A 122,827-nucleotide genomic window follows, 5' to 3' on the forward strand; every position below is an offset into this window, starting at 1 on the left:
TGCTCTACTTTCTTTGAATCATTATTCAATTTGTGACTGGTCAGTCATGCTTTCCTACTAGTGTGGGTCATGTATTCCTTCCATTTCTGTTGCCTTTCTTCTTGAAGCTTGTTAAGGCTGTCCCTGCCACAATAGTGCCTTCCCAAAAGGGGTCTCTTTGGAACATTTGTTGGTATTTTTTATATTCGGCTGCTAGCACGGGAGTGAAGCCGACTATGTGCTCAGTTCTACATCCTCGAGGTATATACCTCTTGGAGGTGTTGTGCAGTACGATTCACAAATAGATTGTAATTCTCTGAGGCTGGATCAATGCGAGTCATTTTTTGTCAAGGTGTTCAGAGAAGCCGCTCCAATTTGCTTTCTTGAAATTGATGTGTTTATGCATTGATGTCAGATTTGGAGTTATGGCTGCTGTGGCACTGATTGCAATTGGTCTGGGTTGTATTTGCAGGATGGGTTCCAACATCTTTTTTTTCACATAACTTCTATGTTGCTATCAACAAAGGCAAGGTCTGGATTATATCTTCCTTTCCATCGGGAGCTATTAAAGGACCCGGAGAGGTTTGAATCATGGATCCGATTTAGGTGGTATACTTCGGTCCACATCTTGACCAAGTCACGATTCTCATTGTTTTCGCTATAACCCCATGTGACGCTGTGGCTATTGAAGTCACCAGTGATCATGTGTGCTTTGTTGTGACCTAAATTTCCTGGACTCTAAGGCAAATCGCTCCCCTGGGAGCGTATAAATGGATGTTATGTAGATATTGTCCACATTGACGGTCAAGACCGATACTCTTTTGCTCCATCATACATGTTGTGTTGACGATGAGCTCTGGTTTCACAAAGATAGCGCTGCCGTTTTCTCATGCTTCATTTTTATGGAAAATCTCATCCCAGGAATCCATGGCCCATTGTTGGACAAATAACGAAGCAACCTCTACTTTGTGTTAATAACTCTTTCAGTTGCTTCAATAGCTCCAGCCTGATGAATTTCTTAAGATTAGGCTGGTCTGATTTCTCTGAATGCATTAGGCTTATACACCTGTCATTTCAATGCAGACAGTATTTTGTGCCATTGTCTCCCATTTCCTTGTGCTCTTCAAAGCATGCAGTCATAACAGCTTTTTTAAATGGAAAAATATTAGTCAGCTATCCCTTAGATTGTTCTCCAGATAAGTTTTTCATGGCTGAATGGTCTGTGGCATGAAAAGGAACATTTGCTGACACACAAATCTCAGTTGACGTCAGCAGTTCAGTCTCTTCATATTCCTGTTGAACTGAGAACATGTAGTAATGTGTAATCTTACATGGACCACTGATTTTTCTGTTGCCAGCTGCTCATCTTTAAATGTGATGCCATTTGTGTCCAGAGGTATCCAGATGTTTGTCACAGCTTGATTTCCTGGAGCAGTCTACAGGAATGCTGCAATGGAGGGAAAATGTGTCATCCTCAATGACACGACAAATACCTTCAGGATATTATGCTATCACAGAAGCAATGCTTCATTATAAGCTCATCTTTTCAACTTTTTACAAAATGTTACCCTTTGAGTTGAAGTTTCTCATGCAGCCCAAAGACTATATTAATTTTGCATGTTTAAATGACCATTTTTGATTTCTGACCATATAAAAATTATATTAAGGTATTTTTGCATGTACATTTTTATGTGAAGAGCAAAACTTTATTTTTTAAGTTTCTAATGCTTAATTACACACCAGTGAAGTAATGGAAGATTTCCATGAACTTAGGAGAGAACAGAGGTGGGCCCTTAGTCCTTAGTGAGAACAAAGGCCTTATGACTAAAGCTACATTTTAGTCACGGGTATTTTTAAAGTCATGACAGGTCATGGGCCTGTGACCTGTCCATGACTTTTAATAAAAATATCAGTGAATAAAACTTGTTGGGGGGGGGAGGGGAAGGCTGTCCAGGGGCCCCCGTGGGTGCTGGAGGAGGGTGGCTCGGCAGCTGGGGGTGGGGGACACGGGTGGAAGCGCATGGCCTGGGACCCCCGCTGGTGATGGGGTGGGGGGTTGGCGGGGCCAGCAGGCTCCCTCCCTGGCTCTGCACCTTCCCATCCAGCACCGGCAGAGTTTGGGTGTGGGAGGGGGCAGGAGGGTGGGGCATGGGATGGGATGAGATGGGCTTTGGGCAGCACTTACCTGGGGGTCTCCCTGGAAACAGCGATGTCCCCCTCGCTCAGCTGCTAGGCAGAGGCGTGGCCAGGCAGCTTTGCACACTGCCTCCGCCCAGAGCGCTGGCTTCGCAGCTCCCATTGGCCAGGAACCGTGGCCAATGGGAGCTGCAGGGGTGGTGCCTGCAGATGTAGGCAGTGTGCAGAGCTGCTTGGCCACGCCTCCACCTAGCAGCTGAGCGAGGGGGACATTGCCACTTTCAGTGAGCCTCCGAGGTAAGCGCCACCCAGAGCTTGTCTCACCCCATCTCGTGCCCCAACCCCTTGCCCCCTCCCACACCCAAACTTTACTGCTGCTGCGGAATTCGTGACTTCCATGACCACCATGACAAACCTGCAGCCTAAAGAAATTTGGTTTAGAAAGAATGACTTCATAAGTGTTTGAATATTGCATACTGTTCATTCTTGATCCATGAGTTTCCACTTCCTTTTTCAGCATAGGTCACGTTGTGGACCTCTGTTATTTCTACAACAGCAAATGTTGTGCTTCTGTTTCAGCACTGGTGCACCAGCTGTGTTGCTAGAAATGAAGCAGGAAGTCAGGTGCTTTGAGCACCAGGTCCAGAAGACTTTGACAGAGCAGAGCTAAAGGACATATATCTCAACCCTGTACTATTGAAGTCACGGGAAGATTTGCCATTGAGTACAGGGTAAGCAGAATCAGTGTGCTGAAAATGCTTAAGTCCAGTGTACGTGACTATATGTGACAGGTTCTAAATCTGCTAACATAGACAAGCCCATAATGATATACCCTCATGTACATGCATTTATCTGGAGAGCCATATACAGAAATAAATTAAGCTGTTTTTAGTTTACTATGAGATCCCGTGTACTTAAGAATGTATCTTACCTACATGCTTACTGCAGCTTCTTTTTCTCCTTAAAAGCAAACCAAGAAATACCTTAATATTCTTTTTCTTCCCATTGTATCTAAAAGTCAAGAAATTCAAAGGTAAGTGTTCCATAGCAGCCATAACTTGACCACATTGTAAATGCAGTATCTATGCAATTATTCTTATTATTAGCATTAAAGCAATTTATGTTATTGTATGTGTTTTTACAGTTTTATAGTTCATGAATCTAGATTCACTGCAAAAGATACATTGTGAATGTTGAAAATTATTAATTTGGAGACCATATATAACATAAAATAAAACATATCGGAGGTGCAAAAGGTAGCCATTGGTCTAGTAGCTGATCTAACTGAGCATTTATACTGTGTTCTTTATATCTGATCACCCTACAGATTCCAGCCTCCAAAAGGGAACGATAAAACCTCCTGACAGCTAGAGGAGATTCACTTAGAAGTGAACATGTGCATGTAGAAGAATGGACTCACTACTGGCAGCCACCCCATTGCGGTTAGGCATGGTATAGCTCTCTTCATCTAATGCCCCCCACAGATAACTGCTCCAGCCCTTCTCTGGTCATCCTCTTCTCATAACTCCGCCCTCCAGCCAGGTTACTTATAGTTTCCCCCCAATCTCTGGTGCCCCTTCCTGATTTAACAGAAAGTTCCACCAACAATATAATCCAGTGTCCTCACATCAGGTCTTTAGTCCACAACTCAGGGCCCCATGATCCATACACCTTCTTGATTCCGGGCTTTCAAGAGTCCATATCTCCTTATGTCAAGGGACTTTCCACAACCTTCCTCAGTGCATGATAGGGGAACCCAGGCCCTCAGTGTCTTTTGGGTTCCAGCCCAGGGATTCTATAATGAGCAGCCAAGGACTGTCCATTCAGGCCCATCCTCTACTACCTTCTTGGGCTTATCCTGCCTCAGCCTGTCAGCAGGCCTTTCCCACAGCCTTTTCTTGGGAGCATTGTGTATCTGCATTCTTCTCAGGCTCCACAGCCTCTCAAGATTCACCCTTCTTCAGGCCCAAGGCTCACAAGGGTCCTCCAACAATTCCAGTGGCAGATATAAACTTATACCAACTTCTGCCCTCCTCAGGCTTGACCTCTTCCCCTTCTCCATTCCTCAGTTGAACATCTTCCAAGACTCTCTCCCTTTAGGTCCAGATTCTGCCCTTTTATCAGAGCTCCCCACTGGAACTTGCTCCATGTCTCTGCTGACCCTTACCAGAGCATCTTTTTAGGCAAGACTTCCAAGGCCCACATACTTTCTTGTCCCTCCACTCTGAAGCTTTTCCTTTCTAGTAACCACCTAGCTTCTCCCTAGCTGGGACTCATTCTAAACTAGTCCTGGTCCATTCTCCAGGTGGGTACACTAATTGAGTTCCTTAGTTCCCCTTAATCTTTCAGTGCCAATGTGGAGTTTACGTCCTATCACAGTATTATTAAAAAGAGAATGGGCAAGACTAATTTTCTTGGCATCAATGATAGAAGAAATGTGATAATTCTTTAGTATGGAAATATGTCTGAGTCCACACACATTTTTTTCAATTTTAATTTAAAAGAAAAATAACACAAATGATTGAAACAGGATCCTAAGTAGGTCTTTCACTTATTGTAAAAGGAGAAAGGTTATTAATGTTCATTAGGTCCTTGTCTGAGATACAAACAACTTCAAATCAGCTTGAGTAGTAAGTAGACCCCACAAATAAAAAGGTAGGTCATCATCGAATAATATTGATTATGTTCAAATATTACACTTTTAGCATATTTGGCTACTGTTTTGGCAGCAGTTTTCAAACTTTTTGAGCTGAGCCTCCCCTTTGAGTTACAATTTTTGGTTGTAGTCAGGCTGGGTGGTGCACTGAGGTGAGTAAGAGAGTGGAGGTGGCAAGTATCCCTGAGTCCTGCTGTATGTCACCAGTCTGAGCCACCTGGTATTGCTGGCCCAAACGTTCCTCCATGCTCCCCTCCTCCCCCACAAGAGGGCATGCCCCAGTTTGAAAACCTCTGGGCTACTGCCATAAAGTTTTTACCAGCTGCAGACACTAAAAGTAAATATACTCAATGCTGGAAGGAATGAATTGGATAGATGTAACAGGGTGGCATCCAGCTCTAATGAGTGCCCCTTCTGGTCAGGTGTGTCTGCAGTCTTTAAATAGTCTTAGCCCTGGTATCAGGCTTCCTTATGGGAGGCAGTGGTTTCACCCTCTTGGTCTATTCTGGCTTTGTCATGGCCACTAAGTAGTTCAATTCCCCTTCTGGGGTTTATCACTGTCCAATTGTAGGCCAGTTCCCCCAGTGACCTATGGGAGGGATCCACTACTCCAGGTCCCAGTCCAGAGACCCTAAAAATAGCAGCCACATGCCACCATGTCCCTTTAACTACACTGCTTTTAGTTCACAGGGCCACTTCCCCCTGGCCCCATCCTTTGCTAAAGCTTCACCTGTACGTCAGGGCTCCTCTAACTTCAGGCCCAGCAGCCAGCTAGGAAAGACTCCTCATTTTCCCAGTGCATGCCATCACTGAGCTGTCCATGGTGCTGCAGTTCCTACTGGCCAGTCATGAGTATCACCTGCACTCCTCTTACTCCAGCAAGGAACTGACTGTCTCTGGCTCTGCAGCTTCTTTTATATGGCCCTCCTGGGCCCTGATTGGCTGCCTCCCTGCTGCCACTATAGGCTGCTTGGAGAACTCCCTCTGCTGCTCCTTTTCTGGGACAGGTGTGGCAAGAGACTGAGGCCCCCAGCAAGGGGCCTCTGGGCCTAATCACTCCATCACAGATATTCATTCAGTTCTTCTTCAACACAGAGATCATCTTTATTAATCTTTTGAGTAGCTAGAAAAGCATTCCATAACTGAAGTAGTAAAATAAATAGATTTTAAAAAATCTTACCAATATGAGGTTTAACCACAAGTGGTAGAGAATCTTTAACCAAAAGATATAAACTCAGTGAATTAATTAGCCATTTTTTGAAATTTTGGCCCACAGAGAGCAGATATCAAGTGAGAAGGTGCCATTTGTTACTCATTTCTTTTATAACTTGAATATGCATGTAAAGACTGAGTGTAAAATTAACTAAGTTATAGTTAAAGAAAAATTGAGTGTAAGGCCCTCATCTAGAAGGACCATACATCCCGTTTCAGCTGGGACGGTCCCTTTTTTAAGCCCTGTCCCTGCCATCCTGACTTTTTTGGCAAAAGTGGACATTTGTACCATTTGCTCTTGCCAACTGATCAGGGGGGGTGTGCAGGAATGTGCAAGGGGGCGAGCGGCGATGCAGCCCCGCAAAGCAGGGAGACAGGGCTCCGGCAGGGGGCAGGCAGGGCTTGAGTGAGCAGCGATGCCAGCCCCAGCCTCACACTGGGGGAAGACAGGGCTCAATTGAGCAGCGACATCAGCCCCAGCCTTTGGGAAATACGGTCACCCTGTCTAGTATGGGGAGGAAGGCTTGGGCGAACAGCTCGGGCCAGCCCCGCAGGAGCAGAGAGGGCTGGGGCCAGCCCCGCATGATGTCCTGTTTTCCCTTTGGGAAATATGGTCACTGTACCCTCATCCTGCCATTTATTCTTTGTGGGCAAACCTCTGCACATACATGGAACACAACATCATTGGGGTAGCAGTCCATTGAAGCACAAAGAATTGCAGGATCGGGGCTGAACTTGTTAAGAGAGGAATCATGTCTGCTCATACTCATGAAATTGAAGCTAGACAAATACAGCAAGAAATAAGGTGCACATTTTTAACAGTGAGAGTAATTAACCGTTGGAATAATTTACCAAGGTGGATTGCCCATCCCTGGCAATTTTTAAATCAAGATTGGATGTTTTTCTAAAATATGTCCTCTAGTTCAAACAGGAATTAATTCAGGGAAGTTCTATGGCTTGTGTTATGCAGGAGGTCAGACTACATATTCACAATGGTTACTTCTGGCTTCGCAATCTATGAGTGGGCTCATTACAGACATTTTCTTTAAACATTCAATTAAATTCTCCATATATTTTCACATACATATTGTGTATATGAAAACCATGACATATGTGTGCAACTTAGTATCTTTTATTTAGTATCTTAGTATTTTTATCCCTGTATACTTTCTCTTGGGACATTGTGTATATTGCCTATATATCTATCTATGTAGCAATTGTTACGGCTTGTTTTGCCAATTTGTTTTTTCACACATTCAGTTAACCTATGTGTTAAAAATCTTTCTGAGGTGCTCTCAACCAACCCTTAAACTTTTTCACACTGTGTACCACATCCTTGGCTGGTGTAAATTGGCATTGGCTAGAGCTGGCTCCATGCAGGAAATGAGACATCTTCAAGGTGTCTTCAACACTTTCTGCAGGAAGGTTGATTGTGCATTGTACAAGTTTCTGTTCCATTACTCAGTCTGTATGTGTGCCAGTTCAGAGGACATACTGCACTTCCAGAACTAACAGAGTGCTTAGAATTGTCACTTACATTTTGAACTGTTTCATATTATTGGTGATTGAACAGAACCCAAGCACACAATTTGCACATTTTTTTTCTTATTTATTATAATATTTTGAATGTGCTTTAAGATCTTCAGATGAAATTGCACAGTGCCTTAGGCCCTAATTCAGGAAAGCCTCCTCTTCAAGAAAGTACACTTAAGCACATGCTTTAAGTGCTTTCCTGTACATGGATGGACTTAGACACACGTTCATATGCTTTCTCACATTAGGGCCTTAATAGCTTACTTTCATTCCTATAGTAAAACTAATAATTTTTGGTCACCATATTTGACAGTTCCAATTACATGTATAATAGGACAGAAACAAAATGGCTAACGGATCCTGATTGCCAAACAGCATTCTTTTGAAAGGCAAGTGTTGGGAGACAATTCAGTCAACATGATGGAAACGGTAAACACCCTTTCTTCTCTTGCCATGATTCCTCTTCTAGTACTGTCAAGAAGAGTTCATGACACTATGGATTATTCTTACCATAAAATGAAAAAAAAATTCTAAAACAAATACAGAAACTTCAGTTCATTCCTGTACATATGAGAGACCTAGAGAAATTGCACTGTTTTTGTCCAATATCCTTTAAAAAATTTAGTCCCCAAACTACAATCAAATTATTATAAGATTTTTTTTTGTCAGGAAGTTACAAGAATTTTACAGTAGAAGCACCAGTAGAAGACCAACCTACAAAGATTACTTTCACGATAAAATTTGTTTCCTGAAAGATGAAAACACTTTTGACTGTACTCTGAAATGAAAAAAAACTATAAATGTCATCTGCACAACCTTTCATACCTAATGCATCTAGGACCAGTGAAGGCACAATTCAAAATAAAAGATTTCATAGACTAAGCCAAACATTCTCAACTTCAGAATTTTACACTTAAGGTACAAGATTTGTTCACATAATCCTGCAGACATGTCTATGGTAAATGTTCTTGAAAGAAAACACAAACTATCAATTTTTATCTGCCTCTCAATTTAAAATCATATTCTTCCTCGCCTAGAAAGCATTTTCATTCCAGAATGAATATCTTGGGACTGGAAGTGTTATCCTTATTGTCTTGTTTATAAAATTTCAAGCCATCTACTATAACTCCTAAAATAGACTTCAAACTTTGGTTCATATTGTGAGTTGCTGAGGCAGTTGATATAAAATGTTAATGATTAAATTCAGACTTAATGTAGGTGGGTACAATTACAATGACCTCAATGGCGTTTAACCCGTTTACACTAAATCTAAATATGGGCCTATTAAATAGTTTTTCTTTCAGAGAATTATAAAGGAACTCCGGTGTTTGAGACTGGAATCCTTACTATTATCTTCTGTAAAGAGGCCCAGTTTAATTTGTGTTTTAAAATTAGATCTCAGGATTTCTCTATCATTTGCAGTATTAGGGCATCAGAGATATGCACACGAGTCTGCTACTTTGGAGTCAACACTTTTGGCTCTTTGCTGAAATAAGTTACCCAGCAAACATCATAACCACTCTAATTTCTACAACTTTGAGCATTTTTCATCTGAGTTGCTTGTTGATAATCTTTGGTTTTTGTTTTGTTGCAAGAGACAAAATTAGAGAAAATAGCAATTCCTTGATAAGCTGAACAAAATCACATTGCAATAACAAATGGGAAGAAGTAGAAACACATCAATTGTGCATTTTGGTTAATAAGGCTTTAGTAGGAGGAAATAGTTGGTATTTGACTATATTAGAACATAAATTTTATCAGACCTTAGATTATTTTCTTTGTGATAACTGAATGGATTTCACACTTTCAGTGAAAACAGTTTTCAAAGGGAAAAAAATCACATTACTTATGCAAACTCTTGAGCTAAGCTAAGGACTTTTGAAACAGTCTTCACAACCTTTCACTTTAGTAAAGACCTCTACAATTGATTTTATATTGTTATTGAAGAATAAGAAATGTTTCCTTTGAAGTCACTTATCAAACAATAAGCCATTAGCTTGTTTTCTTTGTGGAGGGGAAGAGGCCAAATAAATTATCTTTATTGTAGGTCAAATGTCAGAAGTACTCAGAGGTTTGGATACAATTGTTAAATGGTTCAGTGGATCTATAGTGCTGTACTTTCCATTGCTGATGGTTTTTGAAATCTTGCCTCATCAGAGTGCATTTATACAACTCAATTACTTATGCATTTATACAATTAATCTTTTTTTTTCTACACAGGAAAAGTTCTGCACTATTACATCAGAGGCAGAATCAGACTTTTTTTTTAATGCTCTTTAATGGGATCCCCCACTTCCCAAGAGATACAAAAAGAATATTTCAGTATGAAATCAGACCAGCCACAATATTTTTGGAATATCAGACTACTAAAGTAATATCTGTTGTACCTAATCAAAAAATAACATCACTTGAGGAAACTAGGAGTTCTTCCCCAGCTCTGACCACATTAAGACCAGAAAGATATTAACAAATTGGAGAGAGTTCAGAGAAGATTAACTAGATAGTGAGGAAGATGTACAGATTGACTGATCATGAAATAAAGTATGGTATTGCTAGAAACGTGTTCTCCCTGGGTTTGGTTGTTACATTGTATCCCACTCTTTCAGTCGTGCAAACCTGAGTATCCTCCAACACAGAGTGGCCTGCTTACCAATTCTTTTTTCTCTACTAGGTTAACATTTCAGAAGTGATGGCAAAGTTGCTGCCACTTCATTGTCAAGTGGGCCTTGGTGGTAAGCCAATATAACCAATGGTCCGTGCTATATTTCCATCATAAGAGATCAAAATAGGATGTATTGAACTAAATGCTAACTTTAGTGGAAAGGGGACTTCTACTGAGTACACAAGAAGAGAAGGTTTCTAGTGTTTCATGCCAGTTACATAGAAGGTATGACAGTGACGGGAAATAAATTCTTGATCTTAAAGTGTTTATTGATTAGTTGTTTCCAAGACCACAAGTGGAGTCTATTTCAAGCAGACAGTGAGATCTAGTTCAGATGAGGTTTTTCCTTATTTCTAGCAAAGTGACAGACTGGGGAAGTTTGACACAATAGCGGAAGCCATATTGACTAGCAGCTTAAGGGGTGTTTCAATATGAATTTTAGTGCCATTTGGAAATGTTTCTTGTGCAGTTCTTTGTTGTGCCATAGTCATATTTTCTGATTTGGAAGTACAGAAGTATTTAATTTGATTTTTACAGCAATGATTATACAAACTCATGTCTTGACATAAAAGCTTCTCATTCCATGTAGTTTTGGCCATTGGCAAGGCATATCTTCAGAAGCAGAGGCTTCACCTGAAAGCCTTTAAGGATAGCTATGCTGTGGGGTCTGATTCCCCCTTCCATTTCACCAGTGTAACTCCATGCCAGTAAGGTTACACCTATCGTGGTACTGCAGAACCAGGTTGAAGGGTCTATCATTTATTCATATCTCAGTAATATTCCTGGAAATATTCATGTTAAACAAACTCATCACTGCAGTCTCCAACATAACATTTGCTTCCCCTAGAGTCAGCCCAGTGACTAGCTTTTCCTTAAATCTAGGATTTTTGTGCTATATCAAAACATCTGTAAAATATTTTATAGTTATATGGCTAATATAAGGATAATACTTTTGGTATTTTAGAAAATAATGGGGCAGTTTTTAGAATCAAGAGTAAGAAGAGAAATATGAAGGCAAAGACATGAGCAACCATAAACAACATAGCCTCAATTATACCTTCAAATCATTGTTTGGCATGATTCTAACTAACACATTTTCCTGCACCCATAGTGTTGCATCCATATCAACCATATCTCACAGCCATGCCTATTATAGGCAACCATCGTAGTGACCTAGTAGCTGGTGTCAAGGGAAGGAGGGTATTGTGGAAGATTTGGTCCCATCTTGAAATGTTTCTCCTTACTCATGTTTTCTGATTTGAAAGTACAGAAGTGCATTCAGGGAGATTTTATATACAAACACAGTTTGCAACACAGAGCTCTATCTGTGAAAATGCAAATTACTCTTCATGGACAAGGAAAAATTTGCAAGTTTAGCCTTAACTTGAGAAGACCAACCCATTCTTGTGCTTCAGACCCAAGCTCTAGAGAAGCATTAGAAGTATGGCAAAGTAAATAAATAATTTTTGGCAATGTTTTGCTTGAGCTGGAGTATGGAGTCTGACACAGCACACATTACAGCCAAACTGAAGGAGGAGCATTAATGGGAGGAAGCATCAGTGACTGTCAGACACCTTCCTAGAAAATATTCACTGTAGTGTATGATAGTACATTTGTAGCCAAGGCCTTCTGTTACGAACTCTGCAGCAAACTGGACTGAAATTCTCCTGCAAGTTTCTGAGGCACTGTGGCAAAATCTTTGTGGTTTCTGTGGCATTTTGGTTCAGCAGGCTGAACATTTTGTGCCAAAGTTCCAGATAACTTCAATGATGGCAGTTTTATTAAATTCAATATGAAAATGGGTATTACAGTCAGTAAAGTATTACTTGTGCTATTCATTTTGATATTAAATTCTGTTTATTTACTTTGACCCTACTGTTCAAATGCTTTCTTGAATTAGGGACTTAATATCTTACTTTCATTCCTGTAGTAAAACCAATAATTTCTGGTAACCTCATCATGATATTCATTCAATTCTTCTTCAACACTGAGATCATCTTTATTCATCTTTTGAATGGATAGAAAAGCATTTCTGAAGTAGTAAAATAAGTAGATTTTTAAAAAAATCTTTACTAATGTGAGGTTTAACCAAAAGCCTAGGAGTTGTCAAGGGGGAAATCTGGATGTTTTGGCAACTGGGAAAGAGACGGGTGGTGATTTTTGGCACCCAGAAAAATGTGGATTTGGGAATGTAAAATAAGCACATCAGATGTTTCCGCTAACATATTTAGCAGCAAAATATTTAATAATGCTGACATTTTGTTTAGGATCCTTAGGGTTTGTAGTTAACACCACAGTAAGAAGAATGGGAGCAGCTTACACCTCAGAGCCATTATTTCAGGCTGTCCGCATACTTAGAAAGGCAGCACTGCTGCATTTGTTCATATTTGAAAAGTGTTATTTTTAAAATGGAAGCTTAGATTCTGGATTACAATTCTCTGGCATTATATGGATTGTACTGTGGTGGAACTCTGAAAACCCTGTTTATAGCTAAGCCCAGAGCCACTGTAGTGAGATTGTCCTGGAAGTGTTTAAACTGAGTCTCTCTCCACACTGCCCTGTAACTATGTGAACTGAAACACTGCCACAGGCCTAGAGGGAAGAGATGCCATCCACTTATCTTGGTGCATACATTGGAAGAGTGGATATAAAAAATATTTCTTGTTGTGACCACTCAGGACTGGAGAAAGATCAAACCAAATTCTTCCCTCCATTACATCTCCAAGATGCTCCTATCTGTGAGCAGTAATAGGTTTGGTACGCTGATTTATTATTAAAAGTAGGGCGAGTAGCAACATTGATAGTTAAGTTTCCCTGACACTTTCCATTATAAGACCCTCTTTTCAGCTGTGTACAAATTTTCCAAACTTTAACCATTTGGGTTGAGATTTTTCCATTCCACATGTCTGCCTCAGGCTGAATTATTTTGAAAAATTTCACCTAAAATGAACGGTTCAGCTGTTTTTCTGAATAAGATTAGGGAAAAATTTATTGTTTTGCCCATGTTAAAAACATTCTTACCACCATTTTGTTGAGACACTTCAGTGCCTTTATGCCTTGGAGAAGTGACTTGAAATTGGTGGGGGGTCCCTGTGTCGGGGTGCATCTTTCTGTTCCTGTGAAAATCTGGCCAAATCTGGCTTTATGATAGACAGTATAATTTATCATTTACAATAGGTGGAGGAGCAAGTGCAGTCCCAGCAGGTACTCAGTCTGGCAGCAGCTGCTTTTGTACCCCACATGGGGAGACTCCATAGAAAAGTTAATACAGCCCCACACTGTTACTTTTTCCTGTAATTCTCAGTGAGGTTGGATAGGGACAATCCATATCTCCTTTGAACCTGATCCCAGCCCACCAGCTCCTCTTCCTGGTGCATCTACTCTCTACCCTCACTATTGTGCAAACCATAGATCACATGGAGTGCCCTCCTCAGCACCAGGGGTCAGCAGGACATGGGAATACAGAAGTGGCTGGGCCTCCCTTTCTCAAAGAGGGGGTAAGAGCCAAACAGGGAGGTTCCCAGGGACAGATCTAGTGGGTGATCTGGCCCTTTACTTTTAGCTTGATAATATTTCTTTTAAAAGGGACACCATGCATTTAAAAATCTTGTGAATATCCAAAAAGGAGCTAAGAGTTAAAGCCCATTATGGTACTAAATCTGCCTCTGAATCCCACTGCTAGTCTTTGTGGTTTTATAACCATTTTCCTATTTTCTAAAGTATTTTTCTCTCCTCTGAAATGCCTACACCAACAGCAACTGTCATGAGCACGAAGGAGCAGGGTATTAGTTCAGCCCTGGGTTTCCAGAGGCAGAATTTTGAGGACACATGGTCCAAGCAATAATGCAGCCCCCCAGATCACATCAGGGTTTTTTTTTACAGCCTTAGATGCCCTGCTGCTGAGCTCTGAGCTCTTTGGTGGGTTTGGAGCATGATTTCTGGAAGTGGGGAAAAATGGGGGGAACAGTGTTGCGAGTTAGGTAATAGACAAACCTTCATGGCACTTTCACATTCTCTGACCTCAAAGTGTATGCTTTATAACTCATCAATGGATTTTCTGCCCTTTTGCATCTGATACCTGCAGGGATCAACTCCTGCCTTCCCTGGACATTAGGCAGAGTGATGGAACCCTGGTGGCTTACCCATTTTACAAAGAGGGGATCTTACATGGAGAAAGAGGACTCACTGGCTGATGGAACTATGGGGGTAGTTCATTTTTTATAAAGGAATTAGCAATACTCAGCAGAGGGGTTGTTGGGGGGGAAAATGACTAAAATAGTAGGCATTGAGGCCCAGGGTCAGGTTTTCTAGTTGGGAAAGATGAGCAATGTTTAGGAAGGTAGTGTGTGGGGGCGGGGTGTATAGTGTGAAAGGGAACTTTTAAAGTAATGATTGGAAAAAAGGTTCAATTGAATTGGAACCATCATGTTGTGCAGAAAGTATATCTATGTAACCATCTGACCGTAGCACTCTTACATTCTCCCTCCTATCCCACTTCTTTCCTGACGTTGTTACAATCCATTTCCTGTACCTCATACTAGTTACTAATACCACAACAACTGCAGCTAGAGTACCAGCCTTGTGCACACAGACTGACTTCCTGGTGCCTCCTCCAAGCATCTTCCTCCTGCAACCTATGCTCCTCCCCCCAAGTTCTGTGCAGGTGGCTACATGCTCACTTGCGCCTGGATCCTGTAAACACTAACAGAACATGCTTAATTGTACATACAGGCTGTCCCATTGCATTGCAAAGGTGTGTCTTTGCAGGATCAAGGCCTTGCTTTGTCTTGCCTAATTAGACTGTTAGCTATTTAGAGCAAGAACAATGCTTACCTATACGTTTGTACAGTGCTGACACCCTAATCCGGATTGGGCATGTCAAAGGGCAACAGACCTCTTAAAGCAAATCGGGGCCTCAGTCTGCCTGTGACTGCCTTTTGAAGGCCTATCTGGGGGCAAATGACTGGCCAGGTGGCCAATTAAGGGTTAAGTAGTAAATTAGCACCTGGACCTAATAAAGGTCCCCAAGCTCAGTTAAAGGAGGAAGAGGGCGAGAGAGAGAAAGAGGAAGTTTCTTGGGATGGGAGCTACCTGGGGAAATAAGTAGAAGGTGCCCTACTAAGGCAGGGAGAGTATAGGATGTGTTTCTGGAGCTAGAGAACTTCTAGGGAGTTTACCAGATGGATGTTCCTAGAGATGGGAGAATTCTGGAGAAAGAGTTGCAGTTGGCAGAGATCTAGGAGGACTTAGCTTCAGTAGGGGGAGTCACAAACAGTGGCAGGAAACCTGGCCTGCCAGGAACTGCAAGCTGTCCAGGGGAAGAGCTGCCCTTGACAGATCTGCACAAACCCCTGACTCTTGAGAAGGGCTCTATCCAGGTAGTAGCAGGAGATCTGAACTGAGAGAGCTCCAGCTGAAGAGACTGGATAGAGGCAAGATGTAGACTCACCTGGGGGCAGATGGACTGAGTCTGACTCAATCTCTTAACTAGGAAGCTGGGATGAAGGTTTTGTTTATGCTTTGTGGTAGACTTTCAGTTAAATAAATGACTGACATCCCCCATCCCCCCAAGAGGGCACTCTTTAATATCTGAAGCCTGCTTGGTGGACTTGTTTATATTCTGGGTGAAGGGAAATCAAGTTAGGCCTCACCAGTGGCTCCATGCCTGACTGCAAGGGCCCTTGGGATGTATTGTAATAGAAACAATACAATAATTGCCTATGTGTGGGAAATGTTGAAACTGACTATTCCAAAAGCACTGTCAAATACACAACATAAACTGAGAAAACAGAAAAAAGTTTCCCACTAATCTTTTTACATTGTAGTAGTCTTAGATATTTCTTACAAAAATTATCGGTACAAATTTTCAGTCAGAAGCATCAATTTGTTGATCTCTTTAAAAGCAAATTCTCCTCTTCTTTACTGTGGTGTAATCCTACTGAGCTATGCTGTGCTTTGCCAATGGAAGAAGAGTATTTGGCCCATTGTTGCCTGATTTGATATTAGAAGCAGGTAGAGAAGTCCCCCCCCCCCCGCCCCGTGCTGCTCCAACATCATGTGTGCTGAGCAGTCTTTTACTTAAGAGGCAATCTGGTCTGAGCAATAAAAGACAAAAGACTGCAGTGAGGTATTGATCCTCCCCCTGCTGAGAAGAAATACTTTTATTGCCTTTATACCAATGCTAGCAGCCTGAGTAACAAAGAAGAGGAATTGGAATTGCTCATTTATGAGCATAAACTTAATCTAGTTGGTATTACTGAAACCTGGTGCAATGAATCCAATGATTGGAATGTGAAAATAAATGGGTATAACATATTTAGGAAGTGTTGAGTGGGCAAAAGGGGAGGGGGAGTAGCACTCTGTCAAAAATGGCATTACCTATTTCGGAATCATTGATAATTCAGAAGAAAATGGTCTTGAGTGCTTATAGATCAGTGTCCTAACAGATAAAGAACAAGATGGAGTATTAGTTGGTGTCTGCTACAGAGCACCAAATCACACCTGAGAACAGGATGACTAGCTCCTCACACACCTATAGATAATGTGTAGGGGGAAAAACCTGTGTGATGGGGGGAGGCTTCAATTTTATTGACGTATGCTAGCGGTCTCATGCTACTAGAAATAAAAGATCCTTGGAATTTCTAAATGTTATAGATGACAGTTTCCTAACTCAAAAAGTGTACTCAACATGGAGGAATTCTATATTAGAACTCCAAAATAATGGTAGCTTAGGTAAAGTGGTCATCAGTTGATCATATTTATGATGTGCAAACAGAATAAAGTCTAGACCAGTGGTATTTATGCTTGGTGCTTTAAAAGGGCCATGTTTGAAAAGGTGAAAACAATTATGAGCTAGATCAGCTGGGAGGAAGAATTTAGTCAGAAAAATGTGAATGATAATTGGGAACTGTTTAAGAACACCTTACTAGATGCCCAAAAACCACAATTGAGGAAGAAGGCTGTATTAGTTAAAAAACTGACCTGGCTTACAGAGGAAATGAAGGTAGCTATAAAATATAGATGGATGTAAAGAAATGGAAGAAAGGGGAAGTGTATAAAATTGATAAGGGAAGCAAAGGGACACAAGAGAAATCTATGGCTAGCAGGGAAAAGGAGTTTAAGGATATTAGGAACAAAAAGAATCCTGACAAAGGTATTGATCCGTTACTAGATGGAGATGGTAGAATTAGCAATAATAATTCAGAAAAGGCAGAGGTGTCCCGTAAATATTTCTGATCTGCATTTGCGGGGGCGGGGGAGAGGGGGAACTATGATTATGTCATATTATGTGATACTCTTTTTCCATTCTACTAGTATCTCAGGAGGATGTTAACCAGAAGCTACTAAAGTCAGACATTTTTAAATCAGCAGGTCCAGGTAACTTGCATCCAAGAGGTTTAAAAGAGCTGGCTGAGGAGCTCATTGAACGATTAATGTTTTTTTTTGTTCCTTCAAAAAGTCTTGGAAAATTGGGGAAGTTCTAGAAGACTGGCAGAGAATTAAAGCTGTGCCAATATTTAAAAAGAGTAAATGGGATGACCTGGATAATTATAGGCTTGTCAGTCTGACATTGATTCTGGGCAAGATAATGGAGCAATCTAATATGGGAGCATTAAAGGAGGGCTATATAATTAATAATAAAGCATTAAAAGAGGGCAATATAATTAACACCAATCAGCCTGGGTTTATGGAAAATAGATCCTTTCTAACTAGAAAGCTTTTATTTTGATATTACAAATTTGTTTGACAAAGGTAATAGTGTTGATGTAATAAACTTCAATGAGTTGTTTGACTTGCTAGTATTGGTTAAAAAAACTAGAAAGGTATAAAATTAACATGGGATCCATTAAATGGATTAAACATCAGCTAACTGATAAGTCTCAAAATATAACTGAAAATGGAAATCATCATCGAATGGGTGTGTTACTAGTATGATCCTGCAGGGATCAAATTTCCCTTATGCAAGTCAACATTTTTATAATGACCTGGAAGAAAATATAAAATTATGGCCGGTAAAGTTTGCAGATGACACGCAAACTGGGGGGAGTGATAAATAATGGAGAGTACAGGTAACTGATCCAGAGAAATCTAGATTGTGTGGTAAACTGGGCGCAAGCAGACAGTCTGCATTTTAATCTGGGTAAATGTATACATCTGGAACAAAGAATGTAGGCTGCACTTACATGATGGGGAAATCTCTCTTGTGAAACAGTGACTCTGAAAAAGATTTGGGGGTTGTGGTGGATAATGAGATGAGCATGAGTTCCTAGTGTGATGCTATGCCCAAAAGAAGGTCTAATGTGATCCTGGGTTACTTAAAACAGGAGACTCTTGAGTAGAGAGTAGTGTGGCCATGGCTGGAATACTGTGTCCAGCTGTGGTGTCCAAATTCAAGAAGGATGTTGGTAAATTGGAGAAGGTTAAGAAAGGAGCCAGGAGAATGATTAAAATATGCTTTATAGTGATAGACTAGAGGAGCTCAATCTATTTAGCTTAACAAAGAGAAGGTGAAAGGATGACTTGATGAGTCTATAAGTACCTATATGGGGATCAAATATTTAATAATGGGCTCTTCTAGCAGAGAAAGGTATAACATGAGCCAGTGGCTGGAAGTTGAAGCTAGGCAAATTCAGACTGGAAATAAGGTGAGAGTAATTAACCTACCACTGATTGTGGTTGATTCTCCATCACGGACAATTTTTAAATCAAGATTGGATATTATCCTAAAAGATCTGCTCTAGGAATTATTTTGGGTGTGTTCTATGGCCTGTGTTATGAAGGAGGTCAGACTGAATGATCACAATGATCATGGCTTTGGAATCCTCCAATTTATGACTCCATGACACAAACTTACTCCTTAGATTTAGTAACAATCTAAGCTGCCATTTTCTACTTATACCTGTGGTTGGATGTACAAACTCCACACTGAGGAACAGATTGTAACGGAGCAGCTCTGGGCCCAGGAGGCTCCGCCCAGTCTCATCTGCTGGGAGTGCTCTGCTGGAAGTGGAGCTTAAAAGGGTGCAACATAGCTCAGTCAGTGTGAGGGGGTAGACCAGCATTAGTAGCTCCTGTAGGGATATAGCAGGAGTCCCATGTCCCCCTGAGCTGACTTCCGTAGAGAGCTGCAGGCTGCTGCTGGAGAAATAGCAGAACACTTGCATTGCAAGTCAATCATCAGCCCCCCTTTGGGCCTCTGGAGAGGCAGGGGAGGCAGTAGGAAGAGACTTTGGGAGCAGGCTTGGTGATATCCTTACTCAGGATTCACACCTGAACTGCCAGCCCCAGGGATCTGGGTGGGAATGTGGGGGCCTGGGCTCCCCTACTGCCAGCCTGTGGACTTGACTCAAAATGGGGTATAGTGAGCTAGTGCTCTGACCACTAGGGGATTCCCTCCCTCCTACCCTCAATCACAATGCCCTTCTCTTGGAATCACAAATTCTGAGAAATGTGAGTAAAATTCCATCTATTTCATTGCTTTGTTTAAATAGAAGTGGCTTGGAAATTCCTAAGGAAATGTTGCTATGCATTTTTGTCTATAAAGACACAGCCTTTGAATCAAGTAACTTTTGTTGTTGCAAATTTTAGTTTATGTGCAAGGTAGATATTCTATCCTCACCTCTCCCCATAACTTACACGTACTTGTTTGAGCAAAGCAGATGCAATAGAATGGCTGATATATGTTAACTCCATTGTATCAGAATAAATAGAGTAATTACTGAGGACTGGATTACACCCTCCTGTATCCATAGGTAGCAGAGACTACCACATACAGATAGACCTTCCCCCCTCATCCCCATTGGTCAGCATGGTGAGCAATTTCATTTTCCATTTCATTCTGGTTATCATGGTAGCTGGATAAGCTGGGGGTTTAGCCATTTGCAACAGTTTTCTGCCAAGTTATCCTTTGCTGCCATGTTTTTAATAAGGTTATACTGGCAGTTTTTGGACTGAAAAGCTGAGAACTCCTAGATTGGCATAGATTGTGATGAATAATTAAAGTTTAAAAAATAGAACCGAGGAGCGTGGGGGAATATTTAATATTGGGGAAAATTTAGTTTTTAGTTAACTTTTTAATCATAAGATCCTTTATCTGGGAGATATGTGAGATATTTCTAACATAATTATATTTAACTTTCTTACCAATCTCATTTATTAATCTACAAGTAGCTTTCTAATACTCTCCCAATGATATTAATGAGAATCAAGTCCATTGTTTTTAACACTAAAGCCTCTTCACCTCTCTGGCAGTGTAAAGGGGCCTTAGAGTGTAATGAAACAGTTACATTCATTTCAAGGCTCCCAGAACAATGCCTTAGTGTAAATGAGAATAAGGCCCAATGTTTCTTTTTTAAAGGGGAAGGGAAATATTCTTCATATGAGAGTGTCTTTGTCGTTAAATATAACGCTTACATTTCTCTGTGTTTTATCTGCCGCAAATTAGAAGTGTAAATAGAGCCACCTGTAGACCAGATCATTAGTCTTCTTGGTATCCTGCCACTGGCCAAAACACCTTCAAAGCAATCCTAATATACCCAGGAAAGAAATGGACTAATAGTACTTGTTCTCATTCTAAGAAGTCCCTGCTGGCAACCACATTCTGAAGCATGAGGGCTGTTATCCCTTTAAATATAGCTTAGTTCGGTGTTCATGTTACACTGGTTTATGTATATACCCACCACCGCTTTTATTCCAATCATCTTTTTAGATCAGATTCATTGCTCAATTTACTACTTGTGTTGATTCCATTGAGATCACATGGTATATCAGTCATCTTGAATATGTGCCTTGGTGTCAACAATGAACTCCCTGGAATAAATTCATCCCTGGCAAACATCATCAATTTTAATAGAATTATACAAAGGATGAATTTGAACCTTTGTCTCAATGAGCATCTGTTCATGTCAGATTTTCTTGAAGATGAGACTGGATTTAGCTAGCATCCCTAAATTGGCATGTAATTTGATGCCAAGATAGTAAGTTTCTCTGCATACACCAAGATGGGGGATTTGAGCATCATTGGATTGGCCTGATGTTTTGGAGATATAAACAAGGTTGGATTTAAATCAGTTAATTCAATATCCTGAAATTCTTCCAAAATGATCCAGTATGTTTCAAAGATTAAATAAATTAGTCTTTTATGCCTGTGGGATAAGGTGGGTGAAGTAAGATCTTTTATTGGACCAGCTTCTGTTAGTGAGAGAGAGACATTTTTGAGCTTACACAGAGCTCTTCAGGTTTCATGCCTGGCATATTAGCTGGCTTCCCTTCATCCTGGGCTGCTATATGTACATTAATGAGTAAAACAAATGAGGAGGAGAATTATGAAGAAAACGAATAGTACTTTGAAATATCCAGGTGGGAGCCGTAGGTTACCTACGATCACAATTTGTTGGAAGACCAGCCTGTAGCAGTTTGAATTAACACTATCAACTTGGGGAAAAAAAAGAAATGGGCTGTGGTCACTGGGCATCGTTTACTGGGGCAGTAAACATTTTTGTTACAGAATGTATCACATCAGCTTACGTTATGATGGACAACATGAAGTGCTGCATCATAAGGGGAAGTCACAGCCACAATGTGAAGAGGAATATGCTTTGGTTTGGGTTGGTTGCCAAGTATTAAGCCATTGAGACTATGGCATCTTAAAATAATGGATAGATGTGAAACTCCCAGGGAAATATCTGCAATATCAAAGAGGCAGCAGGATATGTTCCCATCAGCAGCTGAATTTATCTGAGATTATTCAGTACATTGGTGGCTTTAACCATATTCAGTACAGCATGTGATTGTTTTATGTGTTATCTTTAATTAGCAGCTTTTTCACAGTAAATGGGTTTGGTTTAAGAATTCTAAAAGTCCCTCTAAAATTAAAAGAATGAAAAAAATGACATTCTTAATTAGCTAATTTTTAGAATGCAAGTCAGCTATTACATGGAACGGAACAAATGTGTGAAGGAAAATGATTAAATGTACACAATGCTTCACACTGCATCACATACGATACCTTTTTCTATTTTAAATACACACTTGTAGGTTCTTTTGTATGCTTTTCTTTCATTTCTTACGGTCACAGTCATTTGGTATCAATTAAGATAGATTCTGAGTGGCAGCCACCCAGTCAAATAAAGAATATGAGCACAATCACTCAGTTTAGATCATCATTTTCAAAGGCTAGAATGACAAGGAGATTTTGTGCCACTTAATATAGCAATGGATGTAATCTTGCAGAATAACTTCACTCTCCCATAGTCTTGAAGCATCGGTGAAAGGAAATAGGCTTATAGATTGCTGAAATATCTCAAGCAGCATTTGACACTTAAAAGCAGCAATGAACTCAGCATAATATAAAGTAGACACACAGTGGCTAAAACTTCTAGAGCTACTCTATAATGACTGTTACAGTATTGCAGAGGAAAAACACAAATTCCTCCAAAAAAGAAGCTGGGACTGACATAACTGATCTTTCAGACAGTTCTGTTGGATTCTTTGACTGCTCTGGTTCTTAAATCTATTAAGTGGTAATGATAAGAATACATGCAGCTCAAGACAGATATTTTCACCTCTTTCATGATATATTACAAAAATACTGCTGTGAAGCTAAAAGGACTCAGGAATGAAATTCTTTTCACAAAAATAATTTGCTGTGTTCTAAAGAAAGGTTGGCGTGCTTTACTAAACTGTACAAACGTTATTTCTCTTTTATTGACACTCTTTGCAGAGTCAGACCATGAAATGACTTGAGTTTTAATCTACTTTTTATACTGAAGGGAGAGGCCTCTAATTTAATAGCTTCAACACAGGTAAGTAATTCATAAACACATATTTTCCAAATGTTTCTTAAAGTCATAAAGAGGTGGAAGAAAATGGTGGGTTACCATGAGATGGTTACTATTAAGCAAGTGCAATTATATTTACTTGCTTGATATTAGATTTTTATTTCATTTGCAGGTATGGCTCGGGAGTCTGACACAGGTACCTTTCCGGTGTGCTTGGAATGCAAATGGCATAGTGTTTTTCTTACTAATCTGCTTTAACACAGATATTATAGAATCACACGGAAGAAAATTCCAAAGTTATGACTTGATCTCCATGTTAAAATATTTTCAGAATTATACGACTGTCAGGCTCACACAGCAGTCATTTAACAAACAACAAAAAGCAGCAAGTGGCACTTGATGAAGCTCGATAGCGTCTAGCATTGATCAGGACATGAAAGAGAATGAGGACAGACACAGGAATGGATTTTAAATGGCAGATGCCATTTAATTAAAATGTAACATTGGACAGGGGCGCTATTTGCCCTTCTCCCCAGACTGGGCATTTAAGTGGCTGATTGTCCAGCGTGGTGTTTTCAGGCATCTATCATATAGCCAGCAACTCAGGCTGGACACTCCAAATGCCTACCCCAAGGATTCAGCTAGCTCTGCTGAATCCTCTCACCTTCCCCACTGTGAAAGGTATAGAAGGTACCAAAGAGGGACCTTGGTTTGCAAGAACCTCGGGTCTTCTTTTTTCCATAGACATGTGGTCCACCAAGAAAATCTCATGTCTCTTATTTTCTGGTTGCTGATTCTCTGGCCTTTTAGCTGTACTGGATGCTGGCTGTAAGTTGCGATGAACAAACAGTTAATACAATTCCTCACATTAAATTCCTAAATCCTATAACTACTTAACCCATGTCTCCATAAGGAAGGCAAAAAAACCCAAAACAGAAATCCACTAGGTCCCAGCAATTTGTCCCCAGTGGGAAAAATTCCTTCCTGACCCCTTAAAGAGGCAATTGGTCAGACCAAAAGCAACCTAAAACAGAATTCCTATATCATATAACCATAGGGAGAGATAGTGAGCTCAACTAAAAATGAGGCAAGAGACCTAAGAAACCCCAGCCCAGGGTTTAAATAAATGTGGGAAGCAAGAACTAATTAGCTTACATCTCTCTAGCTGGCCAGTGGGAAGCAGAGCTTCCAGAGGAGGAGGGATCTATCCCTGTATACACTCCCCTTTTCATCCTAAAGCTGTCTGGAACCTTGCAGCTCCAATCAAGTTTCTCATCCGATAATTCAGTGTGTGACATTGGTAACGGGCAATGTAATCTTTAATCTGTAGGTCACTTATTCAAATCCAAGCCAAGTTGCTATTATTTAATATTAGGGCTGGTCAAAATATTTCAGATTCTAAGAACAAGAAAAAAATATGCAAAATATTGCAACCAACTCTATTAAACATCGATGTGGGATCATAAAATTAGCATGATACGTAGAAATTAAAAGAAGGATAATCCCTGCATAAAGACTTGATGTAACAAAAATCCTGATTATTATTTTAATTGATATTAAAATATTATTGATTTATGGCAGAAGGGGGGGATTAGAGCTAGCACATGCGTGGATGTCAGCAGTGAGAAAAAAGCCGAAGTGAGATCTGAGAGGAAGTGATACTTTGAAAGGGAAGTTACAGGATGAAAATCGGCATGCACTTTCACATGGAATGATGCAGAGAGTAAGGCCGTGTCTACACTACCACTTATGTTGGCAAAATTTATGACGCTCAGGCGTGAGGAAAACCTGCCCCCTCTCCCCCGAGCAATGTAAGTTTCACTGGCACAAGTGGCCATGTGCACAGCGCTATGTTGATGTGAGAGCTCTCCCCCACTGGCATAGAGCAGCTCTACTAGAGATCTTACAGCAGTGCAGCTGCATAGGGGCAGCTGTGCTGCTGAAGGTGCGGCACTGGTACCAAGAAGTGTTGTCAGAAGATGCGGGCAGGACTGTAAACTGGCTGGAGAATGAGTTCTCTTTATTACTTGTTTGTACCATCCCTAGCAACAATGGGGCCCTACACCTTGATTGGGATTTTTAGGAGCTACCATAACAGAACTAATAATAAATGATCAAGAAAAAGCAGAATGACATGGGAGGGAGGAAACTAAGGTTGAGATGTTGATGGTGCAGAGCTGCAAAATTAAGAAAGAGAAGTTTGATTTATATATACATAGAGAGAGAGAGAGAGAGAGAGAGAGAAAGAAACTGTGAGAGGAGTTAAAAGTAAAAGGGGTGACATAGTTGAAGCAGTGGGAAAGGAACAATATTTTAGCTGGGCGTGTTGGATAGCTTGACTAGAGGAGAGGCAGAACATGCGGCAAGGAAAATTCAAAGAGCCGTCTAAGGATCCCTGCTGTTTAGACTTGATACATCATGTGAGTCTCTACTTTCAGTAGCTGGGAAAGGATGATTTGTTTGCCTCCTAATGTCGGTCTTCAATATATGGGATTGCTCAGTACAAAGTTGTGCATGTTGGAAAAGGCCAGGAACTCCTAAAAGTAATGCAATGAGCAACATAGCAGCTAAATAAAACGAATACTGTGTGCGTAGGTACACACATGCATGCAAGCCTTGTACTCCTCCTGGACCAGTACATTAATTGCCTTACATTAGCATTGTGTCAGGCTTGCCTAGGAAAGAAGAGGGCCTGATGGCTTAGAGCTGTTCCTCCTAACAGAAAAGGCTCCTAGAAAGTCATCTCTGCAAAATACACCTGTTGCAAATTCTGGAGCGTTTCAAAATGCTTAGCTAGAGCAAAAGAAACAGTGGTAAATAAGGTGAGGGATTTGATCCTTTGTTGCTCTGCAGCTTGTGCAGTCATTTACACCAATGCAAAGTGGGTGTTCAGTGTGGTACCATCCAACATCTTCTTTGCATGTGTGTAAAGAACAACACAGGATGCCGGACAATATAGAAAGTGGGCCCAATGACAAGAAAAGTACAGAAGAGTGTAATCAGCAAGATAGGAGGTATAGGAAAAGTGAAAGTCAGAAGAGAAGACTCTGAGAAGTATATGGGATGAGGAAGATAAGAAATGTGGAATGGAGGAAAATGAAAACAATCTATCAAAGAGTTGTCCTGGGTAGAGCCACAGGAAATATGTGCTACGGAAATTCCATGCTATGAGTTTGGTCCTGCCAGGTGCTGAGCCCCTCAACCTGATTCAGCAACCCACTTATGCACTTTCTTAGCTTTAAACAGGAGTAGTCCCCATTGACTTCCATAGAACTACTCACACGCTTAAAGTTAAGCACATGATTATGTGCTTTGTTGGATCATGCCATCAAGTCCACTGCACCTCACAGGACCAAGCTGTATGGGATGGATTAAGGGTCTCTCCCCATTGTTGTCTGCCAAATGTATACTGATTTTTCTTCAGTTAAAAAGCTATCCTTCTGAATGTAAAGCAGGGGTGTGGTATCTTTCTGAGCATTCATGCACAATGAAACAACGGGGAGGTGCGACCTTCCCTGTTTGTCTCAGTGGGATGTTGACATTAAAGCTGAATAATTGCAATTTAAATGTCAATACTAACTATGTCACTGCTGAGATAAGGTGGGTGAGGTGGTATCTTTTATTGGCCCAACTTCTGTTGGTGAGTGAGACAAGCTTTCGAGGTTACACAGAGCTCTTCAGGTATAGGAAACGTACTCAAGAGTGGTCACAGCTAAATACAAGGTGGAACAGATTGTTTAGCATTAGTAGTTAACACACATTTCAAGGGACATTTCAAGGTGAGGTGGCCCATTAACACCCTACACACACATCCACTGGTGGAATAGTCAACACTCCCTACAACACACCTTTCAAGATCCATACACAAGCCTAACACAACATGTGATGTTCCTCATTGGGGCACTAAATGACCCAATAACAGCTATGTGGGTGAATCCAGACAATCGCTAAGCTCTCGAGTGAACTCGCACAGGAAAACGATAAAAGACAAAAACACCCTATCACCTGTGGGTGAACACTTTTCACAAAGCAGTTGCTGTAATTCAGACCTATCAGTTCTCATCCTCAAAGGAAACCTGCACAACTTTTCAAAAGATGAGCCTCGGAACTAAAATCATAACTTTGCTAGACACTAAAAATCATGGACTGAATAGAGACTCTGCATTTATGGCTTACTATAACTATCTATAACCCACTAACAATCACCTACCCCCAGCTGCCTTCTCCCCCATTTCATTCCTCCCTATGACTGGAAGGGTGCTCTGTGCAAAATAGCTGGATTTATTTAAAACTACCTTCTACTGGAATAAGGTGGCAAATTTTAAAGATGCAAATAATGAATTTTTTTTTCTTCAAAGAGAGGATGAGAGAAAATAAGTTTAGCAGGATTGGGAGACCACTGTAGTTCTAGAGATGATTATATTAAAATAAAAAGAAATAGGCTTAGATGAAGTTAATCGATTTTATTTAAAGCTACTCCACAGAGATACAATTATGTTAAACAATTGCTTTCATATGTGCTTTGAGTGATTTTTCTTCTAACAAAAATCTAAGGATTTTCCAAAATTTTCCATAGAATCTGGGGGAGAATTTGCACAAAGCTGGCAGAATTACACCAGATTTCCAGGATCTCTCATTATGGACCAATTTCAATTTAATGGCTTAGAGGCAGCATGACAGAAGCAGCCTGGAGGTGGACCCTAGGGGCAGATGGTCAACTTGTGGAAAGAGAACCAGGATGATTTATGCCAACTGAGGATCTATCAGCCATAGATTTTTCTGGCTGGAGGTAATGTGTTTAGATTCTGTGGACTGTCAATCCTGATTCAGCAAAGCACTTACGCAAGAGCTTAAGTACCATTGTGTTGCTGAATAGAGATGGACTCAAGTACATGCTTAAATACTCTGAACTGGATCCATAAGGCATAAAGCTGGTTGTCTGCATAGCAAAAATAAAATAAAATAAAATAAAATAAAAAATGGAAAAGTCATCATTTTAATTTTAAGAAAGGAAAAATTAATAGAACACAATATTGTAATCAATGATGAGGAAAAACATCAAATAAAAATTCAGACTCCACTACAATGTACATACAGAGAACCAAAGTTATAAAAATGCACTGAGAACTCTTCTCTATAGCAGGCTGTCCAGAGTGACAAAAATAAGTTTTTATTAAAAAAAACACCCAAAACCCAACAACCCCAAAACACCACGACCACAAACTAGATATGATGGTTTATGTCACACTTCTCTTCTGACTTTCACTTTTCCTATACCTCCTATCTTGCTGATAGTTGTCATTGCCACACCAAACATACAACATTGATAAAACATCATGAATTCTTCCCTCTTCTTCAGGTTGGACAATTGGTTAAGTAGTATCCGTGCTGATATCAGTGGTGGCATCTTAACCTTCTGTCTTGAGTAAAGATTGTATCATAGTAGCCCTCTAACAAAGGGTATTATTCTGTAAATGAAATCTGCACGAAAGCACACTAGACTGATGCAACACCATCTTTGAATTATACTCCAGGTTTCCAAACCAATTTTGTTTGTCCTGCAACTTAAAAACACCTGTGCTAGTCAAGCAGTAGTTTTTGTTTTTACTGGCTGTTTAGGTCAGTGCTACTCAAAGTGGTGGTCTGCAGACCGGTGCTGGTCCACGAGCCATCGGCTGCCGGTCTGCGCGTACATTGGGGGGAAAAAATTGCTGGTCCCCCACATCAGATAGCTTGAGAAGCACTGGCTTAGGTGCTCTCTGACTGAATATTGATGTAAAACTGAAGCACCAAAATAGAGTTGCAGAAAAGTAAGGTCCGTCTAGATCAGCATTCAGGTTGGGTTTAGGTACAGCAAAGAGTTCATATCCTCGCACGCATGATTGCTTTAATTGCTTCAGCTCCTATGGAGATACAGCCCAGTCATACCAAAATATACTTTACATCCAGCCAGTCTTTTGCTTTGGGATTCTTCATAAAATAGTCACAGCCTCAGATGATATGACATCAGATGAAGTAACCTATATGTTTCATAATACTATTTATTACCTGGAATTAGCCCAGTCCCAGGCAGAAATCATATTTCCACCCCTTGCAGCAGGCATTTCACCAATTTCTAACAATTTCTCTCTCTTCTCTCACTGGAATGTGTAGCAAAAATATCCCGGGGGAAGTTAAGTCTAGCATAAAGCAATAAATCTGATTTTCATGACAGTGGAGGCTGGGATACAGTGGGGATGGGTGAAGGAAAGGATAAAATGGAAACAATTGTATTCATAAAATGGACTAATATTGAATACCAACTCAAGCCAGTGTGTACTACCCACAAGCGTTTACATTTTGTGCACCCAATATTGCACTCAGATACAAGGGGACACCGTATATCCATCAGCAGACTTGGACGCTATTTACACATAATGTGTTCAAATGAGCATTACATTTAATCTGAGGAAATTGCAATGGTCTGTTTTTCAAATGTCATTTAAAGTAATTTATTTATTGGTCTCTGACTTGTGACTCTTTTAAAAATGCTTAAAGATAAAACTACTAAAACTAAATGCTTCCCTTGTAAATTTTACTGAAACATTCCTCGGATTTGTGGACAATGCTAAAGCTTTCTCAGTCCCACAAAAAGCAAGTTTCTTAAACTTCTTCATAATTTGCAGAATAAATGAAATGTCCCATCTCTAGCCTCTAAAGGAAATTTTAATACTATTTTGTTGTTTTATTTTATTTTTTACTTTTTTTTCAAATGAAAAACAGGCCCATTTATTCACAGCAGGGTCTACATCACTAGCAAAAACCCCAAAACATTTACCTAGCAGAGTTACTGGCTGATTCATTTTTGCATTGCATCTCATCTTGAAATCAATGAGGAGCTGCGATTAAAAATGAATGGTCCTTGTTTTTTCAATGCCTCCCATAGTCCCTGAGGCTCAGATCCCCAAAGGTATCTGGGCTCTTAACTTCCATAAAATCTCTTGAGGATCTGGTCCTATGGGCCATTTTCCTCCCTGATTTAAGTCTCATTCAACCCTAGTGAAAACAATTTGGTTACACAAAGTATATGTCAGGGCAAACAACATTCATAGAATTTTTAAAGGTTGGGTCAAGGTTTTCAAAAGTGACTAGTGGTTGTGGGTGATTCAGTTTTTGGGACACACTAAGAGGGACTTGATTTTCTGTGGGTGGTTGCTCAGCACTTTCTGAAAACCAAGCCCCCCTTCATCTCAAGGGGTAAATCTCAAGTGGGGTATCCAAAGCCTCTTGTCACTTTTGAAAATCTTGGCCCATCTCACTGCAGATTATAAGTAAGTCCTGTAGAAAGCAGCACTCTGGCCCGTATAAAAACAAAAGAATATAGGAGGCAAAGGAAGATTAACTAGTGATTGTTCAAAGAAGTAGATGATTTACCCTCTTGGTGAAATACAATTGAAAAGCACTTTTCTTGAATAATTTCAGCAATCTCCATAGCCTTTCCTACTGGTATTAGTAATGAATACTAAGATAAGATACGTGAGTTGGAAAAGCTTGAGATGGAGAAGGGAAGCTGGAAAAATATTTCTAATTCTGGAGCAAGTGAAATGGTACATTTGTCATTTTGATATATTACCAAATTAACATTACCACATGCCATAAACTCCTTTAAATGTTTTTGGTATGTTATAGAAGAATATGAAATATTTCCATGATTATAGCTCTCAATAAGCCAGAAGACCTAGCCTATGAGGGCTGGAGCTTTCACAAAAGTGAAATTCAACTCAAAAGATATGTGTAGGGGGAGGAAGATAACCCACAATATAATTTTTAAAAAGAGCCATTTCAACTTTGTCAACTAGATATTCCAAAATATTCTTCGTACTGAACTCTGTGACAGGAATTAAAAGAAAGCTGGTGAGCTACTAAAATGGGGTAACATCATCTTCTAAAGTTCAAGCAGCAGTCATAATGAAATAAAATTAATATACTGACATTTTCTTGATGAAAAGGTTTGGGTTTTTTTTAAGAATGTCTAGAACATTTTGCTGTGGCTACATTTTCAACCATTTTATAAATGTAGTAATAAATGTTATTTCTTCTCAGAGGAAAAAAAACACCTGCATGATCTACAGTCTCACTTTCTACTAAGCTTAAAAAAAAATCATCACATTGCACAAGCTGTGCGTGTCACATTAGCCCTATTTTTATAGAAGCTGAACATTTTCCAAAGCCTGTTTTATTAGTCTGTCAGCCCCAAAGACGAAGCAAAGACTCTTATAAGTGGCAAATAAAACAATTTAGGGATTTAATGGGCTGTCACTTTAGAAAAAAAATTATTTAAATTCAGGGAGGTATTAAGTCTCACTGTGACCATTCTGCTTTCAAATATCCTCATTACCATAATGTGCTGCACCTTGGTTAAACTACTTTAACAAGTATGTGAGCATGGCTGAAGTGATAATTTAATGTGGCAAGATTCAGGGTTGTATAAGTAAAATTCATTAAAAAGCCATGTTAAGACGGACAGAAGTAATTTAGTTCCGTCCTTCTCAGTTCTATTTCACTGTTTATCTGAACTGCAGTAGTTCAATTTGCACAGAGAATTTACATTTCTCCCAATAAAGAGAGAAAAATGGCATGAAATTCAGTATGAAATTTGACTTCCTTGCCTGTAAAGGAAATGGGCATTTGCTCCCTACTTAAAATGCATGCTGTCATTGTTAGAAATACTTCTATTTTATTGTTGTGAGTACTCCATGGAAAGTGGTGAGGGAAATTTCAGCGTTTGCTTTTTCTCTTCTGAAATCAAATGAGATGTGTGAAGTTTGGCAAGAGAATGTCAAAGCTTCAAGGAAAATTCAATCTACTTTTAGAAATGTGCTACCTACAGTAAATAGTTTCAAATTCACATCTAACCTAACAAATTCTGCTTGCTGAGATAAATACCTGAATTGGATGGGGAAGATTTTGGCTGGGGTAATTACTATCACTAATATTAAAAATCTTCTATATGTCACTTGCATGGTGCTTTCCAAACACAAGATTAAATGACATTACTGCAGTTTAACATAGACATTACAGACCAGCATAAATATATTCTCGATCTGGCAGGATAGGTGTTTGGCAAAAATAAAATTTGTGGTGGCATCCTAGTCATTATTAAGAGCTACCTTGTACCTTTGAGGCTTTGTCTAGACTGAGGCAAAAGGTTTGTTGATAGCATATATTAGCTAATGTGGTAACTAATACACTTAAAAATATCTAGTGTAAACTAGGCACTCTGCATTTAACATGTGCTAAACTGGTCGAGTAAAACCTAGGCTCCTCTCTAAGCTTTAATTCAACCATTTTAGCTCATGTTAAAGGCAGCATGCCTTTTCTACAATTGACTTTTCAAAGACGCTAATTAAAACATGTTAGCAAATATGCTCCAACACCACAACTTTTATCTTAGTCTAAACAAGCCTACGGCTCACCCAATAGGCACATCAGGCCAAGCCCAAGGAAAGCCTCTCTAAGGCCTTCTAGGATTTCCGGTTGGTTCAAGAGGAAAAATAGGAAGGAGAGTAATTTAAACCTCCAAATGCCAGAAACTAGTACTAGACAAAGATGACAGGGGACGGATCACTTGAAATTGCCCTGTTCTGTTGATTCACTCTGAAGCAGCAGCCAGTGCCAGATGGACAGGCTAGATGGGCCATTGGTCTGCACCAGCATGGCTGGTCTTATGACACTCTTTTGTGCTCCCTGCCATGCATCCAGCCAACTCTGCTACCTGGTACGTAGCAAAGGCAGGTCATGGCTCTGCCTACTCACCATCAGTGATTTGGGGGAGGAAGAAGCAGCTCAGGTATGGCCCTTCAGCTCTCCTAAATATGTAGAGCTGCAGTATGGGATGCCCTAATGCAATCTTACTCCTTCCTACATGTGTGGTAATGCAAAATCTGGCCTTTAGGTAACTTTGAAGAATGTTTCATAATCCTCACTTTCCTCAGTTTTGTTATGAATGGGGTAATAGGGCTCCAGACCAGGAATACATTGGAATACTTACAACATCCAATACTCTGAAACTGCCTTTTGAGTAGCTCTTTTGTTTCTTCCTGAGAGATCCCGCAGGATTAAGAATTTAAGAACATAAGAATAGCCATCCTGGGTCAGACTAATGGTACATCTAGCTCAGTGCCCTGTCTTCTGACAGAGGCCAATGCCAGATACTTCAGATGGAATTAGCAGAACAGGGAAATTATTGAGTGATCCATCCCCTGTCATCCAGGCCCAGCTTCTGGCAGTCAAAGGTTCAGGGACACCCAGATCATGGGGTTGTGTCCCTGACCATCTCAGCCAATAGCCATTGAGGGATATACCTTCCATGAACTTCTCTCACTCTTTTTTGAACCCAGTTATAGTTTTGGTCTTCACAGCTTTCCCTGCAACAAGTTCCGCAGGTTGACTGCACTGTGTGAAGAAGTACTTCCTTTTTGTCTGTTTTAAATGTGCTGCCTATTAATTTCATTGGGTGACCCTGGTTCTTGTGTTATGTGAAGGGATAAATAATATTTCCTTATTCACTTTCTCCACACCTTTCATGATTGATAGACTTCTATCTTATGCCCTCTTAGTCATCACTTTTGTAAGACTTTAACCCTCTGCCCAAGTCTCTCTATTGCAAGGTTCCAACTCATCAACACTCTTGTCCAACATGTAGTTGGAGTTAGGTCCAAGCTTTGTGTCTCCATCTCATCTGTCTCAGATGATGTGGTCAAGCCAGTGAACTCACTCCAAATATACATTGGTGTAACAAAGATCAGAATTTGTCCCAAAGGGTCAGCCGTTTCCTCAGTGAGCTGATATTTATTCCACCTTGACGTTTTCAAAGCGATTTCTTCACAAAACGAAGGTGGACACATAGGGCTGATAAAATACACTTAAGAAATATACTAATTAAAAAAGACAACAAACTTCTCAGAACTCTATAAAAGTACAATGCAATAGAAAATTGACCAAATAAAGAGAATATAGAATAGTCTGTTGGAATTTCTTGTAAAACTAAGTGACTATACGTCTATGTTTTAATGATTATGTTCTCGATAGCAAATTTCAAAGTCAAGCTTTGGTCAAGTTAACATTGCTTATTCAACTGTGGAAACTATTCTGTCTGGGTCTCATAATATGCAGAGTCAAGTTAAGGCTTATTTAGAAAGGGGTACTTAAAAGAGGCAGGTCATCACCTCAAGCAAATCCAGCTTTATGCATGAGTTGCCAGTTTACTTCAGTAAGACTGGGATGGGCCATAATTTTTCTTTATAGTTAAAAAAAAAAACCTGCTGAAAATGAAGAGCTCTCAATAGGATATAGTTTAATTAGACAGAAAATTGCTATTTAGAATGAGATGGGTGGTTACAATGATGTTACTGTATCAATCTGTAAAAATGCTTTCTTAGGTTGCCAGATTTTAATTAGGTAAAGCTAGAAGTTGTATCTTGGAAGAAAACCAAAGGTTTACATTGTGGCATTTTCCTCTAGGCACCTTTTTTTTAAATATGAGTTTTAAAGACATGTACTGTTAAAGCCATATGGAGAATAACACCTCTCTTTCTTTACTTTCTGAAAGAGCTAGGTTAGTAGTGGGTGCGAACAAACCATCAGAAAATGTGACTCTGGCACAGTTCATCCAGCTGGTTAGTATTGACTAAGGGCCAGATTTACAAAGTTATTTAGGCAGCTAAAGAAAATCTGGTCCTAAGAAATTCAGTATCAGGGCCTTGGCAACTACAGTTCCTCTCACTGGGCATTTGAATTGCCAAGGAATTTTGGATCAGGCCTCAAAGTTTATTCTGGGCTTTAAAATTTGGTTTGCAAACCATATGCAATAAAAGGGAAGAAGTTATAATTGTAAGTGATTCAGTGAAATGTCTCGAAGGTGTAAATTAAAAGGTTAGAACACATCTCACTTGTAAAAATTATTCACATTCAATAGAAAAAACCAGCCTGTTGATGTTGTACTGACTTTCCAATTTCTAGCTCAGTAATTGAAAGAAGTTATTTTTAAAACTGATGTTTGTTAAACCCAGCATTTCAATCCAGGCTGAACTCTTGTAGGTTTGCTCAGAAAAAACCCAAAGAAAGCTGCAATTTTAGACAGAAAATCTTGTGACTATTTATCTAATAAATTTCAGCTGTAATGAACTTAAGAAGCTTGGAAAAATGCCTCTGAAAGTCCACCTAGTTTCTAGCAGTGCAACTAACGTGATACGAAAAAAGGAAATGAATTTATTTAGGAAGGAAGGGCTTATGGTTGAGATTATGCATGCTCTTACAGATGTCCCAGAATGAGAGAGAACCCAGACACTTAAGAGAAACTTAAAAGAGAGAGAGAGAGAGAAAAGGAGGCAGGTGGGGGATTCTATTCATCATAATATTAGGCCTCAATCCTAATTGGAGCCCTCCAGGTATGTCTATGGGACTCTGCTCTGCATTGGCCAGAGCAGAAGAGCTTAGAGGATTTGGGGGCCTTACATTGTTATATTTACCAGTGCAAGACCCAATCTTGTACTCCTTGCACACACAAATCTTGGATTCAGTGTGAGACCTGAGTGCACAAGGAATGCAGGGTTGGCCCTAGTGACATTATTCTGCATGGTGATGTTTGCCTGCATTAAATATTAAATTAGAGGGTGGTATCATCGCCATGTTGAAGTCAGTGGGGGCAGGATTTCATCCAGATTAATTAAGCATATTTTCAGTGTCTCCATTTCCTTGATTTCTGCCATATTTTTTCAAGATGAAATATACTGAAGAATTTTTGAAAAATTTGTTAGATATTTTTACCACTAAGAATGAGAAAAGTGTCATCTTGAAAGTGTTAGCCAACACCTTCTGCTTAGGCATCAAATACAGTCATGTTAACTGTGATTTATTTTAAATGTATTTAGTAAAGAATAAAATGACAGCTGTTTTGTAATATCGCATCTTCCTACACTTTGACAGCCTGCTGTATTTTCACTGCACTGTAACATTTGCTTGCAAAATCTGAGCTAATTAGAGGTGGCTCTCCAGAGTGCAGTCAATAAATAGCTTGACTTCCCAGCTTGTGATAATGCAATGCGAGATCAATAAGAACTATGAAGATTATTTCTTCATTTCCTTCTGCTGCAAGTAAGTTACCCATGAAGGGCAGACTGTCTGATTCCTTTCAAAACAAAAGCGTGTGTAACTCCATTGTACTGCACCTGTGTAACTAAAGGAAAAATGTAAAATATTCAGAGTTTGATATTGATGCATGTTGACTTTTATTTTTAAAAGCAATCCATTCTTAAATTTTATGCAAATATTGTAAATATGTATTTTTGCAGTCAAATGAAAGCATTTTAGGGAAAAGACATAGGACTTCATGTTGTAACATCAGTTCTTAGTATATATTCAGTGGATCTTCCTTTCTTTAGTGTTCTTGTGGGATAGATTTAGATAGTCTTAAGTATTCTTAACACCTGGTCTCATTTAAATCAATGGCAAAACTCTCATTCGCTACACTGTGACCAGGATTTGGTTCCTATGCATAAATATAGTATGACACAGAAGTACTATAAAACAGTTAATTCACATTCCTTAACCAGAGAGTTCTACATCTATTTTGCTTTACATTCTATCAAATCTTCTGCTGTTGTGTTTGAATTACATATAAGAAGGGGGTAAAATCCAAGTGTAGACTGATCAGGCTGCTAATCCCTGGAAGCTCCACAGTCACAGAGACCAGTTGCAATTCTCCAGTCATAGAAGCCAATTGTGATTCTTCACAAGAGCAGAATCCAGGACTCTACCCATCTCATTCATCCAATATGATATAAAAATCAATCTTTTGAGAGGAACCCCACTGAACATACTCAGGGAGCCCCACAGATTTTCTGTGCCAATTCCTGTCATCAGAGGAAGAACTTCACAGGGACCACTGTGTTTTTCTTCCCATTAACCCAAAGAAAATGTGTTAACCAAATGCATTATTTATCCTTACATCTACCTCAGACCCCACAACTAACCTTCTCCTAGCTGCAGCAGGCAGCTCTCTGTTCTGAGCAGCATTTGTCAAGCCATTCACTGCAATGTGAAGTGTGACCATTTGAATTTTCCAACCAAACCCTTACATAACACTAGGATCAGCCAAAAGCTCCCATTGACTGACAGGTCAATTCCTGATGTCAGTCAGAGAAAGTCGTTCATGCCAGCCATTTACCTCTTTGTCAGATTTTTAGGGGTGCTCAAAAATTATCAGAATATTTCAGATAATAAAAGCCTGACTGGGATGCAATTAACTTGAAAGTTTTGATTCTTTCCATTCTTCTTAATTTCTGCATAAAAAGATGGAGAAATTATGCCTACTCACCACAGTAGGTGCATGAGCTATAATTTTCAAAGGCATATCATGAACTGTGTCATACTACAGAAGCATTTAGAGTAATGAACACATTGTAACTTACCCATGATTTTGCATTCAGTAAATTTCAAACAGCTGAGCTCTGGAAAAAAAAATGCAGTTCTTTGCTTGTCACTAAATATCAATGGGGTTCTGCAGCTGTGGAATCTCTCTTAGCTCTGGCTTGCACAACAGCCAAGTAATTCTCTGGGAACTTAGGAGAACCATAGAAATAATATCAGTGAGTGGAGATAATTTCAGCTAAAAAAATGGATCAACTGTTGGGCCTTCTGGTTAAGTCATGAGTGTCTGAACCTTTTTAAACTTAAAAGCAGCGACAAGCCCTGAAGATTTGACCCACCCCTTTGCTGCTATCCTACCAGCTGAGAACATCTTCACGTGATGAAGTGTCCATCCTCAGTACCACTCATTAGGCAGCCAAAGGAGAGAAGTGCATTGCTTAAGAATATGCTATCACCTGAACAATCAGAAAGGTAAAATAGAGAGAAAATGGAACAGATATTGCTAACTGGAAGAGAGAAATAGGCAGGTAGTTGCAAACTGGCTGCTTTTTGCTGCTAAATGTGGAGAGTTAGCTCCAGAAAGATGTGCTGGGGACAGGGGTTCCCAAAACTTGAGTGTAGGGAGAGAGAGTAGGGACCAGAAAGTCAACAAGGGAGGTGCTTCTGGAGAAAGGGACTGCTTTAGTGTTCTGTCTCTCATCACTGTGATATTTCACAGACTCTTGACACTTCTGGAAGCAAGATAATACTATATTAAAGCTTGGTTCTCCACTGCCTTGTACTTTGCTTAGTTGCGTAAATCAATGCTACCAAGGATAAAGGCGGTTGAGGTGCAAGTGGTGTTCTCATCCATCCTCCCTGTGAAAGGAAAAAGCCCAGGTAGAGACCGTCGAATTGTGGAAGTCAACGTATGGCTATACAGGTGGTGTCGGAGAGAAGGCTTTGGATTCTTTGACCATGGGATGGTGTTCCAAGAAGGAGGAGTGCTAGGCAGAGATGGGCTCCACCTAATGAAGAGAGAGAAGAGCATCTTCGCAAACAGGCTGGCTAACCTAATGAGGAGGGCTTTAAACTAGGTTCACCGGGGGAAGGAGACCAAATCCCTGAGGTAAGTGGGGAAGTGGGATACCAGGAGGAAGCACAAGCAGGAGAGCTCAAGAGGGGAGGGCTCCTGCCTCATACAGAGAAAGCGGGATGATCAGCGAGTTATCTTAAGTGCCTGTACACAAATGCAAGAAGCCTGGGAAACAAGCAGGGAGAACTGGAAGTCCTGGCACAGTCAAGGAATTATGATGTGATTGGAATAACGGAGACTTGGTGGGATAACTCACATGACTGGAGTACTGTCATGGATGGATATAAACTGTTCAGGCAGGGCAGAAAAGGTGGGAGAGTTGCATTGTATGTAAGAGAGCAGTATGACTGCTCAGAGCTCCAGTATGAAACTGCAGAAAACCTGAGAGTCTCTGGATTAAGTTTAGAAGTGTGAGCAACAAGGGCGGTGTCGTGGTGGGGATCTGCTATAGACCACCAGACCAGGAGGATGAGGTGGACGAGGCTTTCTTCCGGCAACTAACGGAAGTTACTAGATCGCAGGCCCTGGTTCTCGTTGGAGACTTCAATCACCCTGATATCTGATGGGAGAGCAATACAGTGGTGCACAGACAATCCAGGAAGTTTTTGGAAAGTGTAGGGGATAATTTCCTGGTGCAAGTGCTGGAGGAACCAACTAGGGGCCGAGCTCTTCTTGATATGCGGCTCACAAACTGGGAAGAATTAGTAGGGGAAGCAAAAGTGGATGGGAACCTGGGAGGCAGTGACCATGAGATGGTCAAGTTCAGGATCCTGACACAAGGAAGAAAGGAGAGTAGCAGAATATGGACTCTGGACTTCAGAAAAGCAGACTTTGACTCCCTTAGGGAACTGATGGGCAGGATTCCCTGGGAGAATAACATGAGGGGGAAAGGAGTCCAGGAGAGCTGGCTGTATTTTAAAGAATCCTTATTGAGGTTACAGGGACAAACCATCCCGATGTGTAGAAAGAATAGTAAATATGGCAGGCGACCAGCTTGGCTTAACAGTGAAATCCTTGCTGATCTTAAACACAAAAAAGAAGCTTACAAGAAGTGCAAGATTGGACAATTGACCAGGGAGGAGTATAAAAATATTGCTCAGGCATTTAGGAGTGAAATGAGGAAGGCCAAATCACACCTGGAGTTGCAGCTAGCAAGAGATGTCAAGAGTAACAAGAGGGGTTTCTTCAGGTATGTTAGCAACAAGAAGAAAGGCAAGGAAAGTGTGGGCCCCCTATTGAATGGGGGAGGCAACCTAGTGACAGAGGATGTGGAAAAAGCTAATGTACTCAATGCTTTTTTTGCCTCTGTCTTCACGAACAAGGTCAGTTCCCAGACTACTGCACTGGGCAGCACAGCATGGGGAGGAGGTGACCAGCCCTCTGTGGAGAAAGAAGTGGTTCGGGACTATTTAGAAAAGCTGGATGAGCACAAGTCCATGGGGCCAGATGCGCTGCATCCGAGAGTGCTAAAGGAGTTGGCGGATGTGATTGCAGAGCCATTGGCCATTATCTTTGAAAACTCATGGCAATTGGGGGAGGTCCCAGGTGACTGGAAAAATGCTAATGTAGTGCCCATCTTTAAAAAAGGGAAGAAGGAGGATCCGGGAAACTACAGGCCAGTCAGCCTCACCTCAGTCCCCGGAAAAATCATGGAGCAGGTCGTCAAGGAATCAATTCTGAAGCACTTAGAGGAGAAGAAAGTGATCAGGAACAGTCAGCATGGATTCACCCAGGGCAAGTCTTGCCTGACTAACCTAATTGCCTTCTACGATGAGATAACTGGCTCGGTGGATGAGGGGAAAGCAGTGGATGTGTTATTCCTTGACTTTAGCAAAGCTTTTGATACGGTCTCCCACAGTATTCTTGCCAGCAAGTTAAAGAAGTATGGGCTGGATGAATGGACTATAAGGTGGATAGAAAGCTGGCTAGATCATTGGGCTCATCAACGGGTAGTGATCAATGGCTCCATGTCTAGTTGGCAGCCTGTATCAAGTGGAGTGCCCCAGGGGTCAGTCCTGGGGCCAGTTTTGTTCAATATCTTCATTAATGATCTGGAGGATGGAGTGGACTGCATCCTCAGCAAGTTTGCAGGTGACACTAAACTGGGAAGAGTGGGAGATACGTTGGAGGGTAGGGGTAGGATACAGAGGGACCTAGACAAATTGGAGGATTGGGCCAAAAGAAATCTGATGACGTTCAACAAGGACAAGTGCAGAGTCCTGCACTTAAGAGGGAAGAATCCCATGCACCGCTACAGACTAGGGACCGAATGGCTAGGCAGCAGTTCTGCAGAAAAGGACCTAGGGGTTACAGTGGATGAGAAGGTGGATATGAATCAACAGTGTGCCCTTGTTGCCAAGAAGGCCAATGGCATTTTGGGAAGTATATTTAGGGGCATTGCCAGCAGATCGAGGGACATGATCGTTCCCCTCTATTCGACATTGGTGAGGCCTCATCTGGAGTACTGTGTCCAGTTTTGGGCTTCACACTACAGGAAGGATGTGGAAAAATTGGAAAGCGTCCAGCGGAGGGCAACAAAAATGATTAGTTTCAGAGTAACAGCCGTGTTAGTCTGTATTCGTAAAAAGAAAAAAGAAAAGGAGTACTTGTGGCACCTTAGAGACTAACCAGTTTATTTGAGCATGAGCTTTCGTGAGCTACAGCTCACTTCATCGGATGCATAGCCTAGACGTTCTGGTTAAACTTGGATTATTGCTGTGCACATTGTAAGATGAGCTATTGCCAGCAGGAGAGTGAGTTTGTGTGTGTGGTTTTTGGAGGGGAGTGTATGTGTGTGTGTGGGGGGGGTGGTGAGAAAACCTGGATTAGTGCTGGAAATGACCCACCTTGATTATCATGCGCATTATAAAGAGAGGTTTCAAAGAGGGATGGGCTATTACCAGCAGGAGAGTGAGTTTGTATGTGTGTCTGTGGGGGGGGGAGGGGAAGGGTGAGAAAACCTGGATTTGTGCTGGAAATAGCCCTCTTTGATGATCACTTTAGATAAGCTGTTAGCAGCAGGACAGTGGGGTGGGAGGAAGTTTTGTTTCATGGTCTCTGTGTGTATATAATGTCTTCTGCAGTTTCCACGATATGCTATGCATCCGATGAAGTGAGCTGTAGCTCACGAAAGCTCATGCTCAAATAAACTGGTTAGTCTCTAAGGTGCCACAAGTACTCCTTTTTTTTAAAAAATGATTAGGGGACTGGAACACATGACTTATGAGGAGAGGCTGAGGGAACTGGGATTGTTTAATCTGCAGAAGAGAAGAATGGGGCAGGATTTGATAGCTGCTTTCAACTACCTGAAAAGGGGTTCCAAAGAGGATGGATCTAGACTGTTCTCAGTGGTAGCAGATGACAGAACAAGGAGTAATGGTCTCAAGTTGCAGAGGGGGAGTTTTAGGTTGGATGTTAAGAAAAACTTTTTCACTAGGAGGGTGGTGAAACACTGGAATGCGTTACCTAGGGAGGTGGTGGAATCTCCTTCCTTAGATATTTTTAAGGTCAGGCTTGACAAAGCTCTGGCTGGGATGTTTTAGTTGGGGATTGGTCCTGCTTTGAGCAGGGGGTTGGACTAGATGACCTCCTGAGGTCCCTTCAACCCTGATATTCTATGATTTTACCCAGTGCTTCATTTGTGCCAGGCCTTGTCAGGACTGAGCCCCAGCACCTCTCGGCTTGGCAGTTCATAGCCCCACACCTCTGGACTTGGCACGTCAGCTATGAAAGTAAAAATATTGCTTGAGCCCCGGCCCCTCTTTCATTACAAATTAAGCACTGATGCTACCACTGGTGTGTGATTATTGTTTTGATAGCATGTGACACCTACTTTGCAGCGATGCTAATGACTACACAACAGGCAAGGCAGTAGAAGATTTGGCTCTTAGAATTACTTGTGCATTTTTGCATAGAAGTGCCCATCCTATTACTAAATTAGTTACTTTGGGTGGTACATAAGCACCCCTGTGATCCACAAAGCTCCCTCTTTGCTGCCTAACGCTGTATGTGCCAAAACTCACTCTATGCCCAAGTCTTTGCAGTAAAAGTTTCCTAATCCCCATGTTTCTGTCTCTGACATGGGCACTGCTGCCTTGTTCTAGGCACCCAGGTGCCTATTTCCTGCCTATGCCCTCGAGCAATTTGTGAACCAGGGGAAAAACAAACTGTTCAGCCACCCAAGTTCCACATGGGGCTTGATCCAGTAGGTATGAACAGAGGCTGCCTAACTCCACACACAGCTAGCTGGGAAGGAGAAGAAGGATCACCTCCCTGGTAACCGTTAACCCAATGGCTAGGGTATTCATCTAAGATGTGGCTGACCCCCTTGGTTCAAGCCCCCCCCCCATCTCCACCTATTGAGGAAGAGGGATTTGAACAGGGACCTGCTGCTTCTCAAGTTAATACCCTAACCCTTAGGCTATGGCATATTTTGATGTGGGGTTCCCTCAACCTCTTCCACATTAATTGAATAATAATTAATTGGGCCAGTGTGAGTTAGAACGACTCTGTAGGCTAGAGCACTCACCTAAGAGTTGGCAGATCCCTGTTCCAATCCCTTCTTGTCAGGCAGAACTGGGGGTCTCTCATTCATTGGGTGAGTACCCTAACCACTGGGCTAAAGATTATAAAAGAGGATGGGCTCATCCTTCACCCCCAGCTAATTTGTGTGGAGTTAGGTGGCCTCTGATCAGGCCCCATACATGACTTAGGCAGACAAATGCCTGTCTTCCCAGTTTGTGAATTACAAGCAGGATAGGCTCATCCCTGCAGACCAGACTTAGTCACCATACTCCAAGAGAGGGTCAGGGCTTAGCATGCACCCCTTTCACTAGCATCTCCCATTAGCTACTTTAAGCAGCCCCTCACCTAGTGTGCTGGCTTTATGGATCATATTCTAAGGTGCCGCTTGTTCCCCATTAATTGCATAAGAGTCTAGGCACCTAACTCAGGCTTTGTGGATTGCAGTGTTCTCCCTGTGATTTTTCTAGGTGCCTAAAAGTAAGGCATTGTGACTGTCAGTGATGCAATCCTTAAGCCCCTTTGGGGTGGTTGGGCCATTATATTTTAACTCCCATCTAAAGAACAGCACAGACATTTTTATAAGAAAATTGTTTACCTCTTAAACTTTTAATAAAATTGCATGTATTTAAAAGGTTAATATGCCTGAGACTGAATGTCTGTGATAAGGGTTTCTAAATGGGCATATCACATTTATAAGAAGAACATAAAACCACAGAAATGCTCCAGAAACATCTCACTGAGGTGAGGATCATTCACACACCGCTTTGGACATGGACCATGCTGCACAATTGCTAATTTTAGGCTTCAAGAGAAAATTCTGCACAACCAATTAAACTTTAAGGCCGAGGGAGAAGTAGCAGCATTTATTCGTGTTTGAATCCATAGATTTTTTTTTTTTAAACCTACATAGTTGCAAATGTCATGGAGTCAGCTGCTTAAATGACCGTGTTATAGATGGAGGAACAGATGAGATTAAATTCTGGAGCAATGCATTTGGATAGCCACAAAAGTAATTTATCGAGGCTGTCCCAAAGCAAGAATATTGTTTCTATTACAGGACAAGACAAAAGAAGACACAATCAACCTCAACACTTCTAAGGAATGTTGTTTTTCGTTCCTTGTGAAAGTTCTGGGCTATTGCTTTCTGAGTCTTTCTGTTGTTATCACTTTGGGTGCAAAGAATGGTGTTTGAAAGGTGGGGCCTAGGAAGAAACCATAATGTCACAGGATGTGCTCTAGTCTCTCCCTGATTTCCTTGAGTTTGGGCCCAGTTCTCCAGGCTGTTGCAACAGTTCTATATTACTGTAACTCTGTATAAGTCAGCGGACTCACACTAGTGTAAAAATGGTGTAATAGAAGGGAGATTCAGGCCTTTGGAATTCACTGAAATTACTTTTGATTTATACCAGTGTAACGGAGATCAGTACCATGCCCCTAGCATCAGTAAGTATTTTCATACGTTGCGTGAGAGGATTTCAAGATCTTCCCTGTATTCTAGGGCAATCCTTTCATGAAGATGGCCTATAATGATGATTTTGATGTGATGTTTCTGATGCAATGGCTCCTGGTGGTATTGCATAAAAACACTATTGCATTAAAATGTGCTAGTTCACCTTCATGGCAAAAAATGGAGTAACACTCTTGATACACTGGGAAAAAGTAGCAATAGTAGCTTGATGTAATGTTTGATTTTTGTGGGGCCAGTAATTTGTTTTCCTTTTCATGTGGTATATTTACAGAGAAAACACAATCTACTAGTACCAGCAGACTGTGAAATGTCATAATACATTGCATCGTCTTTACTCTGCTGTTTTCCTACCCAAAAGGTCAACCTACTTATGTAGTAATTGTTGCCCAGACCCTCTTTGCTTTGGCCAGTCACATTGCTGGCTGAGGGAAACACATTTTACTGCCAATCTGCTAGTGTCTCAAAATGCTGGAGAAACCTCATAAACTACTCTGATCAGCTGTGATAATTTTCTCCCTTTGAAAAAAACCAAATAACCCGCCCCTCAGAAAAACCCCTAACCTTTTCCCTACATTTTTCAACAGCATCTGTTTTCTCCTGACATCTCTTTGCTCAGTTCCATTTCACATCCAAAAGCAATATGAGCCTTTCATTGAATATCAAACAGACGAGTGTTGAGTAAAAAAAGCTCAGGCTGTGGAAGAGGTTTTTATGGAAGTGGATCACAACCAGCCTAAAGCACCAGCGCATTAACATTTATCTGACAACACGCAATAGGGTCTTTAGCCAAAGCACCAATTCAGTGACTGTTATCGGACTATATGCAGTAGGGTCTGCAAGATCTAACCAAGAAAACAGATCTGGATAGGAACTGCCTTGTAATGAGTGTTTGTATATAAACTGATGCAGCCTGCACTGGGAGTTCTGAATGCTGAATCCTTTGATGTGATCCAGATGTGTGCTATCCCTCAGAACCCAAATAGACAGTAATCTGCTCAGTTCCAGGTTATTTCCCTGATTGACTGGTTCATCCCTCACAGGTGCAGGTAGGTCATGATTATGAGAAGGATTAGAGCATGTATTGTGTGTGTGTGGGCGGGTGCTTAGTATAAAAATCCACCTCAGGGAAACAACCCTTTCTATTAGCTACTATAAGATGTAATTAACAATTCATGGCAATGTTTATGTGCCCAACTGGGGCTACGGACAGAAATGTTCATATCAGTGCAAAGACTTCATACAGTGAAAACACAGCGCCATTACCAGCAGGTAGGTAGTTAAGCAGGCACTTAGCTAGCTTTATAACTTCCTCTTTGTGCTGCCCTTATCCCTCAAGAAACTTTATGTGGTCATACAAACATACTCCATACAAAAAAACTGCAACTCACAACAAGAGTTACTTTTTTCATTCTTTGGGAAATGGTTAAGACTAGTAGCATTTCACTGAAAAATGTTGTGGCCTGACAATTGATTTGATACTATCTGGAACTGAATGGACCTTTTAAGCCTGGAAAAATCTATCATTTGGTCAGTGGTTGGTTTCTGAACTCGGCAACGTGCGATATGATACTAAGTGCTGTGGTATGCTGCTTTCCTCTCCAAGGGGAGATCCCCTGGGAATGTCCTCTTCCTTGAGATATGAAGTATATTGTAATGCTGGCCATTAGTACTGCAATAAATTGGAATAAGCGGTGTTTGTATTATAAATGTAGATTTTATGGGGCTTAATTCTGCTGAGGCTAAGCACTATATTTAACTGAAATACACAGTACTAAAAGGGTCTCTCTCTCTCTCTCTCTGTGTCTCTTTTTAAAGAGGGCTGCAATGTACAAATAGATGCTTTTCTGAAATAGTAACTGTCCCTCAGCAAATAGGAAAGCTGATACTCTCTATATGAGTTGAGAATGTAGCATGGTTTGGCTGCAACGTGAGCTATCTCCTGGGGTTAGACTAGCAAATAGCGATTGCTCAATGTTCTTGAATTTTGAAATTCTCACTAAAAAACAAGAAAAGTCAATGGTGTTATCACCATTTCCCCCTTCATTTTCTGACCAGCTCTAGTAACAAATCTTGTACTCTAATGTATCAGAACACATTGCAAGTGAGTCATTTCGGAGGACACTTTGTACAGAGCTCCAGATAATATACATGAAGGTGCAGTTTGTTCGGGGACATGCCATATGATAAACCTTTTCTTCAAATCATGGCCTACTATGCCACTTGTGGGCCCTGCACTAAGTTTGAATGCCTTTCCTGCTAAGGACAGTAGAGGAGAAAGCAAGGGTGGTTAGACAATTAGAAGCACTTGACAATAAATTATTCAAGACTAGATAAACTGTAGTCCCTGCTATATGTTAGAGAGTCAATAAAGTCAGCACTGAGCAGATTGCAAACCAAGATTCAAAACCTATCACTATATAGGAATGAGTGGAAAACCCCAGAAAAGAATCTACCTTCACTAGGCAACAATCTATCTGAAGCCTTTGCTATAATGGTTTCTAGCACAATTTTTATTGTAACTTTTATTTTAAGAAACCTTCAGTGATACAGCAAACTGGGAAAAGAGGGTGTTTTATACAGTACAAAACTAACAGAATGGCAGTATAGCAAATTACAGCACAGATCTGTAATTGGAAATGTGCAAGGATAGTTTTAAGCCACCTTTGCCTTGTGCTGCCCTACCCCTGGGGCAAGCTAGATACCAGGAGATGTTCTGTGTTGAGTGTTCAAAGACTGTTAATGGTGATATGCTATTGTTAAGAGTAACTTTGTGTTTGGTATAAAGGTGTATCAAGGACATATGTCAAAGTCATTCAATTAGATATTTTAAGGTGATTCTGGCCAATTCCCACCTTTCCCCTACCCCCCAGATTAATTCCTAATTCTGTCTCCCAAACTGTGCTGGCATCTTCTGGGAGGAACAGGGTTGAAGCAGTTATGGATTCCCTTAGACTACTTTCTAGCTAATATTTGCTTCTAATCAATATCATGTTCTAGACCAGGAGTTCTCAAACTGGGGGTTGGGACCCTCGGGGGGTCACGAGATTATTACATGGGGGGTCGCAAGTTATCAGTCTCCACCCCAAACCCCACTTTGCCTCCAGCATTTATAATGGTGCTATATAAAAAAGTGTTTTAAATTTACAAGGGGGCTGGGGTGTCGCACTCAGAAGCTTGCTATGTGAAAGGGGTCACCAGTCCAAAACTTTGAGAACTACTGTTCTAGACCAATGATGACAAAGAACAAATTTGTTCTGTTCTCATTTCCCCCCACCATCTAAGACAACTGTTCTTGTCACTGAGAGACCACAGCCATACAGCATACACCTAGAAGTTGATTATTGTGAGCTTTAAATACCTGATAGAGACTAAAACTGGAACAAATAAGAACAGAAAGCTGACCCATTAAAAAGTAAATCTTTAGTATACTGGGCTACTATGCATTTAGCTTTAGTAGTTTAAAAAAAACCAGCTTGTTTTTAAGAGTCACAAGTCAGAGACCAGTAAATGAGTCCCTTGAAACTACATTTGAAAAACATGTGATTTCCTTACATTAAATTTAGTGCTCATTTGAATGCATTATTTGCAAATAGGGTCCAATTCTCCTGTTGGATAGATGGTGTCCCATTGTACCCCAGCACAATACTGGGTGCACAGAATGTAAGAGCTTGTGGGTAGTAGATACTGACTTGATGGGGTATTCAAAATGGGTCCAAAGCAGCCAAATCTTTAAATTTCCTTTTTCCTTTCATCCATCTCCACTGTACCACACTCTCAGCTTTTCACTGTCAAGAAACTCTGATAGATTGCTTTATTCTAGACATTCTGTGTGTTTTGTGATTGAGCCTTAGCTATTGCCGGGTTTTCTGAAATAAAGGTGCTAACCCTGAGGAAAAGAGAGTTTTATGTTATCCAAATGTGTCCTAGTTTTTATAACTTTTGTTGAACTACTCATGAAAAATGCTGGGTTGGTAGCCCTGAAGTTTAAAGTCCTTACTTTATTCACAGAACAAGTGCAGAGTGAGCAGCAGCAGTACAGACTTCCCCAATTTGCCCTGTCAACATACCACAATCCAGATCTGAAGGGACAATCTCTAAACTGAGCCTACAATGTATCTACTCTGGTCATGCTATAGTGGTGAGGTTAAAAGGCAGCATGTGGGTGGGTTGGGAATAGTCTCTGGTATCTGTAGCCAAGCAGCCACTGTCTTTTATATAAATAATATCTTTTGCTAGACTGAATTATGGCATTTCAGGGGAAATAATAAATCCGTAACAGAAAGAAAAGACAGGAAATTCAGAGTTCCTTAAATCCAATTGCAAAAAATTGAGCAGCGGCCACCACTTATGCTGAGTTGTCCAAAACTCTCCAATAGCTTTGTGATGTGCATGTATAATTGTGTTGTAATCTTATCAAGTATCTTGGTTTCATCTAGGGTTTACGCTCAGCGTTCATCCAGATTAAATAAGGGTGTGAATTTAAAGTGGATTAGTTAAACCGCGTTAAATCCCTGTGTAGATGTTCTCCTTCAGAATTCAAGTGGCTAATTAATTCTAAAATGATATTGACGTAAGTCCACTTGAATTCTGAATGTGACTGTCCACATGAGGGTTTATTGTGGCTTAACTAATCCACTTTGAATTCATATCTTGTTTTAACTCATTAATTTTTCTGAGTATCCCAGTATAGTCAAGCCCCTAGTTTTACAGAGTTGAAAGACTAATGCACTGAATCACTTTGTTCCCTTGGCTGTTCTTCAAATGTTTAGGAATACAGTGATTGTGAGATTTATGCCAGGCTTTGTTGCTGATAGTTTTGACTGTTAAGAAGCTGCTACCCTAATGCTAGTGGGAAGCTTTAAATAGGTCTGCCTCACTCCCATGCCCTTTGTTGGCTTTAATGTAAGTGTTCTGCTCTCTCAAAGTTATTGCAAATAAAACCTCTCCTCCAGCCTTAGTTTTCCACCACCTCCGTGATTATTCTTCATCTGATCTTCTTTGGGGACCGTATTCAGTCAGTTCTAGAACAAAATCCTAGTCAATTGCCAATGACTTTCCTTCAGTCTCTTTTCCTACAGCAGTAGCAGAAGCAATTATAATTTCTTTATTTATAATAGGGTGCTTCTTTTTTCTTAAAACTGCCAGCTGCTCTTCCCTTGTACTATACCATTGTGACTGTAGGGTTTTCAGCACATTTCACGAGTGGAAACGTTTATTAGTCTTTTTATATTATTTTGAAACTTTTTCCCTGTTGGTAGCCTGTTTGTGCAGTTTCTATTAAAAGGCACCTAGGAAATGATGTGCGAGGAATTCTCTGATCATTATCGGAACCAGTGGATTCTATGGAAATGTTTGATCCACATCAGTGGATTGGTGTAAATAATATTTACTATGCCTCTCTTTTGGGGGCTGCACTTATAATTTTTGAACCATAGTCTTATTACTAAGTACACTGACTTTATTTGAGCATCTCTGTTGTTCAAGTGTTAGTTGAAATGCCGTTTTCACTATTCTTCCACAAATTAGGTAAGGTTTCCTTATTAAATGTTAGATTCATGAAATCATTATGATGTCTTTGCATTGGACTGATCCATTGTACACAGTGGTATCAAAACATTGCCTTGAAATGTTGGATACAGAACAAAAGCCACAGAAGACTCACCCAGCTTTTTTATCTAACAAATTTGTATTCTTGTATGTGTAGTTTTCCATGTCTCCCTGTCCTATTACACATGTTAAAAATTCAACTCTAGGTGATGAATGCCTCTGTCATAGATCTGTTTGGGGTGCTACTAAAATGGCTGATCATATGTATTTATATGTCCTTCATCGGGGAAGTCCCGGATGACTGGAAAAAGGCTAATGTAGTGCCAATCTTTAAAAAAGGGAAGAAGGAGGATCCTGGGAACTACAGGCCAGTCAGCCTCACCTCAGTCCCTGGAAAAATCATGGAGCAGGTCCTCAAAGAATCAATCCTGAAGCACTTACATGAGAGGAAAGTGATCAGGAACAGTCAGCATGGATTCACCAAGGGAAGGTCATGCCTGACTAATCTAATCGCCTTTTATGATGAGATTACTGGTTCTGTGGATGAAGGGAAAGCAGTGGATGTATTGTTTCTTGACTTTAGCAAAGCTTTTGACACGGTCTCCCACAGTATTCTTGTCAGCAAGTTAAGGAAGTATGGGCTAGATGAATGCACTATAAGGTGGGTAGAAAGCTGGCTAGATTGTTGGGCTCAACGGGTAGTGATCAATGGCTCCATGTCTAGTTGGCAGCCGGTGTCAAGTGGAGTGCCCCAGGGGTCAGTCCTGGGGCCGGTTTTGTTCAATATCTTCATAAATGATCTGGAGGATGGTGTGGATTGCACTCTCAGCAAATTTGCAGATGATACTAAACTGGGAGGAGTGGTAGATACACTGGAGGGGAGGGATAGGATACAGAAGGACCTAGACAAATTGGAGGATTGGGCCAAAAGAAATCTGATGAGGTTCAATAAGGATAAGTGCAGGGTCCTGCACTTAGGATGGAAGAATCCAATGCACCGCTACAGACTAGGGACCGAATGGCTAGGCAGCAGTTCTGCGGAAAAGGACCTAGGGGTGACAGTGGACGAGAAGCTGGATATGAGTCAACAGTGTGCCCTTGTTGCCAAGAAGGCCAATGGCATTTTGGGATGTATAAGTAGGGGCATAGCGAGCAGATCGAGGGATGTGATCGTTCCCCTCTATTCGACACTGGTGAGGCCTCATCTGGAGTACTGTGTCCAGTTTTGGGCCCCACACTACAAGAAGGATATGGATAAATTGGAGAGAGTCCAGCGAAGGGCAACAAAAATGATTAGGGGTCTAGAGCACATGACTTATGAAGAGAGGCTGAGGGAGCTGGGATTGTTTAGTCTGCAGAAGAGAAGAATGTGGGGGTATTTGATTGCTGCTTTCAACTACCTGAAAGGGGGTTCCAAAGAGGATGGCTCTAGACTGTTCTCAATGGTAGCAGATGACAGAACGAGGAGTAATGGTCTCAAGTTGCAATGGGGGAGGTTTAGATTGGATATTAGGAAAAACTTTTTCACTAAGAGGGTGGTGAAACACTGGAATGCGTTACCTAGGGAGGTGGTAGAATCTCCTTCCTTAGAGGTTTTTAAGGTCAGGCTTGACAAAGCCCTGGCTGGGATGATTTAACTGGGAATTGGTCCTGCTTCGAGCAGGGGGTTGGACTAGATGACCTTCTGGGGTCCCTTCCAACCCTGATATTCTATGATTCTATGATTCTATGATCTGGGATTACGTGATTATTTCATGCCCATAAATCTATTCAATTCTTGCTACCATTGCATCAAAAATCAATGGAGGTTTATTTAGAGCTCAGATCTAATCCAGGCTAGGATGTTGATGGAAAGGTTTAATTTTCCTACCTCTTAATCAACTTGGTTGTCAGAAACCAGTAGAACAAAAGGAGACAAGACAGAGTCATTCCTTTTAATCCTATACTCTGCAATTAATAGTGCAAATAGCTTTGTGACCACGCTTTCAAGCCCCAGATAATTTCTTGTAGAAAGCTGAATTACATCCATCATATGTTAGTGTGTGTGCTGCCTTTTAAAAAAATCTGAGTTTTGGCCAGCTCTGCTCAGCACCCAGAAGCTCCTATAGTGACATGGCTACATTTTTCAAAATAGCTTGGTGCCCAATGCATGTTGACTCTTCTGAAAATCTAACACCTTAGGTGTCTAAATAAGAGCTGAGCTCTTTCTGAAAATCTGGCCAGGAGTGTTTGGAGTGTGTATGTACATATATTCTCTCTCTCTCTCTCACACACGCGCGCACACACACACTCTCTCTCTCTCTTTCTCTCTCTCTCTCTGTCTATATTTTGGTTGTGCTGTAAAACTATTTGTATCTGAATTAAAAATATGCAAATTTTAGTGAGATATGGACAATTTTCCATCATATAAACAAATGCAACTCTGCATTGCTACACAACCAGTGCAGATCATCCTAAACAGGTCAACATCACCTGTGCAGATTGTGGGGGATTACTACTTTTCAATAGGTGAGCCCACACACTCTCTTCCCTGTGTTTCTCACAGGAGCAATGAGAAAAATCAATAGAAAGTTTTCTTATTCAGATTTATTATCAAAGTGTAACTGCTTCTATACTGATGAACAGGAGTAGATAGTGTTTATGCCTTTTGTCATCATTAAAGTAATAAAGTTCTATTTTTTCCAAACAAGAGGACATAAAAACCACATAACAGAGTGTGATGGAAACATGATCTGCACACAATCAGTGGGGAAATAAGAACAATGAATCTTAACCTTTTCAGCCAGAGTTATTGGCAAACTTCATGTGTAAATACATACTCTTTAAATCTATGTCAGGAAATCACACAGGAAGGTCTGACAAACATTCTAAGCAGCACCTTTCCACCGTTAAGCAAAGAGAGAAAGTAGCTTTAGGGATACTGCTGGTTTCCTTATTTCTGCTAACATTGCTTGTTCAGTGTCAGAAGAACCTCACTTTGTTTTTTTAACCATTGTCACAAAACACTTTCCTTCATTCAGTTCTCCATTTAGATATTCACAGGGCACAAAGACTACATTTAAACTGAACATCAAAGCTTCTAATTTACACTTACCGTGTTATACAATTGTACTACATAATCATGTACTTTCATTGCAGTCTGGAGTCTTTTGTCACTTGTTTTGGCTTTGCACCAAAAATGGAAAGGCTTTTCTTTAGTTTACTAAAGAAAACCGTTTATTGTGCTGCACAGTCTTTAAAAGATACTTCTGTAATAGCATCACTTTGTAATGGAGAATAAAAATAGCAGCTTTTGGTGTTTAATTTTAGATGTAGTCTTTGTACCCCGATATATTGAACATACGAATGTGAAATTGAACAAAGCAAGGTTTGCCAGTTGCTTTTGTTGACATTTAGAGGCCCATGGCTTTTATTTCCTCACCCGCATTTGTCTTTTACATCACATTTCCATCACTCTCTGCTCATAGGGCAGATATTTTTATTTGGAAAAAGGAGCTGTGTTCCTTTAAGAATGACAAAAACCATGCACACCAAGCAGTATCTACAGTATTCCTGTTTCTTTAACTAGAAGCAATTACTTGCATCATAAATTTGAATAAGAAACCTTTACATTGATTTTTCTAGTCTCTTCTATGAGCAGCACAGGGCATGGGTGACAGCAGTGTGGGGAGAGGAGCGGCGCTCAGTTTCTGTAGAAAAGCAGTAAGTTGCATAATTGCCACTGGGGAGACATTGGTCTGTTCAGGATGAATTGCAGCAGGAGTATGGCACTGCGGAAGCTTTTGTTTATATGGTGAAAACAATGTCCAAGTAGTGGTTTAAATGTGTGTATGCGTGCTACACTGTTACAAACCAACATCTCTCCATAATTTCTCCATGACTTCTAAAACTTTCACAGGTAAATGTGTGTGCACATACACAATGTTGATGGAATACATCTTTCTGAAGGGTTTCAGAGTAGCAGCCGTGTTCGTCTGTATTCGCAAAAAGAAAAGGAGGACTTGTGGCACCTTAGAGACTAACCAATTTATTTGAGCATAAGCTTTCGTGAGCTACAGCTCACTTCATCGGATGCATACTGTGGAAAAGATGAGCTATTACCAGCAGGAGAGCGGGGGAGGGGGGAGCGCTCATCTTAAGTGATCACTCTCCTAACAGTGTGTATGATAACACCCATTTTTTCATGTTCTGTGTGTATATAAATCTCCTCACTGTATTTTCCACTGAATGCATCGGATGAAGTGAGCTGTAGCTCACGAAAGCTTATGCTCTAATAAATTGATTAGTCTCTAAGGTGCCACAAGTCCTCCTTTTCATCTTTCTGTATGTTTGTTTTAGTTGATGCATATTTTGCCCTGGTTTAAATTACTGATGTGGAACCCAAAAGGGTTACATTCACTGTATATTTCATCTTCCTTTGTGCTCTTTGCAGAAAAATCATTGAGGCACTGACAATTTTTGTTATAAAGATGTTAGACCTTGGCTACCTTTTATATCTAATTTCTAATCTAACTCCTTAAATTCAGCATGATTAAATTTTATTTGGGATTATTTTTATTGAGGGTTAGATGAATAGTAAACATGACTTTGAGTTATACCAGGGGTGGGCAAACTATGGTCCACGGGCCGGATCCGGGCTGCGAGCCATTTTAAGACAGCCCATGAGCTCCCGCTGGGAGCGGGGTTGGGGTGCTGCACCACGCAGCTCGGCCCTGCTCTGACGCTCTGGCTGGGGTGCAGAGTCATGGCTGCACCACGCAGCTCAGCCCCATTCTGGCCGGGGCGCTGGGTTGGGGAGCCACACCACCCAGCTCCCAGAAGCCACAGTATGGCCCCGCTCTGGCTCCTAGGTGCTCCAGTGGCCCCCTCCAATGCTCAAATGGGAGCTGCATGGGCAGTGCTTGCAGATGGGGCAGCATGCAGAGCTGCCTGGCTGTGCCTCCGCATAGGAGCCAGAGAAGAGACATGCCACTGCTTCCGGGAGCCGCTTGAGGTAAGAACCGCTCGGAGCCTGCACCCTGAGCCTCTCCCCATACCCCAATCCCCTGCCCCAGCCCTGATCCCTCCTCCCGCTCTCCAGACCCCTCAATCCCAGCCTGGAGCAGCCTTCTGCACCCCAAACTCCTCATCCCCAGTCCCACCCCAGAGCCCGCACCCCCAACCAGCGCCCTCACCCCCTCCCATACCCCCAACACCAATTTTGTGAGCATTCATGACCCGCCATACAATTTCTATTCCCCAATGTGGCCCTCGGGCCAAAAAGTTTGCCCACCCCTGATTTATACAATGAAAAAAATGCATAATATCTAAAACAAGCAACTCTTACTATGCAGGATTTATTTAAGGGACTTACAGGTTTCAAAATTGGACTTGAGTTGGCCAAAGGGATAAATAATTATTTTTAAGTATTTGTAAGGTAGTGAGGTAAATCTGCAGAAATAAAACTGCAGTTTATCAGCATAAATAAAGACAAACAAGCCGATCAAAGGATTGCCCCATCCTAAGATTCATTCTGCACCTGGTTATGGAGCACAACTTTCTACTGCATCAGGAGTTTTCCCTTTTCTGTCTCTCCAGCTGCCTTCCTCACAACTCTTCCCCTGAGTACATGTACAAAGGGAGATGAAAGTGAAGCTGCAGAGAACCCCTTGTGCACTGAGGATCAGCTAGATTCCTTGAAGTTTCACTGTTCTCTTTAAAGCTCTGGGGACTGGCTGAATAGATATGCTTTAAACAAATAAATACGGGAGCAAATCCCTTCTTATTCACATATGTAAAGTTGAGCATGTGTGTAAATCTTTGCAAGATTAGAACCTAAAAGTCTAAACTTTTAGGGTAAGGATTGACTTCTATTGTTTGTACAACACCCTGCACACTGGGGTCCCAAAGCTAAATAGTTTCGGTGTGCTACTTTAATACAAATAATAAATAACAATCTTACCTCTGGCAAAATTACTTGTCCAACTTTCCAATGTGTCGGGGGCTGCTCACTGCTCGACCCCTGGCTCTGCCACAAGCCCTGCCCCCACTCCACCCCTTCCCGCCCCCTTCCCTGAGCCTGCCGTGCCCTCGCTCCTCCCTCTCCCCCCCAAAGCCTCCTGCACGCCATGAAACAACTGATCGGGAGGTGCGGGGACGGAGGGGGAGGCCTGATCGGGTGAGAGGGAGGTACTGGGAGTGCGGAGCTAATGGAGGGCTGACGACGTATTACTGTGGCTCTTTGGCAATGTACATTGGTAAATTCTGGCTCCCTCTTAGGTTGGCCACCCTGAGCTAGTCATTGAGCTTTGGGCAAGAGTCCCCCCCTTCTGTTCTGTTCACCTCTCACTCCTTTTAATTATGCCCTCAGATCTCCAATTTACAAGGTATTTTCTTTGCTCACAAGCTCCTTCACTTTCTCTCATTTGTCAGAGAATAAGATTTGAAATGCTCACTTGCATATTTTTTTAAAAAGGGGCAGATATTAGTCTAGAGAAATGTTGCAAATTTTAGCCCTCTCTCCCCAAAACAAGGTTGAACATTGTATCCAAATTGGGAAATTCAAGGTGAAGGCTGATCGTTTATCTTTTGCCTCCTACTCCATTCTTAGTTTACCATGTTAGGTAGATGAATTAACAACATATGCTTGGGGATCTCAGATTATGATGGGTCTGGGTTTATTTTAACACCAAGCATATCGAAGGTCAGGGACGGGCAACTGGCATGCCAGATCATTTTATCTGGTGCACCAACCAGAGGAGAGTGAGGTGAGGAGGCAGCTCTGCAAGTCCCTGGAATGAAGGCAGGGGAGAGAAGCTCTGCCAGTGCAGAGGATGGCAAATGAGGGCAAGAGGCTGCTCTTCCCACTGCCTGGAGGAGAAGAGGAGGCTACTCCTTGGGTGCAGGCTCATTTGCTGACCTGGAGACCATGGGGATGAACGTGGGTGGGCAGGTATATGTGACACAGTGAGCATTGGATTGGTGTGGGACTCACTGCTCGGTGCATGTTCTCACAGCAGCAGCCAGGCAAGCCGCCCCGGGGTAGCCAGGGCCACTTCTTCCTCAATCATGACAGCTTGCCAAAGGGTTTTTGTGGATCTTATGGCCCTCTGCTACCTTAAAGTTGCCCATCTCTGCAGTTGGTTCATGGACTAGATGAATCAGCTAGGCACAAATGCTAGAATTTAGAATTCTACCCATTCATTCTTGTGAATCAAGAGTTAAACTACTGTATTTTAATGTTCATGCCAACCAGAATTGGAGGCTCAGCTGAGAGCCACTTAGGAAATTTTGCTTAATACGTCTTTTCCATCTGTAATTTCTGCTGCTTTTGTAGCCTTTTTGTTGACCCTTTGGTATGTAAATATTTAGGAAGACTATCCCAGGAAAACTTGATTCGCCTTTTTTCTTTCAGCAGCTGATAATTATATTGTTTAACTAGTTAAGTTAAACATTTAGAGTAAAATTTTCAAAAGTGCCCGTGTCCTATTTCACAAGTGACTTTAGCACTTTGGCTCCTGAATTCCTTTATGCTTAATTCCAAATCCTTCAATGAGATTTGTGTGGATGGACCCCAAATGAAATCAATGATGATCCATGCAGGCACAGTCTGTGGAGTGGCTTGCAATATATGGATCTTCATATTTATGCTAGCTTTGGAAATACATATTTATTGACAAGTCGTAGTGACTCCTTAGCTGTTACATCTTCTTTAAATATATTGTGTATTCTAACATATGGCTATATGGACCCAGAGCAAATGATGGGTGCTTAGACATTTCTATGCATTTGAAGAATTAAATATATAAAATGAACATGTAATCCACATTTTAGATGCTCTTTGCAGAGGGGATATTTGGTACTTATGAGGAACCATTAGAGTAAATCCTTTAGATGCAGATTACTGTTGCAGCCAGTTACAATAAAGACCATAAAACTGTGTCCCTTCAGCTACCGCTCATGCCTTATTTCTGCTTGACGGTCATGTCTTTAAAAGACAGCTTGAAATGAAGCAGCTATAACAGTAATAATATTGGTTTGTGAAAAACTACGAACATAATGGAATCCTTAAAATTGTAAGAATATCTGTCTGAAGTAGAGCATCTATCAGATGGTATCTGGATTATGCCTCTGCCTGCTTAAAAAAGGCAGGCTTTCTATGGTGTGCAACTAAGAGTGCCAGGCTTTGTTTTATCTTAAAGTATAAAACAAAGGCAGAAATCCTCTGAAAAACGTATTGTATGTAGAGCTGACCAGAGGATGACAATTCCATTTTGTGGCAACTTCTGAGGTTTTGAATGTGTTTTCGTTCTGCAGTAGAACAAAATCCAATCCTTTCAAATGCTGTGAAAACGGGGAATTGTCAAGTGGGGGGGGGGGGGGGGGTCCGTCAGTCTGTTTATATAGCCTGGGATTGGCGCACTGTCCTGGGATGTGGCAGACTCAGGTTCAAGTCTCTACTATCTTATTTAGAGCAGTTTTTCATCTTTGATGACTCCAAATCAGATAGAGCAGGACCTTGGATCTGAGTCTCCCACATCTCAGGCAAGTACCCTAACCATCCAGCTATCGTGTGTGTGTGTGTGTGTGTCTCTGTTTCTGTCTGTCTGTCTCTTTCTCCCCCCTTCACCCCACTCCCCACCCTCCGGGGCCCAAAAACCTTCTTGATGAAAGTTTTCTGGAAACCAGTACAACCCTGCAAAACATTTTGGCTCTGAGGAAACAGCAGGCTGTTCAGTTGAGCTCTAATCATATAAGCTCAGCACCTGATTTTTAAATCTCCCGAGGGCAGTTATTGTTTTAATTCCTTAAAATACCAGAAGTGTTTTAATCTCTCTCTTAAGGAATGATGTTGAGTTATACAAGTGTCTTAAATATAGAATATTGGCATAATCGTGAGTGTGTGCAAACTGACTTTCTTATGCAAATAGTCTTAAATTTCTCTTGGGTTAAGACTCTCATCTTAGAGCAAGTCTAATGATATTGCTAAAGCTCAGATGAGCAACATTATATTAGTTACAGCTGTGACCAAGAGGTGTCACTTTATTTTAAAAATGCAATATCAAAGGAATAGATGGTTCATAGGATCAGTGATGAAATATAGAGCCTTTGCCTCTGTCATGACTTAAAGCCCAGCCTAGTTCCAAAGATAATTGCTATGTAATAGCTATTCAGTGGCCTGTGTGAAGGGAGGTAGTGCCTCTAGTACCCTTTACAATGGAAAGGGAGTATTGCTTTTACTAAAAGAGAAATACCAGAGGCGGCATGGTTACATGTTTTGGTTTGTGGAAAGAAACTCCGACAAAAAAAAATCTATAATAACACTACATATTCTTACTGTAACTCAAAGAGGAGTACGTGTGATGGGTTATCTTGTGTATCTGACATCTCTTAATGCTTGTATTGAAACAATTGTTGACAAAGCAAGTTACTTGCTGTCTCTGAAAAACTAATAACAGAATTGCCCATCCAATTTTAAGAGGATATGGGTATTCTTCACATCATGTCCTAAACTGTTCTGCTTTGCTAAAACCTATCATCATCATTATATGTTTACTGTATCAGAATAAAACTGCTAAAATTCCACCCAGATATCAGTGTTACAATTCAAGCTTTGTATATCTTTAAAAGGTACTCTGTGATTAGCTCATTCAGTGTGGTCTAATAATGCTTTGCATTATAATACGTCACTGAGGAAAAGCTGGCTTTGTAAAGTACTTGTTGCCTTTGCAGTGGGCCAGTTGTATCTGATTTCAATACTTTTTGACCAACCATAATAAATTACTGGGCAGAATCTTCATTCTTTATAGCTTCTATTTCTTTACATTCAAAAAACCCATTTTCTTCAGGGCTCCTCTTCTATTAAACAGCAGGTAACAAACTTTATAAATTGGCTGTCACTGTAATGAATTGGTCGCCTTATATTAAATAGAAACTTAGAGCACATTTATGCATTCGTTACTTGGACTAGCAATCTGGCAAATATACATGTACTCCAGTACAATATAGACGTGAAAATAAGATATACGCTGGTATATGTTACTATTTCTATAAGAGTGGAATGGAACTAAACTTAAAATGAAAATGTCAAGAACCTCTTTTCAGTATCTCTCGATTATCAAATAACTCTGTACAGAGAGAAGACATTTGATGGAATGTCTTTGTCCTGAAATGGTTTGGCTTAGACCTTGAATAAATCTCTTTATTACCTACAAATTTGGGCGCTTGAGTTTTACACAGACTGAATTGGATTCTCTCATTGTGGTTACTTGTCAGTGACACCAGATTCTTCTTACCACTCTTTTTTTTTACTTGGCTATTGGACCCCCTGACAACTCAGGAGGAAATGACAAAGGTCTAGAAGGCATTATGAGTGGTAAAACAAATTCTAAATTTCCATTATGTATGGCTGAGTTGCTGGCTTATTTTGTTAAGCTTAATTCCCCAGTTCCTCTCTCCTATACCATCTCTTGTCTATCAGCTACAAATTCTCAGGATGCAATAAACTAGTAAATATTAACAGCTCTGTCACAAAAATTCTGCATTCGGATCTGCTGACATGCCTTCTATTTAATTTTAAATGAAAACCAAATGGAAGATGTTTTGTGACCTACTGTGGTGATTTAGAGAGGACTACAGAACTCAATACTGAAAACATGCAATTTAAAAGACCATTAACAATTGGTTCCCTGACTTCCCCTACAAAAAAGGTGAGGTTGGGGATATGACTATCAACATTGTAATATCTTGACAAATCGATTACATATTATGTGTGTGCCTACTAAACTTCCAATCTAATGTAATACTGTAAAAATTCTTTTGAAAAACTAGGACCCTATCTATAGAAATACAGGCACTGTACAAACAGACTAGCCCAGTCCCTGCCTCTATTTACATTCTAAATAGACAATAGAGATGCAGAATGGGGAAAGAGGCATAATACACAAGCAGAGGGAACAATGCAATGATGGCAAAGATCAAGTTGGTGCCACAACTTTTTTTTTATGGGGAAGGGGTTTAGTTATGTGATATGTAAATGGAAAGAAAAGTGAGGGGAGAGGGCACATTGATGGGAAAGGGGGTGTGGGGAGACAGGGCAGGGAGAAGAGGGTAAAAGGATCCAGTATGGAATAAAGCTGAGGTGAGAAGACCTTGAGGGAAGAGGAGTGGGAGGGTTGGAACAAACAGCCAATCAGCTCAGGGCAGAGAAAGTCTAGTTAAAACTGTAGAAATTTCTCCATATGTCCAAAGGTCTCTGCTTTGTTTCTACTGCTAGAGTCTCTGCAGGCCACATGGCTTCGGGGAGAGGTGCAGGGTACTGAGGGGAGTCACCGCCTGTGTCTTAGCGTCCCCCAAGCATATGTGTGGGTGGGTGGGTGGGGGGTGGTTTCTCCTGCACAGCTTGAAGTCTGAGGTGGTGGCCCTATTTTACCCCTCCCCCAAGAGCAGCAATCTCTGCTTTGCAGCTGCTCCTATGGGCTGGGGTCTCCGGCTGGTTCCTCTCTACAATCTTTCCTCAAGGCCACATGGCAGGGAGGTGAGGCATGACCTGGTTCCTAGTTTCCCCAGAATGAGGGGGATACTAGTATAGAGAGGACTCCAGGCAGCCATGAGGGAAGTGATTCAAACACACAAAGAGCAGTTAAGTGTCTAACTCCTATTTGTATCTTGAAAAATCACCCCATGTCATTGAGGCTTGCCCTGAGCAGGGTTAGTTGACATGGTGCTTAAAATACCAGCAGCCACCTGGAACCCTTTCTACGCTAGCTGCCCCACTGTTGCTACCATTGGTGGAGCTGAGACTGTGATAGTAACAATAGGAAACTCTTGGCAAAAAAGCATAGTGTCGGCACCTTTCTAGGCCTGCTAAAGAGATCTCTTTAAATTCCCAGGCACTAGGCCAGCCAAACAGTTGTCACGCCAGTAACACAAACAGCTTTGAGCATTCTGTCTGACCTGATGTGCAGAGTAACCACATAAAAGCTGCTATTATGGCTTAGTCTGCCCAGGAAGGCAGTTTATACTTGCTGGGATTGGCTGGGGCTCAGGGGTGGCCAAGGCCTCGTAAGGATAGGCTCGTTCAGTACCTTCCCCAGACAGCTTCCACTTACAGGGTGCCTGGAGTCCCAACAACAGTCTAAATCGATTGACCACTGGCTGAACCTCTAGAGAAGGTGTCAGTGTAAACATTGCCTACTCACTCCTGGTGATGGATTTCTCTCCAACACACTATGGTTTCATACTGGCACAGCAGGTACAGTTTGTCAACCAAAAGTGTAGGGATGAATAAACAAACCTCAGCTTAGAGTAGTAAAGTTTAATAAGGTGTGTATGTATGTAACCTACATGCCTTATTCTGTAGCACTGGATTATTTTTAAGTGCAAAGAAAAGGAGAGTAGCAATGGGGAGGAGACAGACATGTTCTGATTTACTAGTCTGTGTGTCTGTGCACAAGCAGAGTGAAGAGCATGACAACTTGGCTAGAAGGGCCCAGAAATATCCGGAAGTGGGACAAACTCAGTAGCTGTTTCTGAAGCTATGCAAGGGATTACGTTGAGGCAAGCTGTCCCACACATTCACTATCTGAGAGGGGAGCCAATCAAAGTTTGGGTAAGGGTGCAGGAGGTTATAAATACAGGAGTTAAAGACAGCCTGACAGCGGACTGAGCAGCTAGATTGTTGTGAATGCTGGGTTCCAATACCTGTAGCTTTTTGCTATTCCAGCTTTACTTACCGGGGAAGCCCTCCATTAGGATAATGTTTGTTCTGCTGTGGTGAATTTGATGGACCTAGAGGAATATCTGAGACATTTGTTATCCCTAAAGGCTACAGAGCCTATGGAACTTGGTTAGCTGAGCGGGTTCTGAAGTGTTCAGAAAAGAATTGAGATGCTGCCTTTCTTCTCAAGCTCGAAAGAGTCCAGATGATGCACACGATATGTTCTGGTCACTCTGTAAAGACTGAGAAATGATCTCTGAAAGAAGATCACAGGGAAATGTGTTTAGATGGATGTGCTAAAGTACAGAATTGTAAATGTTCTATTGGAACTAATATATGTATGTAAAAACAGCAACAAAGTGGGAAAGTCTGTGTAAGAAGTAGGGCTGTCAATTAATCACAGTTAACTCAAAAAATGAATCACGATTGAAAAAAAATTATCGCGATTAATCGCAGTTTTAATCGCTCTGTTAATACAATACCAATTGAAATTTATTAAATATTTTGGATGTTTTTTACATTTTCATATATACTGTATTCTGTGTTGTAATTGAAATCAAAGTGTATATTATTTTTCATTACAAATATTTGCACTCTAAAATGATAAACAAAAGAAATAATATTTTTCAATTCACCTCAGACAGGTACTGTAGTGCAATCTTTGTCATGAAAGTGCAACTTACAAATGTAGATTTATTTTTGTTGCATAACTGCACTCAAAAACAAAACAATGGAAAACTTCAGAGCCTACAAGTCCACTCAGTCCTACTTCTTGTTCAGCCAATCGTTAAGACAAACAAGTTTGTTTACATTTACAGGAGATGCATTTACATTTGCACTCTTCTTATTTACAATGTCCCCAGAAAGTGAGGACAGGCATTTGCCTGGCACTTTTGTAGCTGGCATATCAAGGTATTTACATGCCAGATATGAAAAACATTTGCATGCCCCTTCATGCTTCAGCCACCATTCCAGAGAACATGCTTCCATGCTGATGACGCTTGTTTAAAAAAAAAAAAAAAAAGAATTAATTAAATTTGTGACTGAACTCCCTGGGGGAGAATTGTATGTCCCCTGCTCAGTTTTACCTCCATTTTGCCATTTATTTCATGTTATAGCAGTCTCGGATGATGACTCAGCACACGTTCATTTTAAAAACAGTTTCACTGCAGAACTGACAAAATGCAAGGAAGGTACCAATGTGAGATTTCTAAAGATAGCTACAGCACTCAACCAAAGATTTAACAATCTGAAGTGCTTGCCAAAATCTGAGAGGGACGAGGTGTGGAGCATGCTTTCCGAAGTCTTAAAAGAGCAACATTCCTATGCAGAAACTACAGAACCTGAACCACCAAAAAAGAAAATCAACCTTCTGCTGGTGGCATCTGACTCAGACGATAAAAATGAACATACGTCGGTCTGCACTGCTTTGGATTCTTATCAAACAGAACACATGATCAGCATGGACGCATGTCCTCTGGAATGGTGGTTGAAGCATGAAGGGACATATGAATCTTTAGCCCATCTAGCACGTAAATATATTGTAACGCTGGCTACAACAGTGCCATGAGAACTTTGAGGTGACATTGTAAATAAGAAGCAGGCAGCATTATCTCCTAAAAATGTAAACAAACTTGTTTGTCTGAGTGATTGGCTGAACAAGAAGTAGGACTGAGTGGACTTGCAGGCTCTAAAATTTTACATTTTTATTTTTGAATATATATATATTTGTACACAATTCTACATTTGTAAGTTGCACTTTCATGACAAAGAGATTGCACTACAGTACTTGCATTAGGTGAATTGAAAAATAATTTTTTTTTACAGTACAAATACTTGTAATAAAAAATAAATAAAAAGTGAGCACTGTACACTTTGTATTCTGTGTTGTAATGGAAATCAATATATTTGAAAATGTAGAAAACATCCAAAATATTTAAATAAATTGTATTTTATTATTGTTTAACAGTCTGATAGCAATTTTATTAAAATTTTTAATTGCTTGACAGCCCTAATAATAAGGTGTTTCTACTGGTGTAGGAAATCTACTACTTAGTAGCTTTTATTTAAGAAGTTATTCATAACAGAATTTGGAATAATTACAAAATTTTTGTATGTATTAAATGTTTAACTCTCCCTGAAGCTGACTTATAGGAAAACCTCAGGGCTAAACTCTGTTTTCTTAAAAGACAGAACTGTGGCCTGTGCTTCAACAAAAAGTTGAGCTGTGGTACAGGAAGAAAAGAAGTGTGATAGTTATACATAATATCATGTCACCATGTGCTTACCCCGTCACATGTAAGCATAACTGTATTATACAACAGTTGCATGCATGCAACTGACAGATTTCTTGATTTGTAGGCTGTAATATTGTTTTGTGTCTCTTCCAGTTAATCACTTAAGAAGTGAGGAATGTGTTCTAATGGCAGAGCTTCCCTTTCTTAAAGCTGACATCAGAGAAATATTTGAAAGTAAGTACTGGGCTACTTTAGCTCTGAGATGCCATGCTAGTTCTCTGCCTTTCATTATAGGCAATCTACTAGCCAACTTATCACAGCTTTGATTTAAATGCTCTTCTAGAAAGCATTATCTTTTGATAAAGACCTGGGGTAATATCTGACTTGTAATGAATTTATGATCACAATACGTCCTCTATCTGGAGGCACCATTATTCTTTTATTCCTGTAAGAATGTGTTTTCTTGCATTTTTAAATAGGTTCTAGAAGTGTTAAGAAAATACATTTTTCTCAGGCCATCAGTTTTGAAATATACAAACACACTTCTGGAAAAGTATAGTTACCTGTATGAGTTTTTGATCTTTTATCCATCTTCATTCAAGATGAAAAGGAACTATGTGACTATTGCAAATAAATCAGAGTAGTTGAGATCTGTGACCTCTCAATTCTCTCCCGTTAAGGAATGAATCCATTCTATGGAACAGCTCCTCCACCTTTTCGAACTCTTGGAAATTAGGACAATATTTTCATACCCAACCAGGGCAAATTTAATGTTTCACTTGCTGAGCAGTGTAACGCATAGATGACCACAGCATAATACTAGTAAATGCTGCTGTTGTCTTACTTATAGCAGGAGCTAGCCAGAACTGCATATAATTCAGGTTGCCTAACATGTCACATTAAGACGCTGTTTTCAGCTGCTTAAAACTTTGCCAAACTTTAGCCCTTCAGGCTGAAATTTTCTATTCTGGGTGTCTATCTCAGGCTGATTTTTTATATATATATTTTTTAAAATATCAACAAAATCATCTCTTTTGGAGAAAGTTAATTGTTTGACCATTCCATTGAGAAGCTCCACCATCTTGATGCTCTGAAGCAGAGACTTGTAGTTTGGCAAGATCAAAGGGAAAAGGTCAGAGTGGCAGAGGCCCTGGGAGGGGAGAGGTGTTTTTTGCTGTCCCCATGAAAATATACCCAAATGTATCCAAGATATAAGCCTCTGAAAATGACTGTTTGGTCAGAAGCAGATTGTTAGAGACTGGTCGCTAACTCTTCAGAACATTCCTTCTGCACTGAGCATGCTCCGTCCTGCAGCTGTGGTTACTGAGCTGGACATTTCCTGGAATTGCTCCTTGTGGCTGCTGTGGTTGTCATTGAAACTAAGAGCAGGGAGACTCTCTCTCTTGTGCTGTCAGTGCTGCATCTTCTGGTACCCAGGCAGAGTGGAGGGGAAGGAATGCAGAGCGAGGGTGAAAGAGGGGTAGGTAAGATGAGGCTGGGACAAAAGAAGAGAGGGGATGATGCTGGCAGAGGGGAATGGGGACAGGATAAAGGAGGACAATACAGAGAACAGGGATAGAGAGGACACCGAATGAAGACTGTAGGAAAAATATTATGTGATCATGTAATTAAAGACTGTATCATCATGCACACAAGGGGGAAGAATTAAGGCTGCACAGACAACCATAATTCTAGTATTTCCTTGCTTCTGAGTGCTTGAATTTACAACCTTAATCTTCTTTTAAGTTTATTTCTACGTAGTTGTTTTATATTACTGTGGTGTCTAGAGGCCCCAAATGAGATTGGGCTGCCACAGCACTGTACAAATGTATTGCAAGAGACAGCCCCTGTCTTGCAGAGATTGCAATCTAAATAGACAAGACAGGCAAAAGATGGGAGGAGTAATAGGCAGAAAGAGTAAATGACTTGCCTAAGGCCACACAGCAGGTCAGTGGCAGAGCTGGACATAGAATTTGCATCTCCTGCCTTCCAGTCCACTACTCTACCCCCTAGACCAAGCTGCTCCTTGTATAGGTGACATCAAACATTACATCTCCAGGTAAATAAGATAAAGGATAAAATTCATCCCTGGTGTCACTCCATTGGCAGAAGTGGAATTACACCATTGGTGAACTTGGCCTTTTGTTTTTGTCCACTCTCATGGGATGCTGGACAACTTCATCTGTAGCTTTTTCTAGAGGGCCTGTTTATGTTGGGTGGCATGGGAGTCGTCCCACTGACACCCCTGGGACTACTGGTGAGTTCTGCTCAGCATAAGTTAGGGTTATAAAACTGGGTCCATAATGCATTACTGGCATGTAACTATCTCTGTATCTTGCAAATAATGGATGTGTTCTGCCATCTGTTTCAGTTCCTTTAAAAAATGATTTCAAGCCCCGAAAAGGGAGGCGGCAATTTTGGAGGAGGAGCCAACTTTGGAGGAGAAAACTCTGGTGCCGTAGGCCGAAGGTGATGGAGCAACAGCAACAGGGGACAGGGGAGAGTCAAGAAGTAATGCAGGAGCAGAACCCTGCTGATAAAGGTCCAAAGGTGACCGTGCAGGTGCAGCAGCGGGGCCCAGGATGGGAGGCAGCTCAGGTAACTGTGCAGGTGCAGCCACAGCAGTCGGGCCCTGGACGGGAAGCCCCAGGGGTGACTGTGCAGGTGCAGCAGCAGGGCCAAGGAGGAGCGTCCCTGCAGGTGACTGTGCAGGTGCAGCAGCAGGGCCAAGGAGGAGCAGCCCCTCAGGTGACTGTGCAGGTGCAGCCACAGCAGCAGAGCCAAGGAGGAGCGTCCTTGCAGGTGACTGTGGAGGTGCAGCCGCAGAAGGGCCACGACAGGAAAGGGTCCCAGGTAACCCAAACCCAGCACCAGAGCCAAGATGAGGAAGGGTCGAAGGCCATGGAACAGCCGCTGAACCAAGATGAGAGAGAATCACAGGTGATGGCCAAAGATGAGAGAGAACCAAAGGAGGTGGAGCTGGAAGGGAACCAGGGCCAAGACAAGGAAGGGACAGAAGCAACGGAGCAGCAGCGGGACCAGAGCCAAGATAAGGAAAGGTCGAAGGCCATGGAACAGCTGCTGAACCTAGATGAGAGAGAGTCAAAAGTGTGGGCAGAAGATGAGAGAGAGCCAAGGGAGCTGGAAGGGAAGCAAGGCCAAGACAAGAAAGGGATAGAAGTGTTGGAGCAGCAGCAGGACCACAGCCAAGATGAGGAAGGGTCGAAGGCAGTGGATCTGCAAAAGCCAAGCCAAGAAGAGGAAGGGCTGAAGACTATGGAGATGGAGCAGCAGCAGGGCCAGGGGCAAGATAAACAAACACTGTATAAGAAACACCTGAGAGAGATGCCAAATTATTTTGTCTCTATCCCAATAAGAAATGACCAGGTATTTTCAAGTAGCTGATTTAATTAAGTAAAAGTGTTATATATGCATACCTGACCATTCTAAAATATTGGTAAAGTTATGCCTGTTGTTTGCATCACATTCAGGGTTTTTTTCAAGACCCATAGTGCTCTAATTTTGTTTTTCTGCATCGGTAAATATGGAGATTTTATTTCATGAGTTTTCTTTTTAACTTCTGTTGTTTCCTTTCATCAGGGGTGATGTCAGTGAGCGTTTGCAACTCTGGTAATAGTATTTTCTAGTTAACTAGTTGTAGCATGTGGAGAGGAAGGGGTGGCTTGCTCACCTGTATGTGTGTTTGTACTAAAAAGTGTTTGGAAAACACATTATGCACCAGAGCTGAGATTTTATTTTTTTTAAGGAGGATATCATAGATTACTTTGTAATAATTTCAAGATTGGTCAAGAGTTGGATTTGAGCCTGGCTGTAAGGTTAAGAAAACTCTATTACCTGAACTTCCATGCTGTTTTAGGGAAAGTAGTAGGAATTTTTACTATGAATCCTCTTTAGATGATGTGTCAAGGACAAGATTTATTTCAACCGCCCGTGGTGGAGGAATTATTTGCACATCGTTATCAACGGAACAGGATTAGCAAAAGCCTGTGCTGTTCCCAATTACTATATTTTTTTCTCAGAGATAGTTGGCCCAGTTCTGCTTGTTTAAAAACAAGATTTAACAGCAGTTCGTATGTTTTATGAAAACCTGTGGGCATGGATAGAGACACCATCACAGGATTCAGTGTGGAGGCCACAACTTTATTAAACCTATTACCTAACTGGGTGTGTTGGGGCAGAGAGGCCCCACACCAGGAGAGAAGGCTTTAAAGAGAGCCTCTGGGCTCAGCTAGTCCCACCATACTATACCTGCAGCCAATCCTGAAGAGGGAATAAAAGGAGAGAACCTGACTGGCCAGGATGGAGTTCTGCCTCTCTGGCTAAAGGGAGCTTAGCCTTCAGGGTTAAGGAAAGATGGGCCTGATAGTCTGAGAATCCACTTGGAAGGAACAGTTAGATCCCAAGGAGTGAGTGATACATGAGTAAAGACTGTTTGGGAACCAAGCCTACAGCAAAGGGCAGGGACACCCTATGCAAAGACAGGTGGACACCCCAGTATTGCACTGGCTTTTTGTTTCACTCAGCCCCTCCAACCACCCAGAAAGGGGTAGAACTGAATGGACAATTAGCCAGTGGGCTACATTCCACCTCAGTGGACACTGGAGACTGAGACTTCTTCCTGTTGGGAGACCTGAGGTTGTGTTGGGGCACCTGGAAGATCCACCAGGGGGAGCTGCTCCAGCTATGCCACTACACTAGTGTAACCCACCCCAAACTACCTGGCAGAGTTATTCCAATATGAAGCACCACTGGTCCCCGTGTTCTCTGAACCTGAGGGTGAGTGTGAAGGCCATGTCCCCTCTCCAATCTCACACCTGTCATTGGATCCTGATCTTTTCCCCTCCTCAACACCAGAGGTAGTAGAAATGAAGGGGGGGAACCACAAACTGGACAGACCCCCTTACCATGCAGTGTTGTGCTCAGAACCAATTTCCAAGCAGCCCACTAGGTTATAGGTACTGCAGTCAGACTCCTTCTAACTCACCAACCACAGTGGAAACCACCACAACAGATGACAGCATTCACTTTAGAGGTCCTTCTCTACTCTGCTGGCCAACTAGAAAGGAATCCATGTAGCATGGAGGTCCTGCCACAGATTGTCTGACCCCACATAAATGTACTCCATCCTCTCAAAACTGTGCTGGGGAGGCATACTTAATTCCCACATAGGAAATCACTCTTCCCACCAGGGAATTGAGATCTCGATAGGGCTAATATTCCTCTTTATTCCAATTATCAAATTAACCCCTTTTGCTAGGCCTAAATCATTCTACCGCAGGTGAATAATGATGCAGGGAATGAAATCAGTCTGCCAGTGGCAGAGGGGGCACTATCCAGTCCCCTCTCCCCCAAATGCCGCTTCTTCCCGGCCACCTCAGATAGACAGTCAAATGGGGAAAACCTAACCGGCAGCCTTCATGCTAGACAGATGCCCCTTTGCTGGCCCAATGGACTCTACTACGTCCTCCGTTTAAATCTTGTAATCAAAATAGTAACTGGTTTTCTGCAATCTACCCAATGGCCACTTTAAATGACTGCAGAAATGTACCTGCTTGTTTTGGAACTTGAAGTCCCAAGGAGTGATGGCCAGTCGGGTTGGAGGAAAAAAAATAACAGAAATATGATGTCCTTCATTATTTGATTCTTTGACCATACCAGTCCCTTGGAAATACACTTTGCCACCCATGCCTCCTGTAGCATTCGAGTTGAGTCGAAGGCAGAAGCCACTCCTCACACCAGGATACCCTTTTGTGTATTCTAAAAACCCCCAAAACTCTATCTCAAACCTTTAAGTCTTATTACTTCTCCTGGGTTACTTTAATATAATGATGAGGCCTGGTAATTCCCATTGTAGCCACCACTAGGGATGTGTTAAAGGAGCAGTTTTTAAAAAGCAGAGGCAAGAAACACTCACTGCTGTGTGTAATTTAATTCCCAAGGTATACCAGTTGGGAAACAGGGTCAGAGCCTTCTCTTTTTCTCTTGCTATTGGCACTCCCCATATCCTGTCCAGTGCCTGAAATGTTCTCAACAGATACAGTCCCTACTTTCCCTACAAAAAGAAAATCATCAACATAATGCTCAACCTGCCTATATCCTGATCCCCTGACCACTTTAAACATGGAACTGAACTTTTCAAAGGCCACAGAGAAGATGAAGCCTCCCATTGGCATAGCTCTGTTGAATTAAAATTGGCCCTCAAATTAGTTAGTGCGGGGTCTGGGTAGGAATCTGCAGGCTGACTTAGAATCCCATTTTGCCAGCAGAATTCCTCTTCCACGCACCCTTGTCACATTGATGTTGTAACTGAAGGAAGAGTAACCTATTGAGCAGAGGGCGGGGTCACTAGCTTCATTGGCCAAGCTTCCTTGTGAGTAAAATAAGATGGTTCAAAATTCCATAGGAGGGGGAATGGTGTAATGTTGTCTTTTAATTTGAAGTCAGTCAAGGACTTCCCACTTGGTAAGGAGGAGATGAGATGGTGCAAAATTGAGGGAACTTTCAGTTACCAATGGCTGGTTTGCTGGTCTCTCCTTCAGAAGAGATTTGATTCATCACTTTTCACTGGGACTCAGGAGTCTGGGTTTCTTTTCCCAGCTGTGCCACTATCCTGCTGAATGACCAAATCCAAATCAATTCCTTCTCAGCGCTTCAGTTTCCCTATCTGCAAAATGGGGATAAATCTCCTTTATAAAGTACTTTGAGATCCATGATGAAAAAGAGCTATTATTCTAGTGATGGGCAAGGCTGTCTCCAGTTCAGTTGGGGAATCCTCCCGGGTATACAGCTGAGTTGTCCCTTTGTGGCTTTAGCTTTAACTTGGGTGGAGCTAGTGTACAGTGCAGTGAAAGGGATGGCCCCTGTTCACCGTACTACATGCAGTGGGTATGGGACCATGGGATCCCCTGAAAAGTGCTCATCCCATCAATGTTTCATGGGGATTTTGTTGAAGAATGTCACCTTTTAAACAAGCTGAGGGAGACACACTATTTTGAAAGTGGCTTCAATTAAGTTGTCAAACAAGATTTACAAAAAAGGACTGTGTAGTCGTTTTAGGCACACTTGCATTGCCCTAAGGATTTTTGTCCCAACACTGATTTCAGTTTCTGAAGTAGAACACTCCTTTAGCAGGTTAGCCCTGATTTATAAAAAACAAAGCTGCCTCTGATCTACCATGGGCAAAGATTGCATATTGACCTTAGTGATGCTATCAACACTGTGCAGTCTTGCAAGGAGCCTAAATTATGGTAGTGTCATAAATAGGTTTGCTTAAAAAAAAGACAATCATAATATAGATATGAATGGGGTCAATTCTGAGCCTGGGTTATCTATTTATTAATCAAAGATAAATCAGCACAATACAGAGAGGGTATACATTACCAATCTCTGGGAAACAGTCCTGCAGCATCTAGTCTGTCCCAAAATGATTACAGAAACTGTCTGTTTTATCCTCTGCTTGTTTATAACAGATGGAAAATCCCCAAATTCCACTGTATTAGCACAACTCTTTCATCCTTTTTCTTGTCTAGTTCCATACATGTTTTACAAGACATAGAGGTATCTGTACCAACCTAAACCAATACAGATAATTATCCATTTCTTGCAGATGGTGCATATCTCACAAGCCTCACCAGAGCATACATCTTAGTTTCTGACAGATTGCACACATACAAAGAAAAGAGCTAAATATACAAAAACAGAGATCGCAACCGTTCAGTTACTAGTACTTTTCCATAATAAATTTAAGCATGAGTCCAGAGTACAGCACTGTACCGCACCAGCACTATAGTTTCATAGGCAGTAGCTTTCCACTTCACTTTTGGTCTAGCCCACAGAGCGGTATGGTTCAGTTCAGCCAACAATGATGTGATGTGTCTTTTATGATAATAAATCAGCTTTAAAGTTTTCAGTAGTATTCTTCGCAAACACTTTCATCTCCATGGTAATTTTTGGAAGGGTGGGAAGACCTCAGTTTCTGATTTTGCCCTGGGAACCCTGAAAACCTCAGTGTGGTCCAGAGGGAAAGAGATAAAAATTAATCTCCACATACTAAAGTCTGTTTGTGGAGGGTGCAGGGGTATGGGCAATATAATGGAAAAATGCCTGAACTGTTCCCAGCTGAGATCTCCCAGCTAGAGGGGTGATCATTTGTAAAGACTGTGACAGAATGTCTGATGTTGGTATGCTGGGTCCCACACTTTTCTTGGCGGGAGGGGTTAGGGCACCACCCCTTGCCCCTGCTCTTGGGGCCCCAAGGGCCCTGCTAGTGGCCAGGGTGGATAGTAGAGGAGGGAAGTGGGGAAGGGAGGGGTGGGATTTGCTTCTTACTCTGAGTCCCAGCCCCTCTCAACCCCTGTGGGTTTCTTACCCTCTACCCCCTGGGTAGGGTTACCCTCGGTCCTTGATGCTGGGGGAGGGTCTCCCTTCCTCCTGTTCTCGGGTCTTTCAATTCTCAGCAACATACCTCCAAATTCCAGTTCTCTCTCCTTCATCACTCCACACTGTCTGTCTGAAGCAGAGTTTTTAAAATTAGGTTCCTGACAGGGCCTTAATTGGCTACAGGTGCTCCAATTAACCTGTAGTAATGTTCCCTAGTCTACAGGGAACCACGCCTTAATTAGCAGAAGGCTTATATATCTCCCCTCTACCACTGCTCCCTGGCTCTGCTGTATCACAACCTCTCTGCCCCCCGTCCCCCCGGCTCAACACCACAAGGTTGGGCTACTTGGGACGAGAGACAGTATTGTCATGACAGGCCGTCCGTATTGCCGTGTTGGCTTCCAGCTCTATGCTGTATCCAGAAGTGGAAAGGTTGTAGAGATGGGAACCATCTAGTCACTTGTGCATTCCTCTCCTTGTTTGTGTGCATCCATTGAAGTGGGGCATGGTACGTCACAAAGGTGAATCACCACCCCAGTAGGTAGTACCCTAGAGTCTTCATGGCCCATTTAACTGCTAGGCATTCCTTTTCTACTATGGCATACTGTTGCTCCCTGGGCAGGAGCTTCTGGCTGAGGTAAAGGATCGGGTGCTCTTCATCTCCCACCATCTGTGAAAGTCCTACCTCTGAGGCGTCTGTCTGTAGAATGAATTCCTTCTTGAAATCTGGGGCTATGAGCACTGGATGACTGCAAAGGGCTGTCCCTCAGGTCTCTGAAAGCTTCTTCCACTGCCTCAGTCCACTTAACTATCTCCAGGCCTCAAGCTCTTATCAGGTCCGTCAGAGGCCCTGGCCTCATGGTGAAGTGAGGGGTGAAATGACGATAGTACTCCACTATCCGCAAAAACACTCTGACTTACTTCTTGTGGATTGGTCGGGGCCATTTCTGTATTGCCTCCACTTTGGTCCATTGGGGTTTTGCCAGGCCCCTTCTGACTACGTATCCGAGGTATCTGGCCTCGGCTAGCCCTATGGCACATCTGTCTAACAGCATTTAGTACTGCTTCCACTTTCCCAAGGTGCATCTCCCAGTCAGGGCTATGGATTACTACATCATCTAAATAGGCAGCAGCATACTTGGCATGGGGTCGAAGTAATCTGTCCATCAACTGTTGGAAAGTTGCAGGGGCTCCATGGAGCCCAAAAGGGAGGACAGTATATTGGAAGAGGCCATCCGGTGTAGAGAAGGTGATTTTTTTCCTTGGCATCCTCAGCCAGGGGGATCTGCCAGTAGCCTTTTGTCAAGTCCAAGGTTGTCAAGTATTGGACCATGCCTAACTTATTCACCAGCTCATCAATACATGGTGTCAGATAGGCATCGAATCGGGATACCTCGTTTAACTTTTGGAAGTCATTACAAAAACCTCAAGGTGCTGTCAGGCTTGGGGCCCAAGACAATAGGGCTCGACCACTGGCTGTGCGATTCCCTGAGTTCCAACATCTTCCTTATTTCTGCCCTAATTTCTTCTCTTTTGGCCTCTGGTACGTGATCTGGTTTTATTGTCACCCTTGCTCTGGGACAGGTGATGATGTGGTGTTGGATCAGCATCATATGGCCTGATTGTGTGGAGAACACATCTTGGTTCCACTGGATCATCTTGATGACCTCTGTTTGTTGTTCTGGGGCTAATTTGGGGGATAACCTTACCTGCCGTTGTGGGCCATCTGCCTGGGGTGAAGCTGGCAGGACAGCCAGGCACGTCTCCTGATCAAGCCAGGGTTTCAGTAAGTTGACATGGTAGATCTGCTCTGGCCTTCGGCGGTCTGGCTGCTTCACCTTATAATTCACCTCTCCAACGGCTTCCACAATCTCATAGGGTCCATGCCAGCTGACCAGGAGCTTGCTTTTTGTTGTTGGTACCAGCACCAGCACCCATTCTCCTGGTTGAAATTTCTGTGTTTTTGCCTGACAGTTGTAGTAGGTTTGCTGGGCCTCTTGTGCTTTCTTCAAATGCTCTCCTACTATGGGGGTCATTTGGGTTATTTGTTTTCTCATCTGAGCCACATGTGCAATGACGTTCTTCCCTGGGTTGGGTTGTTCCTCCCATTCCTCCTTCGCGATGTCTAATATGCCATATGGATGGCGTCCGTACAGTAGCTCAAAGAGGGAGAATCCAGTATATGTCTGGGGAACTTCTTGTACTGCAAACATCAGGTACGGTAGCAGGGTATTCCAGTCTTTTCCGTCTTGGACCGTCTTTCGGATCATGAGTGTGCGGTTAAATCACTCAACCAGACCATCTGTTTGGGGATGATAGACCGAGGTCTGCAAGGCTTGGATGCAGAGCAGGGTACATAAGTCTTTCATTACTCTCAACATGAAGGGAGTCCGTTGGTCTGTCAGTATCTCCTTAGGGATGCCTACCCTAGGAAAAACCTGGACCAGTTCTTTTTCTATCACCCTGGATGTGAGGTTTCTTAGAGGAATGGCTTCAGGATACCGTGTAGCGTAGTTCAGGATGATGAGTATGTTTCGGTGGCCCCAGGCCGATCTTTCTAGTGGGCCCACTAGATCCATGGCTATCCTTTCAAAAGGGACTTCAATTACAGGCAAGGGTACCAACGGGGCTCTTAACTGAGGTCGGGGGTTATGCAGCTGGCACTCTGGGCAGGAGGCGCAATAGTGCTGGACTTCTGCCCATACTCCCGGCCAGTAGAACCTTCTTAGGACTCTATCCAGGGTCCTGTTTGCTCCTAAGTGTCCCCCAAACAGATGACTGTGAGCTAACTCTAATAGTGCCCCTGTGTGCTTCCGTGGCACCAAGAGCTGTTCCTACTCCTTCCCCCTGTACTGGCACTACCCGGTACAACAGATCCTGCTTGATTATATAGTATGGCCCTGGGCCTTTGGTTTTCTCTTCTACTGGCGCACCATTTACCTCTACCACCTCCTTCCTCACATTCACATACAGTGGGTTATAGGCTTCATCCTGCCCAAAACACTCGCGTGCAGGACCGATCTGGCCTGAATCTATTGGATTGGTCTTCCCTCCATCCCTTGGGGTGCTTCCGCTCATACTGGGGGCCGTCTCTGGGTCTCCACTCATCCGTGCTATCTTGTGGTTTCCCTGACAGGGTCACCTACCAATGAGGGCTGCTCTCTGGTTTTCTGCCAAAATCCTGGTTCCTAATCTTTTATCTGCCCTCCTTTCCCATCTAGATTTCTGGGACTTCCCATGGATGAAAATAACTCTGGGGAAAACCCAGCAAAAATTGGGGCAGGGCCATCCATAGGTGCCTCGATCTCTACCTGGGGTCTACTGCCTTCCCCTAACTTGATGGGGGGGAGCAGGCTCTCAAAACCCAGGGAAGTCCCTGCCAATTAAGGCTGGGTAGGGGAGCTTGGGGACCACCCCTGCAGTCACCTTGGTACTGTTCCCCTGGATCTCAATCCATATTGGATTGTTGGGTAGAAATTTACTGTGACATGGACACATATCACTCCGGTGCTCTTGGCCCAGCTCAGTTGGTCTTGCCCCACTAACTTCCCTGAAACCAGTGTAACCGTACTCCCAGAGTCCACCAAAGCTATGGTCTGGATGCCATTAATCTTTACCAGCCTGGTGTACTCACGTGGAGCCATCGCGATCCCCATCAGGCTGATTAGGCCACGTTGGTCCCTGTGATCTCCCAGATTACATTGCATGGGCTCCTCCCTGTTGGAGCACTGGGCTGCTATATGCCCCAACTCCCCACACTTGTAACAACAATATCTCATCCCAGAGGTTGCCCTCTATCTTGAGCTCTCTGATCCACTCCACCAGCCCTCCCCACAGGATGCTCAGGTTCCTTTGGGGCCTCAGGCTGCTCCTTGGTGCTCGTTCTTTCAGCTATGGTTTTCTTGGAGTTCTCAATGATCTGGGGCCTCGGGGTTGGGACTGGAACGCCATGTTTCACGTCCTGGGGTTTTGAACAGTTCACGGGCTGCCAGTGCCTATCTATGAGGGTGACCAGTTAGTCATAGGTGGAGGGGTCATTCTGGCCTACTCAGACTCGGAGGCCCTTGTATAGCAGTCCAGCACCAGGAGCGCCATCATTTTCTCAGAGCTGAGGGCCTCCGGGCGTAACCACTTCTGGGGTAGGTAGATTAGGTCAAACAGTTGTGACCGCGGTATCTTGTCTTCACTATGCTGTCATTCATGGAGCCCATGGGCTCACAAGGCTGTCATTACCCAGACTTGGCCAAGATCTCCACCTTCATCTGGGGGGGTAATCTGCCACCTCCTCTGCAGTCATAGCATAGTAGGCCTTCTGGGCCTCCGCAAAAAAGAATGGGGCGAGGATGCCCACCCATTAGTCTTGGGGCCAGGCCTCCCTCGGAGCTGTCCTCTCGAAGGCCAGGAGGTACGTCTCCACATCATCCTCCTGGGTCATTTTCTGCAGACAGTAGCTGGCCCGTATGGTCCGTGTCGCGTCATACCCATGGCTCAGCTCTATAAGGGCCTTCACCTGGTTCACTAGGTCCTGCAGCATGGCCCAATCTTGGGTGGCCTGGGTCATCAGCAGGTGATTGGTCTCTTGCTGCAGCCACAGGGCCTCCTGTTGGGCAGCTGCCTGGACCCGGTAGCCTCCTTCTGGGCGGCGGTGGCTTGCACCAGTGCTTTGACCATGTCCTCCATCTTGGGGATGGGGTGGTACTGACCCACCCTGGGTTATGTTCATGGTGTGGAAATCCCGCCCCTGACACCACATGTGGCAAAATGGTCAATGTTAGTATGGTGGGTCCTGCACTTTTCTTGGTAGGGGGGCTAGAACACCCCCCTTTGCTCCTGCTCTTGGGGCCCCGAGGGCCCCGCTAGTGGCTCAGGAAGGTGGTAGAGGAGGGAAGAGGTCTGGGTTTCCTCCTCACTCTGAGCCCTAGCCCCTCTCAACCCCGTGGGTTTCTTACCCTCTTCCCCCTGGGTAGGGTTACCCTCGGTCCTTGACACTGGGGGAGGGAGTCTCCCTGCTCTGCTGAGGTAGGGTCTCCCTTCCTCTGGTTCTCAGGTCTTTCAGTTCTCAGCAAAACACTTCCAAACTCAAGTCCTCTCTCCTTCCTTGCTCCATACTGTCTGCCTGAAGCAGGAGGGTTTTATTAGGTACCTGATGGCATTAATTGGCTACAGGTGCTCCAGTTAACCTGTAGTAACCTTCCCTTGTCTACAGTTAACCATGCCTTAATTAACCTAGGGCTTATATTAGGGCTGTCGATTAATCGCAGTTAACTCACACAATTAACTCAAAAAAATTAACTGTGATTAAAAAAATTTAACCATGATTAATTGCACTGTTAAACAATAGAATACCAATTGAAATTTATTAAATATTTTTGGATGTTTTTCTACATTTTCAAATATATTTATTTCTATTACAACACAGAATACAAAGTGTACAGTGCTCACTTTATATTATTTTTATTACAAATATTTGCATTGTAAAAATGATAAACAAAAGAAATAGTATTTTTCAATTTACCACTGCAAGTACTGTAGTGCAATCTCTTCATCGTGAAAGTGTTACTTACAAATGTAGGGTTTTTTTGTTACATAACTGCACTCAAAAACAAAACAATGTAAAACTTTAGAGCCTACAAGTCCACTCAGTCCTACTTCTTGTTCAGCCAATTGCAAAGACAAAACAGTTTGTTTACATTTATGGGAGATACTGCTGACTGTTTATTTACAATTTCATGTGCAAATGAGAACAGGCGTTCACATGGCACTTTTGTAGCTGGCATTGCAAGGTATTTACATGCCAGATATGCTAAACATTCATATGCCCCTTCATGCTTTGGCTACCATTCCAGAAGACATGTTTCCATGCTGATGATGCACGTTAAAAAAAAAAGTGTTAATTAAATTTGTAACTGAACTCCTTGGGGGGAGAATTGTATGTCTCCTGTTCTGTTTTACCCACATTCTGCCATATATTTTATCTTACAGTAGTCTCAGATTATGACCCAGCACATGTTCGTTTTAAGAACACTTTCATGGTGTTCTTAAAAAGAAGGTACCAATGTGAGATTTCTAAAGAGAGCTCCAGCACTCAAACCAAGGTTTAAGACTTTGAAGTGCCTTCCAAAATCTGAGAGGGATGAGGTGTGGATCATGCTTTCAGAAGTCTTAAAAAAGCGGCACTCAGATGCGAAACCTACAGAACCCGAACCACCAAAAAAGAAAATCAATCTTCTGCTCGTGACATCTGACTCCGATGATGAAAATGAACATGCCTCAGTCTGCTCTGCTTTCGATCGTTATCAAGCAGAACCCATCATCAGCATGGGCACGTCTTCTGGAATGGTGGTTGAAGCATAAAAGGACATATCAATCTTTAGCACATCCAGCATGTGAATATCTTGCAATGCCGGCTACAACAATGCCGTGTGAATGCCTGTTCTCACTTTCAGGTGACATTGTAAACAAGACGTGGGCAGCATTATCTCCTGCAAATTGTAACCAAACTTGTTTGTCTGAGCAACTGGCTGAATGAGAAGTAGGACTGAGTGGATTTGTAGGTTCTAAAGTTTTACATTGTTTTATTTTTGAATGCAGTTATTTTTTGTACATAATTCTACATTAGTAAGTTCAACTTTCATTATAAAGAGATTGCACTACAGTGCTTGTAATCAAAAACAAATATAAAATGAGCACTGTATGCTTTGTATTCTGTGTTCTAAATGAAATCAATATATTTGAAAATGTAGAAAACATTAAGAAGTATTTAAATAAATGGTATTCTATTATTGTTTGAGTGCGATTAATCATGTTTAATTTTTTTAATCGCTTGACAGCCCTAGCTTATATATCTCCCCTCTCCCACTGCTCTCTGGCCTTGCTGTATCACAAGACACAGGCCAAAGCTGTGCACATCATTTGTGCATGAGCTTATACAATCAGGGATCCTCTTCTACAAAGCAATACATGAATTCAGCTTTGGTGTAATGCATGCAGTTACCTGCCTGTGTGCTTTTTTAGGTGTCTATATGAAAATTCACCTCTCTTGCACTTTATTTTCATGCTGTTTTATTTATGACTCATTTATATTACTGCTTTTTAAAAATGTATTATTTGACCGTGTTCTTATTGGAGTGTTATTTTTTAACTGAGTTTGATTGGCGTAATCTCTGGAGGTGATCGTGAGGCAGGAGAAAGGTCTCCATATAACTTTCTGTGGCCCCTAAAACTGACTGGTCATGTGCGGCCCTTGAATGGGTAAACAAAAGTGCAGAAGGGATATAAAGAACTTCCTTTTCCCCCATCCATCTGTATACTTGCATAATTACTGTCTCCTGAACAGAAGTTCTCCTTACTAGTATCCTTAGGGATTATCCAGCCATAAGAACCTGGGGCCAACCTACCATCCTTCCTCCCTCTGGACCAGATAAGTGCAGAAGATATCTCATATTGCTGTGTGAAGAGAAGCTCCAGAAGGCTTTCTATCAACAGGAGGCAATTAGGTCTCTACCATCCCAAACTAGACTAATTGAGCCTTGCGGTTTGCTTGTCGTTACTTTTGATTAAAAAAACAAGAATAGGTTAATAAAAATCAGCTTTCAGTATGACTTTGCGTTGGAAAGGTTGCTGATGATGTTGGGGAGATATTGTTATTGAGTGAGACTGGACACTCTCATTGAGGAGGAAAGCTCTGAAATTTTTTGATGGTGCTTCCCCACATCATTCTGGCAGTGGGGAGAGGTTTGAAGTCTATTTCATAATGCACATGGGTCTGCACCAGAAAATGGCATCATAATTAGCTTCTTTGAGAGTCTCCTAGAGATTGGAATTGAATGGGCAGAAAGATTTATCTACTCTTTCATCTCAAGAATATTCTTGAAACACATTGTTTGGATGATGGGAAGGAATCTTGCATGACTCCCACCTACTCTTGCCCTCTTATGTGGAGTGAGGGCTTTGGTACACAGGGCTGTTTGACACTGCACACCACTGAAGCTCTCTTTGAAGAAAAAACCATTCCCTTGTAAATATTCTGATTTTTTTATTGATATTTTTGCAAATGTGCCAGAAGTGATGGTCCAGTTTAAGATACCTTTAGTCATGACAAGCGGTACCAGACTGTAGGAATGGTTCCAAAGATGTCATTGAAAGGGTGGCAGAAGGTGGCCATAAAATTGTAATTCAAGTGGTTCAATATTTTTTCATACTTTCAAACTAAGTTGTCTTTAGTTGTATCTCAAGATGTTCAGTACATTACATTACACCCATCACCAAAATTAACATTTTGGCCAGTAACTAAACTGTACAATAAGTATGCCAAGCTTTTCTACTATCCAAGAGTAAAGTGGAATCCTTACAAATTCTCTCTCTCTCATACACATGCACATGCGAATTACAAATTGGATTCATATGGAAATTTAAATATCTACAAAGAGTTTTGTTATAAGAAGATTCCATTATGTGCTAAATTTCCTGTGTACTAGAATTCCCTTTTCTTTTTTCTCATTCATTTTTCTTATTCCTAACCCTTATCAAAAGAATTCCCTCACTTTTCATTGAGTCACTTACATTAAGATACAAATAGACCCAGAAGAGCTAAAAATTGCCCATGCAGCTCTACAAAATGCTATCTCAAGGAACAATACATTTAGTCAGATGAACTATTTTGTTTGCTGTTACAGTTTCCTTTTGGGAAGAGACATCAATTTCATCTGTGATCAAACTTGTAATCAGAAAATGGCATAAAATTAATTATGGAAATGCTATTCAATTTCCACAGTCTATTAACAACTGACAACTGCATGATGATCACATTAATATTTTCACAGAACTTGTGACTTTATACCAGCACACTTAAGGTCAAATTCAGAGCTGTTGTAAAGTCCATGGAATTAGCACCTACTTACACCCGTTCTGAATTTAGTTCAGAGGATTTTAAAGGAAAGTAGTTTGACCTTTGAATTTATTTTGATATACAAATTCTACTGTTACACCTGTGCAACTTCATTGAAGTTAATGGGCTGGACAAATATATTTGAAGACAGAATTTTGCCCTTTGAGTGACATGATGCATTTACTTGAGATTTTGAGCTGTACGTTCATGCTTTCTAAAACCGGAGAAACCTGGCTGCCTTAATCTGCATTAAACTGAAGGCTACAGTTTTATGGAAATTCTTACAGCAAGCCATAAGCCTTTTTTAAATGTAAAATGATGTTTTCTCCTTTTTATTTGTTGCATTGCAGATTTTGGACAAAATTGAAGATGTCCAGGAGCTAATATTCACTAAAGAACCTGACTTGTTGAGAGCTCTAATTCCTGTTCAAACAATGCATCTCACCATCATTGTAGCTCATCTGAGAACAGAAGAAGAAGTGAAAAAGTAAGAATTCTTTAAAATAAATAAATGCAAGGCTAACTTTTAAGATGATGTATACAGCACTGTAGCTGTGAATAACTACTTTTACCAGGGCCGAAAAAAGCTTTTCTTTTTCTGCTTTTTTTAAATTGTATCTGACTTGCTAGCTTATTGAATGCATAGCCAAGAGCTTCCTACATGAACTTCAGGTGCAGTGACTTTAGAGTTTGACATTTTGAAATTAATGATAGTTAATATGCACTGTCATCAAGTGGTGGAAAGTGAGCAGCATGGGTATTAACTGTGTTATTGCTTTTCTATAGAGTTAAAAGAAGGAAGAATGTAAACTTATCTGTACAGAAAAGTTCATGGAAGTTATGTAGCAACCACAGAATTTTGAAAAGGGGTGCCTACTTGTGGTAACTGGAAAGCCTTAGCAACTGGGATATCTTAGTATTCTATAAAACATTGAAGAGAGAGGAGAAAAAAAATTGAAACATGGGTGGTGCAGCTTGATAGGGAGCTATATATTGACTAGCTGTAAGACCGCTTTGAATATGCATTGTTGGGGAAACTAACTAATTGTAGGTTAAAAGCTGTGGGGGAAGGCTTCCAGGTATCTAAGGCCTAGCTGAAAGACTTCAGCATAGTGGAAGTAGGAACGGGACTAAAAGGGTGTCCTTACCTGTGTGCCTGCTGAAGGAAGCCAAGGTTAATGACTCCAACCTGAGGATGAGGGCTTTGACATGACTAGCTCATATGAACTTGAAGATGTTAAACAGGGTCTACATCGGTATAAAGATTGATTTTCAGTCTAGTTGAGCTAACTTTATTGGAAGAAAACCAATCTTTTGTTCCTGAGAACCTGTTGCCATGTTCTGGGGTGCAATCCAGACCAGTGACAGATTGTATTGCTGCCTGCTCTCTAATCCTCAGGACCTCAAAATGTTGTGCTGCTGTGACTCTCTTCTCTTGACACAGGCAGTATCCTGAGTGGCTGTGTGCTATGCAGCCCTGGTTCACCTCCCTGACCACAGCAGCCTGCCTACAACACAACAGACCCCTCTCTAATCTCTATTATCCAGTGAACTTATGCAGGGGTGAATTTACGCATACTTCCAGGCCTGAATTTCCTCCCAAATCATCTGTCCTGGAGTGAATAGCCTTCTCTTGGAGCACTCAGAGGAATAATGAGGATTTGTTTGCTCCTTTTAAAGAAACAAAAGCACATCACAACTTATTACATTAACTGGGGTAAATACACCCTTCCTTCAAGTACAGCACTGAATTGGTATATTGTAAAAATATAATAAGTTTATTAACAAAAAGACCTGGGTTAAATGATACCAAGCACGAGGAATAAAGCTAGGAAGGGTTACAAACAAACAAAAGTAAAATATGCTTTCTAGAGTCTAAGATGTAACTTTACCTTGAGCAAAGGCTGTAGCTTGTTGTTTCCTTATCAATCTTTGATTCCGAGATAATTCAACCCCCTTGTTTGAAGGACCCATCTTTCTCAGCTTGGAACAGCTCTGGCTTCTGTCTAGTAATGGATGCCAAGTTGGCTTCTCCTCTCTCTCTCTCTCGTTACATCTTCCTAAACTTCATGAGTCTGAGGACAAAACAGTATGGCTTCATGCTGTTCTCCTCTTCCTGTGGTCTTCCCGTCCCCCTGTTGATTTGTATGTAAATGGGTCTTCCACTGTTTTTGGTCACATCTTGCTTAATTTCATGAAAGACAGGTAGATAGCTGCCTTCCCTCCTGTCCTGGAGAAAACCTGTTTTTCCCTGTGTCTGGTCACAGACTTTAAAGCATAATATCATTAAGTATTCATACGTCCTCATACAGTGTTCACACATATATTTCACAATGATGTTAATCACCAGTGTGTCATTAGCTTTCAGAAAAGACCTTACTTGATACATTTTTATAATACAGAAATATTTTATACAATCAGTTGATTCAATTGCTTATCATTTAAGGTTCAGTCCCCCTGTCTTTATAGCTCAGATGAAGTTCCTCTGTCCTGCTGGGAAGTAGATGCCATGCTGCCTTCTCCCAACTTAATAGCTTTCTTTACTATCCATCATTGTCACCGCCTGATGACAATCAAACCAATACATATTCCTTTGTCTAGGGCAGACGGTGCTTACTGCATTGCTTGCCAAGGACATTTTGAGAACATAATTCTAGCACTTATTCACAACTCTTTGTACCCACCCTTTGTACCCACCCATACATCATGCAAGAATATTAATTATCAATGACTTATTAGTTTTCTAATGACATGTTAGATGTCATCTTTTAGATACAGATAATAACAGCAATGTGTTAAGTGTAGTCTGTCAGGCCTGATGCATTAAGGCCTGATGACACACAGCAGTGAATCACAAATGGGTTTCTGTGTCATACTCATCCTTTTTGCCTGTTTAGATAGAGCCTTGTAGACTTTTTATCTATTCCCAAGATGAATCAGACCTGAAATGACACCATACATCTATTTGTCTGAAATGGGCATTTCTATTGGTATTGCTTTTTTGTGAGGCTGGGAGAAGAGATGTGAATGCTCCTGTGAGTTCATTTGGCAAGGGAACAGATTATGCAGTGTATTTCAGTTATAAATTCTCCAAGAGAATAAAAGGGTGGTGGAAAAGGTAATCAAAATATGAATCAGACATTTACAGAAGTGATTGGAGCTAAGTAGTACTAATGAACTTTAGAAAAGAATGGACATGTGCCTGTAATATAAAATTAACAGGAATAGCTATTGAAAAGCATATCTTTCTTGCCAAGTTCTCTCCATCCTTTATCTTCTGTTTGTCTATAAAGATGTACTAAATAGGTCCAATTCCTACAGCAGGTATTCTGCACTAGTCACATGAAAGACCATTTCATTTGGTCTTAATTAATAGAGGTCTATAAAATCAGGACTGGTGTGTAGAAAGTAAATTAGGAAATTTTATTTACTCCTCATAACGCAAGAACTAGGGGTCACGAAATTAAATTAATAGACAGCAGGTTAAAACAAACAAAAGGAAGTATTTCTTCACACAACTCACAAGTCAACCTGTGGACCTCTTTGCCAAGACTATAACGGTTCAAAAAAGAACTAGATAAATTCATGGAGGATAGGTCCATCACTGGCTATTAGCCAGGATGGACAGGGATGGTGTCCCTACCCTCTGTTTACCAGAAGCTGGGAATGGGTGACAGGGAATGGATCACTTGATGATTACCTGTTCTGTTCATTCACTCTGAAGCACCTGGCATTGGTCATTGTCAGAAGACAGGATATTGGGCTAGATGGGCCTTTGGTCTCATGCAGTATGGCCATTCTTATGTTCTTATTTGCTAGGTTTACTATCTTACTCCTCATGCCAACAATATATTTGAAGAAGCAAACCCAGCCCTTGGGAGAGGAAATGTTTTGCTCTGTTGTAAAAATCGCTCTAGCACATCCCATTATATTGCTAGCTTGGAGGACAGTAGCATCTGATTTGAAGAATGGGTCACTGCAGTGCTCGTGGTTGCTGATGAGGGTGCAGAATCTTCTTCAAAGGGCTCTTGCTGCTCCCCTGTACAAGATCTGCAGAGTCCTAATGAGCCATAAAGAAGCAGCTTTTATGCCACTATAAATGGAAAAATAGGCTTCATATAATATTGAAGACTGTTTGTCCACAATATGGATTAGTAGCTGTTGGGATTTATAAAATAATACTTAAGTGGCTTTATATAGGTACAGAAAATGCATTCCTAATGGGATTAGTGTTCACAACTCCTACACACAACATACAGTGGATTGCACAGCCTGTCCTAGCTTTGTATAACATTACTTTACTAATTTTTTATGCAACAAAATCAAATTTGTTGGCATGTAATTTGCATAGGGTGTAGTGATCCATAACATTAAATGGGGTTATAATAAGTCACAGTAAACAATAGTTAAATGTCCCTAAACCGCTGTGATGTAAGTACATAATGCTTTATCTTGGCTGACACACCAGGAATTGAACCAGGGACCGCCCGAGCTAAAAGCATGATTTTCTATAGTTTGAGTTCGAGCCAGGTTTTATAGCTGGTGGCTCTAATAGAATCACATCTGCACAGAGAAAGGAATTTTTAACACACACTGATCCAGTGGTTTACATCTAACTTACGGAAATTTCCTCAAAATAAAATAAAAAGCCTATTATTTTAAAAGATGCATCATCTAGACTGTGTATTAGTTTCTCAGTGCATTAAGACCCTGATTTCACAAGGTACTTTTAGGCATATGCCAAACTTTAAGCATGTGAGTAATCTAATTTTGATTAGGGTGACCAGACGTCCTGTTTTTAAAGGGACAGTCCGTATTTAAGCCCTCCTGTAGGTGTCCCGACTTTTTCTTAAAAATGGGCAAATTGTCCCATATTTTCTGTCTCCCGCTCCCAGCAGGGACCCCCACCGTCCTCCTCCTGGACAGCACTGTCTGCGAGGTGTGGTGGCTGGTGAGTACGGGCAGGTGCCAGGTGGCAGCTGGTAATATGTCGCCTCTGCTGCCCACCCATCAGCCCTTTGCGAGCTCCCCCTCTTGCTGTCCTCTCCCTCTTTTGCCCTTTCACCCTCCCCCCCAGCCCTGCTGCTCCTCCATATCCCCCCGGCGGGGCGTGTCCCACTCCCAGCACTGTGCAGAGAACCAGCCCCTGGTTGGAGCGCTCAGCTCACCAACAGCGTGGCTGGCAGGCTCTTTCCTTCCCCCACTGCCTCTGGCTGGGCCAGGAACCTGGAAAAGCTCAAGACCCTCCATCCCAGGACGCTGGCCATAAGGAGCCAAGCCCTGCATGTGCCAAAGCCCCATGCAGCGCTGGCACGGGGAAGCCTCTTCACCCCTCAGCTAAGCTCTGGAGTGGCGAGGGGGGGGAGGAGTTGGGGAGGAAGCAATTTCCAGCCTGTTTGCGCCCCAACCCTGCAGGCTCCACAGCAACCCCCAAGGCGGGGTCTTAGCACCCTCTTCACCCCCCAACCTCCTGCCCTAGGTCCTGCCCCCCAGGGAGTGCAGGGCTGCTCCGTACCCTAGGCACCCTTGCCCACTGAGCCACCTCTCTGGTGGGGTTCGCTGAAGCCCCTGCAGTCAGGCTTCCTGGGCCCTGGTGCACAATGCATCCTTAAGGCTTAACCCCTTCCTCCCCGTGCTGTAGCTGGGGAACAGGATGCGGCTGGGTTATGCTGGTGGCCAGCAGTAGCCTGGAGGTGTTAGCTGCCTTTTGACATTGTGTGGGCAGGAAAGGACAAGCTGCTTCCAGCCACAGGGGAGTGAGGGAGGGGGGAAGAGATGAGCTCTGCAAAGACACAGGCCAAGTCATCCCTTCCCCCCATCCCCTGCGGTTGGAAGGAGCTCCTGTCCCTTCCCTCTCACAAAGTGTCAAAGGGCTGCTGCTGGCCACATTCTGGTGTGAACCCTGGCAGAAATCGGGGAGGGGGGAGGAGGGGTATGTGGATCCTTTGCCCCTCCCCCCCACACTTGTTGCCTCAGGAAGACACGGTGCCAGGTGCCAGGAGAGGAGGGTCCGTCCTGGAGGCCCAGCCAGGCGTGGAGGGCGGAGAGCGCCGGGCAGGGAGACTCGGGTTGGTCAGTCACCCCCTCCATGTAAGAGAGGTGTATGGGAGTGTGTGTGTGTCACCCCTCCCTGTGTGAACCCTGCAGCCTTGAAGAGAAGAAGGTAAATAAAAAGAATCCAACTACGCAGTATTTCCTTTTAACAGGGGCTCAGTCAGCCTGATGTTAATGTGAATGTTTGTAGTGCATAGTTCTGATTGATTGCCATTGAACTCGCTTGAACACAAGTAATTTTACCAGATGTCCTGTATTCAGCATAGGGAAATATGGTCACCCTAACTTGGATGGAGCTACTAGTGCATAGTTAGGTATGTGCTTGCTGAATCAGTAAAGGCATAAAGGTGGGGCGTAAAGCTCCCACGTTTACACTGACCTGACATTGCAGCAACTTTAAGAATGCTTTTCTGGATTTGTAATGTATTGGATCAATGATCCAATAAATGCACTTCATTTGAGATAATGGATTTGTTTTGATTTAACAAACGAACGAAAGAAAGAAAACAGACTAACGCAAACCTGTGTAACAGTATGGATCTACCTTCACACCACAAAAAATCCAAGTTTGTTATTTTGTGGGTGTTTCAGCTCTTGAGCAGAAGTTTAGCGGATGTTTTGCATATTAATGACTTGATCACTATGAAGCCTTAGCAACAATGTCAGGCAATTTTTTTTAATGGATCAGTCAGTACATACTTGAAGAAGTCATTTATTCTCTAATGAATCATGGGGTACATAAACCACTTGCACATCTTCTAGTTGTAATCAAAGGGATTATATCCAAATTTACAGTGAAAATACACTGTGCTTTCATGCCTTGTGCAACACTGCAGAATGACCTTCCTGCCCCAAAACAATGTATCACAACAATCCATCATATCACCAATTTCAGACCCTCCAGATGATTATTTAGCTGTCGTGTGATCTACCTTTTTGAGTGTGGATTTTATTTATTTTTTAAGGGCTGTTGTGGCACTGGAGCAGAGCAAAGCGAAAGTGGAAGCCATTTTGCAGGGTAAACTCTTTAACATGACATTTCAAGGGATTGGGCAATTTAACAACCAAGTGATATATGTGAAAATGTCAGAGGATGAACAGCAAATGTTAAGCAGAATTGCAGGTGAGTATCTGAACAGATTTACCGTTTGTGTAAAATAAGTGTTGTTTGAGATGGTTTTTTAGGCTGTTTTAAATGATCAAGGTGGCTGTGACGTCGGTGCTTCATGTTTCTTCAGAAGGTGGGTGGAGAAATGTACCCTACAGCGGCATTTTTGGAATATCTAGACTGCATAGAAACTGATGGGTGGATAGACTGAGTTCTATGAAGTTCAGTAATATGGGAAAACTGAGTCACAGAAATGTTCACTTTTCAAGGTCGCAGAGCAGGGAATGGAAGATAGTTCTCCTGGCTATTGCGACTTTTGGATCACTCTGCTCTTTTATGTGTGGGTCTTTAAGATATGACCTTATGAATGGCGGTCCTATCCACTCTAATAGACCTTAAACATCGCATGACATTTTCTTTTTAAGAGTGGATGTGTGCCTCAGTGGCGTGTACCAACATTTCCTTTCCAAGTTGTGCAGCATGCTTGTAACAGTTGTTCACCTGTTTGCTACCGTCCATTGGGTGGCTGTATTTCAGTGGCTGTGTACGAGTGGAGTTTGTAAAGCACTTTAGGATGCAGGTGCTTTAGAAGTATAATATAATATTCATAATAGTAATTTGTTCAACAGCATATTGTATATGATGTACACAGTTGTAAAGTCCAGCCACAAGGAAGTTTGTGTGGAAGGTTGGTTTTTTAATGAGAGTATCCAGTTTTGAGAGCTCATTCTTAATCTTTTCCTGTTTGCTGTAGAGGATGTTGATCAGGTGATTCCGCAGTTTCTTTGAGAGTGTGTGGCACAAGCTGTCAGCATAGTCTGTATATATAAATCTCCCCACTGTATTTTCCACTGAATGCATCCGATGAAGTGAGCTGTAGCTCACGAAAGCTTATGCTCAAATAAATTTGTTAGTCTCTAAGATGCCACAAGTCCTCCTTTTCTTTTTATGGAGATGCCTGTATCTCTTAAGCAGACCTGTCTGCTTCTCTATCTCTATGCAGCTCTGCTGAATGAAATTAGCCACTTTACTTTCTATTACCTTTTGCCTGAGTCTGTAGTCTTCATTTTCCTTGTTTATCTACATCCATAGCAGAGGATAATTTTGGACCAAACCAGCTGTGCTTTTGTTAAAAATATTCTGACACTGTCCTCACTCATTTGGATTAGAATTTCAACAAATTTCACCATATCCAAACTGTTTCTTTTTTGATGAGCTTCTGGCTCATTTGTCTGTGACAAAATTATTCTGATTGGGGTTAAATGAATCCTCATCATGTGCCCCTTTTACTTAATCATCCACCAATCTGGGCACCATCTAAATTAATGCTCCTTTACTTCCTTGGAGCACATAGCATATGCTTGAAAACCTACTGAAAAAGGGACTGCATATATTGTTCTGTGCAGCGTCCTCCTAACTTGCGTGCCCTTCTGGTCTGTTTTAGATGAATACATGGGTATCCGGGAGAGGACTACCTGCAGTGAAATCCTGTGTACTAGTCTGTTCTTTCCCGTCTTTATTCAAAGGAATGACTAGCTCTCTGATCCTGAGTCCTTCAAAATACAAAAGCCAAAAATAAGTATTCCAAAAATGGTCTACTCCCTCTTCCATCAGTTGTCCAGAAGGGCAGTCAGTTCTTTGACTGCCTTTTCCTTGTCCAGATGCTGTTCTTGATTTCCCCCCTAAAACCGTAAAGTTTTTTTTTGCAGTCAGTATTATTTTTAGTGCCAATCAGTCCTGCTATATAAGACCAACCTCCAGCATATAACTCTAGTACAAGCAAAAATATGCTAAATTTGGTCTGCTCCACACGTAAATGTTTTGTGTACCTTCCCCCTTTTAATGATGGTAAGATTGTAATGGCTTTTAGAATTACTAAAATATTGGGCTTACAGGCTCCCATACGTACTCCCTGCCTGGGTAACTGAGTACTTTCAGAGATTCTGGAAACTTGGCACCTAGTCCCAGCAATATGACCCCTCCCTCCACCCCCTAGAGAAGAGAATAATTTTGATTGCAAACCCCAGGCATGTGCTTTCAGTGCTTGATTTTTTAAATATCTGATTGCACATTGATTTCCTGAAATACTTCAAAATTGTCCGACGATGAGACAACCTGCCAGTTTTTGTACTGTTCACTCAGTTACCAGTGCTCTTGCTACTGAGAAAATAAGAGATTTAATATTCCATATTTTTTATTCTCCTTTATCCACAATTTTGATCATCTTCTTGCATATAATGAGCCTTAAAAATATGCATCAAAATATCCTCTTTCAAAAGTATCTGAATAAATGCCTTCCAAGTTGGTTAGATTACTCTGACATAGAACAATTGGTCTGTAGAGATGAAAAACAACATCTTTACTTCATTGCATGGTCACACTTGTTTAAAAAAAATATATTGCCTTTGGGTGTGGTCAGGCTGCATGAGGGAAAACCAGCTCTGTGGGAATGATTATACAAACAAAGTTCAAACGACTTATTACCAGCTATATCTGCTTCAGTGTGCCCTTATTGACTCTGCATGTCTTTGTCAAGAATGTTTTCACTGGAGCTGGTCAATGTTTTTGAAATTTGAACTTTCAATGCAATTTTCATTGGAATTCCAACGTATAGAACCTGCTCTTATTCTAATATGCTGGAGCTGGTCTCTAGGGAGGCATTACTCTGTCTCCTGACATGAAATTTGATGCCCTAAAATCTGTAATCATAGACCTCTGGCTCTGTTAAGGAAATTTTAATCATTGGTACTTGTTCTGTCCACACTATACAAGTAATCTGTAATATTTGAGAGTGAAACTATCAAAATTAATTGGCAATAAATTAGAAAGTGCTCGTTTTTGTCAAGAGTAAGCCACTACTTAAACAAGTTATAATTTTCTTCCATGCATCAAGGGAATATAAAATTGAGTGGAGCTAAATTTCTGTAATTACTGACTCCTTCAAAGTAGGTTAAGTGGAGTTGTCTAAATTTGCCAGAAACCTTCTTTGGAGTATTCCCCAGAAGTGGAATCCACAGGTGCTTTAAGTCACACTTTTAAATTGTATCTTGAGCTGGGGAAATTCAGCTTTAGAGTGACTTACAGGTGATCGATTTGGTGTTAGCCCTGGGTGGCGGGGCTCTGGGCTGTCAGCTGCTAGGCACTGACAGTTGGAACAGTCAATAGAGAGGTTGACGCAGTGTCAGTGTAAACAAAGTACATCGACCTATGCACTACGCCTCTTGCGGAGGAGGAGGAGGCTGGTGTAGTGGGCAGCTTACATCAGTGGGAGTAATACTGTAGTATAGATGCTTACAGAGTTAGATCGATGTAAGGCAGCTTATGTCAACCTAACTCTGTAGCATAGCCCAGGCCTCAGTCTCAATACCTGGTCATTCAGTCATTGACCTTTATGATGAAACTAGCAACAGGGTGATCAGTAGATGTAGACACACAAAACCCAACCCATAAGCCACCAAATTGCCATAGTATTGACTTTCAGGTCAGTAGAAATGCCAAGGTGAAAGGACTGGTATTGGTTTTTGGTTGAATAGTGGAGGAAACTATTTACAAACGTTCACAAATTGCATTTCAGTTTGGGCATGTTTCTTGTTCTCAGGTTCACTTCCATCTTGAGAATAGGTTTTGTTCCTATGAATGTTTGGAGAGGGGCTTCAGTGAGCATGATTCTGCATATTCTCCTACACTAGTGTGTGTTCACACTGGAAGTGCTTGCCCACTCCACTCCTTTTATGGTTTGTGAGTAAAAGTGTGAAGAGGCAAAGGGAGACTAAGCAGTGAGATAAACTTGTGTTTTTATAAGAATGAAATTAAATACTGATCGGCACTAGTGAGGAGGAGGGGAGGAAAGAGTATTAATGGGGAATGCTTGAGATGTAGCACAAAGAGCAGCCCTTTGACTGGTGACACTTGAGGTATGTTCTAACTCCAGAACATGGAGATATGTTTGCAGAGTGGCCAGATATTGACATAGGGGAGCAGTAATCAGAGAACAAATGCTTTATGTAGGATGGGACACTTTAACATATCACTTTTCAAAGCCCGAAGCCAGAGACTTGATACTAACATTTAATCAAATGAGATGCATAAGGGCATGGGGAAGCTCCTGTTTTGCAAGCAGTATCTGGGACACAGATGACTGCTAAACTGTTTGGGGATGGTGGTGAACAAAGATGGAGATGGAAAATGGGAGATGGGTGAATGCAATGAATGCACTTGTCAGACATGTGAAGTCCTGTTATATAGCACAGAATACTTAAAGATCCACATTCTGCACTTAGCCAGAGCCCTGGCACTGAAGCAATTAATGAGAGAAAAAGATAAGGATAAGGGAGGGACTCCTGCTACACCACTGTTATTAGGTGTTGAGGCCCTGCAGGGAGCTGCATGTTCCTTCTGCTGATTTATTGGGCAGGTGTGGTTCTTCAGAGTATACCCTGAATATAAAGGAAGTGGAGATAATCCTCTGGCAGGAGATGAGATCTGGGACAGAGTGGTCCCGAGGGAAAGAAACCTTAAAATCAACTCAGCTTGAGGAAGAGGCTGAGGCTGGAGTTCATTTAGTGTTATTTTGGAATTTTGTTAATAAAACCACACTAGATTCCACATAATTCCCTAGCAGTTTTGCTTATTTTTTTTGCCCAGGAAGCATATGTGCTTTCTGCCAAATCTATTTAATTGACATTGTTTAATTGACAAATCTGACGTTAATTATGGAGCCCCATTCAATCTATTTAATGTGAGAATAAAACATTATTTTTAATTAGATGCCCTCATGCCTATTTGTCCTTACCTATTTAAGAGGTTATTTACAAAGGAATCAAAGCAGTTGTGACTCTCCCTTCTCCAAAAGGTTTTCTTTGAGTTCTGAGAAGACATGTAGACATGTAGCCAAAAGCAAAATCACCTTTCAGTGGAAACATTAGCAATGCTTTTCTCATTAGCAAAGCAGTTCAGAACCAAATAACTTCACCAAACAGTAGGAAACATGAGCATTTCATATCACTGAGCAGTCATCAGCCATAAAAGGGTATATATGGAGTATAAGGGTATAAAGGAATTGACTTTTCTTTAATGCACTGTTCCAACTCTAATACGTACATCAGATTCACCACTCTTTTTTGCCACTATGGGTAATCTGCCAATTTCTGCCCCGCCTCCCCTATTTCAAGTTTATATCTCACCCTCTTGCTCTGCATGGGAGTGTGGGTAACCTTCCACCTCATTGTTTTCTCCACTTGAAGCTGCTGGTATTGTATACTGTTTCTTGTGGGGTTGACATACGCACACACATCCTCAAACTCTGACTATGGGAAGGCTGTGCAAAGAGAAGAATCTCATTTCCAATCTCTTGAATTTGGGGGAAGTTTGGCTCCAGAGCTAAGCTTTGTATCTCAGGCCCATTTCTAGTTTTACATTTCACTTTTATTTTGAATGTTGAAACAAATGAAGAAATGTAAACCATGGCAGTTTGGCTAGTCATGGCCGTATGTAGTGTTTCGTTTTAGAAAATGATAGTTTTTGACGATCTCTCCTGTCTCTTCACTCACTTGTTTACCAGAAGCTGTGGAGGGATCTTTCAGTGAAATGGGTCTCGATATTACAGGGAGTAAGGACTTCAAACCACACCTTACATTTCTGAAGCTATCCAAAGCACCTGCATTGAGAAGGAAGGTAATTAAATTAATTTAAATTCTTCCCATTAGGCTTCGTTTTAAAGCTTCTCCTGAAGAGGTTTTTAATGACTCCTCTGCAAAAAAATAGTCTTCATTGTAACTCCTGAAATGCATAATTTCTTAGATCTGACTATGCTGTTTTGCAGACTGGCCAAAATGGAGTAGTAATGGATGCATTTATGTTCATATCCAACTGAGAGAGACAGAGTGTGTCCTTCCTTCATTGTGTAAGCTTGTAGTTTGCAGAAGGTATAGTTGGCTTTTGTTGCCATGGCCAATATCACTGTTTAACTGCATCCATACCAACAGGATGGCTTTTTAACAACATTTGTCTGGAACAAGAGTAATGTCCTATTGAAGCCAGACTGCTGGTTTCTTTTACAATATAAATATATGATATGCCGATCTAACCTTTACTGCAACATGACATGGGATTTGGCTGTTTTTATTACTTACAATTAAAGTGAAAAATAACTCTGTGATTAGTTTATTCTTTCCCCAGTAGAATATTGTCCTGCTAGTTCCCAGGAATAGTTCTCACATTTCTGAGGTCACTATAATCCCAAACTAATACACTAAAAGTACATGCACGAAGAAAACAGAAAAAGCTATAATAGCAGAAGGAAGTGACTTTGTATTTGTGTGCATCAGGTATGTCAGATTGACTTGATGTTTGCCTTTTGGGTATGAAATACAATCCAGGCTAGATAGAAAATATCAGAAGTTAGTGCTTGTCATAAATATAAAGGGAAGGGTAAACCCCTTCAAAAATCCCTCCTGGCCAGAGGAAAAATCCTCTCACCTGTAAAGGGTTAAGAAGCTAAAGGTAACCTCGCTGGCACCTGACCAAAATGACCAATGAGGAGACAAGATACTTTCAAAAGCTGGGAGGAGGGAGAAAAACAAAGGGTCTGTTTCTGTCTGTACGCTGCTTTTGCTGGGGACAGAACAGGAATGGAGTCTTAGAACTTTTAGTAAGTAATCTAGCTAGGTATGTGTTAGATTATGATTTCTTTAAATGGCTGAGAAAAGAGCTGTGCTAAATAGAATGACTATTCCTGTCTGTGTGTCTTTTTTGTAACTTACGTTTTTGCCTGGAGGGATTCTCTATGTTTTGAATCTAATTACCCTGTAAGGTATCTACCATCCTGATTTTACAGGGGTGATTCCTTTACTTCTATTAAAAGTCTTCTTGTAAGAAAACGGAATGCTTTTTCATTGTTCTAAGATCCAAGGGTTTGGGTCTGTGGTCACCTATGCAAATTGGTGAGGATTTTTACCAAACCTTCCCCAGGAAGTGGGGTGCAAGGGTTGGGAGGATTTTGGGGGGAAAGACGTGTCCAAACTATGTTTCCCAGTAAACCCAGATAAAGGTTGGTGGTGGCAGTGGAAATCCAAGGGCAAAGGGTAAAATTAATTTGTACCTTGGGGAAGTTTTAACCTAAGCTGGTAAAAGTAAGCTTAGGAGGTTTTCATACAGGTCCCCACATCTGTACCCTAGAGTTCAGAGTGGGGAAGGAACCTTGACAGAGCTGATGGTTCTGTGCTGGAAATCTTGGTTTTTTAATTGTCTATGGGGAGTTATACAAATACAGGCACTATCTATGTCTAATACAAAAGAAAAATAGAATGTATGTGTAGTCATTAGAATTGACTTCTGTCTCAAAACTATGACATTTGCTTAGCAGTACCTTTAGCTTTAAAATAAAGAAACGGGTTCTAACGAATATATGCGTCATTGTAAAGGGTTAGTGTGCAGTAACTTAGCACAGCATACAATATTCTTTTCTACATAGTTGTCATCTTTTGAGCAGGAATTTCTCAAGTTTTTTTGAAAAGTCTACTAGAAATAGGCCTTTAATTTGGCAGTTGTGAACAGTAGAGTGTCCATCTGTGTTTTAAAGTTCGACTCTGGCATTCCTGTAGTAATGCATTTTTTTCTGTCTGCAAGGTTATTGTAGGAAGAATGTTTTGAAAGCCAGTTAAGGGTCTAATCCCCTGAAGTGCCGAGAATTTCTGAGAAGAATTGAAGGTGTTCAGCATGTTGTAGGACATGTCTAAGGCCCTGATCCTATAATCTGATCTTATAATATGGATGGTCCCTTGTTCAGGGTCTGATTAAGACATAGTCACAATATGTCTGTGCTTTAAGGTCGTAGCTTCTCACAGGCTGAGATCAGAATTTCAGATTTCATTTATAAAAATGTTCCTGGCCTGATGGATTCAAAGAAAAGCTTGATAACTGCTGCCCATCTGAATCTGCAAATAGCCTTAAATGCAATAGCTCCAAGAGGTGTGAACTGCCCCATTCACCATAACTCTGAAACCATGACACCATGGCCTGGCCATGGGGACGCCATGTGGGGTATACCTAGGACCTAAGATTGCCTCAGTTCAGTCCTACTGTTATAGAATCCTAGCAACGTAGGACTGGAAGGGACCTCAAGAAATCATCAAGTCCAGCCCCCTGTGCTGAGGCTGGACCAAGTAAACCTAGACCATCCCTGACAGTGTTTGTCCAACCTGTCCTTAATAACATCCATTGGAAGCTTATTCCAGTGCTTAACTACCCTTATAGTTAGAGAGGCTTTCCTAATATCTAGCCTAAATTTTCCTTGCTGCATAGTTAAGCCCATTACTTTTTGTCCTACTTTAGTGGACATGGAGGTCAACTGATCACAATCCTCTTTATGCCTAAACATAGTCCCAATGAAGTCAATAAGGCTTGGCAAGGGCATAGGATTTGCTCAGGCGGATCAAACTGGAGGATCAGGGCCTATATATGTTAAAGATCTCTAACATGAGAACTGAGAAAGAGAATGTTAAGAATTAACTTGATTTTAGAACCTTTTCGAATGAAAATGTAATGGTAAAGAAGGGACAGAGAATGGAATATCTTGAATTGATCCATTACTAGTGACTGAAGGAAAGAAATCAACCTTTATATATACCAAAATCAAGAAATAAAGGACAAAATTTTGTTTTAGCTATTATGATGCCATCTACTGGTTATAATTACATTTTTCATATAATAAACTACCACTTCACCGTTATACCAAATGCATCTTGAGTGCTTCTATGTAAAGTTGGAAAAATAGTTATAACCTGGTCATATATTGAGAATATTTTACATTACTAGTGGCTAGTAAGATGTGTGGCATGGATAGTTGTCAAAGGCCTTGCCACTTAGAAAAGATTAACTTTTGATCCTCTTTCAATTAAACACTTTTGCAAGCACTCGCCTCTGTCTTCATGGAAATAGGATGTTATCATGTAATGAAAGACTGTGTTGGCTGCATGCTATTCACCTCCGCTACTATCAAATAAGCAACTGTCAACTGGGCAAGTTTGGTTGGTAGCATCTCTGTGCTTACATAAGTTACAGGGATAGAGCTCATTTTCTCACCAGAGTCCCTTTAACCATAGATGGGAAATGAGTCAAATGGGACACCTCATATGTTAAAGGCTGATGTTATTTCTATTGAAAGTCAATGAGTCTTGCTATTGATTTAGAACTACATCCAGCACATCTTGAGCAACCCCGAGAGAGCCTCCATCGCTCTCCCAGGGAGACCAGCGAAGAATATGTCCCAATATATCTCCGGGCTTATCTACGCTGACAATGCTGCAGTGGTGCTGCTGTAGCACTTAGTGTAGATGCTATCTAGACTGACAGACAGGAGAGCTTCTCCCATTGGCATAGGTACTTCACCTCCCTGAGAAGCTCTCCTGCCAATATCGCACTGTCTCCACCAGTGGCTAGGTTGGTATAGCTATGTTGCTCCTGGGTGTGGATTTTCCACCCCCCTGAGCGACGTAGTTATCCCGGCATAAGTTCCTCATGTAGACTGAGCCTGAATTTGATAAAAGAAGTGATAAGAGAACATTAATAGCTCTTAGCCAAGGCTGTAGTAGACTCATCAATCTCTAGCTGGGCTAGGTGGCACTAGAGAGAGACAGAGATTTGGGGGCGGGGGGGTTACACAACATTATTTTTAATGCAGATACTAGAAGTCTGTCCATGCTACTGTGCACACAAAAATACAAATTCTGCTTGCAAATATAGACGAATGTCCAGTTATCCAGATTGCATGTATATTTTTGGTAACTGAATGCACAGAGGAAAAGTCTCACAACTTTACTCCTCATGGTGACTGTGCACGCAGGTTTACATATATCTGTCCTTATTTTTGAATGACTGGCCTGTAATGTCTACTATATTAACAGAACGTTGAATTTGGAAGCTCTCTTTCTGACCCCTACTCCAGTACCAAAGTGACTTTGCGACTGTTTTTACAATTTGCATGACATTCCTGTGCTGCAGACTATGCAAATTTTCTGCACTATAGCTACCATTAGCCGTAGACTTAGAAAGTAGACTGTGAAGAATTCTTTATTTTCACATACGTTGCACTCTCTTAATCTTAAGCATTTTCAGACTGCTGGGCTGAACAAAATTGGTACAGGGGAATTCACTGGTGTTCTGCAAAGGGCTCCCAGGAGCCCTGTTAAAGTTTTCCCATTAGGCTGAAGGGAAATTTGGGATGATTTCTCTGCTTTTTACTAGTTCATCTAGCCTTCCCTCCTCTTCTGTGTAAGCACATGGACCCCTGACACATATGGTTTGTTATAGACTAAGGGCAAAAACTTTTGTGGGAGATGCTTGTTAAAATATTGACAGCATAATACTGAGTGAATTAGAACCTTTAGGGATAGCTTAACTGTAAAATTATTCAAACACTCTTAATTAGTTTCTGTAAAGGGCAACTAGCTTCATAATACTTGAATCCACTAATGAGGAGAATTGCAATGAAATTACTCAGACCATATTTTTACCAGTGGGGTTATGGGAGCTGTTGGTGAAAATGTGTTTTTTTTTTAATTTTGACAAACATTTAATTTACAAAGATCATTGAACATACTCCTAGATCACGATGGAATGGCAGTTATTAGTATGTGTCTGAAGAGAACATATTTGTTCTTTGAAGTGTTTTCATATATTGACATTTCCATTTATACATTGTGACTACTATAGTATTTAGCTGCCAAGATATCAACAGCGATAAGTAGTTCTGTAAGAGCTGGGGCTTCTGGTGTGTTTGTTTTCCTTTCTTTCAGTTTGCTGTAATAAGTTTGCTTTCACAATAGGCCATTGGGTTGAACCTTTTTTGCACTTTTTGCTTCTGGATAATGGGGAAAGAAACTATATGAGCTCTATTTGTAATCTGTCTCTAGCGTACAATTTACTTTCCATTGTAAGGTGTAAACACCAAGGAGGGAGATGAATTATTCAGTATGTGCAAGGTGGTAATGGGATAAAATTGACCAAAGGAAACTTTATGTGGAATAATAGAGAAACCTTCCTGAATGTGATGAAGGAGATACAACATCATTTGATAAATATTTAAAACTAAAGTGAGCAGGGCATTTAAAACTTATTGGGAGGTTGGAGTTGATCTAGTTTCTCTGCTTTTTTTGATTGCCCTAATGAAAATGACCCCATAATATCCTGTTTGAAAAAAAGTTACACATTTTTTGCCCAGCCAAAAATATTAAAAATAGTGATAAATCTTATTTTAGTCATGGCATCCATCTCTTTACACCTTGACACCAAAAAACAGAATAGATCTACTCCTCCCCCCCCCCCTTAATTTAGTATTGTAAAAACCTGGCATGGGGGGGGGGGAGAGAGGAACTATCTTGATTTTTATAGTGTATTAAAGTTCTAAATGTTTTTATGAAACTTAAAAAGTTTATTTAAAGACTAAAATCTTTCCTAAGTATGTAATGCTAAAATGCTTCCTTAATGTTTAGGGCTTCAGAAAGATTAGTTCGGATCTATATAAGGAATATGAAGATAGCCCTTTTGGCACAGAGGTCTTCAGTCAAATTGATCTTTGTGCCATGCATAAGAAGAAGCAGGAATCTGGTTACTATCACTGTGAGTGTTCAATTAATGTAGGTTCCAGCAGTGCAGAAGAGAATAAGGAGCAAACGGTGAAGACTGAATACTTGGGCAAGATGGCCACTGAGGTTCCTCCAAATGGTGCTGCAGAGATGGAAACTGGAGACATTACTGCAGGCTGTAATTGTGCATCATGTGTAGCAAAAGACGATGACAAGCCATCTGAAAATATTGCTGAAGCGTCAGTCACAAATAAAGAGACAAAAATCGATGAGAAAGATGTACAGCCTGAAGCTAAGAATGAGACTTTCACTGCAGATGGAGAGGTCTGCTCAGAGTCAGCACCTGATCTCTTGCCAGTAAGCCCAGACACATTAAAGGGTGTGGATGAGAGACAAGAAAAAGCAAAACTTGCAGATGGTAATTTGCAAAGAGATGAGGCAACAGAAGTGGCATCCGATCAGCTAAACATTACAGCAAAAAGGACAGACTGTTCCAGTCCTCAGCAAGATGTAGATGTAACCATTATTGGTGATGCCAATCAATGAAGGAAAGCACTAGGGTACGATCCAGTTAGATTTGGATACTGTACAAAGATAGAGAAATGTTACTTATTCTGAATGCCATTTGGATGATTAATTACTTTTCAGCAGAAATTGAAACTCTTTTCTAAAGTATTCAACAAAAATCAGAAGTAGGACAAAGATTTCTACATGGGAAAATTGAGTGAATAAAACAGATTTTGGCGTAAACCTAGAGCTCAATCCTGCAAATATTTAAGCTCCCTAGACATGTGCACTTTCAGAGACTAATATTATGAATACTCATGAGCTTGGGTCTGTGGGAATGGGTCCTTAAAAGTTGTGAATTCATGACTCCAAAAGAACCATTACACAAACAACCTTTGCTTTCATGCCCATACTTGGTGAATGATATGAGTTTATAAAGTTTGAGATTTCTTTTGAGTGATAGCTATTTAGTGAGAAAATATTTTGCTTGAATAATAGAAATAGCTCATTTAAAATCTACACAGAAATTGAATCCTTGATTTTTGGCTTTAATATAGTGTTACACAAAGTAGTAATGCATAAACAAACAAAATCCATAACACATAGTATGTTTTTGTGAGATGCCTAATTTAGGGAGGAGTTGGTGCACAACAGTCTTTCAATCAAAAATACGGAGTTATTTGAGACTGAACTAAAATATATATTAATAAAGAATGCAGTAAAAGAATTCATAGAGAATTACTTTCTTCCTTGTAGAGATGAAGTATTTTTTGTTTTTCAATGTTACAAAAAGTTATTGGGCCAAATCCTGCTTGTCTTACTCATGCAAGCTGTCCTATTAAAATCAATGAGATAACTTGCATGAGTAAGGTAATCCCCACTTTGCTCAGAGAAAGCGTGTTTGTTAGCTTACATTGGCATAGAGGGTTTAGAACCTAGTGGCAATGTTACACCAGTAGATGGCACTAATGGAAAAACAGATGTAACTGGTGAAACACCATGAAAATGAAAGGTCGCAGAATTTGCAAGTGGAGAAGTGCTACCCTGAAGATCTTTCTTTTGTACTTACCAGAGGACTAAAAACCCAAAAAGGGCAGAAGTAAATGTTGAGAGGAAGGACAGTTGAAACATTTATAAAATACCATACTTCCCTAACCTGCTTTGAATGGTCATTTAATAGTCATGTTTGGTATCTTAAAAGCTCTAATTTTTTACGAGTAAATTTATGCTATTTCAAGTAAATGTAGAGCACACACAGTTTCTGAAAAAATAGTTTCAAGCATATGGTGCTGGGAATCCCACACAGGGTACAGAAATACTAATCTTGAGGCAATTCAGTGCCTCTGAATTGATACATCTTAATGCAATGCTGTTTGAAAGTCTGTTAAACCTGTTACAGGACTTTCATACTGGTCACTCTCTAACATTTCCTGTAAGAAGAGGTTTGTAGGAAAAGAAGATCGGTTTGGTGTTTAAAAGTAGCCATTTTGCACTGTTTCAAGTCAGATGCACTGTGCTGAGTAAAGTACAGGTGAAGTATCTTGAGGCAGAAGGGACCAATCTCATCCCTGGTGTAACTCCACTGCATCTAGTGGAGTAATATCCAGGATGAATTTGGTCCAATCTTTAGGAATTTCTAGCTATTTCATTCACAGCTTCTGCCAGTAGGTGTCTCTGAAGTGTGATTATAGTGTACACTTCTAGTAGGAATGCAGTTGAAAAGAGTTGTTTTTTAAGTAAAAGTAGGTGTAAGAAAAGGATGATTATTTTCATGGGTTTTAAGTTCTGGGTATCTTAAACTCTTAATTATATTTTAAAGCCACATACATAGTTTGTGTCTTGGAAAATCCTTTTCAGAAGTATTTGCACTAAATGTGAAGCAGGCATTGAGAAACAATGAGATTCTTAATGATTCATAACTGAAAAGAGAAATGGTATAATCACACATCTTATTATGAAATTAAGTGGATTACACAAATTCCCCAGTTGAAACTATATTTTTTTACTACAGAAAATTCTAATTTTCTTCTTCTAGACAGATAGCATAGCATAGCAAATGTGTGCTGAACCTGTGATCCTTCTGAAATATTTGCTTTTCTAATTGTATTGTACAGGTTTAGATTTAAGTTTTAATGCTGCTTTTGGTTTATTGAGACATTTGTGGAAGTATTACCTTATCTCTTAGCAATACTGTGCACTTATTTTGAGTAAACTGTTAAATACTATTTATTATGTTGTACAGCTACTGCTATTCTTGACAATTCAGAGCAGCTTTAAAGTATAAAATGTTTTGCATGTACAATTTTCAACTCTTTTTGTCTTGGCAATCATGTCAAAACAAGTTTATGTAATGCTGTTCAAGTTTCCTCCCATTCTACAACCTGTGGTGAAAATATGCTATTACAAATGCTGATGTTGCTTGAAGTTTTTTGTTTTCACTGTGGGGATCCATGATCTTGTTCCCACCCCTATGTTTTCTATCCAAATTAATTGGAAACATGTTTGATTATTATACACTTACGTTTTGGGCAAGGCAGGTGGGAGGCAGCTTCTAAAATGAAAGTAATTATGTACTGCAGAAACTGATGAATTATCCTGCTTTGTGGGAATTGTGTGAAAATTACATTGTGAAATCAAGGTCTTGATTTGACTCATTCTTTATGATCCATGTGTTTACTCCTCTATCTGTATCCATAATACTTACGATGTTCCCTTTAAGGTCTCTGATCACCTATGCTTTCCCTTTGTGAACAATTTCCTTTATAAGTACTGGTGGTTATATGGAGAATAAATACAGTCGTCTAATTTGTTTTAATTGAATTTAGCATGACTTAAGGGGAAGAAGAAGGCTTGTGTGAAATATTGCCTGTTGGCTTTGTTTTCTGTTGAAGAAAAATTTTATATGCTGAATTATGCTAAAACTATAAGCAATCCCCCCGACGAGGTGGGAGGCAGCTTCTAACACGCTGGTTGTTATATCTTCCCTTTCGTGGTGTTTGAGCCAGACTTGCCCAGCTTTCTCATGTTAGTACGTTCAACTAACTGTTCTTTTAACAAAGATAAAATGATGGAGGGGAAGAGTCAAGAAAAGAAAATAATTTGAAACCCGTGTAACTCTGGGTTTAAATGAAGAATCATGATTGAGAATATCTTTGGTAGTGTGAGGAATCCAAGATGGTCTTAAAAAGGGGGATATTCTCTGCCTTCACACTCTTCATTCCAGTCAGGCACTGCAAAGGGAGCAGAGACTAGCCACAACACCCTTGCTGGGGAGTAGATCAGAATTCTAGCTAAAGAGCATAAATCCATAATTATTCATCGAGAAAGCATTTTGAGGATTCTAAGTTATTTCAGTCAGGCTATTACATTGTTTTCACAAAACTATTAGTGAAATTGTCCTAGAAAGGTAAACCCTGGGCTCCCTGGACAGGCATAGGGTACATCTACACTGAAATAAAAGACCCATGGCACAGCCACAGAAGCCCAGGTCAGTTGACTTGGGCTCATGAGACTTGGGCTGTGTAGACATTCGGGTTCGAGCTGAAGACCGAGCTCTGGGACCCTTCCCACTCATGGGGTCCGGAGCCTGAACATCTACACAGCAATTTTACAGCCCTGCAAGCCTGAGTCAGCTAATCCTTGCCTGCCGCTGGTGTTTAATTGCTGTGTGGGCATCCCCTACATCTCCCATGATGCACCACTTCCCCTCCTCCAAGAGAGGAGAACATGGTGCATCATGAGAGTAGTAATCTGACTAGGGAACTTGGCCTGTAGATAGAAAAATAGGAGCTTGAGGGACCCAAACTACAATTCCCATGAGACACCATAGCAGCATTTCAAATCAAAGTATTTTGGTATTCCAATTTCTGCCAGAAATATAAACGTTTTTCATGGAGGAAAAAAATATTTATTTTACCAGCTCTACTGTAAAATATTTATTACTGATGGTGACATAGGAGCCTGAAACAATTCAGCCTGAAGGGGCAGGGCTGCTAGTTAAAAAGTAGATCTATTAAAAAAAAATTAAATTTAGAATCTTCCACTCGTAAACTGACCAAAGTTCAACTTAAGGTCATTTGGAGACCATAAATATGCATTAAGATTCTGGCAAGAATAGATGTAGGCCTATTTCTGGCAGCCCTAGTTAAGTAGTTCTCTCTTCAAGTGTGCTACAGAACTGTCAATCCGGAGAGTTGAAAAATTAGGCAAATCTCCAAAAATTATGATATTGCTTTCAAAATCATGACATTTAAAATGAATACCTTTGGATGGGCTTTTTATTTTCCTTCTGAGTTTTGGGTCTTTGTGTTCACATATTAAGGTTTGTCTTTGCAACCATGAGAGCTAGAAACTTTCTTTAAAAACAAACAAACAAACCAAAAAATCTGCAATTCTCACCTAATATCAGGACTCCAGGAGCTGGGGCTTTTAAGAAAAACACCACATAGCATGAGGCTTGGCAACACTATTGCTAGTGGTTGGGGAATCCACTGACAGCAAGATCCAGAAGATTCTAGTGCCTGGAGCACCTGTGAGCGTGCGGCGGACCTGTGCTGCTAACCTGTGAGCTGGTGATACACACAGTAAGCTACTAAGCATCTAAGACACCAGTGTACCACAACATTCTTACTGACACCCTGTAGAGGGGTTGGTTACGCTACTATAAGAACCAGCATTGAGAACTATCAGTTAGGTGATCGTTGGATTTATGCACTGCTGAGAGTAGGCAGCAGGGGCTGGATATTCAAGGCTATGCCTAGAGAGTTGACATGAGTGTATCACTGTTACGTCGTTTGAGGGAATAAAAGAGCCTGCACAAAATGGGGTTGCTAAGCATGCATCCAGTGTCACAGACCGCAGCTAAAATTATGAAGGCTGGTGCAGTAAGGAAACTCTCACTATGCAGCCCAGTCACTCCTAAGCATTTAACGCATGGCATGAATAAAACGGCAATGTAACATCAGACAAAAAGGGCACAGGTATCCACAGTGGCAGCAACTATGCAGATTACACAGAAGCAACAGCAAGAGCAGGACATAGTGTTGTGTTCTACCCGTCTACCCCAGGCTGGTCCTGATATCACAGCCATGACAGAAGGCGTGGCTGGTAAGAATTTGGCAAGTGTGACAGACACAGAACACGAGCAGCTGATAATTCTGCAACATACTTGGTACTCGAAGGTGACCGGCACATGCTCCGTAGAAGCAAAGGGCAATCTGTGTAGTGCAGTCCCGCCAACACAACTGGGGAAAGGAGCACACAAGCCACACCTTGCATGCTGCTTAAAAAGTTGAGACTTAGTGCCAGCATCCTATTGCCCATATTGCGTGCTGCCCTGTACGTTGATTGGCAGTCACTCTTGCATTACCTCAGTGCAGCAGCCTTGGTTCTTTCTGTGACAGACTTTTACTCCAGGTGTTTTGGGTCTCCCTTCTTCTGAGGCACTCCCACTGCTTTCATGAGTTCTGGATGTGTGGGCTCTCTTTATTTTGACTTTGTTGGTGTTACTGCTTTTTTCTGTAATTCTTGGCAGGTTCGTAGTACACCACCATTTCTGTCCTACTTCCTAATTGCCATGCTTATGCCTTTAAAACTTTGCTATGATGGGAGCAGCCATTGCCTCATTACATATTCTAGGACACCTGTTTTAAAGTCTTATGCATATGTTGCACCATATGTTATGCCACAGTTTCAAACAGTTCTCAGGATATGGCTCAGTTTCTGGCTGTGTGCAAAAACTGTGTATATCACTTGTGCATAAACATGATGATTTACACACACACGATCTCCCTTTAGCCTGCAAATTTCAGCACAAATTATTTTTCCATTTGTAAACTAAATAGTGTGGGAAAATATGTACACGGTTATTTAAATCACACCTCTGCACCTGCACAGGTTGTGATCTCTCTGAAAAGTTGGTCACTGAAGTTTTCTGATCAGGCCTTGAATTCTCTGTGTGTTTGTACATCTCCTGGCACAATGGGGTCTCACACTTCATTGAGGTCTTTGGACACTAGTGTAATGCTACTACTACTAAGGTAGGATCAGGTGCTAAGGCCAATTAACCATTAGCATTACTGGGAGCGTGATCAGGCACTTTGAATCCAAAAGGTATTTCAGTCAAACAGTTCTATGTAGCTTCTTTCACTGACAACATTTACAAATATAATTATACAAGCATTGCCAGAAGTGTGCGGGGGTTTTTAAGAGGATGAAAATATTCTACCTGCTGAGAGGTTTAGTTCAAAATTGTAAAAATGAATCATATTTATATATTTTGCAAAACATACAAATTTGAAGCCTTTGCTGTCGAACAGGCACTCTGCCCTGCTTATTTTTAAATCAGACAGGATTTGATTACCTGACTAGCAAAATATACGTTCTGTAAATGTGCATGTACGTAAACATGGAATAAATGATGAAGTGGTGTAGCATAGAGATTTTGCCAGCATGAGTGTGGCATAGGTGCATCATCAATAATGTTAAAGTCCTGAGTGAGTTGCCCTGGGCATTCCAAACTCATACTGATGAAAGCTTTTGACTGCACTATCATCTACACTGTTTGCTACCTATGTTATAGAAAACCTATTTTAAAAATGTTTTAAAACACCCTTTTTGTGTGCTGCCACGGAGCACGATCTGCCTCTGATCTTTATACAGGCTTTCATCGAACGTATCCCACTTAGGCCCTGGGCCTCCACTTTTCTCAAAGGGGAGCCACATGGCTCTGCTACTCCATGACTGCGTCCCTGGCTTCAGTACCTCTTTCCCACTGTGGCTCATCAGGTCCAAATGAGTTTCGGCTCCTGTGGGAGACTTACCCTTTCGGAGCTATGCAACTAACAGCTGTTTGCAGTGACCCAGGACAAGACATTATTTATTAGACAACAGGAGTACAGTATTTAGGAACATTGGGTTAAAATATAATTATATATGCATTGCCAGAGGAAGATAAAGCAAACCTAAATGTATAACGTTCAACCCAAACTTCGAAGGAAGACTGCCTGGCAGCAGACCTTCCTCTGTGACTCCCAGTCAGTCCCAGCCTGTCAGCTTTTCACTGTCTCGCCTGGGCAGCTTTTCCCAATTTACTCAATCCCCACTTATTTTTCTGAGCCCAGTCCTGTAATGGTTTATTGCTCTGTTTGATCTCCCTCTCTCCCATCACAGCTATATACCTGAGTGTTTGTGGAGATGCTCCTTACCTTGGCTCTTGTTTTACCGTTCCCGCTTGATTTCTTTAACAATCCCTTTTGATAAAATTCAGAGCAAGTAACCCACCATAAACCAACCAACACAAAAGCATATACCATGTTCATAAAAATAATATACTTATTTCCCAGTTCATCACATGCACTACCTTTGTCTCCCTCCTCCTGCAAAGCCCAGTGTCCTAATTACCAAGATTCCAACTCTTAAAATTGCTTTTCTATACCTTAAATTCAACATGCTTTTAAGTCTGAAATCTCAAATCTTTCCAAAGCAATCTGGTAATCTCAAATCCCAGTAGGGTAAATCTTCTAGTCCCTGCAAGAATGAGGGATATTGGACTTTAAAACAATTACACTTTTAGAGAAATATTATTTAGCAAAACTGGGTCAGGGCTGAATCATACCCATCCTATACTTTAGGCAGGGGTAGTTGTGAGGGAGAAAGAGGAAATGTTTTTCTAACAGGTTGATTTTTTTTTAATTAATTTTTTTTTGAATGGCAGCTGTTTGAAACTGTTCAGGGGGTTGTAGCATTAGAATAAGTCTTGAGGAGATGCATGAGTGGGCAGTCAAATGTGTGAGATGAATGTATTTATTTATCAGATGGCCTGGATGTCACCTCTATGCATCTGTGTGAGAGAATCTTTATGACCTCTTCCCCCCCAACCCCCCCAAATGACCACATGCAACAAACCCAACTCCACGATACAGCTTTGGTGGGCAAATAATAACTCAATAATTTAAATACAAGCTTAAATATTATTACTTAAACTTTGCTGCCATGGTAAAAATTAAAAAAAAGAAAACTCTGAAGATGAGAATTGCAGAAGTACTAAATGTACTGGTTTCCTTCATTACTTTACTGACACAACAACAAAAAACCCCCTTTTACTAGTGTCAGTTTTGTATCATTTCGGTTTTGGAGGTGTATAAACCTCGGTTCAGAAGGGTTTATAGCTTTAATTGACCCCTGGGCATGAAGGGTCAATTAACATGACATCTTCTCGTCATGGTTCCCCCCCTTTCAGTGGAGAAGTGTGCTCAGCCATCTCCATCATCCCATCTTCCAGAGCCTGCAGAAGCCTTTCTAAGTTTGCCTGGGTGTGTCCTGTGGTTCAAAATGGAGACTGCCCTGGGAGAAACTGCACGCTGTCTCCTCACTGGCCCCACAGAAAATTGACAGAAAAGATAGTACAGCCCTTATTCATGGTCGCTGAATTATTTAAAACACACATTTGGCTAAAATGCCAGTGTGATTTTTATCTACAACTGTAAAGTTAAACAAGACATTCCACTGAAGAGTTTGGATACATAGCTAGAGTTGTTTGCCAGAAAACCTTGCCATTGAGAACTTTGTCTTTAAGTGTTGCCTGTATGAGAATTAACAGAACTGGCTGGTGAATCGTTAAGCTGTATACGATGCTTATTTGAACAGAGACTAAACTAATTCAGTAGCGGAATGAAAAAATACAGCAAGCATTTTATCTTAACATAGCTCTTCAACTCTAATGAATTAAAATGCGTCGAATACTTTTGACTTTGGGCCACATCGTCCCTTTGGATCCACAATTAAGAATATGCAAAACAGAAGAAAGTTAGCCCTGAAACCCTAGTAATAATCCAGAAGAAAATGTCTGTTCCAGCATACGAGGCATGATGACTTGATCATAATTCTCTCAGGGAAGGGGTGTGCACATGTAAAATCAGGGTGGGGTCGTGCATCTCATCCTCTGCACTAGATTCACCAATCAAAATGAGCAGAAAAAAGGCCTGTCTACCTGAAGTAGTAGTATAACAATGGCTGTGCAGAAAACACACTGCAAAGACAATGCACCGTGACAATGGAGACAGTGCTAGGCAACAGGACAGGAAATACATCAACCCTCAATAATTAAGGAAGCACATTGGGGCTCTACTACCCCCAGCAGAGAACTGCTTGCTAAGTATCCACAGCAAGTACATAGCATCACTCTCCGCCATTCCAAATACCTGTCCTCCTTTCTTCTCAGGCTCCTGTTTCCACTGCCGGTTTGTCTGTGATGACCCGTGGATACAATGAGATCTGTGACTGGGTTGCTGAGGTTACTGTCTAACCTCTTTAACTTATCTGTGCCTCCTCCTACCTTCCATTGTTCTGAACACTCTCTCTCGCTCTCGCTCTCTCTCTCTCTCTCTCTTTTAAATGCCGTGTCAGGACAGTCATGTTACTCTCTCCCACTTTGCTGGCTTTTATCACCTTCTGAGTATCTTCTGGCACCTGCTAGTCCCAAATGACAGCTGATTAGAGTAGAGTAGGTTGATTGTAGATATGAAGGCATAATCAGAGGGATTTACCTGTGATGGAGAGTTTACAGTCTAAACAAAGACAAAGGGTGGGGAAACAGGTACTACATACAAGCAAAGAGCTTAGCGTTAGGGATGGTGTTGTGTTGTCAGTCATGTCATATTTAATATCACATCGCAGTGATTCATGTAGTTTGTATATTGCAAACATTTCATTTTGAAAGGAGGGTGAGTGAGATGCTTGGGGGTTGAAGTGGCAAAGAGGAAGGGATGGTTGGGGTAAGTGAAGGCAGTTGGGAAAAGGAGCCAGAAGGGGAGATGGAGGAGAGATGGAAGGGAAAAAAGGAGGGAGAGATGCATAATGGGGAGAGAGATTGAGGCTGGGCTGCTGAATGGCTGCAAAGGTAAGGCAGGGGTGGGATAAAGAGAGACTGACAACTGATAGCTATAGAGCAAAACAGAAAAATAAAGCAGAGTCCAAATTTCAGAGCTGAATGAAAATCAGGAGGCTGTGGAGGCCTCTCCTGGCTGCTGCTGCTTTTCCACATGAGGAGGGACAAGTATTTTGAGCAGATTGCTTTGGGCCCAGTTGGATAATAGGAAGAGTGGCTGAAAGGCCCTGACTTACCCTCTGTCCCTCCCCCTCCCCCCCACACAGAGAAGCTGAAGCTGAGGCCAGCTAGTTTGAGGAAGGAGCCCCGAGTGTCTGGGATTTTGATAGTCTGCTCCCTGTTAGCTCCTCTCAACTGCTACCGGTGTTCCCAATGTTGGGGCGAGAGGAGATGCCGTTGGATTCAATGCCAATGCAAGATCCCTCTGGCTCTGGGAGGGCAGAGCTATTGGTGGGATGCTGGTAAAGTTAATTTACGGTTTGCTTTGGCTTTTAGGAGAGCAGCAGTTGGGAGGCTTTAGTAGTGATGCAGAAGAAAAATGTTCATGCTGGAGCTGGCGGAAATTGCTTTTAGGTTGCAATTGAAGAACTAAACAAGAGGTTGGTAGAATTTATGTAGGTGAAGTGTGTTGGAATTGGTCATTTAAAGTATAACTTGTTTAGCATGTCTGTGCTTTAGAATAATTGTTTTAGAGTATCATAGTTGAGGGTTCTGCTTAGGGAGTAAGAAGTGAAACGGGTTAACCATAAGTGGAAGTTTATTTGGAACTTTCTGGGACTTGCTTTAGTCCATACATGGACAGCAGTAAACTGGGAACTTATGGGAGTTTCCTAGAGAACCATGGGAGCTGCGGCTCCTATACAGCCTTTTGAAGTGTTCCACAAGCCACTGCTTCAGGGGGCCATGCTGGGAACTGTGGCCATATGGCAACATGTATGCAATGATACCATATGAGCTTGGGTTGGCTAATTTGCCCCACCTCTCCAAAATGATGTCATAAAGGGAATTGGTATCTTGTAGTGTGAGTTGTTTCCATCTGTCTTTCTCCAGCATGCCCACAATAGAGCACCATAATTTTCATTCAAGCTTTCACTCTTTCGAGCTTTTCATTCATTAGTTCTTGTGATCCTTTAAAAATTATCTTTACTGCTGCTAATGTAATATTTAACCTATGTAGTGGCATTTGTGAATTTCAAATGCACCCATCACTAGGGTATCTAGGTATCAAATACAAAACTAGTGAACCCCCCCCCCCAAAAAAAGACTGCAGTCTAAATAGGCTCATTTTCAGTCTCTTCTCCCATCCCACACAACCCAATTCCCTTAGAATATGCTGCCTTTGATTTTGGATTATGATTTGCTTGGCTGTTTAGAAATCTACATTACTAAAAGAAGGCCTACTTGAAAGGAGAGTCCAGCATAAATTCAATTAAACTAGCAATAGAATAATAAAGAATTGTGCAACCAAATGTGCAAGGCTCCTAAGCATAGAAGTTAGATTTAGTTCTCCAAACCATTCTAGTCTGAGACTTGTGTGGTTACATAAACAGAGGAGGGATTAGCATTTAGGTCACTGAATGAGCCTTTAAAATTCTATTGCTTTCTTGAAGCATTCTATTTTTCTTCACTACAAGCCACAGCTACCAGTACTTTGTCCTAGTAAAGTGTTTAGTCATTTGACAAATATTTTTTTTGCTTGCAGTATTATTACCACAGAAAATTAATAACCTGTGTCAGGTTTAGACTACAAAGGAAAGTACATCCCTCTCTCCAGCAATTAAAACTTTGGAGTTAAACCAAAACTAATATACAAATTCTCTGGTACACTTAGTGTACCAAATAATTCTGTACCAGTGATTTCAGTGGGAGTTAGGCACCTAAATACCTTTGAGGATCTGGGTTTTAGCATCTTTCTGGCATGGTTCTCTCTGTTTCTTAGTCTCTTTGTGCCCCACTTTACAGCACTTTCCTACCTCACACGGATGTTTCCGGGATAAGTACATTAAAGACTGTGAGGTGCTCAAGTACTGCAATAATCGGAGCCATAGAAGTATCTTGGATATTAACAGCTGAGATCAAAGTGTCTTATTTTAAAATGCCTTGGTGATGTAACTCTGCTGAAGTAGAAGAATCATAGAATCATAGAATATCAGGGTTGGAAGGGACCCCAGAAGGTCATCTAGTCCAACCCCCTGCTTGAAGCAGGACCAATTCCCAGTTAAATCATCCCAGCCAGACATGCTATACTTTATACAACCCTAATAGTATTAAAATACATTTCAAGAATAAGGCCCCCACCTCTCCTACAGCCCCTGAAGGGCATCATACTGTGGTAAGTTGTCCTCACAAACCTTGTAGTTGGCCAGAGGGGGTTTCTCTTGGTGCAGGCACTGTGGAGTCTGTCTCTGGGATCCTTACACAGGCCTCTTCACAAGCGCTGATGAACATGGCATGCCAGTATCACTGGGAGCATCTTAGGGGCAGGAAGGAAATCCCTGTAGAGTGCACTGCTACCATGCTTCTGAGCTGCGGAGCCCAGCCCAGAGAAGATGCTGCCAAAGTTGTTGTAAATTATAATTTTTAAAAGACGGTTTAGCCAAGCTATTAAACTGTGTTCCTTTAAAAAGAGCTAATTTATCTAATATCAGTTTTGAAAGACTGTGCCTTTTCCATGGTTTTGAAAGGGGAGTTGCATTTCCTGTGTCTCCATCTTCTTCCCAGCAGGAGGTCTAGTTTAATGAAGTAGCAGCAAAATGTCAGCTGCCATCAGTGGCTTTGTACAGGTATTGAACCCACTGAACATTGAAAACACTGGTTTCAATCGGCATAGAGGATGCAAGTCCCTCCGTTTTGTTTTCTCTACTGTCATTCAAACTCCCTATCCATACCCCTACAATAAACATGGCTACCTCCTATTTTTTCCAGCTGACATTAAAAAAACAAACAAAAAAACTAACCCCCCCCCAACCTAATTGTCTTTTATGTACTTAGACATTTCAGTAAAATAACTTGATAGTTCCTCCTTTTACTAACCACATCCTGGATTAATAGTTTCCGTTCCTTTCAGCATCTGAGTTTATTTAGCCCAGAGGATAGGTATTACCTTCATAAAAAGGCTGAATGCACCAAAATCATCTAAATAATCCTAGTATATTCTTTCTTTCTTACTGTATTGAGCTTTAACTGCAAAGTTTAGTTTGGAATTGGACTCAAATTTTCTCAAAGTTCAGGAAGGGCTGGTTGGATCTGAGGTTCATTCTCACCAGAATGAAGAGGGGGAGAGTGTGAAGAGGAGAAAAGAAGAAAACCCCACAAGTAAGTATATCTAAGACAGCCTTCTCAGTACCAAGGCAGGAAAAAGAGCAGAAAGTTCATGGGCCTAGATTCTCAACAGTGATTAGTGATTTTGCATGTCTCTATTTTGGGGTGCCCATTCCTTGAATCTGGCCACTTTTAAATATTTCTAGTGGGCACCCAAAATGTGAGGCACATTTTGAAAATCTTGGCCTTGACTAATAGTGATTAGTGATTTTGCATGTCTCTATTTTGGGGTGCCCATTCCTTGAATCTGGCCACTTTTAAATATTTCTAAGTGGGCACCCAAAATGTGAGGCACATTTTGAAAATCTTGGCCTTGAAGCCTTAAAGCACCTGGCCATGCAGACCTATTTACTTGAGAAGCACTGAGAAACTAGTGATGGGCACAATTTACCTAATAAAAAGGAACCCCTAAGATAGATAAATGTATAATTTTATATAAATATAAAATCCTCAAATACTTTCTATTAAGATCTACTTGAATAAAATATTGAATTCACTTCAGCTATATTTGTACCCCTTTTGTGTTTGCTTTCTGGGAATACTCTATTGAATGAGTTTACTGGCCAGAATCTTTGCAGAAATAGTGAATTTTAAGAGACTATTCACAGAAATTGAATTTGAAACATGTACATATGACTAGAGTAGTGCCCTAGCATCTGTCAAAGCAAGACTGATAGATAAAACAAGAAACTGAGTGATGCATAAAAAGGATAAGTCACACAAATCTCCATCAACATAATTTTCAGTGACATTATTCCCCATTCCACACCTCCTTGTTTCCTCTCCTGGGGCTGGTCCCCATCCTGCCCCTAGGGTTTACATCTGTTTCCTGTCTTTTGTCACTCAGCCTGTCATAAATATAAAGGGAAGGGTAAACCCCTTTAAAATCCCTCCTGGCCAGAGGAAAAATCCTCTCACCTGTAAAGGGTTAAGAAGCTAAAGGTAACCTCGCTGGCACCTGACCAAAATGACCAATGAGGAGACAAGATACTTTCAAAAGCTGGGAGGAGGGAGAGAAACAAAGGGTCTGTGTGTCTCTGTTGGTATGCTGCTTTGCCCGCCCACTTCCTGGATCCCAATAGGACAGAACAGGAATGGAGTCTTAGAACTTTTAGTAAGTAATCTAGCTAGGTATGCGTTAGATTATGATTTCTTTACATGGCTGAGAAAAGAGTTGTGCTGAATAGAATGACTATTTCTGTCTGTGTGTCTTTTTTGTAACTTAAGGTTTTGCCTAGAGGGATTCTCTATGTTTTGAATCTAATTACCCTGTAAGGTACCTACCATCCTGATTTTACAGGGGTGATTCCTTTACTCCTATTTACTTCTATTTCTATTAAAAGTCTTCTTGTAAGAAAACTGAATGCTTTTTCATTGTTCTCAGATCCAAGGGTTTGGGTCTGTGGTCACCTGTGCAAATTGGTGAGGATTTTTACCAAACCTTTCCCAGGAAGTGGGGTGCAAGGGTTGGGAGGATTTTGGGGGGAAAGACGTGTCCAAACTACGTTTCCCAGTAAACCCAGTTAGAGTTTGGTGGTGGCAGTGGTTATTCCAAGGACAAAAGATAAAATTAATTTGTACCTTGGGGAAGCTTTAACCTAAGCTGGTAAAAGTAAGCTTAGGAGGTTTTCATGCACGTCCCCACATCTGTACCCTAGAGTTCAGAGTGGGGGAGGAACCTTGACACAGCCGTGAATGTGAGAGTTTTTCCAATGTACTTAAACATTACTAAGCTGAAGGTTTCAGCATTGGTAAAGTACATAGGAAGTTAACTTTTCCACTGCTGTTTTTTCTGTGGCTGAGGATTAATATAGGTATCCTATCAGAGATTTTGTCTGCAAATGCTCTGTGCCTTGCTCACATCTCTGATTCATTGTTTGTTTGGTTTTTTTTTAAGCTACAAAGTTTAGATGTAGTCTTTTGATTTTCTTTTGACAACCTTGAAGAAGCCAGAAACAAACTCAGCTGTTTCTGGAGAGAAAGTTTGTGAGCAGTTTCTCTTTCTCTCTTTCTTTGCATTTCTCTTTCTTTGCAGGTCTTTCTTTGAATTTGTTAGCTGTCAGACACTTCTGAGAACTTTGTATGTGTTTCAGTGCGGATGGGTGCATAACAGGGTCCGATTTTTGTTTTTGTTCTGTATTTTGTTACGCCTAAAGCCTGAGATACGTTCTCTTCTGCTTTGCATTTTGAAATTAAAATAAATAACTGCTTGAGTCAAGTTAATAATGAAAGGTGTTAATTGGAGATCTATTTAAGATATGAGTAATCTTATCAAGAAAATTCATTTGTGTTTATTTCCCCAATATGAACAAAATCCTCTGTTTATATATACTTGTTTAACAAGAAAAATGTTAAAATTAATAATAGAAATTCCTATCAAAAGTTCTCCTTCATACCTTAAGATCCATGATCCTAACAAACCGTGAAGATCATCATTATTGAACACACAAATTATGCCCTGTTAATACATTTTTTATAATGTAAAGATTCTTGCGACTGAGGCTAAAATGCATTGTTTTGAGTTTAATCCACATTGCTGCTGCTTCCATGCTGGCCTTGAAAACATACCTGTTTTTAAAACATTTGCTATGACAAGCAGTGCATGACACTAAATAGGGATAGTTTATATTAACATCCAGCTGCACAGATGTTTGTACACAAGCTATGACTTGCTGTTTGGGGTTACGGTTTGTGGACAGGATTGTTTAAAAAAACCACACAAACAACTACCTAACCAAAACGTTTCAGCAGAATAGTTTAACAAAGCCTGCATTATGTCTCTCACAACAGAACAGATGATGTATTAATAATTTTACCCAAATATCAGACAATATATGCGTCTGATGGAAAACTAGAAGAAAACTGATTAAAATGTATTGTCATGATATATATAATCACTCAACTAGATGTATTTTAAGCTAGTTTATATTAGAGGTATTCTGAAATGCTGAGCTAGATGGTGGACTTCAAAATTGTTAAAGTATTTAAGATGTCCATTTGTATTAACATGCAAATTCTCCTCTAAAGTCATCTACCCTCCTGCACACAAACTTCTTCCCCAAATGACTCATATTAAGGCTATCTGAACTTCACATGAAAAGAAGTAGGCCTGCAACAACTAAGTAGCCTTGCTTACATTTCAAAACCCAAACATTCCCCCCCACCCGCCATGTCTTATTGTCTAGTTTAAAACAAGTACAGGTACCTGTGTTACAAAAGGATAGTGGCAACTTTATGGCCAGTCATACAACTGCCCAGAGGAATTCAGGCAGAAACCCAACTTTTTCTCAAGGAATTTTTCTTAGGACCTTGGTAGAATAGTTGGTCTCCGCAAGTCTTTTGCTTTTAATATGTTAGCTTAGTGCACACACCTGATAATGTATGTTTGTTATATTCAAAGTGTATTTGCAAGAGATACAGACAGTGTTATGGGTTCAGATCCTAAGCCTCTATTAAGGCCTGTGGAGGAACCAGCTGGACACAGGTTGTGGGGAAGAGGTTGGAAGGAGGAACGCAATTCCCAGGATAGGAGGGGATGGGAGAGGACAGGGTTGTGTGGTGTTTAAATGTTGCTTGTAATTATTAGAATTGGGAGCACTGGCTGTTGGGAGTCTGAAAGGACAGGAAGGAGGGGGGAGGAGTTGAGAGGCTGGGAGAAAGCTACAGAGGGTGCAGCAGCAGCTTGGTAAAGGGGTTTCCACTTTGAAAAAAAAAAAGTCCTGTTGAAGCTTGTTAGTACCTTGCCTGGTTGATACAACAGGTTGGGAAAGGGAAGAGATAGGAGAGAAACTGGGGGGGGAAGAGTGGGCAAGTGAAGGTTGGTTGATAGAAGTGGTAGGGTTAGGGGTGGGTACAGTAGGCAAGGGGAAAAGCTGAGTGCCAGATGGGGCAGGAACAGGTAGAGATGAATGTCCAAAAGAGGTGGTGCTCAAAGAGTGATGTCACCAGGTGTGATGCCATTGAAATGGATTAAGTTACCCTTCTCTATCAATCAATCTCAATTGACAGCATTAGGGATACTTTAATATTACCAGTATGAATGTTCACAGAAGAAACCTGCTGCTAGGAGTTAAGCTTATCCAATCAGAAAACAGAAACACTAAACCTTTGACCTACATTTCCATACATAACTAACTCACTCAGCTTGAGTTTTGAAGAAGCTCTACAGAATGCAAAGTCTTTACATAAATTATCCTGTGAAAACCTGTAATTAGCAAATACATTTGCAAAAAATGATAGGGATTCATGGACAATTTGCAAATTGGAAAAAAGGCTTTATATGTTTATTAAATTAATTGCTACAAATTATTCACTCAGCTCTACTAGCCACTGAAGTGGAATTTCATTGATCAAGCTCAGTTCTGCATACAAACATTCTGTTATTCAATATGTTCGGCAACCTAGGAGAAGTCTAAAACAGTACTTATTGAAAAGGGTGATCATTGAAATTGAGCCGTGCTATTTAAAAAGGCTTCCTGATTGCATTTTGACACATTTAACAGATTCTCAAATACAGATAATAAATTTAATAATAATTTCAATGAAATAAAATACTCTCTCATGGTCCGACAAAAAGAAAAAAGCCCCCACACTCTAGCCCAGCAATTTAAAAGTACTTTCCTTCTAATCAAATAAAAGGTTTGGGTCGCATCTTGTGTTATCTTTAAATAAAAGTGATTGTTATAGCTTAGATGGCTGGATAAACTTTTACTGAATGAAAATAGAAACAGTATATATAATATGATTTTTTCAGGTTTATTTTTTAAAAAATCTGTCATTTTTCTACTATGGTCCCAACCCTGCAATGAGATTTGGTGGGTAGACTCCTGCTCTGCACCCATGTGGATTTGAACAGGCACCTTCCCAGACAGGATCAAGGCAAATCTCCATAACTGTGTATAACTAGCATCCCTCTCTCAGTGCCTGATGACCCTTTCCTGATATTTCATTAGACGTCTGCCGAAAATCATGGGAAAAGCACAGAACAGAAGTTTCCTTCTAACTTTTTGGCCCAATGTTGAGCCAGAAGTAATCATGATGAAATCAATTCTGATTAAACTGCCTTCTAACACTGTTAAGCTGCCCACTCTGTGCAGGGCCTAGACATGTTTGTTTGTTTATCTTTTTGTAAATAAAATTTCATGTTCCAGCCTATGCACATAGTTTTAAAACATATTTTGGTCACTTCCACACTGCCTGGCTAAACAACATTAGATAGCAGTTTAACAAAAACAATGCTTAAACAAAGTTCATATGGGTACTTTTCTTGGTTGCCATCGACAGTACATGAGGCTGTGATGCTTGTGCCTTTCTGTTGCAAAAGGGAACTTCATTTCCTCTTTGGAAAATTGTAGAGCCTCAAGATGGCAGTCTCTTATCTGATATTTTAAAAATTATTCATTCTTATATTTAGTAATTATTGTTGCTGTTCACTCTTCACAATCAAATGTAATGATCCGTATATTTATTATATTGTACCTATATTTAATTATTAGATATGTACTAAATACTAATCTATTATGGAAACCTTAATTGAGAGAGAAAACCAATGCACTACTTACATATCATAATGTTTAACTTCAATAACTCTGTGGTTAACATAATGAAATGTCATATGCATATTAAATATATATTTGAAATAGAAAATTTTGTTGGTATCTGAAATTGGGAGTTGAAAGAGATTTTTCTAGTTAATGAAGCAAATGCCAGTCTTATTGTAATTATTAAAGTAAAATAATTCCCAGTTACCAAATAGCTGTTTGATTCATATATTATATATATAGTCCAACCATCAGGAAACATGCTATTTTACTCACTCAAGGTGAAATCCTGTCTCCATTGACGTCAATGGCAAAACTCCCATATAATTCAATGGGGCCAGAATTTCACCCACAGAGTATAATAGGACTATTTGCATCCTTAAAGGTAAGCATGTGCGTAAGTGTTTGCAAGACTGGAGCCTTAATTGTAGAAAAACTTAATCTTACACTGACTGGTCTTGGGGAAGTCGAAGTTCTACAAAGTATGGGCCACTGTTTCTGAGATTAATGTATTACTCGTGAAAAAAATCTAATTTTAATGGAAGGTAAAACCTTACTCAATTTTTCTCTTTAGAATCTCGAAATCTCTGATTCCTTACCATCTAAAATGCCAATTAAACACGGGTTAGAAATAGAAGCAGAATCTGCTGCTTGTACTAAAGTGCAGTGTGCTCAGCGATTGAACCCAATATCTTTGTTTTGAAAATATTACTAAATTACTATTACCATGTCAAAAGCAACATAAACAAACCTTTGTCCTTTATACCTAATCTGTAATATTTAGTAGTTTGATACAAAAGTCTTCTTTGATCTGTAAGCACTATAGGGGGAGAACTGTTTTAAAATGATTAAACATTTTTATTTAAAAAATTTATTAATGCTATTAGTACATGTGTGATAATACTTAATAAAGTATCCAGGTGTCTTATTAGGTCTCTAATTTAAGACTATAACAGTTCCAAATAGATTATCAGAGCTTTGTCCAGCTCCACTCTCTCCTCCCTTGTCACCTTTTCAGAATTTAAACAAATGCCTGTAAGAGTGTTCTTTGTGAGGATACTTCATCCATAAGGCCCTGCAAACTTTGAGTGATTTAACCAAAACAAAGGGGGAGAGCTCAGTTTGCTGAAGGAAAACCACCTTGCGCTGGAGCTAGGACAGGAGCTGGTGGTTTTGAAGCAGTTAGTGACAAACCGGCATCAGAGTACCCAAGGAAGAAGGTTGGGGGGGGGGGGGACTTAGAAATAAAAACTATGAAGTGTACAGTTATGTTGTCCAAAATGGTATTCTTTTGCTTCGAAGAACTTGCTGGACTATTGATGTTTAATACAATTTGGTTTGCATGGAACATACAATCACAATCGGACAGAAAGATTTTTTGTTTCCTGGTGTCATCTATAGGAATTTACTGAATGCAATTCAAGGATAACATATTGCAGCTCTTTGCATATTGACCGGGTTCCGTCCACAAGGAGGCAGAGGGCTTGCTTGTCCTGATGCTTTCCCTGTTTGTTCAAACGCCTGTGCTTTCCAGTTCCCCATCCTCCAGCCCTGCCGTGGCGTGCGACCTGGAAATCATGAAGAGCTTCTCTTTATTTGTATATTGTCTCTGAATTTGCCGAGGACGCTGCACTGTTTGTTCGTTGCCGGCTCCCTCTAGGGGGCCGATCTCTCCTTTTGGGTCCTCCTCACAGTCCTGGGTTTTACAGGCCGGGGTGTTTGCAACAGACTCCAAGGAGGTGCCTGCCTCCTCCAGGTGGGTGTAGCCCTTATTGCTGCTGGATGGGTCAGTCTGGGAGCCTCGCCCGACCTCCAGCGGAGTGACGGGAGGCGAGCCGCCCAGATCCAGAGATTTGGAGTAGGTGGAAGAAGCAGCCTTGGCTGAAAGGCTGGTGGAGTCCAGCTCCCTGCTGCTAGCCCGAGTCTGAGGGGGGCCAGGGGAGAGGGGCCGCCTGGCGTCAGGCAGGCAGCTTGTGCTCTGGCGCCTCAGCACCCGCTGGTGCCTGCGCCCCTGCCCGGGCCCTAGGGGGCTGCCGCTGCCGAGCTCGCTCAGGCTCCGCTCGAACTCGCCCCGCGGGCTCGCCCTGGCCCCGGGCTCGCAGCTCTCCCCGCCCGTCCCCTCGGCCTGGCCCAGGGGCAGCAGGGGGAAGGCGCTGAGCGAGGAGCCCACCAGCGAGTCGGCGGTGCTGCGCCGGCCCCAGCCGGGCGCGGGGCTGCAGGGCGGGGTGGCGGCGCCCAGCGCGGCTCGCTCCCGGTAGATGCTGTAGACTGCCTCGGCCAGGCTGGGCGGGGAGGCGGAGAAGGAGGAGCAGCGGGGCGCGGGGGCGCCCAGGGCCGGGGCCCAGGAGCTCTGGGCCAGCCTGGCCGCGGCGCCCAAGGCTTCGCCGCCGCCGCCGCCCAGCCCCCGGGCCTGCTGCACGTAACTGACGAAGCCATTGAGCGGGGCGGCGGCCGGGCCCCCGCCCTCCTTGGCCCGCAGGCTGTGCGCGTCGATGACGGTGGAGTAGAGGTCCCGCAGGTTGATGATCTTGGTCTTGCGGTCGCGGTTCTCGTGCAGCACCGCGTTGGCGCAGATGAAGAGGAAGATGCCGATGCCCATGATCAGGGGGCCCAGCACCTTGAGCTTGT

At 41.4% G+C, this 122,827-nt stretch overlaps 2 protein-coding genes across 4 annotated transcripts in view; one reads left to right on the forward strand and one right to left on the reverse strand.

Annotated features, from left to right (window-relative positions):
* The first annotated feature begins 2,813 nt into the window (after positions 1-2,813).
* On the forward strand, positions 2,814-101,723 carry LOC141982475 (uncharacterized). The gene is made up of 7 exons (XM_074944597.1): positions 2,814-2,846; positions 65,068-65,148; positions 67,286-68,301; positions 82,552-82,688; positions 89,221-89,378; positions 94,924-95,036; positions 100,853-101,723. The coding sequence occupies exons 2-7, from the start codon at positions 65,100-65,102 to the stop codon at positions 101,489-101,491; spliced, it is 2,112 nt and encodes a 703-aa protein (XP_074800698.1). The 5' UTR covers positions 2,814-2,846; positions 65,068-65,099; the 3' UTR covers positions 101,492-101,723.
* Positions 101,724-121,427: 19,704 nt separating this feature from the next.
* The window catches only part of TMEM200C (transmembrane protein 200C), a 6,057-nt gene continuing 4,657 nt past the window's right edge, over positions 121,428-122,827 (reverse strand). For all 3 annotated transcript variants that reach the window (XM_074944599.1, XM_074944598.1, XM_074944600.1), the window contains one exon: positions 121,428-122,827. This exon is cut by the window's right edge and continues 512 nt beyond it. In XM_074944599.1, the coding sequence (XP_074800700.1) occupies positions 121,713-122,827 (1,115 nt within the window). In that variant the 3' untranslated portion in view covers positions 121,428-121,712.

This window comes from Natator depressus, chromosome 2 (assembly GCF_965152275.1).
Source record: "Natator depressus isolate rNatDep1 chromosome 2, rNatDep2.hap1, whole genome shotgun sequence".
Taxonomy (NCBI): Eukaryota; Metazoa; Chordata; order Testudines; family Cheloniidae; genus Natator; species Natator depressus.

What these genes read in the sequence shown, in the direction of transcription:
- LOC141982475 (XM_074944597.1), top strand. Translation starts at nt 65,100, where the DNA reads ATGGCAGAGCTTCCCTTTCTTAAAGCTGACATCAGAGAAATATTTGAA. An exon ending in TCCCAATAAGAAATGACCAG is followed by an intron (nt 68,302 to 82,551) that starts GTATTTTCAAGT and finishes GTTGCATTGCAG; the next exon opens with ATTTTGGACAAAATTGAAGA. An exon ending in AATGTTAAGCAGAATTGCAG is followed by an intron (nt 89,379 to 94,923) that starts GTGAGTATCTGA and finishes CTTGTTTACCAG; the next exon opens with AAGCTGTGGAGGGATCTTTC.